Genomic DNA, 121,896 nt, shown 5'->3' with positions numbered 1-121,896 from the left:
GACTGGGGGGCTGCCTCAGCCTCAGGGACTGGGGGGCTGCCTGGGGCCGGGGCTGCCTCAGCCTCGGGGACTGGGGGGCTGCCTCAGCCTCAGGGACTGGGGGGCTGCCTGGGGCCAGACCGCCTCAGCCTCAGGGACTGGGGGGCTGCCTGGGGCCGGGGCTGCCTCAGCCTCGGGGACTGGGGGGCTGCCTCAGCCTCGGGGACTGGGGGGCTGCCTGGGGCCGGGTCCCTCAGCCTCGGGGACTGGGGGGCTGCCTGGGGCGGGCTGATGGGTGGGGTTGCCAGTCCCACCACCGCGTTTTCAGAGGGGTGATGGGGAAGTGATGGCTGTCACCAGTGTCCTTATGGATTGGAAAGCCCTGTTGTGCCCCCTGTCCCCTTGCATCCCCAATCTCCCAGTCCTGCCTTCCACTGGATGTGCCGTCTCCAGCAGCTGTGTTACACGCAGGGCCCAGTGAAGGGCAGGGCAACACTGTTTGCATTATGGAGGAGGGGGTGTCTGCTCTTGGGAGGTGGGAGCAGTGGGCCACTCAGGGTTAAATGCAGAGAGGACATGACACAAACAGGGTTATCACTTGCCTCACCAGTGGGTAGAGTGTTGACCTGGGATGCTGGGGACCCACGTTTGAAACCCTAAGGTTGCGGCTTGAGCGTGAGCTCACAGGCTTGAGTGCGGGATCGTAGACATGACCCCGTGGTCGCTGGAACTGCTTCTGCTGCTGCACCCAGGCAGGGACACTAATCTGAAGCCCCACTTATTGCTGAAGACAACATTCAGCACACCTGACCTGGGGACCTTAGCAGACCACACAGGAAGCTGCACAGGGGACCCTACAGCCCTGCTTCTGGGGGCACTTGAACAGAGAACACAGCCTGTGGCTTTCCCTGTCCTCAGAGTGAAACTGGTGGCCTCACCTGACCAGGATACTCAGTGCACAGTCTGCCTAATGTGGGTCCCCGGCCAAGGGCCATGTAAGCCCTGGGAACTGTCCTGCTGCCCTGTCGGAGCAGGGACGCTAAATTCATAGCCCGCCTATTACTGAATACAATGTCCAGTCCTGACTGTCTGATGAGTCTGAGCACCAGGCAATCCTGGACCTCATCCTGCAGCCTCACTCAGGCGAGGAACCAAGCCAGCAGTCCTGCTCAGTGGTTCTCAGCTAGTGGCACACCACCGACCTGACCTCAGGGCTCAAAGAGCTGCTTTGCCCCAAAATAGACCCTAATAGCAAACCCCACCTGCCCAAGGATGTTATCAGTAGACACGTCCAGAAACCCAAACTAGGCTGACTGGTGAAGAACTGTTTCCGCCAAAGTCTGGAAGAGGAGACCTCTCGCCAAATGCACAGAGACCAACCTATGGAATCAAGGATCACATACACATACCCATATACACACCTATCATAATCATGACATCCCCAATGGAAACTGATAAATCTCTAATAACTGATCCTAAGGAAATGCAGAGCTATGAACTGTCAAAGAATTCAGAATAATCCTTTCTTTTTTTAGAGAGAAAGAGAGAGAGAGGCAGGGAAGGGGAGAGACAGAAAGGGAGAGAGATAGAAGCATCAACTCATAGTTGCGGCACCAGACCAGACATCCAGTACGTGGTAGTCTCACGATTAACTTTACATCTTTCTGTGGCAGTGCTGCCTGTACTTCCTCTGCTCTGCCTGCAGATGGCAAACCATTGCTCCTCCTTCCTCCCCATGCTCCTTGAAAGCCTCTCAGAGAGGCCAAAGGGACCAGACTGGGAAGGGACGTGCAGTCATCGCCAGCTTTGTCATCACAGACTTTGCACACAACAAGACTTCAAAAAACCATTTGCAGGCCTGGTCCCTGTGTCCAAGGACATGCAATCAGTTTGGTTGGCTTTAACAGCTGTTAAAATTCTTAACTTTTGTCCCTCAGGGGTAAGGTTCACCTGGGTTAATGAGATTTCTCCTCCCAGATAAGCAATTTGCATTTTATCAGGTTTCCCTATAGGTTTGTACTCAGAAATGCAAACCAATTTTCAAAGGCCCTTAGGCAAACATAACCCTCTGAGTGGGTTATTTTAAAAAAATGAAACTAGGGCCCTGGCCGGTTGGTTCAGTGGTAAAGCGTCAGCCTGGCGTGTAGAAGTCCCGGGTTCGATTCCCGGCCAGGGCACACAGGAGAAGCGCCCGTCTGCTTCTCCACCCCTCCCCCTCTCCTTCCTCTCTGTCTCTCTCTTCCCCTCCCGCAGCCAAGGCTCCATTGGAGCAAAGATGACCCGGGCGCTGGGGATGGCTCCTTGGCCTCTGCCCCAGGCGCTAGAGTGGCTCTGGTCGCAACAGAGCGATGCCCCGGAGGGGCAGAGCATCGCCCCCTGGTGGGCAGAGCGTCGCCCCCTGGTGGGTGTGCCAGGTGGATCCCGGTAGGGTGCATGCGGGAGTCTGTCTGACTGTCTCTCCCCGTTTCCAGCTTCAGAAAAATACAAAAAATAAATAAATAAATAAATAAATAAATTAAAAAAATGAAATTAGTTCCAGTTCCAGTTTTATTAACTTAAAATCATGTTTGTTTGATAACCAATTTATGGAAACAAGAACATACATTTGCCTTTTTTTAATGTTGCCTTACACATTTTTAAAATAAATTGATTGTACTATGAATGGTCAGGAGGCACGAGGATGTACATGAACATTCGTACTACTCAAAGCAAGTCTTTGGGGAAAAATAACAAAAATGACACACTACCTGACCAGGGGGTGACACAGTGGATAGAGTGTTGTATTGGGATGCAGAGGAACCAGGTTCCAAACCCCAAGGTCGCTGGCTTGAGCACGGGCTCAGCACAGGGCACCGCTTGAGCACAGGGTCGCTGGCTTGAGTGTAGAGTAGTAGACATGACCCCATGGTAGCTGGTTTGAGCCCAAAGGTTGCTGGCTTAAAGCCCAAGGTCACTGGCTTGAGCAAGGGGTCACTGGCTCAGCTGGAGCCCCACCACCACCCCACCCCTGTCAAGGCACATATGAGAAAGCAATCAATGAACAACTAAGGAGCCACAACAAAGAATTGATGCTTCTCATCTCTCTCCCTTCTTGTCTGTCTGTCCCTGTCTGCCCCTCTCCCTCTCCCTTTCTCTCTCTCCCTCCCTCCCCGCCAAATAAATAAATAAATAAATAAAGATGTAAAGTGTTTCTTCTACACTTCAACCCATCTTATCTATAATTGCAAATTCCCCTTCCATCTCCCTTCTCTGCTTTATTTTTCTCCATAGAATATAGTCACCATCTGAAATACTGTATCTTCTTTATTGTCTGACTCCCTGTATTAAAAAGTGAGCTGGCCTGACCAGGCAGTGGCGCAGTGGATAGAGCATCAGACTGGGATGCGGAGGACCCAGGTTCGAGACCCCGAGGTTGCCAGTTTGAGCGCGGGCTCATCTGGCTTGAGCAAAAAAAAAAAAAAAAAAGCTCGCCAGCTTTGACCCAAGGTCGCTGGCTCAAGCAAGGGGTTACTCGGTCTGCTGAAGGCCCGCGGTCAAGGCACATATGAGAAAGCAATCAATGAACAACTAAGGTGTCGCAACAAAAAACTGATGATTGATGCTTCTCATCTCTCTCCGTTCCTGTCTGTCTGTCCCTATCTATCCTTCTCTCTGACTCTCTCTCTCTGTCCATTGAAGAAAAAAAAGTAAGCTGCATGAGGGCAAGAATTCTCTCCACTTTCCTGTTGTATCCATCATGACTGAAACAGTGCTCAGACTGTAGTATGTACTGAAAAGACATTTGCTGAATGAATGAATGAGCAAAAGAAGGGAGACATGAATCCCATGCTTTGGAGGAAACCACTGTCAATATTTTGGTTTCTATCTATCAGACTTTTTAATGTTTATGCAGATGTTAATTTATATGTATATGCACATGAGCATACTTTTTCAATTTTACAGAAATGAGATCATAATATACACATTGTTCTACAACAGGGGTCCCCAAACTTCGGCCCGTGGGCCGCATGCTGCCCCCTGAGGCCATTTATCTGGCCCCCGCCGCACTTCCAGAAGGGGCACCTCTTTCATTGGTGGTCAGTGAGAGGAGCATAGTTCTCATTGAAATACTGGTCAGTTTGTTGATTTAAATTTACTTGTTCTTTATTTTAAATATTGTATTAGTTCCCGTTTTGTTTTTTTTTACTTTAAAATAAGATATGTGCAGTGTGCATAGGGATTTGTTCATAGTTTTTTTTATAGTCCGGCCCTCCAACGGTCTGAGGAACAGTGAAGTGGCCCCCTGTGTAAAAAGTTTGGGGACCCTTGTAATCTACAATGTGCTCTTTACATTTAATGTGCATTAGACATCTTCCGAGTTAAATTTCATAAGAAGTTACTCTATTCTTTATAATGTTTACATAGAATTCCATTCAATGAATGTCTCATTCCCTTATTGATAATCATTTATTTTGTTTTTAAAGTTTTGATAGTGCACACATGCTGAAATGCTGTTATTATTATTTTTTTCTTTTCTTTCTTTTCTTTTTTTTTTTTTTTTTTTTTTTTTTTTTTTCTGAAGCTGGAAATGGGGAGGCAGTCAGACAGACTTCCGCATGCGCCGGACCGGGATCCGCCTGACCGGGATCCACCCGGCACGCCCACCAGGGGGCGATGCTCTGCCCATCTGGGGCGTCGCTCTGTTGCAACCAGAGCATTCTAGCACTTGAGGCAGAGGCCACAGAGCCATCCTCAGCACCCGGGCCAACTTTGCTCCAATGGAGCCCTGGCTGCGGGAGGGGAAGAGAGAGACAGAGAAGAAGGAGAGGGGGAGGGGTGGAGAAGCAGATGGGCGCTTCTCCTGTGTGCCCTGGCCGGGAATTGAACCCGGGACTCCTGCACGCCAGGCCGACACTCTACTACTGAGCCAATCGGCCAGGGCCTGAAATGCTGTTATTTTTGTCGCATAGGATCCTAGTACTGGCATTGCTCAGAGTATGTTTTTTACTTTTTTTTTTTTTAAGATTTTATTTATTCATTATAGAGAGGGGAGAGAGAGAGAGAAAGAGAGAGGAACAGAAAGCATCAACTCCCATATGTGCCTTGACCAGGCAAGCCCAGGGTCTTGAACCAGCAACCTCAGTGTTTCCAGGTTGACACTTTATCCACTGCACCACCACAGGTCAGGCCACTTTTTTTTTTTTTTTTTTTAATGTGAGAGGAGGTGAGATAGTGAGATAGACTCCTGCACGCACCCTGACTGGGATCCACCTGGCAACCCCTGTCTGGGGCCGATGCTCAGACTAACTGAGCTAACCTCAGTGCCCACAGCCAACGCTTGAGTCAATGAAGCCACTGACTGCGGCAGAGGAAGAGAAAGAGAAGTGAGAAGGGGGAGAGGGGAGGGGAGAGAAGCCATTCTCTTCTCTTGTGTGCCCTGACCAGGGGTCGAGTCCGGGATTGGCCAATGCTCTATCCAGTGACCCAAACTGCCAGGGCTACTTTTTAAATTTTTTTTTTATAATTATTTTTATTTTATTATTTACTCATGTTTGAGAAGAGAGAGATAGAGAGGGAGAGAGAAGGGGGGAGGAGCAGAAAGCATCAACTCCCATATGTGCCTTGACTGGGCAAGCCCAGGGTTTTGAACCGGCGACCTCAGCGTTCCAGGTCGACACTTTATCCACTGCGCCACTAGAAGTCAGGCATACTTTTTAAACTTTAATTGACATTGCCAAATTTATCTCTAAAAATGGAATGCTGGTAATTTACAGTCAAACCAACATCTTCACTAACACCAAATATTACCAATATGAGAAGCAAAAAATAATAATAATAGTATCTAATTGCTTTAATTTTGTTTTTGTTTTTATTTTTTTGACAGAGATAGAGAGAGAGTCAGAGAGAGGGATAGATAGGGACAGACAGGAAGGGAGAGAGATGGGAAGCATCTTTGTTGCTGCTCCTTAGTTGTTCAAGGATTGCTTTCTCATATGTGCCTTGACCAGAGGGCTACAGCAGACCGAGTGTACCCTTGCTTAAGCCAGTGACCTAGGGCTCAAACCAATGACCATGGGGTCGTGTCTATGATCGCACGCTCAAACCAGCAACCCCATGCTCAAGCTGGCGATCTTGGGGTTTTAAACCTTGGTCCTCTGCATCCCAGTTCGACGCTCTATCCACTGTGCCACCACCTGGTCAGGCTAGGAGCACCAAGATTTTAAAGCATTAAAACTTTTTTTATAAGGATTAAAGAAAAACACATGAGTGGTGGCTGATTTGGGGGGCAAGGGTTGACTATTAAGGAGTAGAAAGAAATTATTTTGAGGGGTGTTAGAATATTCTATATATTGATTGTGATAGTGGTTACATAATTATATACATTTGTCTAAACAAAAGTTTATTCAAATAAAAACTCTGGGTGGAAAAGTTTTTGATTTTGTTCTATTTTCTTCTTGTAACCTTTCCTTTTAAAAAATGTATATTTATTATTTTCTAATAAAAATAATGAACACGCATTTTTTTTTAAGATTTTATTTATTCATTTTAGAGAGGGGAAAGGGAGAGGGGGCGGGGAGGAGCAGGAAGCATCAACTCCCCATATGTGCTTTGACTAGGCAAGCCCAGGGTTTTGAACCAGTGACCTCAGTGTTCCAGGTAGATGCTTAATCCACTGTGCCACCACAGGTCTGAACATGCATTTTTAAAGAAATGTAGAACAAGTTATCATGAAAAACATAACAGAATGAAATAAATGGTTTTCTCTACAGCTAAATCTGTGAAATTAACTCACAGCTGAAGAAAGGCTGCTTTTTCTTTTCTTTTTTTTAATGTCATGTGATTTCATTTATGAAATGTTCAGAAAGGCTGCTTTTTCTATAGTAACCTTAAGAGCAGGGGTCCCCAAATTTTTTACACAGAGGGCTAGTTCACTGTCCCTCAGACCGTTGGAGGGCAGGACTATAAAAAAAAAACCCACTATAAACAAATCCCTATGCACACTGCACATATCTTATTTTAAAGTAAAAAAACAAAACGGGAACAAATACAATATTTAAAATAAAGAACAAGTAAATTTAAATCAACAAACTGACCAGTATTTCTTTTTTATTTATTTATTTATTTATATTCATTTTAGAGAGGAGAGGGAGAGACAGAGAGAGAGAGGAGAGACAGAGAGAGAGAGGAGAGACAGAGAGAGAGAAGGGGGGGGGAGGAGCTGGAAGCATCAACTCCCATATGTGCCTTGACCAGGCAAGCCCAGGGTTTCGAACCGGCAACCTCAGCATTTCCAGGTCGACGCTTTATCCACTGCGCCATCACAGGTCAGGCCAAAAATTTTTATTTTTATTTATTTATTCATTTTAGAGGAGAGAGAGAGAGAGAGAGAGAAAAGGGGGAGAAGCAGGAAGCATCAACTCCCATATGTGCCTTGACCAGGCAAGCCCAGGGTTTTGAACCGGCGACCTCAGCATTCCAGGTCAACACTTTATCCACTGCGCCACCACAGGTCAGGCTGACCAGTATTTCAATGGGAACTATGCTCCTCTCATTGACCACCAATGAAAGAGGTGCCCCTTCTGGAAGTGTGGCAGGAGCCGGATAAATGGTCTCAGGGGGCTGTAGTTTGGGGACCCCTGCTTAAGAGTGTTGTGTTTATTTCTCTTCCCGAGTAACAGGTAATTTTTACAATTTCTTTTGGCATTTGCACTTGCTTTTGGTTTTGTAAAATAGGTGTAGGAGTCAAATTTCCTAAGATGCTCGTCCAAACACAAAGCTTTCCCGTGAACTCCCGGGTGAGGAGGAAGTAGAAATTTACCCAGCTTTCCTGTGCTGTGCTCCTTCTCAGCTCTGCGTTCTCTTCCTTTCTGGGAAGCCGCACATGTGCGCTGTCGTTTTCAAGCCTGTTGTAAAGTGGTCTTTTTTACACTGTATTTCTTGCCCGCTGGGTGCAAGCTAGGATTAAAGCTTATGGCCCACCAGTTCTGGGCTCCGTTGTTTCATTACCTTCTGTCTGAATCAAATGCAAACCTACATGGGCCAGGCAGCTGTGATGGTGGCTGTGCCTACTGGCTTTACATTGTCATGTTTTCATCCATTCATCTATTGATGGGCACTTGGTTTGCTTCCTGTACTGCCTATTTTAAATAGCTGCATTAAATATAGGGGTGCATAATTTCTTTTGAAATACTGTTTGAGTTTCTTTACATATTACCCAGAATTGGAATCACTGGGTAAGGCATTTCATCTTTAATTTGGGGTTACCCTCCATACTATCTTCCGTAGTGACTGCACCAATCTGCATGCCCACCAACAGGGCATGAAGGTTTCTTTTCCTCCGCATCCTCACCAGCACTGTTGTTTGCTGATTTTATTGAGGATTGCTTTTCTGTCAGGTGTGAGGTGGAACCTCAAGGAGGTTTTAGTTTGCATTCATTCTGATGATTTGTGATGTTGAGCTCTTGCATATGTCTACTGGCCATCTGCATATCCTCTTTGGAGACACGTCTGCTCTGGTCCTTTGCCCATTTTTTAATAGGATTTGGGGGGAGAGGTATTAAGTTGATGAGTGTTTTTAAAAATAAATTTAGAATTGTAACCCCTTATCAGATGTATCATTGTTGAATATGTCCTCCTATTCAGTGTGTTGTCTCTCCATTTTGTTTCATTTTTGTTTTTTGTTGTTGTTGTGCAAACAGGTTTTAGTTTGCTGTTGTCCCATTTGTTAATTTTTTCTTTTGTTTTCCTTGCTTGAGGAAATAATGTCAGACAAAAGTATCACTATGAGTAATGTCTGAGATTTCACCGACTGTGTTTTCTTCTAGGATTTTTATGGTTTTGAGTCTAACATTTAAGTCTTTTTATCCATGTTGAGTTTTTTCTGTTGTATCTGGACAGCGAGGAAACAAACATTTGCCACACAATTAAGTAGCCAAATTAAGGAGTCTTTAATTTAATGCCAGTGACCACGAGTGGATTCACATCCTAAAGAACTCGAGGCCCCGAACTAACTCAGGGGTTTGCTTTTAAAGAAGTGAGGGGAGGGGGTGAGCACCTAGCCAAAGCAGTTTTACAGAAGGGAAACAGGCGTTCAGTTATCCTTGGAATGATCTGGGGAGAGAGTGCTCAGCAAAGGATTTTACAAAATGCAAAAGAACGTGCTGGGTTATCTTGGCCTTTTACAGAGGTGGTTAAGCCAGCATCCTGAGGGCTTTTCAGAATTTAGACAGTCGTGAAAAATTATGGCCTTTACAGAACTCTTTTCATTTACTCATCTGCAAATCTTGCTAAACTTGTTCTATGGTCAGGGATATGGTGTTTCTACATTTCAATTCTTGTGTACAGTGCAAGAAGATGGTCTAGTTTCTTTCTTTTGTTTGGTTTTCAACCTGGAACCTCAGCCTTCTAGATCTATGCTTTATCCAGGGTGCCACCACAGGCCAGGCAATTCTAACACTGCCTTTTTAAATTCTAAATATAACGATGGCTAGAGACAAATGTTTAATATCTTTAGTTAATCCCAGGACTTTAAAAGACTGCCTGCATTTTTTTTTTCATATTTTGGGGAAAACTACTTTTAAGGCATTTTAGACTGTTAGGTAATTGAGTATCTTGTTTTTTCACTTGTTGCTTTCTTATAATATTTTGGAGGTGGGAAATTCTATAATGTTACATGCTGTCTGTTTGTACTTTTAGGAGGAATAAAAAAATAACCTGTCACACACAAGTCCTTAAAGCTTATTTTCTTTTGTTTTTTTTTTTATTCATTTTGGAAAGGAGAGAGAGAAGGAGGGGGGGGGGAGGAGCAGGAAGCATCAACTCCCATATGTGCCTTGACCAGGCAAGCCCAGGGTTTTGAACCGGTGACCTCAGCATTTCCAGGTCGATGCTTTATCCACTGCGCCACCACAGGTCAGGCCTCTTTTGTTTTCATAAGGAGATAATTAGTGGCTATTAATATCATGTGCCCTATGTTCTTGAAAACCATAATTATAATATCTATCAACCTTACTGTCTTAACCTACCTTTAATAAACTAGTACATATTTTCTATTCAATTTTCTTCCAATTTACCCTTATTCAACACTTTGGAGTGAATAAATACTGCACTTCTTTGGGATATAGCACAGTTAGTTGGCTTAAATGCAATACAAATAGTACTTTACCTTGTTTATACCAATTATAACCTGAGGAGCATAAGAGTCAGATTAACATGTTCTTACTCAAAGTGCTTTTATTTACAGAATAAGAACTCTCCTTTGTTAGTTAACCTGTAATATGTGAACGTTATTACTTCTTACTTTTTTCGATGTCATACAAGAAATATGATTTAATATAAAGCCAAATTTGATAATGAAGAAATGCTTATAGATATTGCAATTATGTTTACTCTTATTACTCTAGACTTCATAGTAATATTCCCAATTCTGACTTTTATTTATGAGTATCTTAAAGGCAGGACTGTGTATTATGTTGACTGTTTTTTACAACTGGTGAAATTTAAGAATATATAGAATATATAGTCGTGGTGTACATAGAAGAGGAAAATACCTTTGATGACCTTTGTTACTTTGTTGTAATTTGATTTTTAATTTTTTTGTATTGATCTTTTGAGTAGACAGTATTTACAAAGTTCAAAGCTCAAAGGCCCAAAAAAGATATATAATAGGAAGTCTTCTTCTCATTTCTGTTTGCCACTCAAGCCTCCCCAGAATAATAAAGGTTAAAAGTTGCAGCCAAGGGTATTCTATAGGTGTCTTCTGTGACAGCAGCCTCTCACCCCTCCTTTGCTTAAAAGATGATGTCGAAGGATGCGAAGCCCGCGTAGGCCTTTAAAAAGCGCCTTCCTTGGAAGCAGAAGCAGGCCCGGTATCTAGGTCTCCTGGCCTTCTCATTCAGGCCCTTCAGCAATCGCTGCAGTAAGCCCACTGCTTCTACTTCTTTTTTTTCATTGCCTTATTCCAGTGGCTAATTGGCAAGTGGTTTATCAGTGTGAATGGTCCGACCTGCTTAAATGTCCAAGTAGCTGGGTTTAAGATGGGAACGCTTGGGACGGGGACTGTTTACCAGAAGGGCAGCAGGGGAGGAGACTTTTTTGTTTTATTTTGGTTCATCAAATGAAGGCCAAGGTATGAAAAGTCAGACCCAGGGCTTCATCACAGGGTCTGGTTCCGCCGAGTCCACGGCGGGCCCGGCAGGCGCGAGGGCGCACGGAGCAGCGCAGCCCCCGCCGGGCAGAGGGTTCGCGTGTGGCCCCTGCTGCCGCCCGACAGCCGGCTGGCCTCGGTCCCACCCATCCCGTTCTCGGCGCAGACGCGGTGCGGACGGGCGAGGCCTAGTTCCGCCTCTAATGCGGGGGGCGAGTGGGTGCGGGGAAGCGACAGAGATGCCGGCACCAGCGCCAGCTGGCTCTCGGGCTGCTTCTGCCCAACAGCCCGACGGGCGAGGGCGGCCGCCCGGCCCTCCTGGCTCCTCCGGCCCCCTCCGGCCCCCACTCCCGGGAGCACTGTCCTCTAGGCCAGCCCGCTCCCTCCCCTGACGAAATTAGAGTCAGAAGCGTGTCCACCCTGCTCCTCCCTCCGGGGGAAGACCCATCACGTGGCCGAGAGCTCCATTCCGCGCACTAGGCGTGTTTTCGAGCCGGCCGGGCCGGCCCGGGCGGGCAGTGACGCCCGGCAGGAGTGGGCAGGGCCTTAGCAAGCAGCTCTGTGGCCCAATGGCTTCCTCCGGGTTTCGGGAGCTAGCCAATGAGGCGCGCGGGGCGGAACTTCCGCCTGCCCGGCGCCGCCGCCGTCCCAGCTCCGAGTCCGGGCCCGTGGGGGTCGGTGCGGATGTGCGGTCATGGAGTCCGGGTAGGGGGTGCTCCCGCAGCGACGCCGCCGGCGAGCCCGTTTGTGTTGCGGGGTCCGGCTTCCAGGTGAGGACCGCGGAGGCCTCGGGGCAGTGCGGCGGGGCGCGGCGGGGCGGCGCGGGGCCCGGAACACACCCCCTCGCTGCCTCGGGGCTCCGAGGGCTCTGCTGCTCCTGGGGCTGAGAGCGCAGGAAAGGAGACTTTTCCTGAGAGGCTTAAAAATAAAAAAAAATAAATCACAAGCGGGGGGGAGATAGCTTTTCCCTCGGGAGGCCGAGTGCCCCCCTCCTCCGTCCCGCTGAGTTGGTGATTTATCGGTTTGGCTCCCCGCGTCCCCGCTGAGGTGACAGGGGCGCGGGAGGTGTCTGCAGGGCGTCTCTTGGCCGGGCACTTGTCGCGGAGTCCCCAGGCGACATCTCTCGACTTTAGTGGCGGGGACTCTAATGTTTTCTTTGAAAAAGAGTGCTGTCACCTTTCTGTCCCACCTGTCCCCTTCTCGTCCCCCCGCCGCGCTGGAAGCTCCGGTCAAAGGTGGGACGTGACCGTGCTGGGGACCCAGGCGCGTCCGCCCCTGCCCTGGAGCGTGCGGCTCGGCCTGGCTTATTGAGTTGACCCGGCCCGAGGAAAGACGTCTGTCCCAGGGAGCGGGGCCGGCCGGCGGCAGGGGAGCCAGGCGAACCCAGAAGCACTCCCGCATAACTTGGGTGGCAGCCACGGAGTCAAATGCATGTTCTGTCCTCATTCCGCAATAGTCAGTTCCCATAACTGCCCTTGCGCCCTCAGTTCCCAGCACCGTGGGCAGCCGCTCAGGCCCTCTGGTTGCCCCAAACGTTGCCGGCTCTGTTTCTGGTCAGTGATGCAGCAGAAACTTAAACAAAGGCATGTCTTTCAGCGGCGGTCTGATGTTTTCTGAGGGGAACATCTGCAGTTTGATACAATGTGACAGGATGGGTGTGCCGCCCCCAAGAGTTCTAGTGGAGAAACTGATTCAGTCCAGGTTGAAGCATAGACTCTATTAAGGACCATTTTTAATGGGTTGGGGAGATGAGCTCCGCTTCAGCGTAACAAAACTGGACTGGGATAGCAAAATAAAGAGAAAAAAGAAACTTGAAACAGGAAGTAAGTGTAATTTGGGGACATGGGAAATTATTAATGGATTTTGGAATCCTTTTTTTTTTTAAGAATTTATTTTTATTTATTCATTTTAGAGAGGAGGGAGGGAGAGGAAGAGAGAGAGAGAGAGAGAAAGGGGGGAGGAGCAGGAAGCATCAACTCCCATATATGCCTTGACCAGACAAGTGCAGGGTTTTGAACCGGCAACCTCAATGTTCCCAGGTCGACACTTTATCCACTGCGCCACCAGAGGTCAGGCGGATTTTGGAATCCTTTTAATGCATGACATTAACATTAGGAAGAGAAAGAGAGAGAGAGAGAGAGAGATCAGAGGACATCCCATAGACTTAAATATTTCATGAAGCTTTTGTTCTGGGATATGTGTGGATGAAGAGGAAGATGTTAATGTATACCATATTAAAGTGGTTTATGTCAAAATGCTGGATCCCAAATGTAGGGGTCAGGCTGGGTTGTTTTCAGCTCTGTTATTTACCAATTCTGTGAAAGTATCTGTAAATAGGGAAGAATTGTAAGAGTTAATTGAAATAAAATGTTTCATAGTTAAACCTCTTTTTTAAATTTTTTTAATTCATTTTAGAGAGGAGAGAGAGAGAAAGGGCGGAGGAGCAAGAAGCATCAACTCCCATATGTGCCTTGACCAGACAAGTACAGGGTTTTGAACCAGCGACCTCAGCATTCCAGGTTGATGCTTTATCCACTGCACCACCACAGGTCAGGCCTAAGCTTCTTTTTTAAAACTGGTTAAGACCCAGTTATTTCTGAGTCAAAAATGACAACCATTTTATTAATGTATTTTTTACATCTACCTTTATTTGACGCCAGCCAGTTTGGTGTCTCCATGTGTAATAATAGTGAGTCATGTGGACAGAATCTTGGTTTGTGAGGTTTTAGTATATGAACGGTTTAGAGTAAGTTCTCATCTGTCCTTGTTTAAAGCTCATTTCTCACCCTGGCCGGTTGGCTAAGCGGTAGAGCGTCGGCCTAGCGTGCGGAGGACCCGGGTTCGATTCCCGACCAGGGCACACAGGAGAAGCGCCCATTTGCTTCTCCACCCCTCCGCCGCGCTTTCCTCTCTGTCTCTCTCTTCCCCTCCCGCAGCCAAGGCTCCATTGGAGCAAAGATGGCCCAGGCGCTGGGGATGGCTCCTTGGCCTCTGCCTCAGGCGCTAGAGTGGCTCTGGTCGCAACATGGCGACCCCCTGGAGGGGCAGAGCATCGCCCCCTGGTGGGCAGAGCGTCGCCCCTGGTGGGCGTGCCGGGTGGATCCTGGTCGGGCGCATGCGGGAGTCTGTCTGACTGTCTCTCCCTGTTTCCAGCTTCAGGGAAAAAAAAAAAAAAAAAAAAAAAAAAAAAAGCTCATTTCTCTCAAGCCTTTTGATACTAGCATTCCATACCCTTCTTTTTATATTTCTCTGCATCTTAGAGTAGCATAGGTGTAATAGAAGTTTTTCAGGCACTAATTTTTAACAAAGTAAGGGTAGGACTAAGGGTATTTTATGTCTTTGTGATAAATTGGATAGGAAGGCATTTTATGTTTTATAGTGATTGCCATAGAGATGCTTGAAAATGAAATGGCTTGGTCAGATATTGTGGTGTGCTTCATGTTGGTATGACCTAGGAATAGAAAAAATAGTATGATTTTGGACATTTTAAAATTTGGGAATTAATGTGAAGCAGAAGGCAAATGAGTTTGAATCAAAATAGTGTTTTGCATCATTTGACATATTACTACCATTATGGCATTGCATATGGTAGTTTCACATGACAAAAAGGGAGGAACATTGGTAAACATTGTTAGTTTTCTCAAAAGAGGGAACTGAATTAATAGACAAATGAATTTATTTTAATACAGGATGGTAGTAAATCATTGTTTAAAAATTCCTGTATTCTGTAACTTTATTGAGCATATATAAAAAATACAGCCTGACCAGGTGGTGGCGCAGTGGATAGAGCGTCGGAGTGGGATGCGGAGGACCGAGGTTTGAGACCCCGAGGTCGTCAGCTTGAGCATAGGCTCATCTGGTTTGAGCAAGGCTCACCAGCTTGGACCCAAGGTCGCTGGCTTGAGCGGGGATTGCTCGGTCTGCTGAAGGCCCACAGTCAGGGCACATGTGAGAAAGCAATCAATGAACAACTAAGATGTCGCAATGAAAAACTAATGATTGATGCTTCTCATCTCTCTCCGTTCCTGTCTGTCTATCCCTCTCTCTGATTTTGTCTCTGTAAAAACAAACAAACAAACAAACAAAAAACAGTATTAAGCTTTTGTAGTATCTAAAAGTTGATTTGGAAACAGCAAGAACATATAATTGGTATTGTCACAGTTTACACATCAGAGCCTAAAAATAGCAAGGGCAGTAATAATAACTAATCTAACATTGATTATTTACTATGGGTCCCATACAATTCTAAGCACTTTATTTATTTTTAAAAAATTATTGATTGATTTTAGAGAGAAAGACAGAAACATTGATCTTTTCCTATATGTGCCCTGACCGGGGATCAAACCCACAACTTTTGCATTATTGAGGTGATGCTCTAACAGGTATAGGGGATATTTTGAAATAATCATGAAGCAATAAAACATCCTCCTAATTTTTGTGAGCAGTGTATTTGGCCAGGGCTTGCTTTTTTTTTTTAGAAGATTTTTATTGATTTTATTTATTTATTATTTTTTTTGTATTTTTCTGAAGTTGGAAACCGGGAGGCAGTCAGACAGACTCCTGCATATGCCCGACCAGGATCCACCCAGCATGCCCACCAGGGGACGATGCTCTGCCCATCTGGGGTGTTGCTCTGTTGCATCCTGAGCCATTCTAGCACCTGAGGTGGAGGCCATGGAGCCATCCTCAGCGCCCGGGCCAACTTTGCTCCAGTGGAGCCTTGGCTGCGGGAGGGTAAGAAAGGGGCAGAGAGGAAGGAGAGGGGGAGGGGTGGAGAAGCAGAAGGGCGCTTCTCCTGTGTGCCCTGGCCAGGAATCGAACCTGGGACTCCTGCACGCCAGACCAACGCTCTACCACTGAGCCAACCGGCCAGGGCAAGATTTTTATTGATTTTAGAGAAGAGAGAAAAAGATGGGGGAGAAGTAGGAAACATCAATTTATAGTAGTTGCTTCTTGTATGTGCCTTGATCAGGTAAGTCCTGGGTTTCCAACAGGCGACCTCAGCATTCTAGGTTGACGCTCTATCCACTGTACCACCACAGGTCGGGCCTAAGAACTTTGTGTCAGTGGCTTTCAACTGCCAGTGTGCAGGTAGGTCAGTGTTGGTCTGCCAGAAACTTCAGGCCGGTCTGCAAAAGAGTTCATCATCATGATGTTGTATGAAGATTATGTAATTACATATAATATATTAATAGGTGTTTATAATGCATATTATATTTATTCAAAAAAGAGCCAACAAATTGGAGGCTAACTAAGAACTTGGAACGATGCTGTGATTTTTATATAGTGCCAGGCATTTATACACACAGTTGAATGTGAATTGTGACATCTGCAGATTTGTTACTTTTTTTTTGAGAGGGAGAGAGAGAGAGGATGAGAAAGGAGAGAGATGAGAAGCATCATCTTATAGTTTTACTTTAGTTGTGTTACTTTAGTTTTTCATTGATTGCTTTTCCTACTGCCTTGGGCCGGAGGGTGGGGGCTCAAGCAGAGCCATTGACCCCTTGCTCAAGCCAGTGACCTTGGGATCCTGTTGATGATCTTATATTCAAGTCCGCAAACTTGCACTCATGCTAGATGAATCCACCCCCAAGTCTGGGACCTTGGGGTTGTGAACCTGGGACCTCAGTGTCCCTGGTTGACGCTCTATCCACTGCATCACTACTGGTCAGGCAGATTTGCTATTATTTCATTCCTCCTTTGTTAACCTCACTTGATTAATAGTAAAACTTAAAATCAGAGAGCATTTTGGAATATGGGCAGCAATAACAGGGATCTAGAGAGACTGTATTGTGCTTATCGCTAAGATTATGGAAGAAGAACCTCAAAGAGAAGGAGGAGCAGGCTAATTGGTGTGGAGGAAAGAAGAGGGATTCGGGGAATGAACCACCCATTCTCTGGCCTCAGTTTCCTCATTCTGTAAGAAGATGATAATACCAGTTCTGAGAAGGGAAGAAAACTATCGGGAGACTCTTTTATTTATTTATTTATTTTTTATTTATTTTTATTTATATTTATTCATTTTAGAAAGGAGAGAGGGAGAGAGAGAGAGAGGAGAGAGATAGAGAGAGAAGGGGGGAGGAGCAGGAAGCATCAACTCCCATATGTGCCTTGACCAGGCAAGCCCAGGGTTTCGAACCGGCAACCTCAGCATTTCCAGGTCGACGCTTTATCCACTGTGCCACCACAGGTCAGGCATCGGGAGACTCTTTACACTTGGAAAAGTGACTCCTGTCCTGGCCAGATAGGTCGGTTGGTAACCGTTAGAGTGTCGTCCTGAAGCGCAGGAGTTGCTGGTTCTCTGTCTGGTCAGGGCACATACAGAACCAGATCTATGTTCCCCTCTCTCTCTCTCCCTCTTCCTCCTTTCCTCTCTCAAATCAATCAATAAAAAAAGAAAAAGTGACTAAGGTCTGAAGGGCTGGTAGGTTGGTTGCTCTCTTGGCAGTTTCTAGAATTTGATGCAGTGAATAGGGCATGATATTAAACTAAGTACTATAATTTATCTATCTCTGAACTGTTTTTACTTCCTTGAAATGTAAGGCCTGAGTAACTGGCCAAATAAAAAATTGAACATTAGGCACAAACAGTAGGACAAGAAAAAGTTGACATACTCTATCACACCATTGTTGGAAACATTACTTGGATTCTGCTTTTCATGGGTTTTTCTAAAGCATTCATTCACTCAACAAGTACGTAGGTACCTTCTCTGTCAGGAACTGTTCTGGGCACGGCCTACATGAGTGAGCCAAGAGACAAGGTCCTTGACCTCATGGGGCTTATCTTCAAGTGGGACAAATAAGGTATATTTTAATAATGGAACATAATGAGATTTTACTTGTACTCTATAAAAACACCATCTTAAACAGATGACAGTAATAAAAGTATCATACCAGATCGGATCTGACTTTGTAGAGCACTTTGAAGGCAGGGACAATGTCTTCTGTGTGTCTCTCCATTTCCCTTTCTTCCCACTGGAATGACTTAGATGTATTTCATGATCAGTAAATGTAGGTACTAATTAAGTGTTTATGATGGGGAGGAGGAGGCTGTGTTAAGGTTGGGGCCAGATCTTAAATATAAATCAATCAGTTAAATGTAGCAAGTGTTAAGGACTCGCCCATGTACGCACTAGACTGAGGGTAGGAAGAAGAGAAGGGTGCTGTGGATCGCGCTGCCTGGCTTGCCTGTGAGGCGGAAATGTCAGTAAGGTTATATTGTAGCTGAAAACACAGTAAGAATGACTTTGCATGAATAACTAAACCTCTCTCATTCATTTCCTCATTTGTAAGATGAGGTAATTGGAATTTTCTAGTTTAAAAAACCTGCTTTTAAGATTCTTACAAAATATCTATTGCAGTAGTGTTTCACTTAAAATTTAGATAATATGGAGCTGATCACGAGCTTTTCATTGACTAATAAGAAGGACTAAATTTATACTCTTATTAGTGAACCAGATGTTTAAAAGTGTGTTTACAGAATTGATGTTATCTATTTAATGTTATTTACTAGTAAGGCCACATTGTAATTTAAAAAAAAAGAAAGCAAGTTATAGCCTAATATATAGTCTGTATATATTTCCCTTTTGCTTATGTTATATAGGAAAAAATAAACTAATATTTTACACACTAATAGTGGGTTTTAATAGTTACTCTTACTGCCATACTTCAGTTTTACAACAGCCTTTGATTATTGTCCTAGGAGCTGAGTATATGAGGTCAAAAAGGTGTAGTCCTTAACTTCAGGGAGTTTTGAAAGAATACTGTACTGGGTTCCCAGCCGAATAGCTTGGTTGGTTCGAGCGATGTCCCAATATCAAAGGATGTGGGTTTGGTCCTGGGTTGGAGCGCATACAGCAGGGGTCCCCAAACTACAGCCATCAGGGCCCTCATGCAGCCCCCTGAGGCCATTTATCCGGCCCCCACTGCACTTCCGGAAGGGGCACCTCTTTCATTGGTGGTCAATGAGAGGAGCATAGTTCCCACTGAAATACTGGTCAGTTTGTTGATTTAAATTTACTTGTTCTTTATTTTAAATATTGTATTTGTTCCTGTTTTGTTTTTTTACTTTAAAATAAGATATGTGCAGTGTGCATAGGGATTTGTTCATAGTTTTTTTTATAGTCCGGCCCTCCAACGGTCTGAGGAACAGTGAAGTGGCCCCTTGTGTAAAAAGTTTGGGGACCCCTGGCATACAGAAACAGATCGTTGTGTCTGTTTCTGTCTTGTTCCCTCTCTTTCTGAGATCAAAAAGATAAAGTAAAAACAGATTTAGAAAATAATAATGGGAGGGATGGACGGTTTAAATGGCACATGATGACGGTCGGGTGAAGGAGGATCATGTGATCTGAGAAGGGACAGCCAGGGAGAGAGCCGGAGTCCCAGGCAGGGCCAGTCGTGAAGCACTTTCTGTGGGAAGTCACAACTTACTTGTGGACTTCATTCTGAAAGTTACTGAATCTGTTGAGGAATTTTGCGCAGATAGTAACACAATCGGGCATTTTTCTGTCTTCCTTTATATTCCTCCTAAGGGAATGATTCATGAAGTTATTTTTGTTATTTCTAGTTAGTTCAGTGGTATAGTCCTACTTGAGGAAATCAGTCTTTTAATGCTGAAATAAAGTTTGAGGAAGTGTCAGTTTTGTGGTTTTAGGGCATGAGTAACCCTGAAAATTTTAGAAAACATGCAACATGAAAACATTTCAGTGTTCATAGCCACATGGGTATTTTGTTAGTTGAAATAAGAGAGCTGCTTCTGGCCAGCTACAAAAATTTGATTTATAATCATTTCTAAGGGGCTAGAAACTTGTTGAAGTTGAATTAATTGAATGTGACTCTAGTTCAAGCTCAATTTCATTATAATGAACAAGCTATCCAGTTAAATTTTATAGAGGGAATGAATTTCTAGGAGGAAATGACCACAACTGGTGATTGGTGAGTAGTTCTAAATCATGTTGTGAAAGAGACTAGGAGTTGAATTTCTTATCTTGCTTAGATAGTAAACTCAAATGTTGATCTTTATTTGCCTAATTATTGTGCTTGCAATTATGTTTGACCTTTAGAAAGGAAGAACTGTGCTTGTAATTTATACATTTGTCTAATGTGTATTATAATCATTAATTGCTTTAAAGGTTTTTTTGAGGTGAAATTCATATAACATATAATCAACAATTTAAAAGTGAACAGTTGCGTGGCATTCAGTTCATTTATATAGCCACCACTTCTGTCTAGCTCCAAAGCAAGCATTTTTATCACTCCAAAATAAAACACTGTGCCCACTAAGCAGTTACTTCCTATTTCCTGCTCCTCCCAGCTGCGACAGCCAGCAGTCTGCTTTCTAGTTCTGTGAATGTCCTGGATATCTCGTTTTCATTTTGGAGGTCTCATTTAAATGGGGTCATGTCAATGATCCATGCACAGAGCAGCAACAGCGTGCTCAAGCTGGTGAGCCTGCCCTCAAGCCTGTGAGCATGGGGTTTCCAACCTGGGACCTCAGCATCCCAGATGGACACTCTGTTCACTGCACCACCACAGGGCAGGCAGCTTTTGCCATTAAATGACTGTATAATAAATCTTAGTGTAGATGTCTTTGGATTCATCTTGTTTGGAAATCTTCCTTCTGGACCTGGATGTCTGTTTTCTTTCCCAAGTTACGAAGGTTTTAGCCGTTAGTTTTTTAAATAGAGTTTCTGTTTCTTCTTTCTTCTCTTTCTAGGATCTCTGTAATGTGAATGTTTGTGTGCTTGGTGTTATTTAAAGATCTCTTAAACTGTTTTTATTATTATTATTTTTTTCCTTTTTGCTGTTCTGATTGCTAACCAGTAGTCAGTGTTCTGGGTTGCTGATTTGTTCTTCTGCAGTGGTTAATATGCTGCTGATCCCTTCTAATGTATTTTTCATTGCAGTTATTCTATTTTTCAGCTCTACTAAATTATTTATTAAACTTTATCTTTGTTGAAGTTTTCCCTAAATTTTTCTGTTCTACTTTCAAGTTTGGTGAGTATCCTTATGACTTTTTTTGAGAGAGAGAGACAGGAACATCAAGCTGTTCCTTATGTGCCCTGACTGGGGAGTCAAAGCAGCAGCAACCTTTGCGCTTGGGACAGTTCTCCAACCAACCTAGCCATCTAGCCAGAGCTTGATTTCTATTGACTTTCAGAGAGAGAGAGGAAGGGGGGGAGAGGGGAGGGGGAAGGGAAGCATTCATTTGTTGTTCCACTCAGTCATGCACTTGTTGGTTGCTTCCTGTGTTTGCCCTGACTGGGGATCAAACCTACAACCTTGTTTTGGTATGACTCTCTTAACTGATTGAGCTAACCTGCCAGGGCCTTCCTTTGAATTCAGTTATCAGGCAAATTACTTATCTCTGTTTCCTTAGGGTTTGTTTCCCTGGGGATTTTTTTGGTTCCTTGACTTGAGAAATACTGTATTCATTTGTTTGATTTTCTGTGGTTATATGTATGTGAATTAGACAAAAGAGCTCTCTGCCGGTCTTCAGAAAGTGGCTGGTGTGGATGTGGTCTCTACAGGCTGTGTGCTGGGTGGCTTTAGAGGCCGTTTGGAGCTGAGCAGATGCCTGTGGTGACTGGGGCGCTGACCTGCTGAGCTGGAAGAGCCCTCAGTGGCGAGGCCAGGTGCATGTAGTAGCACCTGTTGATCCTGCTCGCTCCCTCTGTTTCGAGCCGGAGTGGGCCTGGTGGGTGTTTCGGGAATGCCCTGCAGTGACCTTGCAGATAGGCCAGAGCTCCTGGGTAAGCTCTCACCCACCCTGTGGGGGTGAAAGGGGGACGTGTGCAATGGCTGTCACCGACACCTTCAGTCCCAGAGAATGCCTGCAGCTGTTGGAGGGCTCCCGTGGCTCCCCAGCCTTCCTACACTTTCTCTCTTTTGTTTTACCCTGAGCGGTCTTGTGTAGGCTGTGTGTGCTGCATCGTTTGGCAGGTCAGCTGGAGCCTGGCAGTCCCTTGTGGCACCTGGGGCCCTGGCTGACTGGAGCAGCTGTGGGCGGGAGGCTTGTGGTGACGCCCTATGATCCTTTTCCTCCCTTTGGTGGGGGGAGTGCCTGGGCATTGTGGCTGGGCGTGGGCTGCTGGGAGGTCCTAAGGGGCGGGACACCGGAAGTAGAGCTTCTGCTTGCCCTGGGAAAGAAGGGTGTGTAAGCTCCTGTGCTCAGTGGCACCTGCAGTCTGGAGAGCTGCCCCGTGCACGCGAGCCCTGCGGTTTCCTAGCTCTCCCTGCTCCCTCTCTTTCGTTCCCCCTGGCTGAGGCGCTGTCTGTCCGCACTCCTGTGGCTGAGGCGCTGTCTGTCCGCACTCCCGGGGCTGAGGCGCTGTCTGTCCGCACTCCCGGGGCTGAGGCGCTGTCTGTCCGCACTCCCGGGGCTGAGGCGCTGTCTGTCCGCACTCCCGGGGCTGAGGCGCTGTCTGTCCGCACTCCCGGGGCTGAGGCGCTGTCTGTCCGCACTCCCGGGGCTGAGGCGCTGTCTGTCCGCACTCCCGGGGCTGAGGCGCTGTCTGTCCGCACTCCTGTCTCGCAGGAGGACCTGCTCTCTGTGCACACGGAGACTCCGTTGGCTCTGGGCCGGGGGGCTCAGCGCCTTCCTCCACTGCCGCCATCTCAGACTTCCTTTCACCTCCTGAGTAAAGTGACTCCTGGACACTTTATTGTTTGGATGCCTTTATAAAGGAATTTTAAAAAAAATTATTTTTGAGCCCTGGCCGGTTGGCTCAGTGGTAGAGCGTCGGCCTGGTGTGCAGAAGTCCCGGGTTCGATTCCCGGCCAGGGCACACACGAGAAGCGCCCATCTGCTTCTCCACCCCTCCCCCTCTCCTTCCTCTCTGTCTCTCTCTTCCCCTCCCGCAGCCGAGGCTCCATTGGAGCAAAGATGGCCCGGGCGCTGGGGATGGCTCCTTGGCCTCTGCCCCAGGCGCTAGAGTGGCTCTGGTCACAACAGAGGTGGGCAGAGCGTCGCCCCCTGGTGGGTGCACCGGGTGGATCCCGGTCGGGTGCATGCGGGAGTCTGTCTGTCTCCCCGTTTCCAGCTTCAGAAAAATACAAAAAAAAAAAAAAAATTATTTTTGAGTTGTTTATTGCTGGTGTATAGAAACACAACTGATTTTTGTGTATAACATTGATTTCAATAGTCATTTCTTTTCTTTCTTACATATATGAGTTGGATTATATAGGTAAATAAGAAAGTGGAAATTGCAACACTGAAGAATTCTGATGTCTAATTATGATTATCCTGAATAGAAATAGCATTGAGTATTCTTATAGCATAGTGTTGAATGATTATTTAATTAAATTATTGCATTTCTGGTATGTTACATATGCTTGGGCATTATAATAGGAGATAAAAGATTTCATTTTGTTTTCTTTAAGCTTGGAGAAAGGTGTGAATGTAATAATTCACTTAAAGGTTATTCTTACTATTTGTTACTTAAGTTCTGATGTTGTAGAGAAAGCCTTAGGCATAAACCGTATTTATACCAAATCCGGTTTACAGATCCATGAAGAAGAAAAATTGATTGGCGTGGAGGTTGATTTGAATATATAAATTATCACTAATATATTTTCCCTTTCTTAGTTTTCCTTGAAAGAAGCTTTTAAATATTTTGTTTCAAAATACTTAAATTTTTGTTATGAATAAACATGAATAACTTTATTCTCAGAGGTATTTATTTACTTATTTGTTAATTTAGTGAGAAGAGGGGAAATGAGAGACAGACTCCTGCTTGTGCTCTGACAGTGATCCACCCACCAGCCCCCATCTGGGGCCGATGCTCTGCCCGTTGGGGCCATGCTCACAACCAAACTATTTCAGTGCCTACGGTGGAGGCTCCGAGGAGCCATCTTCAGCACCTGGGAACAATGCACAGCAAACCAGTCGAGCCATGGCTGCGGGAGGGGAAAAGAGAGAGGGAGGGAGAGGGGGAAAGGGGCAGGGAGAAGGGTGGAGAAGCAGATGGTTGCTTCTTCTTGGTGCCCTGACCAGGAATTGAACTCAGGACATCCACACACTGGGCAGACACTCTACCACTGAGCCCACCGGCCTGGGCTATTTGTTGATTTTTAGAGAGAGAGAGAGAGAGAGGTGAAAGAGAGAGGGAGGGAGAGAGAGGGAGAAGTGGGAAGCATTAGCTCTTAGTAATTGTTCCTTGTATGTGCCTGGACTGGGCAAGCCTGGGCTTTCAGACCCGCAAGTTCAGCGCTCCAGGCCAAGGCTCTGTCCACTGTGCCTCCCCAGGCCAGGCTCTGTCCACTTGCCTCCCCAGGCCAAGGCTCTGTCCACTGTGCCTCCCCAGGCCAGGCTCTACCCACTGTGCCTCCCCAGGCCAGGTTCCATCCACTGTGCCTCCCCAGGCCAGGCTCTACCCACTGTGCCTCCCCAGGCCAGGCTCTACCCACTGTGCCTCCCCAGGCCAGGTTCCATCCACTGTGCTTCCCCAGGCCAGGCTCTACCCACTGTGCCTCCCCAGGCCAGGCTCTACCCACTGTGCCTCCCCAGGCCAGGCTCTACCCACTGTGCCTCCCCAGGCCAGGCTCTGTCCACTGTGCCTCCCCAGGCCAGGCTCTGTCCACTGTGCCTCCCCAGGCCAGGCTCTACCCACTGTGCCTCCCCAGGCCAAGGCTCTGTCCACTGTGCCTCCCCAGGCCAGGCTCCGTCCACTGTGCCTCCCCAGGCCAGGCTCTGTCCACTGTGCCTCCCCAGGCCAGGCTCTACCCACTGTGCCTCCCCAGGCCAGGCTCTACCCACTGTGCCTCCCCAGGCCAGGCTCTACCCACTGTGCCTCCCCAGGCCAGGCTCTACCCACTGTGCCTCCCCAGGCCAGGCTCTGTCCACTGTGCCTCCCCAGGCCAGGCTCTACCCACTGTGCCTCCCCAGGCCAAGGCTCTGTCCACTGTGCCTCCCCAGGCCAGGCTCCGTCCACTGTGCCTCCCCAGGCCAGGCTCCGTCCACTGTGCCTCCCCAGGCCAGGCTCCATCCACTGTGCCTCCCCAGGCCAGGCTCTACCCACTGTGCCTCCCCAGGCCAGGCTCTACCCACTGTGCCTCCCCAGGCCAGGCTCTGTCCACTGTGCCTCCCCAGGCCAGGCTCTACCCACTGTGCCTCCCCAGGCCAAGGCTCTGTCCACTGTGCCTCCCCAGGCCAGGCTCCGTCCACTGTGCCTCCCCAGGCCAGGCTCCGTCCACTGTGCCTCCCCAGGCCAGGCTCTACCCACTGTGCCTCCCCAGGCCAGGCTCTACCCACTGTGCCTCCCCAGGCCAGGCTCTATCCACTGTGCCTCCCCAGGCCAGGCTCTACCCACTGTGCCTCCCCAGGCAAGGCTCTATCCACTGTGCCTCCCCAGGCCAGGTTCCATCCACTGTGCCTCCCCAGGCCAGGCTCCATCCACTGTGCCTCCCCAGGCCAGGCTCTACCCACTGTGCCTCCCCAGGCCAGGCTCTATCCACTGTGCCTCCTCAGGCCAGGCTCCATCCACTGTGCCTCCCCAGGCCAGGCTCCATCCACTGTGCCTCCCCAGGCCAGGCTCTATCCACTGTGCCTCCCCAGGCCAGGCTCTACCCACTGTGCCTCCCCAGGCAAGGCTCTATCCACTGTGCCTCCCCAGGCCAGGTTCCATCCACTGTGCCTCCCCAGGCCAGGCTCCATCCACTGTGCCTCCCCAGGCCAGGCTCCATCCACTGTGCCTCCCCAGGCCAGGCTCCATCCACTGTGCCTCCCCAGGCCAGGCTCTATCCACTGTGCCTCCCCAGGCCAGGCTCTACCCACTGTGCCTCCCCAGGCCAGGCTCTATCCACTGTGCCTCCCCAGGCCAGGTTCCATCCACTGTGCCTCCCCAGGCCAGGCTCCATCCACTGTGCCTCCCCAGGCCAGGCTCTACCCACTGTGCCTCCCCAGGCCAGGCTCTATCCACTGTGCCTCCCCAGGCCAGGCTCCATCCACTGTGCCTCCCCAGGCCAGGCTCCATCCACTGTGCCTCCCCAGGCCAGGCTCTACCCACTGTGCCTCCCCAGGCCAGGCTCTACCCACTGTGCCTCCCCAGGCCAGGCTCTATCCACTGTGCCTCCCCAGGCTAGGCTCTGTCCACTGTGCCTCCCCAGGCCAAGGCTCTACCCACTGTGCCTCCCCAGGCCAGGCTCCATCCACTGTGCCTCCCCAGGCCAAGCTCTGTCCACTGTGCCTCCCCAGGCCAGGCTCCGTCCACTGTGCCTCCCCAGGCCAGGCTCCATCCACTGTGCCTCCCCAGGCCAAGGCTCTGTCCACTGTGCCTCCCCAGGCCAGGCTCTACCAACTGTGCCTCCCCAGGCCAGGCTCTATCCACTGTGCCTCCCCAGGTCAGGCTCTGTCCACTGTGCCTCCCCAGGCCAGGCTCTACCCACTGTGCCTCCCCAGGCCAGGCTCTATCCACTGTGCCTCCCCAGGCCAGGCTCTACCCACTGTGCCTCCCCAGGCAAGGCTCTACCCACTGTGCCTCCCCAGGCCAAGGCTCTACCCACTGTGCCTCCCCAGGCCAGGCTCTACCCACTGTGCCTCCCCAGGCCAGGCTCTACCCACTGTGCCTCCCCAGGTCAGGCTCCATCCACTGTGCCTCCCCAGGCCAGGCTCCATCCACTGTGCCTCCCCAGGCCAGGCTCTACCAACTGTGCCTCCCCAGGCCAGGCTCTACCCACTGTGCCTCCCCAGGCCAGGCTCCATCCACTGTGCCTCCCCAGGCCAGGCTCCATCCACTGTGCCTCCCCAGGCCAGGCTCCCTCCACTGTGCCTCCCCAGGCCAGGCTCTACCCACTGTGCCTCCCCAGGCCAGGCTCTACCCACTGTGCCTCCCCAGGCCAGGCTCTACCAACTGTGCCTCCCCAGGCCAGGCTCCATCCACTGTGCCTCCCCAGGCCAGGCTCCATCCACTGTGCCTCCCCAGTCCAGGCTCAGGTATACTTCAGAAGCTAAATTCAGTTTGTCAGGTTCTGAAAGAAACCACAGTGATTATTGTAGATGGTAAATTTTTAGTCTGCAGTACTAATATTTAGACAGGCCTCAAATAATTTGTTTTGAACTTTCAAAGATGTGCAATAAAATAAAATTATTTACTTATTTTGAAATAATCACAAGGTATCATAAAAGTTGTACACATAATACAGAGATCTCTTTTTCCCCCTTAATTATTTGAGAGTAAGTTGTTGATCTAATGTTCTGTACCAACAAATACTTCACTTTCAGATGACTACAAACAAGGACATTCTCTTTGGAGAAATGGCTGGTTTCAGGGCTGGGGCAGGAAAAGAATGGATAGGACCAGAAATCTGGTGGCAGAAAACAAAGAAGTGCTTAAGCATGATGGGAACATGTCAGAAAGGCACAGGAGCCTTTTGAATGAGCCTCTACTGGCCAGACTGGGGACAGTTGGGCATCAAAATAATAATAATAACTGTAAAAGACTAAAACAGCAATCCATGAGTAAATTGAAAAGTCAGTGAGAAATGGGATAATGACTGGTAGACACGATAATAACCCCCAAAGATGTCCCTGTCCTTAATACCTGGGAGCTATGAATATGTTATGGCAAAAGGAACTTTGCAGATGTGGTTCAGCTAAGGACTTTTGGGTGGGAAGATTATCCTGGCTTATCCAGGTAGGCCGTGTAATCACAAGGGTCCTTACGTGTAGAAGGAGAAGGCAGAAGAGTTTGGAATAGCATAATGTGAGAAAGAACCAATCTGCCTTTGCTGGTTTTGAAGATGGAGGAAGAGCCAGGAGCCAAGGCGTGTAGGCAGTCTCTAGAAGCCGATGAGCATTAACAATCAACTGTGTAATTTAAAAGTTTTATTTTAAAACACACATGGATACTAGCCAGGACTAGAATAAGAAATTTATGCGACTTTTAAAAATAAATGATATTTCAAAGAGACTATAGATATTTTTTTAGATTCTGCATGTTGATAACACACTAATGGTCATATATGTTCACTTTTTTCTTTCTCTCTATTGTTTTTTTAAACGTTTTATTGGTTTTAGAGAGAGGAAGCGAGAGAGCAGGGATCTAACCAGCAACCTCTCTGCTTCAGGACGATGCTCCCCAACCAGCTGAGCTGCGCGGCCAGGGCATCTCGCTGTGATAAGTGAGAGAAGACTGCCTTATTTAAATACTGTTAAAAATAGAAAGATAACTGCCAGTTGCCAATTTATTTATTTTCTTCTTCACATTCACCATTGAGTACATGCTCTGCAGAGATGGACTGGACTCTTAATCACTTCTTTACAGAGAGCGTGACGTTAGCTTTGTCAGGTGTTCGAGGGGAATGAACGCTGGAGGAAACAATGGAGGAAGGATTTTCTCCTTTCTAGTCCTCCTGAGCTGTGTTCCCCCCCCCCCCCCCCCCCCCCCGTGTGGTCTGTCAGCAGTTTATGGTTGGGGACATCTGGTGTTGCTCTTTCTCAACCGTGCGCCCAGAGACCTGAGTTCGTAGCCCCACTCCAGTCCTGGTGACCACCTGGCCGTGGCCGTTCCGCGGGGGACCCTGCCTACCAGGCCTCGTCCGTGCCCCCAGTGCCCTGAGGACCCCTGCTGGCGTGCGCTCCGGAGTGGAGCGTGTCCTGCGCGTCCTGCGTGCCCCGAGCGCAAGACCAGCTCTGGCTGTGGAAACCCCAGTGCAGTTTTCTGTTCCCTGACGTGCTGCAGCCATACCTTCCAGTGAGAGACCCGCCTGTGGGGGACCCACCTGCCACGTGGATCCCTGTGGGTATCCTCAGCCCTTTCCCAGCATAGTTTAATTATTCTTTTTCCTTAAAAATTTAAAAACAGCTTTATTAACTTACAGTTGACATGTAACGAATGGTCCATATTTAAAGCGTATGCTTGGATAAGCTTTGAGATACACACACACACACACACACACACACACACACACACACACACACACAACTGTGAAACCAGTACCATAATGAAGCTAAAGAACACACCCATCTCTCCCAAGGTGCCCTGATACCCCTTTGGGGTCCCTTTCTCCTGCCCTGGTTACATCTTTATAGCCACTGTCCTAACACAGCTTAATGACTGTTACTCTGTCATCTGTCTCTTGACTGAACCCCTGCTGGTACAGATTTGGCGCCTGGTGGAGTTCTAGGAGTTAGACCTAAACTTTGGAGCGTTTGGTGTTGGTGTGGTCATGCCTTTGGGCCTGAGCCCTGTGCCGAGCTCCTCGCCAATGGAGACGGGGTGCTTGTACCCCGTGATACACAGTGTGTCAGGCTGTCTCTGGATGATGGCAGTGCAGAGTCATGTGCTGCGTTATGACCTTCTGGTCAGTGATGGCCGGCATGTGCGTGGGTGGCCCGGTAAGATTAGGAGGCAGCTGAAAAACCCTTTGCCTGCTGACGTGGTAGTGCATTGCACTGCCCACATGTTTGAGGTGGTGCTTGCATAAACAACCCGCTGTGATATCTGCGGCGTAAAATAGCGCAAGTTATGTACAGTACATACTACTTGATAATTGTGATTACTGACATGATTAATTGATAAAGTACTATTACTGGTTTATGTATTTACTATATTATATTTTGTGTACTCTTTCTACTTATTAACCATTTGGCTGTGAAACAGATTATTAGGCTGGCAGCAGCTTCACACCTCTTGTGTTTATCCTTGTGTCTCGTATCATTTCCCCTTGTGTTTGATTTAATCTCGTGTTGGCCCCTAAGCATGTAAATGCACCGCTGATGTTGCCAGTAAGAGGCCACATTGAGTAATTGACCCGGAAATGAAACGAAAAGTGATTAAGGACTATAGAAGCGGAAAAGCAGTGATAGTATTGCTTTTCAGTCGGCCTCCTTAAAAGGTTTGAAAACACGGCCCCAACACCAAAAGGTTTCCCTGAGAGGCGTGTTCATGGTACATTAATTGCTTTACAAGCAAACCACCAGGGATATATTTCTAAAAAGAATGCTGTCTTCTGGAGAAGAGCCTCAGGAAGGCCCTTCAGGAAGTGTTCTAGAGGAAGGTGTTCTCATCGGGGCCAGCAGCTGCACAGTGGGACTGCCTCTGCAGACCTTCCAGTGGGACAGGGGGAGGCGGGAGACGGGAGACGGGGACACTGACCACCTGACCCTGAGGGGAGGCGGGAGACGGGGACACTGACGACCTGACCCTGAGGGGAGGCGGGAGACGGGGACACTGACCACCTGACCCTGAGGGGAGACGGGAGACGGGGACACTGACGACCTGACCCTGAGGGGAGGCGGGAGACGGTGACACTGATGACCTGACCCTGAGGGGAGACGGGAGACGGGGACACTGACCACCTGACCCTGAGGGGAGGCGGGAGACGGGGACACTGACGACCTGACCCTGAGGGGAGGCGGGAGACGGGGACACTGACCACCTGATCCTGAGGGGAGGCGGGAGACGGGGACACTGACCACCTGACCCTGAGGGGAGACGGTGACACTGACGACCTGACCCTGAGGGGAGGCGGGAGACGGGGACACTGACCACCTGACCCTGAGGGGAGACGGGGACACTGACCACCTGACCCTGAGGGGAGACGGGAGACGGCGACACTGACGACCTGACCCTGAGGGGAGACGGGAGACGGGGACACTGACGACCTGACCCTGAGGGGAGGCGGGAGACGGGGACACTGACCACCTGACCCTGAGGGGAGGCGGGAGACGGGGACACTGACCACCTGACCCTGAGGGGAGGTGGGAGACGGGGACACTGACCACCTGACCCTGAGGGGAGACGGGGACACTGACCACCTGACCCTGAGGGGAGACGGGGACACTGACCACCTGACCCTGAGGGGAGGCGGGAGACGGGGACACTGACCACCTGACCCTGAGGGGAGACGGGAGACGGGGACACTGACCACCTGACCCTGAGGGGAGGCGGGAGACGGGGACACTGACCACCTGACCCTGAGGGGAGGCGGGGACACTGACCACCTGACCCTGAGGGGAGACGGGAGACGGGGACACTGACGACCTGACCCTGAGGGGAGGCGGGAGACGGGGACACTGACCACCTGACCCTGAGGGGAGACGGGGACACTGACCACCTGACCCTGAGTAAGCCTAGGCTCATGTGTCTTCATTCTTAACAAAAACGTTTACTGTTAGTTTGTGTCTTGATTTTTAATAAAAATGTTGGAAAACTTAAAAAAAGATTTAAGGCCCTGGCCAGTTGGCTCAGTGGGCGAGTGTCAACCAGGCGTGTGGAAGTCCCAGGTTCAATTAATTCCTGGTCAGGGCACACAGGAGAAGAGACCCATCTGTTTCCCCCCCATCCCCATCCCCTCCCCCCTCCTCCTTACTTCTCCCCCCCCCCCGTTCTCCCCACTGTCCCCCTTCTCTCTCCTTTCCTCTCCTCACCCCTTTTCCTCCTCTCCACCATCCCCTCTATCCCCTCTCTTCCTCTTCCCCCCTCTTTCTTCTCCCACAGCTATGGCTCAGTTGGTTTGAGCACATCAGCCCAGGCACTGAGGATGGCTCCGTGCCACCACCTCAGGTGCTAAAAGTAGCCCAGTTGCAAGCATGGCCCCAGATGGGAGTTATCAGGAGGATCCCTGTTGGGGTGCATGTGGGAGTCTGTCTCTGTGTCTCCCTTCTTCTCACTTGGAAAAAAAAAATTTAAAAGTACAAATATTGATCGACTTACGACCTATGCAACTTAGGACCATTCGACTTATGACCACAAACGCTAGCCACGACTCCTCCGCGTCTGGCTACGCAAGTGTTGCCCAGCTGGGCGTACAACTGTGCGGACCAGCTTCTGGCAGCACTACCATCTCCGCGAACACCATTTCAACTGTTATCCCAGACTCGGTACTGCAATTTGTGTTTTGTGTCTTGGATATTTCTCATCAAACCCCTCCCAAGATGTCTACCAAGAGGAAATTGTCTTTGCAAATATTAAACTAGTTGTACTGGTAATGCAGTGTTTTACTAAAACTTGACGAATATAAAAATAAGAAACAAAATGGTGTAGAGATGATACAAATGGCATAAAATGAACAAAGAAAATTATGATATATAACAATAATGAAAAGAAATTATGATAAAATATGACTTAAAGATTTTTATAACATCATTTCCACAGTACTGTACATATAGCTTACTCAACTTACGACCAAATTGTGTTATGACTGGTCTGTTGGAACTAATCGTGGTCGTAAGCTGAGCACTAGCTGTAGAAGAAAGCTTGTAGAATAGAATATAAAGAAAGAATATTTTTGTACAGTTGTGTAGTGTGTTTGTGTCTTAAGTGTTATTACAGAAGAGTTGAAAAGTTTAAAAGTGTTTATAAACTAAAAGTTACAGTAAGCTAAGGTTAATTTATTATTGAAGAGTTTTTAATGAGTTCAGTGTAGTCTAAATGCCCTGTGCAGGTATGCCTTTTTAAAAAAATTTTTTATACTGTATTTTTACTGTACTGTTTTTTGTGTTTAGATATGTTTGGGTACAGAGATACTTACCATTGTGTTACAGTTGCCGACATTAGGGAGTGGCCCTGTCCAGGTTTGTGTAAATGCACTGTGATGTTCCCACAACAACAAAATTACCTAATGTCACATTTCTCAAAACATAACCCTTCGTTAAGGGTCACATAACTATATTGCCACCTGACTCACACGCCTCAAAGCCCAATGGCTGCAACGTTTGACATTTGTGGCAATGATAATAATTACAAAGACTGGAGTCAGGGATGGAATCTTGGAGAATAATTGAGTGTTTTAAGAGAGAAAATGACAGTTTGGATTTGTTAATTCTGCTTTGATTACACATTTTACTTCAGAAGAAATAATTACAGCACACTTAGAAAACTTGAACAAATGAAACAAATTTCTACTAAGAATACTATATTCTTTCTTTCCTTCGTTCCTTTTTATAAAAGAGGGGCAGGGGAGCAGGAAGCATCACCTCGTAGTAGTTGCTTCTCATATGTGCCTTGACCGTGCAAGCCTGGCGATTTGAACCAGTGACTTCAGAGTTTCAGGTCAACACTTTACCCACTGCACCACCACAGGTCATGCTAGAATACCATGTATTTTCTTTTAGGCTTTTGTTTGGTGTATGTTATATAAAATGAAATAGACTAGAAAGTTTTAGTTTTTTATTCTGAAACATGGGGACAAACAAAACAAAGACCATATAGAGTCCCACCCAGAATTTACATACAGTAACTAATTGTTTTGTTTCATGTAATTTATGCATTTTTAGTGTTCAGGTCTTTTTTTATTTTTATTTTTTTGCGGTAGTTAAGAGGTGGCTGCCTTCAGAGGCTCTGTGGAAGATAATATGGAGAAAGGTCATGTGTACACTCATTCTGTAAATATTAAGTCCCTTATATTTATATATACCAGGCACTGTTTAGATACTTCATGATACACCCATAAAATAAAGATTCCTGTCTTGGATGAGTTTGTATTCTTGTCACAGAGATAGACACTGAACAATAAATATAACGTGTAAGCAAAGTATATATAGCATGATAGGAAGTTATGAGTATTATGATAAAGAGTGTAGAGGAGATTAAGAGGAGTGAGGTGTGGTAGGTTGTAGGCGGGTTGCAGACGTTTGTATGATAAAGAGTGTAGAGGAGACTAAGGAGTGCGGGTCGCAGACGTTTGTATGATAAAGAGTGTAGAGGAGACTAAGAGGAGTGAGGTGTGGTAGGTTGTAGGCGGGTCGCAGACGTTTGTATGATAGAGTGTAGAGGAGACTGAGGAGTGCGGGTCGTAGACGTTTGTATGATAAAGAGTGTAGAGGAGACTGAGGAGTGCGGGTCGCAGACGTTTGTATGATAAAGAGTGTAGAGGAGACTGAGGAGTGCGGGTCGTAGACGTTTGTATGATAAAGAGTGTAGAGGAGACTAAGAGGAGTGAGGTGTGGTAGGTGTGTAGGCGGGATGCAGACGTTTGTATGATAAAGTGTAGAGGAGACTAAGGAGTGAGGTGTGGTAGGTTGTAGGCGGGTTGCAGACGTTTGTATGATAGAGTGTAGAGGAGACTAAGGAGTGAGGTGTGGTAGGTTGTAGGCGGGTTGCAGACGTGTGTATGATAAAGTGTAGAGGAGACTGAGGAGTGAGGTGTGGTAGGTTGTAGGCGGGTTGCAGACGTGTGTATGATAAAGAGTGTAGAGGAGACTGAGGAGTGAGGTGTGGTAGGTTGTAGGCGGGTTGCAGACGTTTGTATGATAAAGAGTGTAGAGGAGACTAAGGAGTGTGGGTTGCAGACGTGTGTATGATAAAGAGTGTAGAGGAGACTAAGGAGTGTGGGTCGCAGACGTGTGTATGATAGAGTGTAGAGGAGACTAAGAGGAGTGAGGCGTGGTAGGTGTGTAGGCGGGTCGCAGACGTTTGTATGATAGAGTGTAGAGGAGACTAAGAGGAGTGAGGCGTGGTAGGTGTGTAGGCGGGTCGCAGACGTTTGTATGATAGAGTGTAGAGGAGACTAAGGAGTGAGGCGTGGTAGGTGTGTAGGCGGGTCGCAGACGTTTGTCAGGTGGGAGTGTGGTGTACAGAAAAGACAGGAACAGTTCTCTGGGGCAGTATTCTACAGAAACAGTCATGATAACCACTTGATCTGTACCCATAACCCTCCATGAACACAGTAGGCCAGAGAACTGGATACCAAACTGCGTAGGGCTCACTGGCACGCTTGGCACGCTGAGTTTCTGTTTGGAAATTATGCATGCATTAGGAGGGCGGGGCTGGAGGTAATAGGTAAGGGACCGTCACCTAGTGCCCAGTGCTTCTGCATAGAAGTGGAGTCCTCTCAAGCAGGGAAACTGGATGATAAGAAGACTGCATTGTGTTCATTTGTTTTTGTTTTACTTTACAAGGTTCTGAGGATTAGGTGGAAGAGCATTCATGTCAGATGCTTAACAGAGCACCTGGCACAAAATTAAGCTCTCTACTGCTTTGTCTGTAGTAATGGTGGTGACATTTGTGTGAAGCATCATAAACAATTCTGGTTCAGGAGATTTTATGCTTCGAAGTACCCTGGGCGTGACATTTGATAATCTAGAAAACCAGAATTTTCTGCATGTTTCCTTAAGTGGTGCTTAAGATTCTGATATCCATGAAAGCAGTTTAGTTGTCAGTGGGCTTTTTCGAGTTGGCTGAGTGGAATGTGGCTGGAATTGGCAGCCTGTGGCAGTATGTGACAACAGTGGTATTTGAGAGAATTAGGAAGTGTACTTTTGTTAGCATTTCTCTTACTCTTTTTCTTTCTTTCCTTTTACTGACTTGCCCCTCTACCCCACCCCTCTTTGGCTTACAAGAACTCCATGAATAATGCTTGGTATGCCACATGGCAGTCTGTGGTTTCTAATTTTGGCTTGATTATAAGGATTCACTAGGGGACATTTAAATTTTTTTTCCATTGATTCAAGACGGGGAAGGAGGGAGAGAGAAGCATCAGCTCCTTGTTTCACTTAGTTGTGTGCTCATGGATTGCTTTTCGTACGTGCCTTGGCCGGAGATCAAACCCACAACCCCGGTGTGACAGGATGACATTCTATCCACTAAGCCTATCAGACAGGGTAGGGCACATTTTCTCTAAAAAGCATAATAATAAGCTTTCTGTCTGACTTTTGAGGGGAAGGGCCGGGGAACATTTATTTTTATCACAGGCTCCCAGGTAATATGTCATAAAGCATATTTTACAAACTTCCCTGATGGTTAAGAATCAGTTGTAGTTCATGTCAATAATATGAATAATACAGATGACCAGATCTGATCTAACATCTCTGAATGAGCAGGTTTATCTCTGGGGTCAAATATGAGTCTAGTTTTTGATAGTTGCTTATATATTGACTCTCATGGCGTGTTTGTGATCTTGGTAGGCTAGTGCTTGCTAGCTTTCATAAAATTTACATGTAGTCAGAAAAACAAAACAAAAGTAAATCTTATTTACAATGGCAGGCTGCTTTATTCTTATTTTTTCATTTTTAAAAATTTTCATTGATTTGAGACAAGAAAGGAGAGAGAAGGGGAGGGGGAAAGTGAGAGAAAGAGAGCGAGAAGCATCAACTTGTTTTACTTAGTACTTCCATTTAGTTGTGCACCCACTGGTTGCTTCTCCTACGTGCCCTGACCAGGGGTCAAACCTGCGACCTCTGGTGCTTCAGGTCGACGCTATTTCCACTGAACCAACCTGCAAGGGTCCTTATTTTTTTTTCTTTTCAAGAATGGTTAGATAGCATAAGTACAGAAGAGCACATACAACATTCACATACAGTATAAAGAATAATTGTGACGTAAACTCCCATCTCACCACAGCGCCGTCGAGAGAGAGGACATTGCTGGCTTCCCGCAAGCACCCTTTCCCTGATCACACGTCCCTTTTTACCCTTGAGGTATTCACTATCTTGATTTTTATGATGACGACTTCCTCATTTTTTTTTTGTTTTTACCTCTTAAATGTGAATATTTATCATCTGTTTTGCCTTTTAAAGAACTTTATATGAGTGGGATATAGTGTTTGCATTCTTTGTGACTTGCTTCTTTCAGGGTTATTCTTGTGAAATTCATCTATGTTCATGTAGCTGTCATTCATTTTTATTATTGTAGAGAATTGCATTATATGCATATACCACAATTTATTAATTCTACTTTTATGCATAATGCTTAATAATATTTAATATTGAAAAGGACAACCCATTTGCCTGTATCTGTATAAGGACGAAGGAAGTGTATTTGGGGGAGGAACAGGACATGAGTTTTGTCATTTAACAGTAGCAATGTTCTTGATTCGATTATGGTTGGTAATTTTTAGGGCAGTAGTCGAGACTTGCTTCTGTCGGGGGAACATCAATTTGAGTATCCATGAAACATTGGGAACGGGTAGTGTGCGCCCCTGAGGCTGGGTAGAATTGCTGTTTTAGAAATGGAGATTGGTTAGCTGTTTTCATTAGTGGTATTTGACAGTAAGATAGTTAATGTGAGTTATCTTTAGAATTAAGTAATTTGGAAAGGAATTCCCTGAAAGTAATGTTTGGTTTTAAATACTTACTAAATGCATCTTCATTTGTAAAATGAAATTCTAGAATGTAATTTTGTGTAGGTGAGTTTTGAGTTACATAATATTGTCATAGATTTAGATATGAGTTTAGATTACTCTGATGCTTGGGGAAAAATTGAAATTTTGCAATTACCAAATCAGTGGTTGATGAGTAACTGTCATCTGTGCTCGTAAGTCAGACAGATAATCACATATGCCAGCCAGGGTGCTCAAGTCCTCAAAGATGAGGTCAGGAGAAAACCAGCAAAACCGTCATCTGTGCTCGTAAGTCAGACAGGTCATCACATAAGTCAGACAGGTAATCACATAAGTCAGACAGGTAATCACATAAGTCAGACAGGTAATCACATAAGTCAGACAGGTAATCACACATGCCAGCCAGGTAATCACACAAGTCAGACAGGTAATCACATGTGCCAGCCAGGTAATCACATAAGTCAGACAGGTAATCACATAAGTCAGACAGGTAATCACATAAGTCAGACAGGTCATCACATGTGCCAGCCAGGTAATCACATGTGCCAGCCAGGTAATCACATGTGCCAGCCAGGTAATCACATAAGTCAGACAGATAATCACATGTGCCAGCCAGGTAATCACATAAGTCAGACAGGTAATCACATAAGTCAGACAGGTAATCACACATGCCAGCCAGGTAATCACATAAGTCAGACAGGTAATCACATGTGCCAGCCAGGTAATCACATAAGTCAGACAGGTAATCACATAAGTCAGACAGGTAATCACATAAGTCAGACAGGTCATCACATGTGCCAGCCAGGTAATCACATGTGCCAGCCAGGTAATCACATGTGCCAGCCAGGTAATCACATAAGTCAGACAGATAATCACATGTGCCAGCCAGGTAATCACATAAGTCAGACAGGTAATCACATAAGTCAGACAGGTAATCACACATGCCAGCCAGGTAATCACATAAGTCAGACAGGTAATCACATGTGCCAGCCAGGTAATCACATAAGTCAGACAGATAATCACATGTGCCAGCCAGGGTGCTCAAGTCCTCAAAGATGAGGTCAAGAGAAAACCAGCAAAACCGTCATCTGTGCTCGTAAGTCAGACAGATAATCACATGTGCCAGCCAGGGTGCTCAAGTCCTCAAAAATGAGGTCAAGAGAAAATCAGCAAAACCGAGGTAGATTTTTTGAAAAGATCAATAAAATTAATAAATCTTCAGCTCAGTTTATGGAGAAAAAAAGATGACTCAACTAAAATTAGACATGAAAGGGGGGTCACTAATACTGATTTTACAGAAATAGAGTAATATGAAAAATTATAGAGCAAAAATTTGGATAATCTAGATGAAATGGATAAATGCTGAGGAACACACAACCTACTAAAACTAAATCATGAAGAAACAGAAAATATGAGTAAACCTGTGACTAGTAAGGAGATTGAATCAATAACGTAAGACCTCCCAAGAAAGAAAAGCCCAGGACCAGATGGCTTTCCTGGTGAAGTCCACCAAACACTTGAAGAACAATGAACTGCAATCCTTTTTAAAGTCTTCCAAAAAGTTGAAGAGGAGGGACCACTGCCTAGCTCATTTTATAAGGCTAGCAGTACCCTGATACCAAAGCCAGACAAAGATACTGCAAGAAAACTACAGACCGATGCAGGTGTACCTCGTTATATTGTGTTTTGCTTTATTGCACTTTGTGTAGATACTGTGTTTTCATCAACATCAAAGCAAGACACTTCACCAGCAAAATGATTATGACTCTTTGGAGCTTCAGATGATTAGCATTTTTAGCAATAAAATATTTTTAAATTACGGTAATTTTTTTAACATAATGCTATTGCACAATTAATAGACTACCGTATTGTATAAACATAACTTTTATGTTACTGGAAAAACAAAAAATTTGTGCAACTTGTTTTATTGTGATAGTCACTTTATTACAGTGGTCTGGAACCAAACTCGCAACTTCTCTGAGATATGGTTGTATTTTTTTATGAATATGCAAAAATCCTAAGTAAGTACTGGCAAACCAAGTTAAACAGAACCATGAGCAAGTTGGACTACTTGTTGAGCGCAAGGACAGTTCAGCATAGAAAATTAATCAATGTAATATACTACATCAACAGCCTGAAGGGAAAAAACACACGACTGTCTCAGTGCAGAAAAGGCATTAGACAAAATCCAACACTTTTTCATGATAAAAAAATGCACAACAAGCTGAAAATAAAAGGAAACCACCTTACCACAGTAAGGGCCATATGTGTAAAATTCATATTTTACATCATACTCAGTGGTAAAAGGACAGAAAGTTTTTTCTTTAAGACCAAGAACAAGGCAGGGATGCCTGCTTTCACCACTTCTGTTCCTCATCGTGCTGGAAGTCCTAGCCAGATAAATTAGGCAGGAATAAGAAATCAGTGGCAGCTAATTAGAAAGGAAGTAGTAAAATAATTTCTGTTTATTGACAACATGATCTTACATGCATAAACCATAAAGATTTCCCAAAACAACCTATTAGAACTAGTAAGTGGATTTCAGCAAAATGGCAAGATGGACAATTAGCATGCAAAATTTAATTCCCTTCCTAAATACTGACAGTGAACAATCCCCAAAGGAAATAAAACAATCTTTTTAAACACTAGCATCAAAAGGAATAAAATACTTAGAGGAATAAATTTACCAAGGATGGCAAATGACTTGTACACTGAAAACTACAATGTGTTGCTGAAACACATCAGAGAAGGCACTGATAAATGGAGAGGCATCCCGTGTTCATAGATTGGTGGTCTTAATATTGTTCAGACATCAATATTGTTTAAAACAATACATAGGTTCAGTATAATCCCTATCAAAATCACAATAACTTTTTTGCTGAAATAGAAAAATTTATTCAAAAATTCATATGTAATCTCAAGGGACTTCAACTAGCCAAGAACAATATTGACAAAAAAGAAAGTTGAAGGTCCCATCATTTCTGATTTCATAACCTACAGTATTCAAAACAGTTGGTACTGGCAAAAAAAAAAAAAACAGACACAGAGAACAGAGGAGTAGAAGAGAGAGCCTGGAAATAGGTTTTTACATATATGGTCAGATGATTTTTGACAAGGGTGCCAACACCATTTATGGGGAAAAGATAGTTATTTCAACAAATAGGTTTGGGAAAACTGGCTAGCCACAAACAAAAGAATGAAATTGGACCCTGTCTTTTTTTCTTCTCTTTTCTTTTCTTTTCTTTTTTTACAGGGACAGAGAGAGAGTCAGAGAGGGATAGATAGGGACAGACAGGAACGGAGAGAGATGAGAAGCATCAGTCATCAGTTTTTTCGTTGCGACACCTTAGTTGTTCGTTGATTGCTTTCTCATATGTGCCTTGACCGCAGGCCTTCAGCAGACCGAGTAACCCCTTGCTCGAGCCAGCGACCTCGGGTCCAAGCTGGTGAGCTTTTTGCTTAAGCCAGATGAGCCCGTGCTCAAGCTGGCGACCTCAGGGTCTCGAACCTGAGTCCTCCGCATCCCAGTCTGATGCTCTATCCACTGCGCCACCACCTGGTCAGGCTGGACCCTATCTTATATCATATGCAAAAATGAACTCAGAATGGATCAAATGTATAAACCTCTTAAGTGGAAATATAGGGGAAAGCTTCATGACACTGGATCTGAAAGGGTTCTGGTGATAGCATTTCTAGTCACGATCTACCTCTTTGGTTGGTGGTGGCGGTTCTGGCTGTTATCGAAGGTTAAGTCTCCTCCCTGCATCCTTCCACTGCATGACTTACAGTTCTATTCTCTTGTCCCTGAGAAACAGCTCAGTTAGAAACAGGAGAAGGCCAGCTGGAGCTGATTCTGTGGTTACAATCATACCGAAGAAAATTAACAACTGTTTAAAAAATGTCTATCTAATATCTAGACTACATTCACACTGTCCCCCTTGCTCCTAAATTGTAATTTCGTTGTTGATTTGCTTGAACTTTCTGTTTTGCATTTGTTTTGCATTTAACAATCTCAGGCTCCTCTCCCCTTCCATCTCCCTACACTGTTTTGTTGATTCCATTTAATTTTGAACAAATGGGTGCATCGCCCTCAAGTAACTCACCCACCCTGTCTTACTGCTTTGTATTGACTCACCTTGGGTGTTGAACTAAATGTTTAAACCTGTATGAATTCTTATGCTTTTGAAATGTGTTTAATTTTAACGTTACCACATTTATAATTAAAAGAGCTGTTTTGGACAGCAGGAGTGACTGTAGCGAGTCACTGATTTGCGGGGACGTAGCAGCAGAGCTCATTGTTACCTGCCGCTTACCTTCCAGGCGACCACAGCGAGAGCAGAGCTCATTGTTACCTGCCGCTTACCTTCCAGGCGACCACAGCGAGATGCTGCTCTCCATAGGGATGCTCGTGCTGTCGGCCACGCAGGTCTACACGCTCCTGACCGTGCAGCTCTTCGCGTTCTTCAACCTGCTGCCTGTGGAAGCGGACATTTTAGCAGTAAGTATGGCAACATTGACTCATGTCTAAAAACAGCCCTAAAGGAGAAGCTTTTAAGAAGTCCTGAATGGCCCTGGCCGGTTGGCTCAGCGGTAGAGCGTCGGCCTAGCGTGCGGAGGACCCGGGTTCGATTCCCGGCCAGGGCACATAAGAGAAGCGCCCATCTGCTTCTCCACCCCTCCGCCGCGCTTTCCTCTCTGTCTCTCTCTTCCCCTCCCGCAGCCAAGGCTCCATCGGAGCAAAGATGGCCCGGCGCTGGGCATGGCTCTGTGGCCTCTGCCTCAGGCGCTAGAGTGGCTCTGGTCGCAATATGGCGACGCCCAGGATGGGCAGAGCATCGCCCCCTGGGGGGCAGAGCGCCGCCCCTGGTGGGTGTGCCGGGTGGATCCCGGTCGGGCGCATGCGGGAGTCTGTCTGACTGTCTCTCCCTGTTTCCAGCTTCAGAAAAATGAAAAAAAAAAAAAAAAAAGAAGAAGTCCTGAATGATGGACTCGACCAGCAAACATGGGGCACATACACATAGTTGTCACTTGAAAGAGGAGGACCTTACTCGTCTTTTTATTGCTTCACGTCTAGCGTGAGATCTGGTGCACAGTCAGGACCCTGTCGGTGGTGCTCCCGAGAGTGCGTGTGCACGCGCATGTGTGTGTGTGTGTGTTTCTGTGGAATCTCCCGTGACTGATAATTAGTATATCTGTAACGACTTGGGTAATGTTATTTTTAAAAACTGTGCAAGATGTCCATAGAAAATAGTAAAGGGAGGTTAAGGTTACCGAGCCAGAAGAGCACAGCGGTCCTGTCTGTGGTGGTGGACAGAAACGGTTCTAGAGCCGAGAGCTGCTCAGACCCTTAGGTGCCCTTTCGAGGCTCTGGCCTCCCGCCCCCGGCCCTGGGAAGTGTCGTTGTTTTCTGCTCCTTGTGTCTGGGAGGTGACTGTGTGTGCATGTGTCCCTGTGCACGTCTGTGCTCCAGGTACCGGGCTAAGGGTTCCTGCTTTCACCTTCTTGGTACAAGGGGTTATTTGTATTGACATCATAATGGTGAGAAGCAGAGGGCAAAGCTCGTGGTGGTCCTCAGCCCTGGGCCCGCGTCCCGCAGCGCTGCGGAAGGTCCAGGCTCCCTGTAGCGCCCGGGAGGACCCGCTGGTCTCTGTCCCGGGAGGACCCACTGGTCTCTGTCCCGTGGTTTGGAAGGCCCAGCACGCCTACTCCCCGTGAGGCTTCTCCCTCTCTCTCACCCTCTCCAGGAGGGACTGGTGGATTCTTTTCTAGAAAAGTAGATATTTTTGAGTTGGAATGGAAGTAGAACTAGGAGTCCATTGTTATTCAAACCTCTCTCCTCTACACTGGCTCCCAGAGTCCTTGGCATAGTCTCAGGATGGCTTTTGAAATGAGGTAGAGGATTTATGGACCGACTGACGTTCTTGTCTACCTGTTCTCCTTTGATTTCTTCCGCTGCCCCGCCCTCCTTCCCTCTTTGCTGTTATTTCTCACATCTGCCACTCCTTGTCGCCCTCTGTCTTTCTCACCGGAAGTGGGCTGTCCCTTGTGGTTCAGCTGTGACCGGACGGGGTAAATGGCTGTCGTTGGACTGCTCAGGGAACTGAGTGCTGTGTGTGTGATCCTGATCAAAGGACTTTCTGAAAATTGAAAAAAAATTATTTATTGATTTTGGCCAGAGAGGAAGGGGGTGAGAGAGAGAGAGACAGACAGACAGACAGACAGGAACACCTGCTCCTGTATGTGCCCTGACCGGGAATCTAACTGGTAACCTCTGTTCTTCCGGCCAGTGTACTAACCAGTGGAGCTATCCGGCTGGGGCTTGATGAAATTACTCAGCCACTACAGGTGCCTCAGTTCCTTTATGTATAAGCTGTGCTGTTCAGTGATGACTCAGTGAGGTATCTGACACACAGTAAACGTGTTGTCTGCATTTATAATTACATGTTATTCTCCGCGTCCTTCACTCCCTCCCTCGAGCCGTGTATGAGACTGCCCGGGTGTGATTTAATAGAGGCGAGCAGAGCAGCAGGTGCGGAAGGACCACCAGTTCTGTTCATCTGGGCAGCCTGTGCTTCAGGCGGGGGTGCGGAGTGTGTGTTGGTGTCATGTAGTGAAGGGACCAGCGCGTGGCAGCTGCTGCAGCCTGGTCTTTGTGCCCATGTGGGGGGCGGGGCCGGGGGGAGGACAGAGAGAGGGAGGGAGGGTGGACAGGAATGCAGACGGAGATGCAGGACAGTGGGTGGGGATGCAGGTCACTGGTCAAAAGAGGAACTACATACCCAGCCTGAGAACCTGAGGTGGCAACTCAGTCGTGCAAAGGAAGTGAGTCAGGAGGGAGGAAAAATTAGCTCTTCCTTGTGACTGAGCAAGAGCATCCCTTCAATCTGAGTTTGCAGCAATACAGATTGGAGTAAGCTGGTCAAGACTGAGTCTAGCTCCATTTTGGACAGGTGTAAAGATTCTGCCTTTGGAAGGATAGTTTCAGTCATCCTGTTTGCCAGGTGATTTTATGTTTGGCAGCTGAATTCTCCCACTTAACTGTTAATGCCCTGACAACACTATTTGTGCAACTAGTGTGAGTGCTAGGAGACTAATGGAGATGCGACTAGAGCATGTTGCTAACTAATCAGCAAGCTCCCTAGTTCATGAGAACCTGAAAAGGAGGCACTGAACATTGTTCCTGGTGCCTCCTGCCGGTCACCCAGTAGGGATGTCACCCAGTAGGGATGTCACCCAGTAGGGATTGGTCACTGAACTGATGAATAGCTGTGCCTTGGAGACTTGGTTCTGTTGTGTTTTCTTTTTCTAGCCCCCATTCCTGGGCACTTCACGTTGTTGTTTCTGTTAGCAGTCTGTCTTTCATCTCTTTCCTTTGACAAAAAAGGAAATGTGAGAGGACATGGAGCTTTAGAGTTGGCAGGGACATGACCCGTTAGAGATCGCCAGATCAGGGCCGAGGCCATGGGCTACAAGTGACCTGTTAGCTTTGAGTAGTGCCACGGTCTCGTTGAGAAGTAGGATCCGCCTCGTGTGCTTCAGAGAGTCACGCCGCCCCGTCTGGGTTTACGGCTGTCTGCCTTTTGATTCTGTTGTGGGGGTCTGTCGGAGAGAACTCATTGCTAAGTAGGTGGTGGTGAGGGTCAGTGGGCAGAGCAGGCGAGAAGCAGGCACCAGGGGCGAGGGGGTCGGATCACACAGCATGGCGGTGGAGAGCCCTGGCAGTGGAGGCGGGATGTGGGTTGAATTTCACATTTCTCAAGTCTTTACTTAGGAAAACAAGACTTGATGAAAGAGCCAGGGTTCTGGGGCCAGAATGCCTGGGTTGGAACCCTTGTTCCTCTAATTGACTAGAGCTAGTTCTTTTTGGTACCTGTGGTCACTCTAAATTAGGATGCTGGTCACAGGGACTGGCTTGATGATAGGGTTGTTGTAAGTGTTCAGTAGGTGACTTCCTGGTAAGTGTGTAGCATGATGTCGTAAATGCTCGATAATTCTTACCTTCTAAATTAAATTAAACCTTCTGTTAAGACTACTGTCAAAGTAGAGAACTGGTCAAGGTAAAGACCTTTTCTTTTTAAATTCTTTTTTTTTTTTTTTTTTACAGAGATGGAGAGAGTCAGAGAGAGGGATAGACAGACAGGAACAGAGAGAGATGAGAAGCATCAATCATCAGTTTTTTGTTGCAACACCTTCGTTGTTCATTGATTGCTTTCTTATATGTGCCTAGACTGCGGGCCTTCAGCAGACCGAGTAACCCCTTGCTCGAGCCAGCGACCTTGGGTCCAAGCTGGTGAGCCTTGTTCAAACCAGATGAGCCCGCGCTCAAGCTGGTGACCTCGAGGTCTTGAACCTGGGTCCTCCACATCCCAGTCCGATGCTCTATGCACTGCGCCACCGCCTGGTCAGGCAGACAGAGCAATTTCAACATCGGTCTCACTCAGTAACAGAACTGGTTCCAAGTCCTGGTGTTGAGTACTGTAGTTCAGACTCAATATTTTATTTCTGAACTTTTAGTCAAAAAAGTGAAACTCCTCAGAAATAGGAAGTGAAATAAGAATACTTTTGTATAGTTGTAGATTTTCCATTTCCTGATTTTGAAAGTATCTTTTAAGAAAAGGACTGCTGCCTGACCTGAAGTTCAACGCCAAGCTGATCATAATTGAATTAAGTCAATTAGAGAAAGGCCTTTTGTCTGAGAGAGAAATGATACATGTGGTGATGGATGTCGTAGCACTCTGTGACCATAGAGCAAGCACTCTGCAGACGTGGATCAGTGTCTCGGAGGGGAACTACCCAGAAGCAGTGCTGACTTGCAGCGGTAACCCGGTGGGTGGGCTCAGGGAGCACTGGCAGGTGCTGGAATCACACGTTGATCGGATTAATTGCAGACGCGCAGTGAGAAGCGCAGGTAGCAGATGGATATGCTGACAGAGGGTAGGGCAGCGGGGGGTGCAGGCACTGCACGGCCCGATTCCTCCTTCCTGTTCAGAGTCCGTCCAGCCTGCCTGTGCTGCATGAGCTTGCCCTGGGGACAGGACCTGACTTGAGGATTAGCAAGGGGACTTGACAGGTGGAAGGTGCCTGGGCCCAGCCTTTGTTTGCTCTGTTGGGGAGTCGCCAGGTACTTACACATGAACACAGCTGGGACTTGCTGTTAACCTGAGAGCTATTATTTATCTGCATGGGCTGCAGATGACAGATGACCTATGAGGCTAACATGGGGATCACCAGGAAGTGTTTGATTTGGGGGTGACATCCGGATGTGCACCTAACCCATGCTTTGTGAATACTTAAGGTTGGCGTGGTCCTTCCGTCCTCTGCTCTCCAGACAGCACTCTGGCTTTGTTCTGTCCTTTTTATCTCTATTCAGAACTAATGTGTTCTAGGGTTTCTGTCTTTTGCCGACAGTTACTGGCAACAAGCTCAACTCCTAATTCACTATACACGTGTTGTCTGTTTCAAAAGTTAGTTGTTTAAAAGTTAATGTTCAGATAACATCTTTGCTTAGTTTCATCAGTACTTCTTGTTTCTCTTGTCTTCCATATAGCAGAGGAGACCTTTTTAAATAATACAGTAAACTCACTTCACAATGAGTATTTACCATTATCTTCTTTTTTTTTTTTTTTTTTTTTGGTATTTTTTTTGTATTTTTCTGAAGCTGGAAACAGGGAGGCAGTCAGACAGACTCCCGCATGCGCCCGACCGGGATCCACCTGGCACGCCCACCAGGGGGCGATGCTCTGCCCATCCAGGGCATTGCTCTGTTGCAACCAGAGCCACTCTAGCGCCTGAGGCAGAGGCCATGGAGCCATCCCCAGCACCCGGGCCATCTTTGCTCCCATGGAGCCTTGGCTGCCAGAGGGGAAGAGAGAGACAGAGAGGAAGGAGAGGGGGAGGGGTGGGGAAGCAGATGGGCGCTTCTCCTGTGTGCCCTGGCCGGGAATCGAACCCGGGACTCCTGCACGCCAGGCCGACGCTCTACCACTGAGCCAACTGGCCAGGGCCACCATTATCTTCTAAAAGCAGAGGGAACCCTTGTTCTGTTTTGGTAGAGGACTGATCAGTACTGTAGCAAATTGCAGCCCAGGACTCTGTAAGGAAGGGAAAAGTTGTTAAAATGAATTTGAATGCCCTCAGCTCTTTCTGTGCATGCACTTCCTTGACTTTCGTTCTCTTGTTGTTCAGCCATAGATAAAAATGTTCAGATATTAAAATGGCAGTGCTCTGAAAGTGTGATTCGATGCTCCTCTTCCTCTGGGGAAAGGTATTTCTCATAACCAGAGCCGGAAATTCTGTAGGTCTCTTCTGTTAAGTCAGGCCCTCATAACAGACAAAATAAAATGGAGTTCTTGCTGGGAAATAATCTGTCTAGAAAATTCCTTACTCTAGGGTATTATTGCCATTGCCTGTGGGAAAAACTCAGAAAATAGTAGACAGTCTAATGTTACAGATGTATTGCTGTTGTTTAATTATTACATGACTTCGAAATCCAGATTAAGCAGCTGTATATGTAGTAAATTGCATGTATTTCTTGTTATTTCAGTTGATGTGCATTTACAAACTTATTTTTCTTGTAATAAACTATGATAATAAATCAGAATTGTGGAAATGATAACAATTTAATAAGCTTTTTGTTTTGAATGTTATGTGTAAATTGGTTGTAACTTGATTATTTTTAATTTTACATTTAGTATAATTTTGAAAATGTGTCTCAGACATTTGATGACCTTCCAGCAAGATTTGGTTATAGACTTCCAGCTGAAGGTTTAAAGGTAAGAAAATAGTAATATATGGCAAAGCCACAGGTATTAATAAGGTGATTTTATTTTTCTTTATTTGTTTAAAGAATGAAATCCTTGTTCCTCTTCTTATAAAATGTGTGCGTGTTCATTTGCGCACCTTCGACCATTCCCACTGTGTGAGGAAGAGAGAGCAAGGCCCTGGACTGGCCACTGCTAAGAGTTGGTGTGCAGTGTCTCAGACCTGTTGTCTAGAGGCTGTGCTGTCCGTGAGTTTGTAGGCGTGTGTGCATGTACATTCATGTAAATGTTTACTTATACTGAGTCGGAATTTAACACTAATGGAAGCATACTACTTGGTCACCTGCCTTTTTTACTTAATGACATATCTAGAAAATACTTTCATGCTAATAGAGGTACGTTTTTATTTGAAATGGCTGCATAGTTTTGAAATATAAAACTATGAATTTTTGAACGTTGATTTATTTTTCGTGTGGCTATTTAGATAGCAATTTTTGCTATTATAAACAATGCTGTAGTGAATGTCTTTATCCTTGTGTATTTGTCTATTTATTTGCATAAGATACTTTTCCAAATGTAGAGGGGGCGTGTCTTCCCGACCCCTCCGCCAGGGGCTCCGGGAGGGTCCCTCGGGGGCCCAGTGTGGTGGTGCCTCGGGGAGCCCAGAGGCGTGTCTTCCTGACCCCTCCGCCAGGGGCTCCGGGAGGGTCCCTCAGGGGCCCAGTGTGGTGGTGCCTCGGGGAGCCCAGAGGCGTGTCTTCCTGACCCCTCCACCAGGGGCTCCGGGAGTGTCCCTCGTGGCCCAGTGTGGTGGTGCCTCCTCGGGGAGCCCAGAGGCGTGTCTTCCCGACCCCTCCGCCAGGGGCTCCGGGAGTGTCCCTCGTGTGGGTGGTGGTGCCTCCTCGGGGAGCCCAGGAGCGTGTCTTCCCGACCCCTCCGCCAGGGGCTCCGGGAGGGTCCCTCGTGGGGTGGTGCACGCTCTCCTCTTGTAGTTGAGCCTTGACTGCTGTTGGCAAGTCAGTGGGGCTGCCGGCTGGGAGGACTGGCCATGACCGCAGTGCAGGAGCCACTGTGCGGGGCGGACCTCGAGGAGCTGGGTCACCTGTGAGGCGCGGGCCCACCGAGACTGCCCTCGGGGTGCTGGTTGTGGAGCCCACTGGGTGGTGCCCTGTTGTGGTCTGAAGCCGGCCACTGGGTGTGTGGGTTTGGTGCCTCTTCAATGGGGTTCCTGCCCTGGCCAAGGTCACCGCTGCCTGTGCTGGGCCCGGGGGCTTGCGGGAGAGGCCACAGGGCCACGGAGATGGGCCATGCAGCAAAGCGGGCTAGGGCGGCTGCCTGTGAGCAGCAGCTGGTGCAAGAACTTCGGACGGGGCTCGGTCTCGGAGTCACGGGGTGGGACGAGCGTTGGTCACGAATATTCTGATTTGGTCCCAGTGCTGGGCCGGGCCTTTCAGCAAGAGGCACAGTGCACAGTGAGGCCAGTTGTCGCCTGCCTAGGGTCTGTGGACCCTTGGGAATTTTTAAGAAAGTCTGCAGGGCCTGTGCCCGCAGGCCGTGTGGGGAGAGGGCTCAGCGCAGGAACAGTATTTGCTGTCCCTCCGGCCCTCATTCTGCAGCAACACAGTTCAGTTTCTCCCTGTGCGTCTGGCACCTCTCACGCTGCTGTCCGGTCGCTGGAGCATTAGAGGAGTGTTTGTGAGCAGGTGAGCTGTGCATGGGCCCTTTAAGAGGGTGCTGCGTTTCCAGTAGCCCCTCCTCCCACCTGGACTGAGCCCCCCTGATTTTCCCAGCCAGATGTGGGGGCTCCTCTTCCCAGCACTGGAGCCCTGGGCTGGGGAGCCCCCAGTGGGACTCTCCACTCCTCACGTGGACCTTTGTAGCCGAGAGACCCCTCCTGATTCTTGGCTCTCACACGTGGAAGTCGGACCAGCCTGCTTCCCGTCTCCCCCGTCCCGACACCAGTCTCCACGTGGCTTCTTTATTCCCTTATTACGGGAGTTCTAATAGTCTTCTGCTGGTTCTCCAGATTGATTGGTCGATAATTTAGTTGTAATTTTGATGTGGTCATGGGAGGAGAGAAACACAGTGGTTTTGTTTTGTTTTAATTATTTTACAGAGAGAGAGAGAGGAAGAGAAAGAGAGTGAGTGAGGAAACATTGATTTGTTGTCCCACTTATTTATGCACTCATTGGTTGATTCTTGTATGTGACCTGACCGGGGATTGAACCCTCAACCTTTGGCTATCACCACGATGCTCTAACCAACTGAGCCACATGGCCAGGGCACAGATGCAGTGTTTATTCATCATCTTGACTGGAAGCATCTAGTATGACATATTTTAATCTAGATTTTTTTAAAATCTAAAATCTAACTCATTGATAAAATATATAACCAAGAAAGGTTATTGGGGAGAATAGTGACCGTGTATACAAGGTGAGAGAGAATACCTTTGAGGTTGAAAGACACTCGGTCACCACTCTGAATAATGTTACAAATATAAAACCTAATTTGTGAAGAGGTTTTGGAAACCTTTTCATGCATAACCCTCGTATTTGTGTCTTATTCAGTGCACTCCTCAGTGATGTGCAGAAAGACGTGGCAAGTAGGGCTGTCAATTTTGCAGGTGGCAGGAAGCTTGATGGTCAGTATGCTAATGTTGTGCCCTTGAGTCTTAGAAGGTAGGTACTAAAAGGAGTACAAATATAGCTTAGCCTGGCCTGTGGTGGCGCGGTATTAAGGCGTCGACCTGGAACACTGAGGTCGTCACAGGTTCAAACCCCGGGCTTGCCTGGCCAAGGCACATACAAGAAGCAACTACTATTCATTGATGCTTCCCACTCTTCCACCTTCTCTCTCTCTCTCTCTTCTCTCTAAAATCAATAAAATCTTTTTTAAAAAAGAAATATTGCTTAGTCATAGTGTCAAAAATTTGTTGAAACAACTGTGATGTACTTGCCAAAAACCTGGTTTTACAGTGCATGGATAGGAGTCTACAGCAGGTTCCAGAGTGCTAGTTCAGAGCACATTTCTGTATGCTAGATGGGATGCTATATTCAGGAATTCTGAAATAAGGCCAATTACATCTTTAACTTAAAAAGAAAGTGATAGTTCCTATTTGTTGTTACATCAGTCAGATCACTTGTAGTAGTCCGGTCAGCTTTTGGCGCCCAGCTGAAATACAGCTAAGTGTCAAAACAAGGCCTACACTGCCTTTTCTGTTACTAAGTGTCAGAACCAAGGCTACACTGTCTTTTCTGTTACTAAGTGTCAGAACCAAGGCTACACTGCCTTTTCTGTTACTAGTGTCAGAACCAAGGCTACACTGCCTTTTCTGTTACTAGTGTCAGAACCAAGGCTACACTGCCTTTTCTGTTACTAAGTGTCAGAACCAAGGCTACACTGCCTTTTCTGTTACTAAGTGTCAGAACCAAGGCTACACTGCCTTTTCTGTTACTAAGTGTCAGAACCAAGGCTACACTGCCTTTTCTGTTACTAGTGTCAGAACCAAGGCTACACTGCCTTTTCTGTTACTAAGTGTCAGAACCAAGGCTACACTGCCTTTTCTGTTACTAAGTGTCAGAACCAAGGCTACACTGTCTTTTCTGTTACTAGTGTCAGAACCAAGGCTACACTGCCTTTTCTGTTACTAGTGTCAGAACCAAGGCTACACTGCCTTTTCTGTTACTAGTGTCAGAACCAAGGCTACACTGCCTTTTCTGTTACTAAGTGTCAGAACCAAGGCTACACTGCCTTTTCTGTTACTAGTGTCAGAACCAAGGCTACACTGCCTTTTCTGTTACTAAGTGTCAGAACCAAGGCTACACTGCCTTTTCTGTTACTAAGTGTCAGAACCAAGGCTACACTGTCTTTTCTGTTACTAAGTGTCAGAACCAAGGCTTACACTGCCTTTTCTGTTACTGTCTCCCATAGTTAGAATGATGTGCTCTGTTCTGTGCAGTTGTGGTACATACTGCTTATACTTTGTTTTATCTTATTGGATACGTTCATGCTTTTCAGATATTAGTTGAGTAGGGACTCAGTCTTAACCATCCTCCTGTGTAAATAGAGACCTCATGGAATATGACCAATGTATTTGGAGCATAGTGTTGAAAGAACTTACTGTGATATGGATTTTGGTTACAGGATGTTTCTGCACAGGAGGAGAGCAATCGATCATTTGTGAAAAAGATTAAATGTGTACTGTAAGTGAAAGTTACTGGTAGGTTTTGAAAGAATGATCTAATAACAAGTTAGACAAAAGGGCTGTGGGTATTTTTAACATTCTAGAAAGTTGTTGATATAAATAGAATCATGTGTCTCATGTTAGGAAAATGTTAGCTGATAAAGTCTGATCAGTGTAACTCTTCCTGGTCTAGATTTGAATATAAAAATTGGGACAGAAAGGTGAACATCTTGACATTTGAGGTATTTGTATCAAATTTCAGAATGAGCCTTAATATCCTTGCTTGTTCATTTTTATAAATGTAGAATACATTTTGGCATATTCACACAATGTGATACTACATAGAAATGAAAGTGAAAAATCTATCAGCCGCAGGGTTGAATCTCACAAATATAGTACTGGCAGAAAGAAATCTGGAAGAGCATTTCCTATATAGACTGTGTGGTTCTGTTCATGTTAAGTGTCAGATTAGGCCCAAACTAGTCTAAGCTCTTGGAAGTTCCTGCCGTGGACCTGGGGATTGGGCCGGGGAGCAGTGAGTGGCGGAGGGGGAGGGGACTTCTGGAGTGCTTGCTGTTCACGTTCTAGGTCCCGATTCAGTTGTGGTCAGTTTTTGAAAATCATTAAGTTGAAAAATCATAAGCTGCCTGACTTGTGGTGGCGCAGTGGATAAAGCGTCGACCTGGAAATGCTGAGGTCGCCAGTTCAAAACCCTGGGCTTGCCTGGTCAAGGCACATATGGGAGTTGATGCTTCCAGCTCCTCCCTCCCTTCTCTCTCTCTGTCTCTCCCTCTCCTCTCTAAAAAATAAAAAAATTAAATTATTAAAAAAAAGAAAAATCATAAGCTGTGCACTTGGCTTTATGTGTGCTCACAAAAGCTTTTTGAAAAGCGACATACTGATATATTGTGAACTTAACTGCGTTCTGCCTCTGATGGTAATCCAGGTGCCTGTCTGCACGCACTGTTTTTGCCCAGCACCTTGTTTAGTCATCAGAGAGTTACAGCCACAGAGAGAAGAAAGGTGGGCCCCCAGTTTCTGGGTCTCCCAGGCCCAGGTAGTTTTCTTGGGTTTCCTGCAGAGTACCACTGTCAGAAGACAGGTGGGGAGAATTCTTGGTTTTGGAGCAAGCACTCTTTCCATAAGAAGGAATTGGCCCTCGAGGGTGATGCTGGGCCTGTGGGCCTGGCTGCAGCAGCACCTTTTGGGCCACTCCTATTTAAGAAGCTCCTGCCAAATTCATTGGCAAGCCTGTTGCTCTACCTCATAGACTTTGTGGATGAAAGAAAGTTTGCATTTAGTTTTATGTGACGTCTGAAGGAAGAATAGGAATTAGTAAGCTGTTTTAGCAAGTTATTCTTTAGCATAATCAACAGGAAATATAATGTTTAATAATCTAAGACCTGTGTTCTTAAAGAATTCAATTTTTAATTGATGCTAATACTTTTTTGTACTTTTAGCTTATGTAGTTTTATACATACCTTTTTTACATGTTTGTCATAACACATTCACAGTACTAAAAAGCTTAAAAGCAAAAACCTTTGGAAGTTACACTTGTAGACCCCCTTTTTTTTAGTCTGTACGTACTATAAGTTTATTGATTCTAATACTTTAAGTTTATTGATTCTAAGATGCGTTTTATTTTCCCATGTTTTAACATCCCTGAAATTGGGAGATGTCTTTCAATTGATGTCCACCAGGTGGCAGTCATGGTGATGGAGCTGTTGTCACCAGGACATGGGACATTTGGCCTTACTGCTAATGTTGTCTTCACTTCGGTTGCGTTAAATGCCTTAGTAGTACTACACAGGTTCAGTTTTATTGCTGTTATAAATGTTTTGAAAAGAACTGTACTATGTCATTTGGCATTAAAGCAAAAAGTATGTATGCATGAAGGTGCAGGAAAGACCAGCAGGGTGTAAATTTAATATGAGAGAAGTAAGTATTCATTGTTGAAATGATAACCACAGTCCCAGTTAAAACCAAACTCTTTGTGAAATAAAGGAGAATTATTCTATGAGTAAATGAAGATATGATGCATTTTAGTGTGCAAAACATTGCATTTGAAATGTGCAAAAACATTCCCTATCACAAGCTAAGCAATGAAATTTAAGGCAGGAGAAATTGCTAAATCTTTGGAATAGATTGTTTGTGTGACCAATAGACCTTACTGACTGTTGTTGAGGCAGTGTGTCATAGCTTTATTTATTTATTTATTTATTTAAGCAGAAGGGAGATAGTGGGACAGATTCCTGCATGCGCTCTGGCATCTACCTGACAACCCCCTTCTGGGGCCAATGCTTGAATCAACCGAGCTATCCTCAGCATCTGAGGCTGATTCACTCAGACCAACCGATCTGTGCTCAGCGCCCAGGCCAATGCTTGAAGCAGTCGAGTTAGTGGCTGAGGGAGGAGAAGAGGGAGAGAAAAGGGAGAGAGGAGGGGAGAGAAGCAGGTGACCACTTCTCTTATATGCCCTGACTGGGAATCAAACCTGGGATGTCCATATGCCAGACTGATGCTCTATCCACTGAGCCACTGGCCAGGGCCAGAGAAATGTGTCATAGCTTTAATTGCTTCATTTCTTTTTATTAATGGAAATAATGAATTTGATCATCTTGATGCATTTTTTACATCTGCTAAGATAGTCATTTGGTTTTTGTTTTAATCTATTAAGTTAATATTTTCTGTTAATATCAATATACAGCAATACTTTATATTATAAATAACATTTATTAATATAACATCTTATATGACTATATTTATTATAATAAATAACATCTTATACTAATACATTTACTGATGTCAAACCATCCTGTAGTTCTGGGAAAGCAACTTTTATGAACATCTTTTCAAATTAGTGTATATAAATTTGCCTCATTCTTTTTTTTATTTTTTTATTTAACAGAGACAGAGAGAGAGGGATAGATAGGGACAGACAGGAACAAAGACAGAGGAGAAGCATCAATCATCAGTTTTTCATTGCGACACCTTAGTTGTTCACTGATTGCTTTCTCATATGTGCCTTGACCATGGGCCTTCAGCAGACTGAGTAACCCCTTGCTCGAGCCAGCGACCTTGGGTCCAACCTGGTGAGCTTTTTGCTCACACCAGATGAGCCTGCGCTCAAGCTGGCGACCTTGGGACTCGAACCTGGGTCCTCTGTGTCCCAATTTGATGCTTTATCCACTGCGCCACCGCCTGGTCAGGCTGCCTCATTTTTTTTTTTTTTTTTTTTTTGCCTCATTCTTTTAAAAAAAGTTTTTCCATTGATGTGAGAGAGAGAGAAAGTATCCACTCGTTTCACTTAGTTGTTTAGTTTTGTTGTGCGCTCATCAGTGTGTTCTGACCGGGAGGTCCAACCTGTGACATTGGCACCAGGACAACACTTGACTGCTGAGCCACCGGCCAAAGTTACCTTAATCGGTTTCATTATTTTTTTGCTGAATGAATATATTATAATATTTTAAATGGCTACTTTATTGATGTGCATGGTTTCAGGTGTTTGCTACTGAAAAACAATGTAGCAGGGGCCATACACCTTTATGAACTCCAGTTACGTTTCTTAAGATTTTATTTTTGATTTTACAGAGTGGGGGGAGGGCAAGAAGTTGTTGCTTCACTCTAGTTGTTCATTGGTTGCTTGTCCTATGTCCTGTCACCAGACAAGCCTGAGGGTTCGAACCAGCGACCTCAGGGTACCAGGTTGGTGCTCTATCTATGCCACCACAGGCCGGGCCGACTAATGTTTCTATGGAATAAATTTTAGAAATTCTGTACATTTTCATTGTTTGATAATATAAAAGCAGTTTAAAAATGAATTTCAATTAAAAACAAATAAATGAGACTAGTAAAAAATTAATTTAAAGGAAGTCTTTGCTTGATTCAAAAATGTCCCTCGCCTGACTGGGCGGTGGCACAGTGGATAGAGCGTCAGACTGGGATGCGAAAGACCCAGGTTCAAGACCCCAAGGTTGCCAGCTTGAGCGAGGGCTCATCTGGTTTGAGCAAAAGCTCACCAGCTTGAGCCCAAGGTCACTGGCTCAAGCAAGGAGTTACTCAGTCTGCTGAAGGCCCACGGTTAAGGCATGTATGAGAAAGCAATCAATGAACAAGTAAGGTGTTGCAACGCGCAAAGAAAAACTAATGATTGATGCTTTTCATCTCTCCATTTCCTGTCTGTCTGTCCCTGTCTATCCCTCTGTCTGACTCTCTGTCTCTGTTAAAAAAAAAAAAATTAAAAAAAAAAATGTCCCTCATTGTTGGGAAATATACCAACATGCTAACAGTGCTTGTTTTGAGGTAATGACTTGTGTATGACTTTTTAACAGACTTCAATAGCAGAAACAGAACTTATTTAAAAAAACAAAATGCTTCTGAAACCAAGTACTAATTAGAAGTTCTGCAGCTGTTGGCAGTTGGAGGGTAGGAACTATTGCCAGATAATCCATGTAGCATAGTGCACAACGCGTGGAACAAATTGAAAAGATATTTACCGAAGCCAGTTGCATTGCATTTTTGGGAGGTCTAACAGTAAAACTTACTACCAACTCTTTTGCAGGGTTTTTTGATTACTTCAAAACCCGAGAATGCCTGTGAACCAATAGTGCCTCCGCCGCTAAGAGACAACTCGTCGGGCGCTTTCATCGTGTTAATTAGGAGACTTGATTGCAATTTTGATGTAAAGGTAATGTTTGCTTTTATATTTTTTTGTTTCTGTGTGTTTAGTTAGTATCTTAAATCCTTCCTTTCTTGTTTCAGTAAGGATTTAAGAAAGTTTACACAATTCAGATTTAAAAATGGAAAGAGTGAGGACAAAAGCAAGATGAGGTGGTGAGGGCGGAAATACAGGAGCAGGCTTACGGCAGTCTTCCTCGCTTGCTACAAAATGTATTCTGAGCTTTCAGCAGCTAGGACGAAGAGGGGCACGCCATTGGTTTTATGAGTCACAGTTTTAATAAGATGGACAACAGACACATTTGCTAGGACATAAACAATTACTCCTGGTTCTAAGAATTTCCAGGTGGTTATTGGGCATCTCTGCACTGCGGTTGAGTGATGGAATCTTGCCTGACCTAATGGAGGAATGGAAATGTTAACCTTTAGTTTTGTGTCTCCAGCCTCCTGTTCCACTTCCTAGATCTGGGTCTGTGTTGACATGGGGATTTCTCTGTTGTAATAAGCTGATCCAGTTGCCTGTGTAAAGTTCGTCTTCCCCAGAGTGAGTTAAGCTGGCATTTCAGATAGTAAAACAAAAAGTGCTGGGGGACTTCCCTCACTCTCATTATTAGTGCAGCACTAAAGGAGTGTTTTTTGATACTTTTCTTTCACTTTTTACAAATCAATTTTAGAGAGAGAGACAGGAAGGGAGGGAGATGAGAATCGTTGCTTCACTTAAGTTGTTCATTGATTGCTTCTCATATGAGCCTTGACAGACAGGGGTTGGGGGGCTCAAGCTGAGACAGCGACTCCTTGCTCAAGCCAGTGACCTTGAGGCAAGCCAGAGACCATGGGATCATGTTGATGATCCCACACTCGAGCCAGCACCCTGTGCTGCACGCGATAGCAAGCCTGTGCTCCAAACCTCAGGGTTTCGAGCTGGGGACCTCAGCGTCCCATGCGAAATTCTGTCCACTGCACCCCCGCCGGTTAAGCACTGATTCTTTCAATACTGTTCTTACAGATCTGTCTTTGGACTGTGCCTGCATTGTGCCTGCTCCTTTTATTTCATAAAAGAAGTAACACCTCCATAATAACCTTATTAAGGAATAAAACTAATAACTGTAAAGGGGGTGAAAATGTAGAGCACTTTGTAAATAGTAGATACTGTTACTGTTGTATATTATTAATAAATCTAAACTCTTAATCGCCTTTAAAGTGGGAAGTAGATTAGAGCCTGAAGTCAAATATAGTCGATTTCCTGCTCTTCAGAGTTCTTAGGTTGTTTTTAGTAGTTTGAATTTAAACCGTTTTAAGATTTATTCCAAAACGAAGCCGTAATAAGTTATAAATTATTCCAAAACTCTGAAATATTATTTGGTACTTCATGAATTTCTTGCCTCTGAAAAGTGAAACATAGACTAGCTGCTGACTCCGAGGTTTGTTACACTGTTCCGAGGTTTGTTACACTGTTCCGAGGTTTGTTACACTGTTACGAGGTTTGTTACACACTGTTATGAGGTTTGTTACACTGTTCCGAGGTTTGTTACACTGTTGCGCTGTGTAATTTCGGGCTCAGCTCAGTCTTTGGTAACTAGAAACCAGAATACCTTTACTTTCTTTGTAACTTCCTTTTGTAGATGCGGATGAGAGGTGGTTCACTGTGAAACTGAGGGAAATCCTGTAAATGAATATTTAGTTTTGAGGGTGGAGCACAGCCCAGAAATGTGCAGGTGGGCTTGTGAGTCCCAGGTGACCCCGACCACCTTTCTTCCGACAGCTGCATCATTTAGTGCTGGCGCGGGTGTTTTCTCCTGGAAGCCTTACTTTCTTTCTGTCCCCTCTGGCAGAACGAGTCAACCCAGCTCGGTGTGCCACCTCCCACTCTGCAAATACCTCCTCGTTGCTCTTTGTCACATTACTACTTTTTAATTGTATGTTTCACTTATGTGAGCTTCCTGTGTTTAGAGTTCACATTTAATTTGTATCCTAGTGCACAATAGGAGAGCAATAGAGATTCGGTAAGTCAGACTACGTGGGATAGTAGTAAGCCTTCTACTTAGGGGTATAGTGTGTTCTTTATAAACATGTCCATGTAAAAACATGTAGAACGGCCCCCCTGTCCCTCCCTAGGTAGTGCCATTGGTGTCAAATTGATTGACGGTAACAATGGCAGAGATGCCTACTAATCGGCCGGGCAGCCTCGTGGCCCGCAGTCTGCAAGCTGAGGAACCGCAAGCTGAGGGGGTCGCGCTCTAAACCAGGCTGCGCCGGAGACCTGGCCCCCAGGGTGGCTAGGCTGTGAGCCCGGAGCCCGGGAATTACTGGCTGTTCGGACTCACCCAGAGAGAGGGAGTTTACTCTTCTTTTGCTTTGTCTGGTTTGGGCCCTTAGTGAAGTGGACGATGCCCGCCCACACTAGTGGAGACTCATCTTGATTCATTTTACTGAATCGAATACCTTTCTCTTCCAGAAACCCCCTCAGACACACCGCAAAATCATGTTCTGTCAGCCAGCGAGGCACTGCTAGCCCCATGGGGCTGACACACAAAATGAACCATTGCACTGAGTTTTCATAAACTACAGCCTGCTGGTAATTCACATTGTGATGTAGATACTCAGTGTCAGTCTATGTGTAAAAGGTCTAACTTGGCTTAGAAAGGACAGCTCAAGTTATGGTAGTGCGTAGGAATAAAATGTTCCATCAGTACACAAGAATAAGAGTCAAGGTCACCTGCTGAGGTCACGTGACTTGGTAAGGAGACCGTCATTACTGGAGAAACAATCGTGTCTCACCCGTTTTCTTTCTGAGGGCAGTCACTGGCGGGCAGGCCATTAGCTTTATTGCCTGTAACCTTCAGGTCAGAAATCTATGCCTGTATTTTTTGGACATTCATATTGATGATTAGATCAAGCTCTGTATTATGGACCCTAATTTACCGTTTATGTATAGTGTTTTTTCTGAATTACAAATGCATGCTCTTTGTGGATAATAAATAGTGGTTCATTTATCATATAACCACAGTTTTCTATGAATGCATGGACTTAAGAAAGGAGTTTTCCCTTTTCCTGATGTAGCAAGCTGGGATTGAGTACCGAGAGAAGCTTAATTCAGCACTATACAGAATGCTGCAGTTGTTAGTAGTTGCAAGGCTATTTTTTTTGTCCAAACTGACTACTTCAGACAGATGATCTCAGGCAAATGAGAAAAGCTCTTAAAGCTTCCCTTAGAGAAAGGAACCCTTTCCATTGATGACAGCACAAGAGAAAAGAATGAAGTAAAAATCTTTATCACGATAGTTCAAACCATTAATGGTTGTGGGTATTCTAGGGTTTTACTTTTTGTAAACTCTTTAGTTTTCCTTTCAGAGATGAATATGGTACTGTAATTAAGGAAACCTAGACATCTCTTACTTTCTCCATAACAATGAAGTGAAGTTATGTGTTAGAATAGTGGAGACGGCAGATCAGAAGCTACCCCAGTGTTTGGACGTAGATAGAGGAGATAGCCAAGCAAGACGGTGGGCGCACATTAGGGAACTGCGTTGTTTGTGCAGTCCAAAATAAAGAGCATTTACAAAAGTTTTAATCTTCTGTGGGGAGAAGCACATCTGAGCCTTTAAATTTATCTCGCCCCGAAGAGACACAGCAAAGCCTGCATTCAGAAACAGAACTGGGGACACGTGGGTGTCCCGAAGGCCAGTGAGAACTATTGATTACCTGCCAGCTGTTCTGAAAACAATCACTTTTACTCACACTGGGAACTGGAGCCTCTGAAAAATCAGGGTCCTGAGAAGAAAAGCAAAACAATGTTATATTGTTTATTTTTGCACAATGCTGTTCTTTACTGTGACAAAATAGAATTCTTTGGAAATATTAGTCCTGGGTATTTAAAGTTAAAAAATTGCTGGCTCTTGGATAAATAAATTATGGCTATGTTAAATATCAATATTAATATTAATTTTATATTAAATATTTAGTATTTAAATAATTAAATGTTTCAGTTAGAAAAATGACTTTTAGCATTCTGAGGCAGAGTTCTCACAAGGATTATATTAGTATCCCAGTGGGAAGTACACTATTTAAAAACTTTTGTAAAAATATCTGGTTATTTCAGGAACATTAAGATAATCATGTAAACTAGAATTTTTCAAAACTGTACACATTTCTTTTTTCTAGCCGAGTGAAGATTAGTTGTCAGAAACCCATCCACCATCCATTGTCATTACAGTCCAGGATATTTCTACCATGTGGTTTTTTGGGTGTTTTTTTTTCAGGGACAGAGAGAGAGCCAGAGAGAGGGCTAGGTAGGGACAGACAGACAGGAACGGAGAGAGATAAGAAGCATCAATCATTAGTTTTTCGTTGCGACACCTTAGTTGTTCATTGATTGCTTTCTCATATGTGCCTTGACCGTGGGCCTTCAGCAGACCGAGTGACCCCTTGCTCAAGCCAGTGACCTTGGGTCCAAGCTGGTGAGCTTTGCTCAAGCCAGATGAGTCCGCGCTCAAGCAGGCGACCTCAGGGTCTCGAACCTGGGTCCTCGGCATCCCAGTCCGATGCTCTATCAACTGCGCCACCACCTGGTCAGGCTACCATGTGGTTTTAATGCAAAGACAACTATTTCTTTGGGTAGCCAACTGACTTCATTTCTAACTGAACTCTGAGGAAGCTTGGTGAACAGAAATGGTGCAGTGCGTGTACTTCCCAATTTTATCGTTTTACGCTCTAATAATTATTTTTGAAAAAAATACAGCTGCAAAGCCGTATTTTAAGCCATTATCAAGAGGCTGAAGGGACAGATACTATTTCCTCCATGTTTTTGGGGGGCATAGACGGAGATGCATGTAGGTTGTAGATAAGGAGTAGGTCCGCCTGACCAGGTGGTGGCGCAGTGGATAGAGTGTCAGACTGGGATTCGGAAGGAATAGGTTCATCGTCATTTTCTGTTGGAATGTGACTTACAAAACTTGGTTGGGGTACAGACCCCTACTTGACCTGACTTCTGACTGTCAGGTCACGTCTGTACTTCCCCTGACCTCTCAACCTTAACCTTCAAGGATTCACAAGGCCCCATATATGGGGCAGTCAGTCTCTCCCCTTCTGTCTTGGTTTTGACCATATTCGTCATCTGTAATGCCCCCTCTGCTTGTCTGTCTAGGACACCTGTGGAACCCTTTCCTGATTTTTCTTCGAGGCAGAATGGATCACTTCTTTTATATAGCACTAATTTAATCCCATGTCAGTCTCTGTGAGTGGAAAGATAATTTTTTATATTCTACAGGTCTAATGCCTCATACGTTGTGGTACTTGGTGGATGGTTAATTAATATTTGCTGAATGAACTAATTTAGGAAACCCTAAGTGTTTACAATTAAGTTTAACTGGGTTAGGGAATAAACCATATTACTGGAACCTTCTTTGGCTTCATGGGCATTTAACTAAATGCTCTTGTGTATTTTTTTTTTTTTTTACAGAGACAGAGAGTCAGAGAGAGGGCTAGATAGAGACAGACAGGAACGGAGAGAGATGAGAAGCATCAGTCATTAGTTTTTCGTTGGTTGCTTTCTCATATGTGCCTTGACCATGGGGCTACAGCAGACTGAGTAACCCCTTGCTTGAGCCAGTGACCTTGGGTCCAAGCTGGTGGGCTTTGCTCAAACCAGATGAACCCTTACTCAAGCTGGCGACCTCGGGGTCTTGAACCTGGATCTTCTGCATCCCAGTCCGACGCTCTATCCACTGCGCCACCGCCTGGTCAGGCATGTATTTCTAAATCTAGGTATTCATTTGTCCCACAAATACTTTTCTGTAGGTCCAAATGTTTTATCAGAATTTTAAAAAAATTACCATAAACTTTTTTTGGATTATTTGGATGCTAAGGTCATAATGATAAGTAATATATATGTAACTTTTTTTTGCAAAAAATTCTTTATTTTACAGAATAGCCCTCTAGTTTCCCTTTCTAGGATTACCTTTCATTGTCCTCGGTCAGGTGTCTGGCTCATACATGGTGTCCCCAGAACTGTGCATTTATTTCAGTAGTACCAAGCAAGTAGGTATGACCTTGGGTAGAAATTAATCTCTGGAATTATCTGAAAATTATTTAATGCCATTATTTAATTTTTTTACATTTCTCTACATACAGCTACAAGGTAATGTATAGCATCTGTTATTAATCTACTTCAGAATTATGTTTAAAAGATTCCACTGAAAGAATGTGTCAGGGATACTTACTTGGTGGATGGAAATTTTTCTACCCATATATGGATTAAACAGCTTTATGCTACTATTTAGTTAATTTATTCATTTGTTACTTCTACCCTTTAACTGATAAACACATCAGCATTTTAATAATTAGGTTTTTTTATACACAAATTTATTCACTCTTAAAACAACAAAGGAAAATTCTTCCTTTTTATTTATTTATTTATTTATATTTATTTATTTATTTATTTTTGTATTTTTCCGAAACCGGAAACGGGGAGGCAGTCATACAGACTCCTGCATGTGCCTGACCAGGATCCACCCGGCATGCCCACCAGGGGGCGATGCTCTGCCCATTGGGGCGTTGCTTTGCTGCAGCCAGAGCCATTCTAGCACCTGAGGCAGAGGCTATGGAGCCATCCTCAGCGTCTGAGCCAGAGGGGAAGGGGTGGAGAAGCAGATGGGTGCTTCTCCTGTGTGCCCTGGCCGGGAGTCGAACCCAGGACTCCTGCATGCCAGGCTGATGCTCTACCACTGAGCCAACCGGCCAGGACCAAAATTCTTCTTTTTAAAAAGAATTAGGAAGGTAATATTCAGTGACAGAAGAAAGATGAAAATGGTAAAATAACATGTACTTTATCCTAACTCAATGAAGCGGTATTATTCCGGTAACTCTATTTACATATCTCTTCCCCACGCATTCTTTTGCTTTAAAGTCCAGCTATCCAGATTACCCAGAGACACTGCCAGTGGTGGGGAAAGACGCGCTCTGCAGGCAGCGGGAAGGACTGACCTTACAGGACTGAACTGTTCATGTAACGCGGATGAAATGCCCTTGGAGCCCGCGGCTGTCTCCGTGGAGCAGCTGTTCTCCTGTGGCCCCCAGTACCGGGAGGGAGGTTGGGCAGGAAGGGGCTCACTCTTGGCAGTTGTTCAGGCAGCTGGAACCGCCCAAACCCAGTGTGCGTAGCCAGGACAGTCAGGGGCCTGGCCTCAGAGCCACCAGTGTCTGTCCTGCTGTGTTAAATGTGCTAAACTCTCCGTGTTTAGATTTTATTAGCACAGGGGTTATAGTAAGTGAGTTTAACATCTGATCTTCATGAAGGAGTTTCCTCTTTCTAATATTGTTACAGTGCTTTCAAATGTTGTAATGAAGTGATGTTGATGTTAAGCGTGCCATAACGTGATTGCTTATTCAAGCTGCTTATTTTCTGACTTGTGTTTGAAAGGGTTGGGATGGGAAGGATTTTTTGATAAGACCATAGCAGACCCCAGCAATACAAGTGCATTTCCTGTTTTTATTTTTATTTTTGGATTGGGACAGAGAGATAGGAGAGAGATGAGAAGAATCAATTCATAGCTTCTTCACTTTAGTTGTTTATTGATGGCTTCTCATATTTGCCTTAACTGGGGGGCTCAGACCAAGCCAGTGACCCTTTGCTCAAGCCAGCAACCTTTGGGCTCAAACCAGCAACCGCCTAACCAGGCAGTGGCGCAGTGGATAGAGCATCGGACTGAGATGATGAGGACCCAAGTTCGAGACCCCGAGGTCGCCAGCTGGCTCGAGTAAGGGGTTACTCGGTTTGCTGAAGGCCTATGGTCAAGGCACATATGAGAAAGCAATCAATGAACAACTAAGGTGTCGCAACAAAAAACTGATGATTGATGCTTCTCATCTCTCTCCGTTCCTGTCTGTCCCTATCTATCCCTCTCTCTGATTCTCTCTCTGTCTTTGTAAAAAAAAAACAACAAAAACAAAAACCAAAGAGACCCAGCAACCTTGGGATCATGTCCATGACCCTGTGCTCAAGCTGGTGACCTGTGTTCAAGCTGGCAAGCCCAGGCACAGGCCGCTGACCCGTGCTTAAGCTGCAAGCCTCTGCTCAAGCGGATGAGCCTGTGCTCCAGCTGGCGACTTCAGGGTCTGTAACTGGGACCGGCAGCGTCCCGGGCCGACGCTCAACCCCCTGTTGCCACCACAGTCAGACTCTTGTTTCTTCAGGTAGAGCCTTTTCTTTTTGTTCCATGATACATATTTCTTTTCTTTTCTCTTGATTCCAGCCTAGAAAACTCATGGGTTTGTCTTTCTTACTTTAGCTGCTCTGGAGTTGAGCTTTTAGTTCACTGCCTAAAACACCAAAATGAATAGGCAGGCAGGGGAGGAGGATGACCAGAGGTCTGTCACCGGGTGGCGCTGAGCATCACAGTTCTTACTATAAGTGATCCACCAGTAATTTTTCAAGTGCTGGGGTCCCTGCCATTACCTGCAAATTTCCAGCCAGTACTTGCTGATGGCAGTTTTCCAGAACTTGCTGATGGCAAGTTCAGGGAGTTATTCTTTTGCTGCACACAGTGTTCCCCCATCAAACTTTATTTACAGTGGTGGGTGGGTTGAAATGAGCTTCTGTGTTAGAATGAGAAACAGTTAAGATTTGCATGGATATGAATCCTATCACGTGAACTTGCATCAATCAGTCTTCCATTTTAATATGTACCTTTTTTTTTAAGTGAGAGGAGGGGAGATAGACAAACTCCCACATGCGACCCTATTGGGATCTACCCAGCAACCCCGTCTGGTGCTGACTCTTGAATCAACCGAGCTATCTCAGTGCCTGAGGCGGATGCTCAGACCAACAGAGCCACTGGCTGCGGGAGGCAACGGGAGAGAGAAGGGGGAGAGGGAGGAGAAGAGAAGCAGATGGTCGCTTCTCATGTGTGTCCTGATCTGGGACCGAACCTGGGACGTCTGCATGTGGGGCTGATGCTCTATCCACTGAGCCAGCCGACCAGGGCTAATGTACTTTAATGCGGACAGGTAACTGGAGACCGTCGTGTGGGACCCTTTCTTAAACTTCAGTAATGAAAATTAAGTATTTAGGCAGCTATTAACTAATGTCATTTTTATTTTATTTTTATTTTTATTTTTTTATTTTTATTTTTTTTGTATTTTTCTGAAGCTGGAAACGAGGAGAGACAGTCAGACAGACTCCCGCATGCGCCCGACCGGGATCCACCCGGCACGCCCACCAGGGGCGACGCTCTGCCCCTCCGGGGCCTCGCTCTGTGGCGACCAGAGCCATTCTAGCGCCTGGGGCAGAGGTCAAGGAGCCATCCCCAGCGCCTAGGCCATCTTTGCTCCAATGGAGCCTCGGCTGCGGGAGGGGAAGAGAGAGACAGAGAGGAAGGAGAGGGGGAGGGGTGGAGAAGCAGATGGGCGCTTCTCCTGTGTGCCCTGGCCGAGAATCGAACCCGGGACTTCTGCACCTCAGGCCGATGCTCTACCACTGAGCCAACCAGCCAGGGCTAACTAATGTCATTTTTAAAAATTGGTAATAGTTCATTATAAAGTAAAAGTTTATTTTTTTTAATGAGAGAGACAGACGGGGACAGACAGGAACGAAGAGAGATGAGAAGTGTCAAGTTTTCATTGTGGCACTTTAGTTGTTCATTGATTACCTTCTCATATGTGCCTTGACCGTGGGGCTACAGCCGAGTGAGTGACCCCTTGCTCAAGCCAGTGACCTTGGGCTCAAGCCAGCGACCATGGATGGGGTCATGTCTATGATTCCACACTCAAGCTGTAGACCTTGGGGTTTCAAACCTGGGTCCTCAGCACCCATGGCTGATGCGCTGTCCACGGTGCCACCACCTGGTCAGGCTGAACGTTCTCTGTTCTTTTTAAGCATCTTCAAACTAACATGCATCAGAAATAGCTGCACATAAATGTTTAGTTAGGTTTTTTTATTTTTATAAGAGATTCTTTAAAAATCTAAACTTTTTATTAGCACACATTTAAAGAATAGAATTAACATCTTTAGTATTTGACTGTGGGTATTGAAAACTACATGTATTTTATTTCTCCTGATAACAAAAGTAACAAAATAGAAGAAGGTAAAAGAGTCTTAATCCTACCAAATTAAATACAACATTTTTTTGTTGTTTTTTCTGATTTACTTATTTCACTCTGTACAATGTTATCAAGATTCCACTATTTTGTTGTAAATGATCCGATGCCATCATTTCTTATGGCTGAGTAGTATACCATGGTGTATATGTGCCACATCTTCTTTATCCAGTCTTCTAATTTTTTTTTACAGTGATTAAAGCCTTTAAGCAAACTCTTGGCCAATACAGCAAGAATTCATAAAAGAGTAGTATCCTTAACATGTTCACCAAGTCCAAGTTGGCACCAACACCATTCCAAATCCCTGCAAATGCAACCCAACCCCAGTTCTGTCTATTAGGAGCTGTTACAAAGAGCAGGAGTCCAGGAAAAGTCCACATCCAAGAAAAGTCCGCATGGCACTGGAATTGTTGTCACAATTCTATACTTTGCAGCTCATGTCCAAGTCCCAATGACCACTGCTTCTAGCTGGTAATGATTCAGGTAGACTGGAAAAGCCATCTGCAGCTTGTGTGGAGATGGAGTTTCTGTTCTCCTCTGCCTGGAGAGATGAGACCAGGTTACTTTTCCCTGGAGCTCTGTGACTGTGGCATGGTAAAGAGAACCTTGAGATACACTAAGTTCCCACCACGCGAGTCTCTCCCGGCTGCCATTCACTCCGGGGAGCTGGGCAGCCCTCTCCGCATTTCTGCTTTTCCTACCAGTCTTGGTGTGGCTTCTTCATTGTTCCTTGGTTGAAGAGTCCTCCTAGTTTACAATGGTTTTTCCAGATGATAGTTCTTAAAATTAGTTTGTAATCCACTTTGGTTCTGGGAGGTGGATGTTGGTATGTCCGCCTACTCCAGCGCCATCTTGTCTTCCTAGTTAGGTTTTCCTAATGTCACTGAGAAAAAGATTAGTTTTAATCGTTAGGACTAAATCATGTGCCAGATGCAATAGTAAAAGTTCATTGGAAACAGGCACATTCGAAGACCTGTACACGAATGGCTGATTTTGTGATGGGTACTGCAGGATGATGTTGTTGCAGCGAGTGGGATACTACAGATCTCTGTGTTGATTGCAGCCAACCTGCAGAACATTAAGAACTGACTGTGAGTGGGTTTCAAACGTTTTGACTGCAGCCCACACTACAACATTTATTTTTACTTGTGCCCCAGTTATAACAACATACAGACTATTATAAAGTTTTATGAAACAGTACATACCTGTACTACTTCCGATGCTCTCTGGTATACAACTTTTATTTTTACATAAAAGTTTACCAAAGTAAGTTATTTTATTACCCACAATTTTCACTACCCATATGTTTAAAAGTTATTTTCCCACGTGCCAGAGATTGGCTTTCAGATGCTGCCACTGAAGTATAACATCAAGTCAGGTTTGATTGTTTCAAGTTCCAGGGATTCTGGCTTCTGTTTTCTGCTATATTTGAAACAAATAACTATGGCTTTGCATACAAATACAGATTTTGCTGGCCTTACCAAAATTTTTTCTAAAGAAACAAATTCAGCTTATCTCCTAAGCCTAACTAAGCCTAACTAAAGATACACAGTTGTAGAGTGCCATTTGTTAAAAATAAACACTCAGAACATCACCTAAATTCAGAGAAGAAAGCATGCCTCTGTCCTACCACAATAAATGTTGCACAGTTGCAGCATTGAAATCATGTACTTTTCCTAACAGTTTCTCATGGATCCTTTATAAAGCAGGGGTAGGGAACCTATGGCTCGTGAGCCAGATGTGGCTCTTTTGATGGCTGCATCTGGCTCACAGACAAATCTTTAATAAAAAAAATAATAACGTTAAAAATATAAAACATTCTTATGTATTATAATCCATTCATTTACTGCTCCTGTTCATGGTTGCGGGTGGCTAGAGCCAATCACAGCTGTCCTCTGGGATGACACCAAATTTTTATTGGATAATACATGAGTCATTGTTTGGCTCTCACGGAATTACATTTTAAAATATGTGGCATTTATGGCTCTCTCAGCCAAAAAGGTTCCCGACCCCTGCCTTATAGCCTTATTTTTTATTTTTTAATTTAGAATTCTTAGGTTTACTTCTCAGAGTTTTTGTTGTTGTTGTTTTTTAACAAGGTTGGAGTGAGGCTGAAATGATTACTATACTGATCACAAAAATTAGGGGATATCTCAAAAATGAATATGAAGTTATAAAATATGCCCTAATTTTTGTGAGCAGTGTACTTGTCAACTAGGAGCAAGCTCAGAGAGAGAGAGGAAGTGATATTTGACACAACGTTCAGGAGAAAACCAGCTAAGGTCTGGTGAAGCGTGTTCATGTCACTGGAAAAGGTCAAGTTATATTTGGTGTCTTTTACTTGGAAAGCTGGGGAAATGCACATTATTTCAGTAACATTTTTATCCTCAAAGACTGAAGTAAAATTTTTCATATCTTAGGAGAGACTGATGAACAGATAGAAGGAAATTTTGTTTTGTGACATATATCTTGCTGGTTAGGGCTGGATCGGCAGTTACCTTTTGATTTAATTTGATTAAACAAGTATTTATGTCAGTGAGATTCTTCATTATATCTAGGCTATATCTAACACTATATCTGGGCTTGAGAGATATACAAATAAACAAGGCGGTTCTTTAAGGAACATAAAGTCTGGCATTCAGGATGCTCTAGAGCAGTGGTAGTCAACCTGGTCCCTACCGCCCACTAGGGGGCGCTCCAGCTTTCATGGTGGGCGGTAGCGGAGCAACCAAAGTATAAATAAAAAGATAGATTTAACTATAGTAAGTTGTTTTATAAAGATTTATTCTGCCAAACTTAGCGAAAATCCAACATAAAGTACTTGGTAATTATTATTATATGCTTTAACTTGCTGTAATTCTACTATAAATTTTATAAAGTAAAGTTACTTCCCTACTTTATAAATCACCATTACTGTGGAACCAGTGGGCGGTTAGAAAATTTTACTAACAGAGATACAAAAGTGGGCGGTAGGTATAAAAAGGTTGACTACCCCTGCTCTAGATGTTATCAGATTCCTGTTTATCAAGTGATAATAGGTTTAGTTTTTTGATAATGTTTTACCAAATAGTGTGAGAAGATGATCTTTTGTAATTTTAAAATAATATATAAATTTTTATAAAATTAGTCTTCTAGTATTGTGATTTTTATTTATCTTTAAGTGAAGCAGGATTTTACTTCTGTCTTTTTGAGAAATGGTGAAATTAGGTAAGTTTATTAATGAACTCTGGCAGTTGAAAATTATTCTGTTTAAAGTTAATTATGAGATGGCTTGATTAAAATGTTATCAGGTTGTCAGAGTACCCAGATGGGTATTAAAAAATAATGCTCTCAAGACAAAGACTTGTGGTTTAACAAAATGAAAACATAGGTAGGTATCTTGTGGAAGTTATCGTTGTTAGTAATTCTCAAGTGTTTTTTTTTTAAAAAACTTTTAAAAAATAGCTCCATCTTTTACGTCTGTGACTTTCTCTTTCCCACAGCAGCGTTCTCCTGCTGTCCACAAAATTCAGTTACACTTACTAAATTTAAAATTGATAAAGGACATGTGTAAACAGTATAGAGCATTTCTCTCTCTCTCTCTCTCTCTCTCTCTCTATATATATATATATACACACACATATACATATATATATAATATGTTTTTAGGTAGCATATTCTATCTACTAATATATGTGTTTATATTTCCTAATTGTACTTAAATTGTCCTGTGTAGCTGTTCTGTTTTTACCCATTTCAGAAGCCAGTCATGGGTGACACATCAAACTAGTGGTCATGTCCCCGGTATTCTGCAGTAGTTCTTGATCCTTTTTCTCCTACCTTTCTACGTCAGTGTTTTAGTTTAGATCAGCGGTTCTCAACCTGTGGGTCGCGACCGGTGGGGGTCGAACAACCAAAACACAGGGGTCGCCTAAAGCCATCGGAAATACATATTTAACCCCTGTGTTTTGGTCGTTCGACCCCCGCTGGGGTCACAACCCACAGGTTGAGAACCGCTGGTTTAGATAATTGTTACTGCTTTGTGGTCAGATTCACTGATCTTTCCTTCTGTCCTGTCTAATCTTTTGTTAAGCCCATCTAGTAAACTTTGTATTGCTGATATGGTATGTTTCTTCTCTAGTTTTATTTGCATCTTTTAAAATGCATGCTTGTTTGTGTGTGTACATGTGTCTTTTCCATTTCCTCTCAGTGTTATTTATATTCATATTTTCTTTAAAATCCTTGAACATAGTTTATACTTTTGTATAGTTTATATTGTTATTGTAAATAAATACAATTATAATAAATTATTGTCTGCAATAGCTGTTTCAAAGTTCTTGTCTGCTAATTCTATATCTGTGTCATTTCTGGGTCTGTTTTTCGTAACTGATATTTCTCCTGTTTATAGGTCACATTCTCTTGTTTCTTTGAATGTCTAGTAAATTTTGATTGGCCATTGTGTTATATTGTTGAGCATCTGGGTTTTGTTGTCTTTTTTAAAGACCAACTAATTTTGTTTTGCTGACAGTTAAGTTACTTGCTGATGAGTTTGGTCTTTTGAGGCTCTTTTTGTGAGGCTCTGTGTGTGTGTGACAGAGAGAGGGACAGATAGTGACAGACAGACAGGAAAGGAGAGAAAAGAGAGGCATCAGTTCTTTGTTGTGGCTCCTTAGTTGTTCATTGATTGCTTTCTCATATGTGCCTTGACCAGGGGCTACAGCAGAGTGAATGACCCCCCTGCTTGAGCCAGCCACCTTGGGCCCAAGCTGGTGAGCTTTGCTCAAACCAGACAAGCCCACGCTCAAGCTGACGACCTCAGGGTCTTGACCCTGGGTCCTTTGAGTCCCAGTCCGATGCTCTATCTACTGCACCACCACCTGGAGTCTGAGGCTCGTTTTTTAAGTTTCAGTTGATCAAGAGTGGCCTTTGCTCTAAGAGTACTATTTTAGCTCTGCTACGAAGCTGTGTTTCTTCTAGGGTTTCCTCTGAACGTCTTGGGGGTTCATAGTAGTTTCCCCTCTCTGCCTGGTCAGAACTTGAAATTCTTATGACTCTGTTTGAACTCTCAGAATTGTTCAGCTTAAGCTTGTCATAGTTGTTTCATCCCCAGTGGGAGTGCTTTCACTTACTTACACATCTTTATTTTCAACCACAGACCCACGGAGTCCCAGTGTAGATTTCTGAAGTACTTTCCCTCCTCTGGTACTGTGGCCTGGAAATTCAAATCCGAGCCATCCCCGCTGCTTTGAACTGAGAGCTCTCTGGACAGAATGCAGGGGGAACTGTCGTGCTGTGCGCTGCCCTGCACGGCTCTGCGAGGCAGTGGTCCACCAGGCTCCTTCAGGGAGAGCCAGGGCGTGTGTGGGCGTTGCCTCTCTCTCTCTCTCTCTCTCTCTCTCTCTCTCTCTCTCTCTCTCGGACGGTATTGCACTGGTCATCCAGTGTGTGAAAGCAGCTGTTTCATAAACTCTGTCCAGGTTTTTAGTTAGTTATGGTGGAAGGGAAATCTGTATCAGTTACTCTCATGGTCAGCTGAACAAGTTCCCCATCTTGTAGTTGTCTTTTATGCCATTGATATTTGGAAGAATCCGGGCCAGTGGTTTAGCAGAATGCCCCTCACTTTGAGTTTGTCTGATTGTTTCCTTGTGATTAGATTTAAGTAGACATTTTGACAGGAATTCTACATGTGAAATATTTTTTCCTTCATTTTAATTAGGTTCCATTGTTCTGTATGTGTATTCTTAAGCAGTACCACGCTGTCTCAATTAATCTAACTCTATGAAATACTTTGAAATGGGTAAATTTGAATCCTTTATCTTGATTCAGTTTTCAAGATTATCCTGATTATTCTGAGTCTCTCGAATTTCTTTATGAATTTTAGGATTGGTTCATTTTTCCAAAAAAGCAAGTGCCAGTCGGGACTTTTATATGGGTTGAGTTGAAATCTTAGGTAAGTTGAGGAGTATTGTAACTTTAACAGTCCATGAACATGGAATACCTTACATTTGTTTGGGTCTTCTTTAATACAGTTCATTGTTTTTAGACTTTTCAATGTACAAGTCTTGTACTTATTTTGTTAAATATATATATATCTACATGTTTTATTCTTAGTGCTTTTGCTATATTTGAGATTCCCCCCTTGATTTTTATTTTGGGTAGTTCAATGTTGGTATATATATATTCTGATACATTGCCAAACTCATTTATTCTAATAGTTTATTTGTAGATTCTTTAAGATTTTCTGAGTCTGAGATCATGTCATTGCAAAAAGATAGTTTTACTTCTTTCTTTACAGCTGGATGCCTTTTATTTTATTTGATTGCCTAATTTCCCTGGCAAGAACCTTCTGGATGACATTGAACAGCAGTGTCACGATAGTAATCATTGTCTCTTTTCTCTTAGAGGGAAGGTGTTCAGTTTTCACTCTTAAGTATGGTGTTAGCCATGGGTGTTTAGCAGGTGCTCTTAATCAGGATGTGGAAGTTCCCTTCTGTTTCTAGCTTGCTGAGTGTTCTTATCATGACAGGTATTGATTTTGTCAAGTATCCTATGTTAACTGCATCCCATGAATTTTGATGTACAAGGCGTCCTCAGGTTACGACACTGTTCCGTTGGTACGACAGTGACGTAAGCTGAATTTTGCTGTAAGTTGAAACACACCCTAGCCTGAATCACTCACCTGTCCTAACACAGTTGTAAAATCATAGATCCTAAGAACACAGACGTGCTGCGGTACCGCGTGTTCTGCTGCCTGCGGTCCGCGTGCGCAGGAGCAGCGGAAGCCTCTGTTTTTATGGGAGTGAGCGTCATAAACTTGAAATGTTGTATATGGAGGTTGTCGTAACCCAAGGACCCCCTATATTTTTTTATTCTGCATGAATTACTCATAATCTGATACATTTCATTGTATTCTTTCAGCTTCCTAATAATATTAAGTGACTTTTTAACATTTCTAATAAAAATGTTGGAATAGTGAACTAAGCTAAAGGTTATATTATTATAAAATTAGGATTGACTAGATTAAAAATGGCTGCTGTTGTGAATCAAGCATCCTCTTATGATGCAGAAGTTACTATTTTGGAGTAGTAGCTTTAGGAAAGATGAAACAGGGAGATAGAACCAAAGTAAGCTACTTTAGATTGGAGGTATTTTTAATTCTTTCACAGTGTTCGAAATGAATTTTAAAGCCATCATCGTTGACACAGCTTAGAAAATGGCTTTCATTTGACTCGTTTTTACATGTTAGTCATGCTATTAATTTTTTAAGGATTGTTTTATGTTAGGAAAATACTGCTGTTATCATTCTCATTTTAAAATGGGAGGAACTAAGGAATAAGACAGGAAAATGCTCCAGCTTGTCCGATTGATAAGCGGTGGAGGTAGGTTTGAACTCCCAAGGGTTGACGATTCGAACTTGATCAAAGCACGTCTCTACCTCTTTGTAGCTAGACGGGTTTGTTGCTTTGAACCCTATTTCACCTTGTTGTTAGCTTCTCATTCCACTTAATGCCAGGAATGAAATCAAGAAGATACCTAAAGAAGTTCTTGATAATCGATTGAAAAACATCCATTTATGTTTTAAGAACACACTTGAGATCTATCCATATGTACCTATATGATATGTAAGAAGTCCTAGGTATATGGTAGAGACTTGTTGACTTATATTTGTTGAAGCTGAGGGACTTTGTGACAAAGCACTTTCTTTCTCATGACTGTTTTCTGACTTGCAGGTTTTAAATGCTCAGAGAGCCGGATTCAAAGCAGCCATAGTTCATAATGTTGAGTCTGATGACCTCATTAGCATGGGATCCAACGACAGTAAGTACAGGTATCACTTTTCTTCTCTCCTGTTTGACAGATCTTTAGGAACTAAAGCTTAGCAAGACGTTTTTTCTCTCATTTTATGTTAAAACAAAATTTCTTCTCCATCAGTAAGGTGATTCCCAATTCTTAACCCCTTTGGGACAATTTTATTCACAGTAGAATTTGAATTGACTTGTTCTTATCTGAACAGTTAGTTGTTGTTTTTTTTTAAGTTAACATGGTTCATTTTAGAAGATGTGTTGATATTTTGGTGGAAAACCAAAGCTTTAATAGAGATAAACTTGCCGAGTTAAGGATGCCATCAAAGAATTTTCGTGACTTACTTAGAGAGTCACAAGAGTACGTTTTAGACGTGAGGCTCCTGTATTCTTGTGGAATTCCAAAGCCACGTACTTGTGCTTTCTTAAATACCAGCTGGTTTTAGCCCCTTGACATACATTAGCACTCCTATAGCTCTTCACTTAAAATGAAAGTATCGTCCCTTACTTTGTACTCAATATTGGCGTGTAAGGAAAATGAGCCAGTTTTAATGACATAACTTCCTTTAATTAGAAAGTAATTTTTTTTTTTTTTTTTTGTATTTTTCTGAAGTTGGAAATGGGGAGGCAGTCAGACAGACTCCCGCATGTGCCCAACCGGGATCCACCCGGCATGCCCACCAGGGGGCAATGCTCTGCCCATCTGGGGTGTCGCTCTGTTGCAACCAGAGTCATTCTAGCGCCTGAGGCAGAGGCCACAGAGCCATCCTCAGCACCTTGGCCAACTTTGCTCCAATGGAGCCTTGGCTGCGGGAGGGGAAGAGAGAGACAGAGAGGAGGGAGAAGGGGAGGGGTGGAGAAGCAGATGGGCGCTTCTCCTGTGTGCCCTGGCCGGGAATCGAACCCGGGACTCCTGCACACCAGGCTGACGCTCTACTACTGAGCCAACCGTCCAGGGCCTAGAAAGTAATTTTTAAGCTGTGTGCCTTCACTTAATTTAGTGAGGATGATAAGAGAAGTCTGCTTTGTGGCTGAGGTGACTTTGGACCCCACCTAAGGATGAGCTGGTCGCCAGGAGAACCAGCCATGTATTAGAGCAGTGGTCCCCAACCTTTTTTGGGCCACGGATTGGTTTAATGTCAGAAAATATTTTCACAGATCAGCCTTTAGGGTGGGACGGATAAATGTATCATGTGACTGAGACAAGCATCAAGAGTGAGTCTTAGACAGATGTAACAGAGGGAATCTGGTCATTTTTTAAAAATAAAACATCGTTCAGACTTAAATATAAATAAAACGGAAATAATGTAAGTTATTTATTCTTTCTCTGTGGACCAGTACCAAATGGCCCATGACCGGTAGGGATCTGCGGCCCCGGGGGTTGGGGACCATTGCCTTAGAGGATTGGACCTTTCAGTCCCACCCCTGACCCCCAGGGAGGAGAGAGGGCCTGGGGCGTAACTATTATTATGGTGCTTCTGTAATGATGCCTCCAAAACAAAAAACAAAAAAACCCAAGATGGCCTTTTGGAAGCTTTGGGTCGGTGAGTGAGTGGAGAAGTGGGGGTGTTGGGGGAGGGCGTGTCTGCACAGACGTGGAAGCTCCGCCCCTTCCTCCTCCCTTGCCCCTTCTATCTCATCTGTCTCTCTGTTCATGAGTTACATTCTTTCCTACTAAACTGGTCATCCAGTAAGGAAACTATTTCTCTGAGTTGTGTGAGCTGCTCTAGCAAATTAACTGGACCCAGGGGGCGAGGGGATGGAACCTCCCATCCGGAGCTGGTCAATCAGAAGCACAGTGACAAGTGGATTTGCAATTGACTTCTGTCTTGGGGGGTCTGGTCTTGTGACACTGAACCCTTAACCTGTGGAATCTAATGCTGTCTTCAGCTATGTAGCATCCGACCTGAGTTCACTGGAGTTGTTTAGAGGAGAGAGAAAGAGAGAGAGAGAGAGGGAGGGACACACACACACACACACACACACATGAAATTGGTTCAGAACCCAAAATACACCACCAGCATTCATGATTAGGTAGTTTATTTTTGTTTTCCTTTTAGTACATAGCAGTAGCATCTCTTGCTAGTAAGTTCCATTGAATCATACATTCAAAAAAGAGCTTGGAGCAAAGAGCAGACATAAACCTATGGACTGATATACCACGTTGGAATGTATTTAGGACTTTATTTTTTTTATTTTTTTATTTTTTTGTATTTTTCTGAAGCCGGAAACGGGGAGAGACAGTCAGACAGACTCCCGCATGCGCCCGACCAACCGGGATCCACCTGGCACACCCACCAGGGGCGACGCTCTGCCCACCAGGGGGCGACGCTCTGCCCCTCCAAGGCGTTGCTCTGCTGCGACCAGAGCCACTCTAGCACCTGGGGCAGAGGCCAAGGAGCCATCTCCAGCACCCGGGCCATCCTTGCTCCAATGGAGCCTTGGCTGTGGGAGGGGAAGAGAGAGACAGAGAGGAAGGAGGGGGGGGGTGGAGAAGCAAATGGGCGCTTCTCCTATGTGCCCTGGCCGGGAATCGAACCCGGGTCCCCCGCACGCCAGGCCGACGCTCTACCGCTGAGCCAACCGGCCAGGGCCTGTATTTTGGACTTTAAGTAACTATATCTTCAATAGGAAATATCTGGATTCCCTGACCAAAATATATTTTTATAGTATAAGCCAGCATTTGTTTGAGTAGAACTCTTTCCATTCTTTTTTTTATTGATTGATTGATTTTTGAGAGAGACAGAGCCAGAGCCAGGCAGGAAGAAGAGTAAGCGAGAGAGAGAGAGGAGAAAGAGTAAGAAGCCTCAACTTACAGTTGTGTCACTTTAGTTGTTCATTGATTGTTTCTTATACGTGTTTTGACCGGGGTGGGGGAGGGAAGGTTGGCTCAAGCCAGTGACCTTGGGCTCAAGCCAGTGTGACCTTGGGCTTCAAGCCAGCGACCTTGGTCCTCAAGCCAGCGACCTTGGTCCTCAAGCCAGCGACCTTGGTCCTCAAGCCAGTGACCTTGGACTTGAAGCCAGGGATCTGTGCTCAAGCTGGTGAGCCCCCTCGATCAAGCCGGCGACCTCGGGGTTTTGAACCTTGGTCTTCTGCATCCCAGTCTGACATTCTATCTACTGTGCCACCGCCTGACCAGGCTAGGAGTACCAAGATTTTAAAGCATTAAAACTTTGTTTTATAAGGATTAAAGAAAAACACATGAGTGGTGGCTGATTTGGGGGGCAAGGGTTGACTATAAAGGGGTAGAAAGGAATTATTTTGAGGGGTGTTAGAATATCCTATATATTGATTGTGATAGTGGTTACATAATTATATACATTTGTCTAAACAAAGGTTTATTCAAATAAAAACTCTGGGTGGAAAAGATTTTGATTTTGTTCTGTTTTCTTTACTTGTATCCTCTACCCTTTAAAATGTGTATTTATTATTTTCAAATAAAAATAATGAACATGCATTTTTAAAGAAATGTAGAACAAATTATCATGAAAAACATAACAGAATGAAAGAAATGGGCTTTCTCTACAGCCGAATCTGTGAAATTAACTCACAGCTGAAGAAAGGCTTTTTCTTTTCTTTTCTCTCTTTTCATGTTATGTGATTTCATTTATGAAACATCCAGAAAGGCTGCTTTTTCTATGGTAACCTTAAGAGGGTTGTGTTTATTTCTCTTCCCGAGTAACGGGTAATTTTTACAATTTCTTTTGGCATTTGCACTTGCTTTTGGTTTTGTAAAATAGGTGTAGGAGTCAAATTTCCTAAGACGCCCGTCCAAACACCAAGCTCTCCCGTGAACTCTCGGGTGAGGAGGAAGTAGGAATCACCCACCCAGCTTTCCTGTGCTGCGCCTTCTCAGTTCTGCGTTCTCTTCCTTTCTGGGAAGCCGCACATGCGTGCTGTCCTTTTCCAGCCTGCTGTAAAGCGCTCTCTTTTTACATTCTTAGGCTGACACCTCTCCGGGGAATGGGTATGTGAAGCTTTTCCACTCTTTCATTTAGGAATTAAGTGTGGAAAGGAAACTTAAGATTTCTCTCTCTTCGTCCTCTTTTAGTAGTTAATTATGTCTATAAAGGATACGTCAAATGGGAATATTAAAAATAATTATATCCCAGTCTCATAGGACTATTGAGATAGCATGGTAATGTATACTTGTAAACTGGTAGCTTTCGTTACAATAAATGTAGTATTTCTTGGCCACTTGGATGATGGTGTAAATCTACAGTTGGGAATATCAACCAGTATGCAATTTGAATTGCTTGTAATTGTTTCCAATTGCATATGTTGCTATTAGAAGGAAATTAAATGGATTGTACATTAAGTGTATGCTTTTAAGAATAATTTTATTATTGCTTTATACAGTCGGTGTGCTAAAGAAAATTGACATACCATCTGTCTTTATTGGTGAATCATCAGCTAATTCTCTGAGAGATGAATTCACATATGAAAGAGGGTAAGTAATGAATATAAGAAAATAATCATGTAGATTAAAATTTTTCTTTACATTTGTGTGAAATTTGATAATGTTAGTTGTAATCAAGATTATGTTTTCATAAAGATTATGTTTTAGAATGCTATATTGTGCTGTTATCTCAAGTCATCATGATTTTAAAACTTATTATATTGTACTGTTTTCTTTGTGTGTGATTACATACTGAAACTATCTTCATGCTAGAGAGGTTAAAGCACCCATTTGCTAAAAAGATAAAAAAACATTTTTAATAGTTTAATCAAACCGTTAGTATTTAGAAACAATGTGATTTAAATTTGACATTTTAAGAGATTTATATTATATGAAAATATTATTTAATAAACACTTCAAAACAGTGTATTAAGTTACTAACTTTTACAGAGGCAGGAAGTTTGTTTGCAAGTTTAAAAAGTTTGATTTGGAATAAAAACTTCTATATGGAATCGCCCTGCGCCTGGTCTCATTCTCAAGGTAACACAGAAACAGAAGCTCACTTAGGACATAGCTGTCTCATCTAATACAGAAAACAGAAGCTCACTAAGCCACTCAAAACTTAAGGGCTTCTTCCGTGACACAGATGCCAAAACGTAGTGGGCAGAGACAGGCTTTTGACCAAGAGGAACAGTAGCAACAATGTGAATAATAAAAGAAGGAATATTAATTCAGTAGTTAGCAAGTGCCGGGCACCCATGAAACCAAGACTTGCTTTTCTTACCCATTTCATTCTCATAAGACTTGAGGTTATTCTGATCTCTTGCTATGTGTTTGCCTAAAGAGGAAACTGGCACAGTGAAATTTTATTCCTGTTATGTAGCGGGAATAAATCCATGAATATTTGAGTTTGAAAATGAGTAAAAAGAGGAGGGGAAGGTTTTCTGTTTCCTGTTTTTGCCCTTTTTCCTATTTCGTTGTGATATTTAAGAAACTGCTGACATATGATATGCTAAGAACATCTTTATTAAGTTAGGGGGATGTAATTTTGGGTGTTCTATTAAAATAGTCAAGATACTATTGTGTCAGCCCTGTTTGTGTAGTTGGTAGAGGGGAGAGACTAGTGTTTGCTTCTACCTCAATATTGTTCCCTCATTTAGAAAAATTCTGTATATTTTAATATGTATTTTAAAGAGTCTTGTTTTTAGTTGTAAAATCATACATTTTTAAATTGAAAAGTAATACATATGTGTTGGCAAAATAAGGAACAATTCAGAAATACAAAGTAATTAAATGCAGTTTCCTATGATGCCCTTCTCTAGCAACAGCTACTGTTGACAGAAAGCTTTCAATTGTTCCCCATATTTGACTCATCACACTAATTAGTGATGATGTGCTCATAAAACAACTAAAGGAATACGTAGTGTGTTGTAACATGCTTAATTTATTTAATATTGAGACACTTTCTATGTTGATACAAGCCCACACATTTTCCTATTTCAACTCTTAGGAACAGTTGTATTGTGGATTTAAAAGTTTTTCAGATTTTTAAAAGTTTAAGTAACATCTCAAATAGGATTTGAGGGAGCATCCCATAAACAAAGTATCCACAGGGGTGGGCAAAAGTAGGTTTACAGTTGTTCATATGGGAGAACAGATAATAATACAAGGATAGACTTGTGTTTCATGTAAAGTGTGTACAAGTGTAAACCTACTTTTGCCCACTCCTGCATGTCTGCAGTGAATGTGTGAGTATTTTATCATGTCAGGTCAGTTTAAATTGACTATCAAGTAATTGCAGACATTATTTCTAAAGCTTTTTAGGTTTCAGAGCCATGCCTAAGGGGCTGCAGCCCAGATCTGCCCCACACAGCACACAGCTGTCGGCAGCCTGCCTGCTTGCCTCTTACCTAGTCAGCAGTTCATTCTGCTTTTTGTTCACCTAACTTTAATACATATTTAAAATAAGGAAATGACTGTAATGAATCTCATCACTCGGTTCCAAAGTTATTAACTCGTGGCCAGGTTTTTGGGGACGCTCACCCCCTGACCCCGTCTCACTCCCCTTCTACCCCACACCATGATTATTTTGAAGCCAGTCCCAGGTGCAGTATGATTTCAGCAGTAAATATCTCAGGACATATCACTGGCAGATAGGGCTATATAAAAAATATAATCACATTATCATTATCATACCTTTAAGAACCATTAATGCATTTCAAAACATATTTCAGTCTTCAGATTTTCCCAACTTTGAAATCCTTTCTTTAAAAACATTTTTAATATTCCAAATATCCATATACTGCAGTAGCTCTTATGTCTTGTTTTATTTATTTATTTTCTAATTTGTCCTGTGAATTCTTACTACCCACTGGGCTTTTCTGACTGAATCTTTGGGCAGTGTCTAGAATATTCCTTTGTTACTTATCTCCTCTGTAAACTGATCATTAGATCTAGAGGTTTCTTCCAACTCAGGAGGTGTTGGGTCCTGGAGACAGGTAAGGCAAGAATACTCTACATGTGGTGGTGTGTATTTCCACCAGGAGACACAGCGCTTGGTTCTGTCCTTGTGATGCAAGTCATTTAATATTATACTGCATTTATTACTTCAAGTCCTTCTCTAAGGAGGACTTGTACCTTAGCAATTATGTGATTGCCTTGATATTCAACATGTTTAGGAAAGACAGGATAAACACTTGATTCTTTTCTTTTTTTTTTTCATTTTTCCTAAGCTGGAAACGGGGAGGCAGTCAGACAGACTCCCGCATGCGCCCAACCGGGATCAACCGGCATGCCCACCAGGGGGCGATGCTTTGCCCCTCTGGGGCGTTGCTCTGTTGCGTCTAGAGCCACTCTAGCGCCTGAGGCAGAGGCCACAGAGCCATCCCCAGCGTCCGGGCCATCTTTGCTCCAGTGGAGCCTTGCTGCGGGAGGGGAAGAGAGAGACAGAGAAGAAGGAGAGGGGGAGGAGTGGAGAAGCAGATGGGCGCTTCTCCTGTGTGCCCTGGCCGGGAATCGAACCCGGGACTTCTGCACGCCAGGCCGACGCTCTACCACTGAGCCAACCGGTCAGGGGATTCTTTTCCTTTACTGTTTTTCAAAGTGAGTTGGTTCACTAGCATCTTTCAAGGATGATTGAATATATATATTTTAAGTATCGTGAACTCATGAGTGGAAACCTATTTTATATGCTTTAGTCTGTTGCAGTTACCATCGTTCGTGATGTTCGCATTGTTCCATTTCAGACTTCTTCAACTTGAATCCTAGGAGCTTCTAATTGGTCCTTTTAGTTGGTGTGTGACCAGGTGTTCCAGGTCCCTCTTGTTCTTTTCTTTCTAATTCTTATGCTTCTAATGGTCTTTTCTTATCTAACCACGTTGATGAGTACCGTGTTAATAGTAATGGAGATAGCTGGTAGCTGGCATCTTTGTCTTGTTCCTCACTCTAGTGAGAAAGCTCGTTTCCTCTTTAAGTAAGATTCTCGCTTTTTATCCTATTAAGAAATTATCCATCAATAGCTCTTTTATTGTACTTAATTCTTTTAAACTATTGTCCATTCTTCTAAGCACAGTTAAAAAGAATAGTATTGCCCTGGCTGGGCAGCTTGGTTGGTTAGAGCAGCATCTTGAGGCGCAAAGGTTGCCAGCTTGATCCCTGGTCAGAGCACATACAGAAACAGATCCATGTTTCTGCCTTTGTCTCCCCCTGCCTCTCTCAGATCAATCAAATCAATCAATCAATAAAAAATTGTGCAGCATTCTATCGTTTAGATATACTTTTACTTCCTTAACCAGAATAACCACTGGTTATAAGCATGGAGTCAGACTTGTGTGAATTGTAATCCTGGCTCACATCACTTCTTAATTGTAAGACTTCAACAAAGTGTGTCACGTCCGGCCCGTAGCCTCCCTCATCTTATAAATGACACTGCACTGCTGTGAAGATTAAACACATCGATCAAATTCCTAAGGAACACCTGGCACAAAGTCAGGGCTTCATAAGTGTTTGCTCTCCATCCTTTTTCTCCAGTCGTGGCCCATTTCCAAGTGTTATGACAATATCCTTGATCATACCTCATGTGCAGTTGTACAAATGTTTTTTAACAAAAGCACCTGCAAGTGGAAGTCCTGAGGATAACGGTTTTAAAGTCTAGTGAACAGTTATCTTCCTGTCCTCCAAAAAATGTGAGCCAGTTATCTTTCCTTTCTCAACTCTTGCCAATACCATGTATCTGTCTTCTTGATTATTTATCACTGTGATAAGAAAATTCATTGGCTCAATTAGTGTTTCTTTATTTGTAAAGAACATTTTTGTAAACTCTTTGATGTCATTTATTTCTTTTTAAGAAATGGAATTTTAAAAACACTTAGTAACTTTTTAGTAGGAAAAATAACATTGGATGATGTACAACTTTTGACAGTTGTGGGCTGAGGAAAGAATTATTTTTGATCACAGTGAGTAGCAGTGTGTACTGGAGATACTGCTGGGGTGTGGTCTTTGGGGGTCACTTACTTCTCATGGACCTACTTTCTCTTTTGAAAATGAGGGGTTAGAACAAAGAATCCTGGTCATTCTCCGTCTGCTCTCATTCCGCCCGCGGCACCAGGCACGGTGACAGCATGTTCAGTAAATGTGCTGTCTCAGGAGGTTCATCAGGACACAGCTCAGTGCGGGCGGCAGACGGGGGCCACAGGTGGGGCCACGGGACGGCGCGGTGGGCCTGTCTAGTGAGGAAGGCAGGCCGGCTGCTGGTGGTGAGCCTTGTCTGAAAGGGACAAGTTCAGGCAAGTTGTCGTTGAAATAGGGTGTGCAGCAGTTGGGCTGATGACATGTCATTGCCAGAGAGTTGTTTATTGGAAGGGAGACTTTGGTGTGTGTCCACTGGAGCCCAGTAGTTTGGCCAGAGCTCTTTGATCCAAGATGGTGGGCGCTGGATAGGAAAACAGACAACAAGGCAGTAGATTGTGTGTCAGCAGAGGGGTTGGGAAGTGACAGTGATTATTTTTATAAAGTTGAGGCCGAAACACGTGGTCTGAAATTAGCCTGGTAACTCATGGACAAGAGAACAGGACACTATTTCTTCGGTTGCTTAGGGTTCTGCTTCGGTGATCACATCTTGGCTGCAGAGCTCAGGGTGTGGATTACATTTAGGGGTGGACGTGGAGGTCTTCTGGTAAGATACTGACGCAATGTCAGCCTGTCCTTTTCCAAGTACCACTGATCTGAGATGAACCGGGTCCATCTGCGGGCTCCGCTGGGGAGTCTGGCAGACAGAGGAGACTGAAATAGAACTAGGGGGCCGACACCCTGTTGTTCTCCAGCTGTAGGGTCGTCTCTGCCACCCCTCTCACCGCAAGCAGTTTGGCTGAGAAAAAGCACATCTTGAACGTGCATTTGGCTTTCAATTTAAGATGCTTAAAATCTTCTGTCAATTGTAGATCCTTTAAAAATCCTCACAGCATGTCTTGCCATTAAACTAAAATGGTTTGAGATAGGATGGGCAAGCATTCATACGACGTTTAGAACACAGGCCTGTGAATCCTAATGCTAGAAAATTCTGTAATTGATTGCATTCCTGTGGTCATACATAGCCGGGAGTTTCCAGTAAAGCCTCTTAATTTCTGGTTCACTGGGTCTTCCTGCTTTGTTCTTTTAGTTCCATTTTTTTCTGCCGGACTTTCCTCATAGGACAGTGTTCATTTCTTTATCTCATTTGGCCATATGTCCCTTAGGAAATCATGAAAGAAGAGAAAACAGTCTGAGATGTAAGCTTTGCTGTTGCTGAGGTGTTTAGATGCTGTGATTTTTGAATTGAGGATATGCTGTAGTCGGTTTTCAACCCCGAACAGTGTTCATTTATCGCAAGGGGGTGGGTGTGAGCGAGGAGGTGTGCCCAGGACCAAGCATCTCATAGGAAGGCTCTTTTACATACCTTAAAGGCCTGGGCTGCTCTCAGAGGGTTCCTGCCAAGAGCAGGGGCATTATTTACAGAGCTGGCCTTGTGCAGAAGAGGTGGGGTCAGACAGAGCTGCCCAGGCCCTGCCTGTCACTCTCCCCTGCTGAGGTACCCGCCACTCAGTGTTTTATGTGAAGATACAAATACCACATGCGATTCTTTGTCATCCCCTAGTCTGCCAGGAAGTGACTGAAGTAAAGAGCTATTTTTATTCTAGCCATCTCGGCAGTTTTTGCAGAATATTTAAATTATTGGGGAGGAATTCCCAGTATAATCTCTTTTGATTGTTTTTGTTTCTGGTGCAGCTTGATATTCTTTGGATGTGAGTATAATAAATAACAGCATGAAGACTTAAAAATCACTTTGGAATACAAATCATTTTCTTTATATTGTTTCTCTTAAGTACTATGATAGCCTGTGTCTCTGTATGGAGGAGGAGAGTCAGCCTGTTCTTATTTTCTTCTATGAAATTGAGAATTTTTGTTCTGCACTTAATCCTTGTGTTGTGAAGCACCTCGCCTTGCTCTGTAAAGGCTCACACGGCAGTGGGTGACCAGGTGGTATTGCTGGCGCCATGTTCGTTAGCCAGGTAGTGCCGGAGCACCGTGGAGAAATCAGCCACACGATGGAACTGCCGAATGCAGGCTTTGGCTGCCGTGTAAAATTTGCTCACCCAACACAAATAGTATGCCTGTTCTGATAAGTTCCATTTCATAAGTCCCCATCAGTTTTTACACTAGTAATGTGACAGTAACTAATAACATGTTGACAACCAAGGGGAATAAGGCATGTGGCATTCTCCACTCCTCCCCTGACAGCAGACATGTTCTTGTAGTTTTTTTCTAGTTGAGTAATGGATAAGGTAAGCGGTAGAGAGGAAGCTACAACTCCTTGGATTCCGTCACCGGCCTTCCATGCCGTGCTTCACAGATAAATGCGGAGAACAGAGGCTGTGTCCACTGACTCTGGTGTAAACAGTCCAGGAAGGCAGGAGGGGAGGGGCGAGTGTGTTCTCAGTCTGGCTCTAGAGCTTTCCCGTAGGAGGAGCTGGTGAACAGTAATTTGGTTGGGGTGCAGTTGTTGTTGACACACTGCCCAAGGCATGGCTACTACTTCAGTGCTGATTTTGCATGTAAAGTATGCACACTGAGTTCAGTGAATGACAGGTTTCCAGGATGGACAGAGTAAGTACTGACTGGACGATTTCTCCTTCCCAGTCTAAAAGCTTCTTTTAAGTATATTGACAAATTATTTTGGCAAATATGTACCATAGACTTAAAGATGGAAAAATCATCTTTTTTTTTTTTTTACAGAGACAGAGAGAGAGTCAGAGAGAAGGATAGACAGGGACAGACAGACAGGAATGGAGAGATGAGAAGCATCCATCATTAGTTTTTCGTTGCACATTGCAACACCTTAATTGTTCATTGATTGCTTTCTCATACGTGCCTTGACCGCGGGCCTTCAGCAGACCAAGTAACCCCTTGCTCGAGCCGGCGACCTTGGGCTCAAGCTGATGAGCTTTGCTCAAACCAGATGAGCCTTTGCTCAAGCTGGCGACCTCGGGGTCTCGAACCTGGGTCTTCTGCATCCCAGTCTGACGCTCTATCCACTGCGCCACTGCCCGGTCAGGCGAAAAATTCATCTCTTAAGTCATTGGAAATCATATATTAGGAAGTGAGATGTGCCTGATGGATTGAATTGTAATGTCTAAATGCTTTTTAAAAATATCTTTGGTTGTAATTAGCATTGTAATTTGGCAATTCTTAGTATTTCTCATTGGTTCACTTTTGTTTTTTTCCAGGGGCCACATTGTGTTAGTTCCAGAATTTAGTCTTCCTCTGGAATACTACCTGATCCCCTTCCTCATCATCGTGGGCATCTGTCTCATCCTGATCGTCATCTTCATGGTAGATAAATGAATTTGTAGTACCTTAAAGACATATAGATATCTCTAGAAAACATTGCATTGACTAAGAGAAGCCTTAACATTAAAAAGTATAAATTGTATGAGTCCATTTACGTACTGGTTCTGGAAAAGGCGAAGATAACTGGGTAGAAAATCAGAACAGTGGTTGCTTCTGGGGGCTGGGAGGGGCAGGTAGAAGGAGTCTGTCTGGGCTGTGAGTCATGGCCCGTATCGTAGAAGAGGTTTGGGTTGTACTAACGCCTAAATCACCAAATCGTCTACTTAAATTTTAGGTATTTTATTGTATGTAAATTTTACTATGAAAAATTACTAAATTCTAAGTAATGACATACATCTTGAAGTATTTGGGGGGAGTATACTGATCTCTGCATTGTATTTTGTAAAAAGTTGCAGGAAAATAAAGATTTATTGATGGGTAGATAGAGGAGAGGGATAGAGATGTGATAAAAAGTAGCATGGTAAAATGTTAATTGTAGAATCTACCTAGTGGCTATATTTATTACAAAAAATCTTTCAACTCTTTTCTGTGTTGGAAAATTTTCATACTGAAATGTAAATAAAAAATAGCATAAGGGCTTGAGGTGGAGTGGAATGACACATCGTTTCTCCAAAGCCAGTGGTTACCGACATCTGGTTTCAGGACTGTGGGTTAGCGGGTCAAAATTAGCTTCATAACAATACCGAGATACTGTTTGCCTTTGTCACGCACTCTGTCTCTCAGGGTTTATTGCGGAGGTTTCCGGAGGCCAATGGTACGTGATGTGAAAACAAACTTTAGGCAAAAGCAGATACGAGAGGCACTCTATATTCTATTAAGATAGATATGAAGTGAGATTTGCAGATATAACAAGTCCTGCTGTTCTAACTTCATTTATTTTGATAAGGCATCTTATCAACATTCAGTGAGTTTCTTATTGTATTGAGTTTATAGATTAATTTAAAGATTGAATGACATCTTTGAAGTGGTTGGTCTTCCCATGGTGCTGTGGATTTTCTTTTCATTTATTTAGGTTTTCGTATCTATCAGCTTAATAATTTTTTTTTCTGTATCTTTTGTCTTTTGTTAGACTTTTTTGAAATTGCGTTTTTTAATTGGTTGTTACTGGTCTATAGAACATTATTGATTTTTTTTACAATGAACTTTTAATTTTACAATAACAACATTAAGATTTACAGAAAAACCGCAAAGAGAGAGTTCTCATCCCCCACTGTTAACATTTTACATTATCGGGGTACTTTTGTTGAAACTAAGAAACTGACAATAGTACATTACCAGTAACTAAAGCCCAGACTCCGTGTGGGTCTCACCCAGGAACGCACCCAGTGGGTTTTCCCAGGAACGCACCCAGTCCAGGGAACCCGGTTGTGTTGCGTTACTTCACGTCGTCCTAGTCTCCTCTGATCCACAAGAGTTTCTCAGACTCTCAAGTTTTCATGACCTTGACGGTCTTAAGGAGTCCTGGCCAGGCATCCTGCAGAATGTCTCTCAGTCTGACATTTTTCTTAGGATTAGACTGGATTACGGGTTTGTAGAGAGAAGGTCCGAGGTGAGATGCTGCTTTCATCATAACGGGTCGCAGGTACTGATCTCTGCATAACGTCACTGGCCAGGCTGACTGTCCACCCTCGGCCGAGGCGGTGTTCGCCGGCTTCTCCTCTCTCCTCTGTGGAGTTCCTATTTTCCCTTCTCTGTCCTGTTCTCCTTGGGAGGCAGGGCACTCAGTGAGCCTGCCCTGAAGATGGAGAGGGGCAGGAAACGGGCCCACGGCCTGGGGTGGCAGGGGCTGCTACGCGAATGATTTAGAATTCTTTTGTAAGGAGGGTTTATCTCTTTTGGCATTTATTTATGCACTTATTTATTTATATTAATAAGTACTCATGTATGTACACTTCGGGGTAAAATACTACAGTGTTTAATTTTGTTGTTTAAATGATTTGCACTTTGACCATTGGGGGCTGTGTTAGGCTTGCTTCTGTGTCTCGTTGACCCATTCGTTTTTTTTGTTTTTCTTTTTTAAGTCCTTCTTTACTGTCTGATACTATATATAAGAGCCTTCAGACTCATCTTACATTTTTCTTGTCCCAGCCCTAGAATCAGACATTTCTCCAAGGAGCCCTGGTTTGTTGTCGTGAAGAGTTTTATTTAGAAACCATGGCTTGGACAATGGCCAGTACTGATTTTTATATAATAATTTTCTGTTTGTAAACACTTGCTGAATTCTCCTTTTCTAATAATTTGAATTTGTTGAATCTCTTGAGTTTTCAGTGTAGAAACAAGGAAGTATAGAAACTTAAAACAACAAACAAGAAATATTCTTGGCAAACTGGCAATAGAAGTAAATACCCTTAAGCTGATAGAGATTATTAACTAAAAACTTGAATATCATTAAGTGGAAAGTTATTAGAAGCCTTCTCTTGAAAGTCAGGAACAAAAAAGGATGATTGGTATTAGCATTGTTATAATTTCTGGTAAAACATGAAAAAAAAAAGCTATAGTATAAGGATTAGAAATAAAAGAAACCAAATTTTTAATGCATTTAAAGATAAATAATGAATGGGTGCTGAATTATGTCTTCTATCTGTTGTAATGATCATTGTTTTCTCTTTATTAAGTTTGATTGCATTAATTTGTTTTATTTAAAAAATCCTTGTACTTTCGGGGTTAACTAATTGATTATGATGTATAAATTTTGTCTTTGCACTTTGTGTTATTCAGATTTCTAATATGAGTCATTCAGTTTTATACTTGGACATAGATGCATACATCCTAAATAAAATATTAGCCATCTGAATGTCTAGGTAAGAGAAAGTTTTAGTTTTACGGAGCTGAAATAATCTTGACCTCAGAACTAGGCAATCCCTTGTGACCCGGCAACTGGAATCCTGGGTGTACACCTAGGACAATTGAAAGTAGGGAGTTGAAACTGTGTTCATAGCAGCACTGTTTGTAACAGCCAAAGGTAGGGGCAACCCCATTGTCCATCAATGATGAATAAACAAAATGTGGTATGTTTATACCAGGGGTAGTCAACCTTTTCATACCTACCGCCCACTTTTGTATCTCTGTTAGTAGTACAATTTTCTACCCGCCCACCAGTTCCACAGTAATGGTGATTTATAAAGTAGGGAAAAGTAACTTTCCTTTTAAAAGTTATAAAGCAGAGTTACAGCAAATTAAAGCATATAATAATAATTACTTACCAAGTACTTTATGTTGGATTTTCGCTGTTTGGCAGGAGAAATCTTTATAAAACAACTTACTATAGTTAAATCTATCTTTTTATTCAATATTTATACTTTGGTTGCTCCGCTACCGCCCACCATGAAAGCTGGAATGCCCCCTAGTGGGCGGTAGGGACCGGGTTGACTACCACTGGTTTATACAATGGAGTTATTATTCAGCCTTAAAAAGGAAGGGAGTTCTGACACAGGCTACATCATGGACGAGCCTGGAGGACATTGTGCTAAATGAACAGGCCAGTCATGAAAGGACAGATATTGTATGATTCTGTTTCTATGTGGTACCCAGAGTCATCCCATTCAGAGACCAGAAGTAGAATGGGTGTTGCTGGGGCTGTAAGGCGGCGAGAATGGGAAATTACTGTTTAATTGCTCAGTTTTACAAGATGAGAGTAATTTTATGGATGGATAGTGGTGATGGGAACACATAGTTTAGGTGTACTGAATACCACAGAGCTGTGCGTACGTGAAACAGCATATTCTTGTATGATTATTTATTATTGTAGTATTTTTCATACAAACGACGTAAACCTACTTTTGCCCCACCCTGCATAATTCACATGCACTTAAAAATGGTTGAGATAATAAATTTTGTTATGTATATTTTACTGTTTTAAATAATGTAAAAATAACTAGACACAGTAAAACTAGCTCCATAAAATTGAAGCTTTCTCTTATTTTCTATTCTCTAAAATATTTTTTTCTATAATTGGAATTATCTTTTACTTAACTTTTTGGTGAAAGTTGCCTATAAAATCATCTAGGTCTTCTGACCTTTATCATAGTAACCTGGGCATTCAGCTTATTGGCTACTTCCATTCTAAATTATATTTCTAAGAAATTGTGTTTTGTTTGTTATCAAATGTAGTAGCATAAAGTGATTATAGTGTTTACATCTTCATATCACAGTTTACAGAGAATTTCTGCTCTGTGTGGAATGAATTCTCTTCATATCCATCAGTGTGTTGCACAGTGTTGTCAGTTTACCTGGTTTGCCTTTCAGAGAAGCAGACTTTGAGGTTTTCCCCCTCTCATTCAGCAACTATTTATTTTGCACCTAGGATGAACTAGGCACTGCTCTTGGGTCTGCAGATTCATCTTTTTTTTTTTTTTTTTAAGTGAGAGGAGGGGAGATAGATTCCTGCATGTGCCCCAATGGGGGAATCAACCTGGCAGTCCCCCTCTGGGGCTGATGCTCCAATCAGTGGAGCTATTTTTAGTGCCTGAGCCTGGCTTGGACCAACTGAACTATCCTCAGTGCCCAGGGTCAACACTCGGACCAGCTGAACTATCCTCAGAAGCCAATGCTTGAACCAGTTGAGCCACTGGCTGCAAGAAAGGAAAGAGGGAGGGGAAGAGAAACAGATGGTCGCTTCTCATGTGTGAGATGCCCGCATGCCAGGCTGACACTCTTATCCACTGAGCCAACTGGCCAGGGCCATTGCCATATTTTTCTAATAAGTTGTCTTGTTATTGAGTTTTGAGTTCTTTTTATTGTCTGGATACAAATCCCTTATCAGATATGCAGTTTGAAAATATTTTTTCCCCAATCTATGACTTGTTTTATCTTTTAACAATGTCATTTGAGGACAGAAGTCCTTAACATTGATGTAGTTAAATTTGTCAAAATTTTCTTTTATGGATGTTGGTTTTGGCATTTAGTTCTAGTCCTGTGGTCTTGCTTTTTATTCTTGCAAGCATAGTAATTTATAGTTAAAAATCTTTGTATGTTATCTGACATTTTGAATATTTGTAGTATTAGTGGTCTGTATTTTTATGATAGAACTGAAAGTATGGTGATTTTTTTGTTTGTAATGTGCAGGAATTTCAACCCTCCCACTCTTCTTGACCTTTGTGGCCTATAGTTTTGTCATTTGTATTTTTTCAAACAAGCATATGTATAATGTTTCAGTCAGAGTACACTAAAGATAATTTACATCAATGAATAAAAATTCAAAAGATAATTTAATGGGGTAATCACTAATGTAATTTAATGCTTTAATATTGCCATTAGAATTTAAATTGAATTGATTTTTAGCAGCTATTCAGAAACTTAAAAGATATTTGTTACTTAATAGCCATTTTCTGTTTGTATGTTTAATATCTGGTTCTTCATTTTTTCTTTTTAGATCACAAAATTTGTCCAGGACAGACACAGAGCTAGAAGAAACAGACTTCATAAAGATCAACTTAAGAAACTCCCTGTACATAAATTCAAAAAGGGTGAATATTTTTATTTTCTAAATAACTACCCTTAGTTTATTTAAGACTCCATGGTGACTGGGGCGCTGGCCAGGGTGCAGTGGCTGGACGTCGTCCTGGAGCCCCGAGGTTGCTGGCCGGCTCCCGAGAGCCCCGGCCTGACCTTGATGTGGCCAGTTTGAGCCCCACAGGGCATGTGTGAGAAGCAGTCAGTGGCAAACCAGGTGGAACGAGTTGATGCTTCTCTCAAAGAAAAAACAACAAAAAGCATGGTGGCCACACCACCTTTTGAGTCCCTGCTGTGCACTGTGCCTCACAGTTAACAGTGAATGATGGCAGGCAGTCTCTGCTGTGCTGTGTCCCAGCGAAGGCAAGTAGGGTCCATGGTCTCCAGAGAATTTAAAAACAACAATTTAACCAGCCCAGTGCTTTCTGTTACCACCACGTGCCAGCACTTGTACACATTAGTGGGTGAGTACTTCTCCGTCTGGGGGGGCCTGCACCCATCTTCCACCTCCCACCGCCCGGCACTGCGGTCACCTGCGTTAACAACACGCAGGCTGCTGTCACGGGTCATTACATGTTAAGTGTGTCATCTTGTTTAGCGCTCACATCTCCATGAAATGGGTGCTGTAGGGGTGTTATCGATGAAGAACTAGTGGGTCCGAGAGGCACGTGACAAGTGTCATACAGCCGGCGATGGCAGAGCTGGGAGCGGTGTGGGCCTGCCGCCTGTGCCGTAGTGAGCTCTGGGTGCCGGCACACGCCGGGTCACCCGCTGCCCAGCAGCTTACAAACTGCGCCGTTCCACATACCCTAAAAATGGTCTGGTTTTGATTCCACAAAGAAAATGCATACAGAATAGAAAGGAGGAACAGAGAAGTCATTAAAACTTCTGCTAGGTTTTTATTTTCCAAGTTAATAAAATGCTTTTTTAAAAACCTATCAATTACAATAACCATAATTTTATGAAAAATGGGAAAATTCTATGTTAAAAGAAATAAGACGTTTATAAAAAGGCACGGCACGGTTACCATACAGTGACGGTTAAACAGGAGCTCTTCATGGACCAGAAGTAGTTTGAAGCCTGGCTTTAGGACTCACTTCTTTAGGCTCCATTTTATGTGTTTACTTTTGTGTCCTAAGCTCAGAAAAAGAAAATGTTTAAAAAAGTAATGGTGCTCTTGTCCTGGCCTAGAAAAGGCACACATAATTGGCTTTTCCTCTGAGTGAGATGCATAACCACTGAAGGGTTTGGAACAGAGGAAACGTAAGATTGAAATGGAACCTTAGAAGGATCTTTCCGCTCCTGTGTTACGAGTCAGGGTATCAGCAGAGATCCGGACGTGCTCGGACAAGGGGGAGGGCAGCCGGCGGTGGGGGTGCTGAAGACGTCTGAGACCCTGGCTGTGGGAAGATGCAGTACCCTGACTCACTTGGGGACTAGATGTGGGGAGAGGAACCGGGATGACGTCAGCCCTGTGGTCTCGGCAGCAGGAAGGATGGCGCCCTGGAGAGACACAAGGGCGGCCAGTAATGGGGGAGCAGGGTTTGGGGGAAAGTGTGCAAAATTGGTCTTGGCATGTGGGATTTGATCTATTTACCAGGCATGATAAGTGAGTGGCATTTAAGGGGTGTGAACTGGAAGTACTGGTGTACAGACATTTAAGTCACGAGAATGGGTGGGCTCACCGGGACAGTGAGTGGCGGGTTGGGGGGGGTGCCTGCGCTGAGTGGAGGGCAGCTGCGTTGGAGCCAAGGAGGGGGACAGGGGGACCAGCCGCAGATCGGAAAGCGCGGGAGGGGGCTGTTTACCGGAAACAAGGGATCCAGACCTATCAAGGAGCAGGAGAGATAACCCGGGTCAGACGCTCCTGAGAGTGACAACTGACCATTAGAGGTGACTGATGATCCTGAGGAGCAGTTTTGACAGAGCGGTCAGGCCAAGAACCCGATTGGGGTGGATTTAAGAGAAAATGGGAGTGAGATTGGAGACAGTAACCACACGATGTTTTCAGGAAAAGGAACTACAAAAGGGAGCAGAGAAGTGGGGGGTCAGCTGGCAGGGGAGCTGGGTCAGACATGGCCAGCCTGTCTGCGGAAGGCAGTGTGTGCTGTGGGCGGGGACGGGGGAGCCGCTGGGATCGGCAGTGCGTGCTGTGGGCGGGGACGGGGGAGCCGCTGGGATCGGCAGTGCGTGCTGTGGGCGGGGACGGGGGAGCCGCTGGAGTCGGCAGTGCGTGCTGTGGGCGGGGACGGGGGAGCCGCTGGAGTCGGCAGTGCGTGCTGTGGGCGGGGACGGGGGAGCCGCTGGGGTCGGCAGTGCGTGCTGTGGGCGGGGACGGGGGAGCCGCTGGAGTCGGCAGTGCGTGCTGTGGGCGGGGACGGGGGAGCCGCTGGGATCGGCAGTGCGTGCTGTGGGCGGGGACGGGGGAGCCGCTGGAGTCGGCAGTGCGTGCTGTGGGCGGGGACGGGGGAGCCGCTGGGGTCGGCAGTGCGTGCTGTGGGCGGGGACGGGGGAGCCGCTGGGGTCGGCAGTGCGTGCTGTGGGCGGGACGGGGGAGCCGCTGGGGTCGGCAGTGCGTGCTGTGGGCGGGGACGGGGGAGCCGCTGGGGTCGGCAGTGTGTGCTGTGGGCGGGGACGGGGGAGCCGCTGGGGTCGGCAGTGCGTGCTGTGGGCGGGACGGGGGAGCCGCTGGGGTCGGCAGTGCGTGCTGTGGGCGGGACGGGGGAGCCGCTGGGGTCGGCAGTGCGTGCTGTGGGCGGGGACGGGGGAGCCGCTGGGGTCGGCAGTGCGTGCTGTGGGCGGGGACGGGGGAGCCGCTGGGGTCGGCAGTGCGTGCTGTGGGCGGGGACGGGGGAGCCGCTGGGGTCGGCAGTGCGTGCTGTGGGCGGGGACGGGGGAGCCGCTGGAGTCTGCAGTGCGTGCTGTGGGCGGGACGGGGGAGCCGCAGTGCGTGCTGTGGGCGGGGACGGGGGAGCCGCTGGAATCTGCAGTGCGTGCTGTGGGCGGGGACGGGGGAGCCGCTGGGGTCGGCAGTGCGTGCTGTGGGCGGGGACGGGGGAGCCGCTGGGGTCGGCAGTGCGTGCTGTGGGCGGGGACGGGGGAGCCGCTGGGGTCGGCAGTGCGTGCTGTGGGCGGGGACGGGGGAGCCGCTGGGGTCGGCAGTGCGTGCTGTGGGCGGGGACGGGGGAGCCGCTGGGGTCGGCAGTGCGTGCTGTGGGCGGGGACGGGGGAGCCGCTGGAATCGCGCCTGCGCAGGGGCAGCGAGCTGAGGGGGGTCCTGCCGCTGTGGGCTGCTGAGAGATGGGTGTTGACCGGGGGCGTTGGGAAGTGTTCTTCCATCTTTCTCAGTGAGGCTGGAAGCCCAGCCATCAGCTGAAGGCGATCACAGCGCAGGATATGCTGGGGTCTTAAGAACAGAAAGGCAGAGAGAATGGTTCTAGGAGAGAGGCAGGCAGGCAGACAGACGAGGGCACTGGAGCATGGTTTGCAGAAATCTATGTGTTGTGGCAGGCTGAGCCTCCCTTGAAGGTTCTTGGTTCTGGACCAGTGAGCATAAGTGATTTTTCTCTAGTCTTGCTCATCTGTATGGAGTAGTGTTTATCTTTACCATCCCTTTTTTAAAAATGTAAAGGATAATGTGAATTCAGAAAAGTGTATGACGTATTTCTGGAACCATCCAGTTCAGGGACTAGAACATTGCCAGCAGCCCAGAAACCGCTTTGCCTTCTGATTGTAATCCCTGTGTCCACACTGGGAGCCGTCGCCCACCGGGTTGACGGTCATGATTTCTTCCTTCATTTCTCTGAAGTTTTACCGTCTGTGTATGCATTCCACGTCAATGTGGCGTACTTTCCTCTCTCTGAATTGCATTTCTGTCTTACCTCTGTTAGTGACAAGATTTTGGTGAGCTTAATCCACTTTATAGCATGTATATGTCCAGTTGATTCACCTTCATTCGACCTCCCTGGATTTCCGGTTTGCCGTCTTAATATTAACACGAGGGAATGCCCGTCATCCTTTCTTCAGATGTCGATGCTTCTGTTCTCTCTCCTTCTGGTATTCTCATTGTGCATATGCTATACCCCCCCCCCTTTTTTTTTAGTTTTCCTACAGTTCTTAGGTATTCTATTGATATTTGTTTTCCAGGCTTTTTCTTTGCTTTTTGGCTTTGTATGTTTCTGCTGATACGTCCTCCAGAGCAGAGACTTTGGCCAACAGCACCCTGTCTTCTGAGCCCATTAATGTCATTCTTAACATGTGGGGTTTTTTTTTACCTCTAAGCATTTCTTTTTATTTCTCAAAAATTTCATCTCTCTGCCTACATTATCCATTTGTTCTTGCATGTTGTCTGCTTTCTCTTAACAGACCCCTTTTGCATATTAGTCACGTTGTATTAAATCCATGGTCTGCTAACTCCTACATCTCTGCCATATCTGAATTTGGTTGTGACACTTACTCTGTCTCTTTAAATTAGATTTTCTTTTTGTTTCTTTCTTCCTTCTTTTCTCTTCTCTTCTCTTTTTTCTTTTCCTTTCTTTTCACCTTTTACAGTGGTACCTTGAGATACGAGTTTAATTTGTTCTGTAACCGAACTCGTAAGTCAGTCAACTCGTATATCAAACATATTTCTCCCATTTAAAATAACTGAAATAGATTTAATCTGTTCCAGCCCTGTGAAACTTCCCCAAACCATCCTAAATTATGAAAAAAGACGTTTTTAATAACAAACACACAACACACATATTATATATACTTTACCAATGCATAACCAAATATATGAAAAAAGAAAAAAGTTATTTAGTACTGTATTCTTACTGTGGAGACAGATGAGTGTGGCTAACAGAGGTGGCGGAGGAGGAGGGAGGGAGGAAGGGATGCAGGCACTGTAGACACGTAAACTAAAACTGCACTTTAACACTAAATGTAAACTAAAACTGCATTTTCTTTACTTTAAACAAAACTAAAACTGCACTTTCTTTACTTAAAATGAAACCACAAAAACTTAATTGTAAAAAAATGCACGTTCTTAACTTGAAGCTTAACATTACGTATTTTTCAGCACTGTCCTTTACGCCAGTGGTCCCCAACCCCCCAGGCCGCGGACCAGTACCGGTCCACAGAGAAAGAATAAATAACTTACATTATTTCCATTTATATTTAAATCTGAATAATGTTTTGTTTTTAAAAAAATGACCAGATTCCCTCTGTTACATCCGCCTAAGACTCACTTTTGACGCTTGTCTCAGTCACGTGATACATTTATCTGTCCCACCCTAAAGGCTGGTCTGTGAAAATATTTTCTGACATTAAACCGATCCGTGGCCCAAAAAAGGTTGGGGACCACTGCTTTATGCTCACTTTCTTTGGTCCCATGATAGCACACAAAAAACGTTAGTAAAAAATGCAAAAATTATGCAAGAACGAGTACAGTGCATGAGATTCTACTTGATTCTGCGGGTAACACGTGAGAAAGAACGAGATGCTGGTGTTATGCTGCCGATATTGGACTCGTGCGCCAAAGCGCCAACTAGTGGCAGCTTCTCGAATCACGACTCGTATCTCGGAATTTCGCTCGGATCTCGAACAAAAATACGGACTGGGTCGCAGCTCGTATCTTAAAAAAAAGTATGTTGGTCTGCTCGTATCTCAAGGTACCACTGTAGTTGCCTCTAGGAAATAAGTTTTTGGTAAAGGCATAGGGGGTGGAAAGAGCCTAAAGAGCCCATAGCCCTGTGATTCTGTCTATGTTTTAATGAGCCCGTGGGGTGCGGCTGGGAACATCACGGTGCCTCAGTTTCCCAGCTTTGATGGCACCCGATAGCTGCAGGGGGTGGAGCTGGGTGTTTCTCTTCTCCCATGTCAGTCAGACTCTGATTTAAAATAAAAAGCCCTGGCTGGGTAGGCAGCTCATTTGGCTGTCCCCATACTCCAAGGTTGCCGGTTCGATTCCCGGTCAGTGCACATATGTACAAGAAGCAAACAATGAATGCATGTCAGTGGAACAACAAATTGATGTTTCTTTCTCTTCCTCTCTCCCTTCCTCTCTCTTTCTAAAAATCAGTGTAAAAAAAAAGTAAAAGCAAACTAGTAGGTTATCTGGTTAGGTAGTTTCTCCTGAGGGCAGGCTTGTTAAGAACAGAAGTTTCTGGCATATTTCAAAATGGCTCCTTTCTCTCTGTCCCCACCAGAAGCCCACGGGAACTTGCTTCTCCTGGACTCCAGTGAGAACCTGGTGGAGCTCCACAGGGTGGAACAGGGGTGTCAGGCTTCCCTGTCAGCCGAGCTCACAGACTTTCACGGACGAGCCACTGGCTCTTCAGTTCCTGTCCAGGGTTCCCACTGGGTGCTGGTTCCCGTGGGTGTGTTACTCGGGGTTTCTGCTGATTTTCTGTAGCTGCGTGTCTGGTCATCCAGTTTGGGGACGGGAGTTTGCCCTGTGGGTTTACTTCTCTGATGGATCTAAGACTTGTTCGTTTTTCAGTTTGCTCAGCTTTTCACTTGTTAGGACAGAAGGGTGACTCAGCTCCTTTCACGCTGTAGCAGGAAACCTCCCTGGAGTTTTTAGCTCTTCACCTCGCCCACACGGAGCCTCCCGCGTCAGTCACAGGTCCGTTTCTCTCCCCTGCTTGGGGCCCTGCAGCGGGCTCTGCTGCTGGGCTTCTGCTGCAGTAAACTGTGCTTATGTCAGCCCGCCTGTCTGATTTGTCGACAGCAGTTTTACCCGGGAACTCATCCGTTCCATAGATTTAAGAAGAGCTGTTGATTTTCAAAAACAATTTTTGTTTTTAGCTTTTTCCTTGTAAGTACAGAAGTGATAAATAACTTCTAAGCTCCTATATGCCAGACCAGTCACTGGAAGTCTCTGCCCTTTCCTCCCCCCTCTGCTACCTCTTCTTCTTTCTACCACTTTGGTTATATGTATGTGTCTTTCCGGATCATTTGTTTACCTAGGAGTGAAACCACTAAGTCATAGAGTGTGTATATCACCAGATTTCCTGCACAGGTCCTCCACTGCCCAGCTCTGGGAAGTTAGCGTTCATTCTTCCTTGTCAGGGATTTTTATATTTGTGATCATTAGTTTTTGGCGGATAGCAATAAAGTACCTTGTGGAAGTGTTTCTTTCCCCCCTTAGTTTGCACAAAGGTACCACTGAGCCAGCAGAATTTTGGTCTGTACTTAGAAGGATTAATGTAGTGATGCAGCAGTCTAAAAAACAATCCTCTATGCCAGCGGTTCTCAACCTGTGGGTCGCGACCCCGGTGGGGGTCGAACGACCAAAACACAGGGGTCGCCTAAAGCCATCGGAAAACACAAGGGTCGCCTAAAGCCATCGGATCCGATGGCTTTAGGCGACCCCTGTGTTTTGTCCGTTCAACTCCCGCCCAGGTCGTGACCCACAGGTTGAGAACCGCTGCTCTATGCAGTCACCCAAATCCAAATGTAGACACATTCAGGGGGCAAAGCATCCAGTTTCTTTAACAATCAGGTTTACAGAAGAGGCAGGATTGTTTTAGGTTAAAAGAGACAAGGCACCATCCAAACATTAAAGACATCAGGTGCACCTGACCTGTACTGGCGCAGTGGATAGAGCATTGACCTAGAACGCTGAAGTCGCCAGTTTGAGACCCTGGGTTTGCTGGGTCAGGGCACACATGCGAAGTGACTACTGCTTCCTGCCACTCCCTCTTTCTGTCTCTCTCTCCTCTCTCCAAAATCAATAAATAGATCTTTAAAAAAAAAACAGAGATAATGTTTGGATCCTAGTTTGAGTAAATCATCTGTAGAAAGGCAGTTCGAGACAGTTGAGGCAATCTGAATATGCCTTCAGTATTGGATGATATTAAGAAATTAGTGTTCCTTTTGTTAGGTGGGATAATAGTATTATGATTTATTTTTAAAGTCCATAGAAATATATTTTTTATGTATGATTTTTTAATAGTCACCTTTGCTCCATAGAGAGTTAATAAATATTAGCCCAGTCTAGTGAACAGGCAGAAGTCACCTAGAAGAAATTCTGCCTCATGCCAAAGCAATGGAGGCCCGGGGCTTCCTCCACTTTAAACCCTAGCTGTGTGGCTGCTCAAGTTTTTTGTTTAAATACCCTCATGTGAAGGAAAATGAAATAATTATTGAGTTAGGTTACATAAGGATTTAAAGCCATGCCTAACTCCGAGGTTGTTGAAGTTAGCTGTGGAAGAGTATCGTACACCGATTTTCTAGTGGCCTGAAAAGGAATAATGAAAAAGAACAGAAAGCCTATAGTACTCAGTACAAGGAAATGCTTTCTAAGTCCTTGTGGTCTGACAATATTTAACATTCTAAAATCCTTTTAACTTTGAATTTTCACTTCAGAATAATGACAGATCTCTGAATCTATTTGGTTCTTTATTCAGAACGAGCTTAGGTGCAATTTTAGTTTATCTGCATAATGTACCCAAGTTAGAGCCAATAAAAACTAATAGAGAAAGGCCATTCAGAATACAGGGAAAGGTTAGGTTTTAAAAAAATGGAATTTGGTCAACGCTGATACCAATGCATAGGCTTGGATTTTAAGCTTGTTATATGGATTTATTGATGGTTTCTAGGGTAGTTATTTTTACTTTTACTGTCAATTAATGAAGTAATTACCACATCCCCTCTCCCCTTCCTCCCTCCTCCCCCCTCCCTGCAAAGTTGCCAACAGAATTCTCTTTCCTTCAGTGGAGTCTTGTTTCCATGTTGCACGTGCTCTGTTGTCATTGGCATTGTATAAAACGTTAAGTTGTAGAATAGAGCTGCTACTTTGTAACATCCTAGAACGGCTTATAAAAATATGAAAGTATGGGAAATAGGAATAAAAAACAATCTTTGTTTCTTTGCCATGTGTGACATCTAAAAACCAAGAGTGTTCTGCAGGCTTATGAATTGGAAACATTTTAATTTCCAGTAAGTGGCTGGTGAAGAGTATTTCTTAACCTCTTACCCTTTATACACTCTGAATCAAAGGGGATTATTTAAATGTGAAATTCTCACTGCGCGCGCTAGCAGGTGATAGCCCACAGGTGCACAGACCTGATTGCCACAGACCCAGCTGGAATTCTCATCACCCATTTATCAACTCTGTGATCTTGTGTTTGTGTAAGTGTCCTAATCTCTGTATGCACAATACCTGCTTCATACGGTGGTGGTGGTGGGGTGCCTAGAACAGTGCCTGGCACTCACAAACAGCTCAACCAACGGTGTGGTGATTATTAGAAAAACAGCCCCCTGCCTGACCTGTGGTGGCGCAGTGGATAAAGCGTTGACCTGGAAATGCTGAGGTTGTCGGTTCAAAACCCTGGGCTTGCCCGGTCAAGGCACATATGGGAGTTGAAGCTTCCTGCTCCTCCCCCCTTCTCTCTCTCTCTCTCTCTCTCTCTCTCTTTCTCTCTCCTCTAAAATAAATAAATAAAAATAAAAATAATTAAAAAAAGAAAGAAAAACAGCCCCTTAACTGAAAGTCATCAATAAAGTATTAGTGTCATTAAACATTTCTTTTATGATGAAAAAAGAGATTTCCAAAATCCTGAAGCAGTTTAAAATTGTGTAACTTTATAAATATTACACTTGTAATTTCTTTCCAGTAACCTAAGTTTAAGCTAGTGATATTTTGATTTTAGCATGTTTTGGTTACAGTGATAGTTGACATTTAAAGTAAAGGAAAGAGGTCTGTTTGTTGTGCGTGTTCTAGTACATATATGGTAATGGCTTTGGCCGAGTCTGCATGGGTAACAGACACGGACTTTACTTCTAACGGGCCTCCCGAGGTTGCTACCGTGTGTGAGCGGGACACTGAGTCTGTGCCCTGAGGTTCGGAATTGGAAGCCGTCACAGTGGTCACTGCCACCACCGACTCAACCCGAGACTGTGTGTGCCACATGATGGAAGAGGGCAGTTCGAGTTCCTTAAAGCCCGCACCACTTACGCGGGAGTTCCAGGAGAGCTAGGAATTCATAAATGTCCATGTTCAAGGTCGTAGGTTCAATAGCAAGAAATTTAAATCAGGGCAGTGATACTAATAATAAACACCATTCCGTGCATGCCGCCTGCTGGCCCTCCGCGTGCACGACCTCACTTCGTCCTCCAGCCCTGTGGGGCAGATAGAATCTTCTACCAGATACAGGAGCTGGGCATTGAGGCCGGCAGCATGCCAGGGTCCACGGAACTGGCGAGTCAGAGGTTTGAAGCTCAGCGTGTCTCATTCCAGATGTGTTTCTATTCGCTAGTATATTTTTTTAAAATTGAGTATGTTCTAACATGTTTCCATTTTTTACTTAAGGAGACTTGAAAGAATCTAAATAGTGAAATTTTGTTGTCTGTGCCATAAATTATTTCAGAACTACCATTTTAATAGTTACATAAAACACTAATGGAATTATTTTTATAGGAATCTTTTGGAAAGATATTAAGGTAAACACACTTGACGTTTTTAAATTTCTTATTTTAGGTAAAAGGTTAATTATTTAAATTAAAACTTGAGGTTCTTGAAGTTCTAGTTGAGACAGGTCCCTGATCTGGGGGAAAAAGGGTATCGTTTAAAGGTGAATAAATCAAAAGGCGTTTAAAGTAACTTGACTGAGGAAGAACTAAGTTGAAAAGTGTGAATAGTTCAGATTACTTCTCTACATCTTTGAATAAATTTTACCTATTCTTTTCTGTCACAGGTGATGAATATGATGTCTGTGCCATTTGTTTGGATGAATATGAAGACGGAGACAAGCTCAGAATCCTGCCCTGTGCCCATGGTATGATGAGGACACCGCTTGGGATTGGCATAGCACATTTGTATTTAGGTTCAATGTTAGAAGGGAAGACAGAACATAGTTATTAGCACACTATAAGCCAGGCCCTGTACTAGCTAGTGGTCTCATTAAAGGAAGGAGGTGTATTTTAAAAATTGAACAAACTTTTCTTCTTTTATTCCTACGTGATGCATATAGATCAGAGGAACATTGGTGAACATGGTAAAAAATCAAAATTGCTCACTCCCTGGCCGGTTGGCTCAGCGGTAGAGCGTCGGCCTAGCGTGCGGAGGACCCGGGTTCGATTCCCAGCCAGGGCACACAGGAGAAGCACCCATTTGCTTCTCCACCCCTCCGCCGCGCTTTCCTCTCTGTCTCTCTCTTCCCCTCCCGCAGCCAAGGCTCCATTGGAGCAAAGATGGCCCGGGCGCTGGGGATGGCTCTGTGGCCTCTGCCTCAGGCGCTAGAGTGGCTCTGGTTGCAACATGGCGACGCCCAGGATGGGCGGAGCATCGCCCCCTGGTGGGCGTACCGGGTGGATCCCGGTTGGGCGCATGCGGGAGTCTGTCTGACTGTCTCTCCCTGTTTCCAGCTTCAGAAAAAAAAAAAAAAAAATTGCTCACAACCACAGTATAGTACCTAAAGGTGTATGCTTTGCTTCAACAGCTTATCATTGCAAGTGTGTAGACCCTTGGCTAACTAAAACCAAAAAGACCTGTCCCGTCTGCAAGCAAAAAGTGGTTTCTTCTCAAGGCGACTCGGACTCAGACTCGGACAGCAGCCAGGAGGAGAACGAGGCGTCGGAGCACACGCCCCTGCTCAGACCGCTGGCGGCCGGCAGCACCCAGTCGTTCGGGGCCCTGGCGGAGTCCCGCTCACACCAGAACCTGACCGAGTCCTCAGACTACGAGGAAGACGACAACGAGGACACGGACAGCAGCGAGGCCGAGAACGAGGGCGCCGGGCACAGTGTCGTGGTCCAGCTGCAGTCCAGTGGTGACCGGGACTACAGCCTCGCCAACACGGTCTGACCCCTCGGGCCGCTGGCTGGCTCCCCTGGAACGTGTTCATGTAGGTATGTCATTTGAGTTTGTTGCTCCCATCACAGATTTCTGTAGAAAGAACTTATTTTTAGTGTTCTTCAGTTTAATCTTACTGAAAGTTTGTCTTTCACTTTTTGATCTAGTATTTATCTGCAGGAGTGTAATTCATTTCACTAGTAAGTAATAATAGATGGGCGCTGTAACTCAAGCATCAGATCAACTCTTATTTTGGAATGAAATGTAGCCAAGGCATTCAAAACGATTCTCAGCAGAGCTTGCAATTAAAACCTAGATTGCAGTATGCAGATTGTGTGTTTTGCACACGCTGTCAGTGTGCTGTGGTCAGCTAGCATGAGCTAAGCCCACTCCCATCTCCATAAAGTTATCTAGAGTTGATATGGAATGTTTCTTCTTGGCTTCTACTGAGCTGTGGATTATATAAGAAAGGAATGACAGATGTTGAATTCTTTTTCTTTACAACTTTTCAAATTACAATGGTGGTACATTGAGATAGGAATTTAATTCGTTCTGTAACCGAGCTCATAAGTCAGTCAACTCGTATATCAAACTGCCAATACTGGACCCGTGCGCCAAAGCGCCAACTAGCAGCAGCTTCCCAAATCACGACTCATATCTTGGAATTTCGCTCGGAGCTCGAACAAAAATACGGACCAAGTTGCGGCTCGTATCTTAAAAAATTCGTATGTTGGTCTGTTCATATCTCAAGGTACCACTGTAATAGTTTTTCTGAGCATACTTCAAAGGCTCTTCATCATTTCTGGTTAAGCACTATTGTGACTTCGTGGATTTCAGCATATTTGATGTGCTTTAGTTCATCACCATTGGGCCTACTGGTGCTACACGTAGCCTATTTTTGCTCTGGAAGGACTTGTTCAGGTTGACGCTCTCATTTTTACAGGAAGTTACTAGTAGTCTTTGAAGCTTCTTTAATTTCTAGTATAAAAAACCATTTTAGATTTTTTTTTTCTTCTTTTCCAAGTGAGAGGAGGGTAAATAGACTCCTACATGCACCCCTACTGGGATCCACCTGGTAACTCCCATCTGGGGCCAATGCTCTGCCCATCTGGGGCTGTGCTCACAACCCAGCTATTTTTAGTGCCTGAGGCAGAAGCGCCATGGAGCTGTCCTCAGTGCCTGGGCAGATGCACTCAAACCAATCAAGCCATGGCTGCAGGAGGGGAAGAGAGAGAGAAAGGGGAGAGGGAGGCATGGAGAGGCAAATGGTTGCTTCTCCTGGGTGCCCAGACCAGGATTCGAACCTGGGACATCCACATGCTGGGCCAACCCCCTACCACTGAGCCAATCGGCCAGGGCCTATTTTAGATTTATATTATATATTTTCTGAGCCAGGCCTGTAATCAGCCATCCTGGTTTCTTTTGGATAAATTATTTTTAGAACCACAATCTAGACCCTAGAGGGGCTCATTGCTATTGGGTTAATCATTATTTTTAGGACTTTTAAGTGGGCAGAACTGGGGGAAAAAATTTTAAGATAAAATTGATCATAAGATTATAGTGATACTCTCTATTTAATTTAAGTTTGTGGGTTTTTTTTTAACTTAACCTCATTGATCTTACATTTGGAGCTCACTTCAGCTACACTGAAAAATCTTAGTTCCCAATGATACCAACATGAATATTCACTCAATTCCAGACAATGGCATATTATTCAGTGCTTTTAAAAAAACTATAAAGCCATGAAAAGACTTGGAAGTAACTCTAATGTGTGTTACTCAGCGAAAAGCAACCTAGAAAGGCTATCTGCTGTCTAATTCCAACTGTGTAAAGTTCCGGGAGAGGCGGAGGACGGAGACAGCCTCTCCTGGGGGAGAAGGGGGTGAGCACAGGGGCTGCAGGGCAGGAAAGCATCGAGGGCGCCAGCATTTAAAAACTTTACGCACGTGACTGAAAAAAACCCCTTTCTATGTCTGTATCCCATTCTGTGACTAATACTGAACTCATCCACACTGTCACGCGGCTTCCGTTAGCAGTCGCAGCCACTCAAGGGGCCAAACGCTGTCATCCTCACTTGTTGCAGAGGAGGAACTCAGTGAGCTGAGATTTAAAACGAGTTTTATCCTGTCCATATTTCATTATCTTCGTTTTGTAAACGCAGGAATCACAACCCAGGGACATCTCCGGGAGGCGGTAAAAGCCCTCGTTCTGGCCAACTCAGCCCCTTGGCTTTAGATTGAACACAGTATTCTGAATAATGTAAAAGAGTGCCTGGTTTAGTGTCTGACCACAATGAAAACATCTCTTAGTTCACCCCTAAGCATGACATCGGCTGTTAGTTGGCACTTTTAAATTCTGTTTCTGGTTTACCGAAAAGGGTGTTTCCCTTTAAAATCACTTAAGCTGCTGAGAGTTCTAGGCACAGAGTCTGTCGGTGACGGAGGTCAGTTTCCTGTTTCCACAGGGTTTATAATGTCCTGTGTGGTGGAGTAGAGAGGAAGAGGGGATGATCGTGGGGGCAGGGGAGGAGAGAAACAAGCTTAGAGACTGGAAACAAGATAACTTCACAAAGTGACAAGTGTTTTCAGAAACAATTAGGTAATACCATAGTAAACAGAAATCTTAATTTAGATACAGCGGTGGTGATGCTTGAGGTGGGACCTCATTCAAGGAGGCACCTGGCAGATTCTGGGGGAAGCAAAGGAATGCCAGCTCTTAGAAGGATTTATTTCTACCTTTCCTTGCAATTATTTTAAAAATGAATAAAACAAAAAAACATACAGAGAACAGTTATTTTCTCCTTTGACCTGTCAGTGGACCAGCTGCTCAGCATTTCCTTACGTTGACCTCCCCTTGCGTTCCTGTGAGAAAGCATTGCTTGAGGATGGTGGGCCTTTTCAATGTATTTCTGTGTTGAATTGGACAGCGTGTTATTTAGAAGGTCCCATCTCAGCCGTCAGTGACCCCAGGGTCAGTTATATGTGCATTTTCAGATATTCTATTATGGTTAGATTACCTTCAATAAATTGGAAAGATTCTTATGCTTCTAATTGTTTTGTAACAATTTAAGTAGGTAGGAAACCATCTACTAAATTTAGAAATTTGAAAGAACTTGCCTACAAAATTACTTTGTGACTTTTAAGAAGTAGTGATGTCTTAATGGCTTTTTATTTCACCCACGGATATCGGTCGCTCCAGACACCTCCTTCTAAGTCAAATGATCGCACAGATTGTACATAGTGGTCTGTTTTTATTTCTCCCTCAGACATATGGCTGGATTAGTTTCTCATTTCTAATACGGAATATTTAGGATCTCAATTTTTTACATCAGGCTCACCAGAATTTTGTGTATTTTATTGGTCTTTTCAAAGAATACATTTTCAGATTTAGCTATTTTAATTCATGTTTTAATTTATTGTTTTTCTTCTTTTTCCCCCCTTTTTTAGTGAGAGGAGGGGAGGCAGAGACAGACTCCCGCATGCGCCCGACCGGGATCCACCCGGCAAGCCCTGCTTTGCCTCACAGGATCCTCCTCGTGTTCACGAACGTGGATGGCACTTTCCCTGATTTCAAGCACAGGCACATGTCCCGCCTGCCCCCCACCCCATTTTAACAATGGTTCCGAGTGGGTTCAGGTAGTATTGGCAGAGCTGGCCGGGAAGGTAGGGAGAGGAGACGCAGAACTTGCAGGTGCAGTGAGAGGTTTACGTCATCGTACTGAGCCAGACCCACCACACAGATACTAGCGAACACTCTGGCGGTCAGCGGGACTGTTCCGTGGGCCCCAGTGGACAAAGGAGGATGGAAGTTCGGTCCTTACCCCTCGGGGGTGTCGTGTCCCCGGGAGCCTTTGGCATTACAAACTCAAAGCTGTCTTTTTCCTTTCTATTCCTAAGTAGTCTTATCCTGAAAGAAACAGTCTGTATTGCTGCAGATTCAAGTTTGAAGGTTTTTCATACTCAAGTGTAATGTATGAATTTGATTTGTGCACTCAAGCAAAACGTCACTGGGCTTAACTTACTGAATTTCAGCATCCTTAAGGGTGTGTGTTGTGACCCAAGTAAAAAGGGACAGCTGTACAGACCCCAGACTTCAGCACCTGTTAACATGCAGATCATATACCTCTTACTCAGAGCCACTGACGCCGGACAGACAGCCCTGCTCAACTGTGTTCAGAGGACAGGGGTCGAGTGTTGGGTTTGAAAATAATTGCTTATGTTTAACAGAACTAACTAAACAATGTATTATGAAAAGCTAAAGTATTATACATCATTGTAACTGTAGAAAATACGAGTTACTCATAATCAAAATGCTGAGAGTTTTTATATGGCCTGTATGAAGGGAGTTTCAATGTTAATAAACACGTTTTCCATTTTAAGAACTTGATTTGTTGTACTAGAGCATTACCTGCGTCAGCCTTATTTTTCTGTGCAGTGCCGTAAAGGTCCGATGATGGAGGTAGTTTAGGTCAGATAAACACAAACCGCTTTAGAATCTTACACAAGGTAACTGCTCACAAGCAATTAGTTAATTCCTCAAGTTAGAACTGCAGCCAGCATCATCCCAACAGTGTCCCTGCGGGCCTGCCCCGATGACCGCGTACAGCCCCGACGGGACCATCTGTGTCTGCCCAGGGCCGCCCCGATGACCGCGTACAGCCCCGACGGGACCGTCTGTGTCTGCCCAGGGCCGCCCCGATGACCACGTACAGCCCTGACAGGACCCAGTCTGTCTCTGCCCAGGGCCGCCCTGATGACCGTGTACAGCCCTGACAGGACCCAGTCTGTCTCTGCCCAGGGCCGCCCCGATGACCGTGTACAGCCCTGACAGGACCCAGTCTGTCTCTGCCCAGGGCCACCCCGATGACCGTGTACAGCCCCGACGGGACCGTCTGTGTCTGCCCAGGGCCGCCCCGATGACCGCGTACAGCCCCGACGGGACCGTCTGTGTCTGCCCAGGGCCGCCCCGGTGACCGCGTACAGCCCTGACAGGACCCAGTCTGTCTCTGCCCAGGGCCGCCCTGATGACCGCGTACAGCCCCGACGGGACCGTCTGTGTCTGCCCAGGGCCGCCCCGATGACCGCGTACAGCCCTGACAGGACCCAGTCTGTCTCTTCCCAGGGCCGCCCTGATGACCGCGTACAGCCCCGACGGGACCCAGTCTGTCTCTGCCCAGGGCCGCCCCGATGACCGTGTACAGCCCCGACGGGACCCAGTCTGTGTCTGCCCGGGGCCTGCCCCGATGACCGTGTACAGCCCCGACGGGACCCAGTCTGTCTCTGCCCAGGGCCGCCCTGATGACCGCGTACAGCCCCGACGGGACCGAGTCTGTCTGCCCGGGGCCGCCCCGATGACCGTGTACAGCCCCGACGGGACCGAGTGTGTCTGCCCGGGGCCTGCCCCGATGACCGCGTACAGCCCCGACGGGACCGTCTGTGTCTGCCCAGGGCCGCCCCGATGACCGCGTACAGCCCTGACAGGACCCAGTCTGTCTCTGCCCAGGGCCGCCCTGATGACCGTGTACAGCCCCGACGGGACCCAGTCTGTGTCTGCCCGGGGCCTGCCCCGATGACCGTGTACAGCCCCGACGGGACCGAGTGTGTCTGCCCGGGGCCTGCCCCGATGACCGCGTACAGCCCCGACGGGACCGTCTGTGTCTGCCCAGGGCCGCCCCGATGACCGCGTACAGCCCTGACAGGACCCAGTCTGTCTCTGCCCAGGGCCGCCCTGATGACCGTGTACAGCCCCGACGGGACCCAGTCTGTGTCTGCCCGGGGCCTGCCCCGATGACCGTGTACAGCCCCGACGGGACCGTCTGTCTCTGCCCAGGGCCGCCCCGATGACCGTGTACAGCCCCGACGGGACCCAGTCTGTCTCTGCCCAGGGCCGCCCTGATGACCGCGTACAGCCCCGACGGGACCGAGTCTGTCTGCCCGGGGCCGCCCCGACCACCGCGTACAGCCCCGACGGGACCGAGTCTGCCCAGGGCCGCCCCGATGACCGCGTACAGCCCCGACGGGACCGTCTGTGTCTGCCCAGGGCCGCCCCGATGACCGTGTACAGCCCCGACGGGACCCAGTCTGTCTCTGCCCAGGGCCGCCCTGATGACCGTGTACAGCCCTGACGGGACCGAGTCTGTCTGCCCGGGGCCGCCCCGACCACCGCGTACAGCCCCGACGGGACCGTCTGTGTCTGCCCGGGGCCGCCCCGATGACCGTGTACAGCCCCGACGGGACCGAGTCTGTCTGCCCGGGGCCGCCCCGACTACCGCGTACAGCCCTGACGGGACCGTCTGTCTCTGCCCAGGGCCGCCCCGATGACCGCGTACAGCCCCGACGGGACCGAGTCTGTCTGCCCGGGGCCGCCCTGATGACCGCGTACAGCCCTGACGGGACCGAGTCTGTCTGCCCGGGGCCGCCCCGACCACCGCGTACAGCCCCGACGGGACCGAGTCTGCCCAGGGCCGCCCCGACATGAACCGTCTGCACAGAAGCAAGTGAGGGACCAGTGAGCATACAAGGTATGGGAGCCTTGCTTGTAAAAATAGAAAAAATAATAAACACCATTGGGGGAATTTCACTTTCTGAATTACTTTTTAGAAAAATACCTTGTAATGGAAAAAAAAATTATTTTCCTGCTTATGAAAGTAAGTTTGAGTTCAGTACCCACCGTCTGATACCACCGCATTTCCATCCACCCTCCTTTAGAAACAGAACACAGGCACGAGCAACTGAACACCTGTCACTGGGGTAGCTGGTCGAGCTGTAGGAGGCAGTCGTTTGTATCACTGCTTTTTATTTAAGGTAGGGTGTGAGGACAAAACATTGAACTCAGTGCCTGGCACGTAAATCTACAAGAAATGATAGCTCTTACAGTTATTAAGTGATAAGAATATCATACCTAAAACTTATTTTTAAAATGAGGAAATGTTAAGTCACTATAATGCGTATTCAGAGGGCCTTGTTTCTTAAAGTGGAGTTTGGAGTTTTTCTGAGGTAAAATATTTTTAAACTCCAGACTGTCACTTTTAGTTGTAAAATTTATGAAGTATCTTATTTAAATAGCACTGTCTAGGTCTGTTACTTGTTAAACCGGTTGAAATCGTTTATAATGCCTTCATGGTGGAACTATACAATTTTTAGAGGAGGATATTAAGTCAAATTAAAATTGATTTCTATTCAATACCTCCCATAATTGAAAAATATTTTTTCACTTTTCACGGTTAAGAACAAGTAACATTCTTCTAGATGGCAAAGGAAACGCCTTTTCCTGCCACTGTGGCGTCTTGTGTCTGGTGACTGCCTACTGATCCCGTTCCTCACCCTGCTGGAATCCACGTGTTTGGCCCCAATCTTCTGATTATAAAAGGATAGTCACCCGGAAACTTAATTGGAGATAAATTTATCGTGATGCTTTGCCTCCAGAAAATGTGTATGGAAAATATATGTATATTATATCCTATATTGACACTGTATTGTGACACGGTTATGCTCTCATGTTGTGTAACATCCACTGGCGAGCACCTCCTCGTCATTCTGCAATGACTATTTCATCCTGAAAATCACTCACGCCAACCATAACCTCCAAGTTCAACCTCGTACTTTTCCAAGTGTAGCTGTTAGAAGTAATGCCAGGTGGCGGCTGTTCTGGTGTATGACTTTGTCCAGCTGCAATTCCTTAGGTTAAATTCCTAGAATTCAGTATGAAGCAAAGCTACATGCATGTTTTCATAAGTGTTTTTCTAATGAAACTGTGGCTGGGGGGCCAATGGCTGGTTTCCTTCTTTACTGCTCTAATGACGCAGATGCCCACTACCATCTTCTGCACACCTGCTCACACTCCACACACACTAATGATGCAGATGCCCACCACCACCTCCTGCACACCTGCTCACACTCCACACACACATATACACACACCTGCTCACACTCCACACACACATACACACACCTGCTCACACTCCACACACATCTGCTCACTCCACACACACATACACACCTGCTCACACTCCACACACACATACACACACCTGCTCACACTCCACACACACATATACACACACCTGCTCACACTCCACACACACATATACACACACCTGCTCACTCCACACACTAATGATGCAGATGCCCACTACCACCTCCTGCACACCTGCTCACACTCCACACACACTAATGATGCAGATGCCCACTACCACCTCCTGCACACCTGCTCACTCCACACAAATGACGCAGATGCCCACTACCATCTCCTGCACACCTGCTCACACTCCACACACACTAATGATGCAGATGCCCACTACCATCTCCTGCACACCTGCTCACTCCACACACACACATACACACACCTGCTCACACTCCACACACACACATACACACACCTGCTCACACTCCACACACACACCTGCTCACACTCCACACATATACACACCTGCTCACACTCCACACACATATACACACACCTGCTCACACTCCACACACACACTTACACACACCTGCTCACTCCACACACACTAATGATGCAGATGCCCACTACCACCTCCTGCACACCTGCTCACACTCCACATATACACACACCTGCTCACACTCCACACACACTAATGATGCAGATGCCCACTACCATCTCCTGCACACCTGCTCACACTCCATATACACACATACACACACCTGCTCACACTCCACATATACACACATACACACACCTGCTCACACTCCACATATACACACATACACACACCTGCTCACACTCCACACACACTAATGATGCAGATGCCCACTACCATCTCCTGCACACCTGCTCACTCCACACACACACATACACACACCTGCTCACACTCCACACACACTAATGATGCAGATGCCCACTACCATCTCCTGCACACCTGCTCACTCCACACACACACATACACACACCTGCTCACACTCCACACACTAATGATGCAGATGCCCACTACCATCTCCTGCACACCTGCTCACTCCACACACACACATACACACACCTGCTCACACTCCACACACATATACACACACCTGCTCACACTCCACACACACACACCTGCTCACACTCCACACACACACATACACACACCTGCTCACTCCACACACACTAATGATGCAGATGCCCACTACCATCTCCTGCACACCTGCTCACACTCCACATATACACACACCTGCTCACACTCCACACACACTGATGCAGATGCCCACTACCACCTCCTGCACACCTGCTCACACTCCACACACATATACACACACCTGCTCACACTCCACACACACATACACACACCTGCTCACACTCCACACACACACATACACACACCTGCTCACACTCCACACACACCTGCTCACACTCCACACACACACATACACACACCTGCTCACACTCCACACACACATACACACACCTGCTCACACTCCACACACACACATACACACACCTGCTCACAGGTTCATTCACTAAGGGTTTCACCGTCCTGGTTGCTGCTAATTAGTTAGCCTAACAATTCTTTACAGCTAAAAATGTGAACATCTTATAATAAAATTCCACATCATTGCAACCCAACCAAATTTTCATTTGACCGACCTTTAGTTCCTTAACGGATCTTAACGGGTCAGGAAGTTGAGGTTTTTGTTCTTGTTTTACGATTTCTGAGGTGTGCCTACCCAACTATCAAAGTAGCCCCGACACTGCCTTCCAGACGGGTTTGTGCCTGTCTGTGCGTACGAAGTCAGGGCTGCCGCCTGGCGGCACTGTCAGAGGAAGCCCTTCCAGCTCTGCAGTGTATTAAGTGAGGCCGAGAGACCAGTGCTCGCCCTGACCCCTGCGCCGTTTCTCAGAGCGGCACCTAGTGGCTCGGGCGACCTGCCCGTGGTTTCCACAGGGGCCTGCCGGGCTTATGCTGTCATGCTTCTCCAGGGGGAACTCCAGAGCCCAGAGCCTGCCCTCTAACCAGCTCCCCAGCTTGACTTACAGCCCCGCTCTGAGCTTCTGCTTGCCAGTTCGTGGTAATGATTTCTCTAAACATTATTAAACTTACATACTTACTAACCTTCAATGTATCTCGGGGACCTTGATCTCTTGGGATTAAACTTTGGAGTTAACATGCTGAAGCCAGGAACTGCAAGAACCTCCAGTTACTTTATAAGCTGCCGAAGGAGTGTCTTTCCTTAGGTGAGGCTTGCAGCTGCTGACACAGCCTCCCAACCCAAAGAAGTCGCATGGCCCAGCCCAACACAGAAGCCACGACGTGGAAGCCCTTGTTGGTCCCGGGCCCCTTGCTGCTCACCAGACTCCGACAGACCAGCAACAAAAGAAAAGGATTTCATTTCTAAAGGCTACATTAACTTTTCTCTCATGTGCCTGGCCATGAGCCTCAGATAACTAAAAGCCATTTTAATAAAGACCATTACAAAGTTCCCAAGCACTCACTGATTTTATTTCTAGTAAATACTACAGGAAGTGGATTGCTGAAAGGGCAGAGCTTGGCCTCTTCTGTATATTCCCATTGTGTCCAAGTCAACTGTAACAGTAGCCAACAAGTCGTATAAACAACAGGAGTCCAGAGTGTTTGGTTGGAATAAATTTATTTCATCTGTCTGTAAACAAGGTGTTTAATAGTTATGGCATTTTTTTAAATGCATATTAAATCAGATGAGTTAGACTGTATCCCAGATGTAACAAAGTGCAGGGAAAGAAATGGACAAATCAGCAACAAGATCTGTTTTTAAATCTGTACATTATCCACAAGGCCCAAACAATAGAAGCAAGTACTAGAATGTCCCTAAAGTAGTGCCATTCAAAAGAAACCTTTAATAGGTCAGTTAAAATCCATCTCACAATAGCAACAGTTATTTGAACAATAGTATGGCACAGAATACATATGAAAAAAATTCATCACAAGACAGCCAAGTCCACAATAATGCAACTTCATATAAAAACTTAAGCTGCAAATAAAAATTGGTCCTATGAAGAACAAAGTGGACACACTCCAGATGGTTATGTTGGGATACCTAATGTCCATAATGGCAGCCTTTCACAATTGGACTAGAGTAGAGCTGGTGTGCAAAGAAAAGAGCAACGGAAGTCTGAGCTACTGCAGCGATGGCCGGTCCCTGGGGTGCAGTCGGGGCGGGGCGGTACTGGGAGGGCGTGGCAGGAGGGAGGTGCCTTTTGCTCTGGTTTTGCAGTTGCACTGTCCTGTGTCCCGTAGACACTATGAAGAAAGGGTTGTCTCCTCAAGTGCAACGACAATACTAAAAGCCAACTACCGCAGCTCTCAATAGCTCATCCACAAGAGGGAGCATCAACTGGTTAAGTAAACCAGGCACTGCAGAAAAGAAGGGGGAGCAAACCAAATACCTTATGTGCGAAGGGAGGGGTGAGAAAAGAGCGAAGGAAAGATGCATGCACTTCCCCTCCCAACCATGCGCTGCAAGGGGAGACTACGTGAGCGGAGTGGATGCTCAGAGTGCTGAAGACTGACCAAATCAGAGATTGTACACCGGCACCTTGCTTATGAGCTTATTTTAGTCATCGATATCCCATTGATTGCTAAAACAAAGTGATGCCCATGTTGGCATGCCCCCTCCCCCCAAATTTCAAGGTCTCATGCAAATCATTGTTGTGCTGCAATTATGTTGCCAGATAAAGGTTGGTTACATACTGCGGTTACATACAAATGATGCATTGCTCAAACAGGAACCATGACATCAGAAAACAGGTAAAGAAAAGGCGGCTACCATCTTAGGCTGGCAGCACTGTGACTGTGCCTGGGTGCTGATGAAGACAGTTGCTAGGTAGATGGGAGAGGCTGCTTACACATCAGACCGCCTCAGGTATAAAGCGAGCTCGTACGCTTTCTTGTTAAGTGTGCCTCCGTGGACCCCTTCCTTTCCCATGACTATAACCAATGCTGGAGTACACAGGGGACAAAACAGAAGCGAACAGAATTACTCGGGGGGCAGAGAGAAAGACACCTTTCCCCACCAACAGAGGGATACAAAGCAGACACAGGATCATACCCCATCACCCTGCATTGCTAGTAAAGTTTCCAGAATTAAGACTCAAGCTTACAGCTAGGAAAGTTTAAGAGCAATTCTCCCTAATACTTAACAGTCTGCCTAGCAGCTAGAACCCAGAGTCTCTCAAGTATTTTGCCATTGAGTATGCCTTCTTATTCAATCCGCCTCCATGGACCCCTTCTTTTCCCATTACAAAGACCAAGACTGAAAGAGAAAGAAGACAAGGGTTTCAAAAGAAGTGTTAATCAAGAAAGTCACATAAGTTTTAGCAGACAGACCTGCATTAATAAGTGAACATTAAGTTAGTTTTCCATGAACTGTCAAGCACTGAAGTCCGCCAGGTCTCCAAACGGAGAACTCTCAGATCAGTTATTCGCTACAGCACTGTCCCTGCGAACTGCATCTCGGAAGTGCAACCAGTGCAGCCAGAGCACTCTATAAAAGTATCTACGCTAGCCGGGGGGAAAGGGTGACCGCTCAGCTTCTGTTCTAGGGCAAGAAACTTCTGGTTAGTCTGACAAAGACATATTAGACTTGCTCCAAAAATATAAACTTAAAAAACTTGGTGACTGTTTTTACAGAATTCTTCCAATTTAACAAGCTTGATTACCCGTTACTGAGTCTTAACCAGAGAGGCCACGTGTGCCTATTACTTCTGGAAAGCAGGACCAAAGTTGCAGTGCTATTCAGAAAAGGCCAATGAAAGTACTTAAGGCTATGCTTGCTGATACCCTCACTGATCTAGCTTTGCTTTTAAGTAAGTCTAAACTCCTGAAATAGACTGACTAGTTCCAACAACTTCTAGGATGCAGGTGAAAGTTCTATCCCCAAAATATGTTCGTCAGACTTTACGCTCCTCGCCACTAGATGTCAGCAACGCTCCACGGTCTGAAAACCTCACACTGTGTGTCACGTGGCTGACGCTCTTTATGTTCATCTGAGCTCAGCTAATATTTAAAGAGATTTGTCTATTATTTGAGTCACCTAATTTCCCTACAGAGAATAATCATATGCATCAACTCACACCAGAGTAAGAAAGAGTAACTGGCAACCCCAGAGAGCTGGTAGGACCATGACAGTAAATTACAGCTCAAGAGCTTCCAGCTCTTTCACACGGTAGATGGGGCCTTACTTAGACAAGCCAAGTCCGCTCCATGAGACTACACGAGCCCTCTTCATTTACAAAATGTTTACACAGGTCAACACACTGAAATATACTTGTCAGTGAATTCATGCCATAATCAACCTCAATTTTGAAAGTTCTGCAAAAGCAGCCTGACTTACTTATCACTTAGTGCAGTCAGATTTTCTGCAGGGTTGACAAGTAAAAAGACACCACAATTTCTGGACCAAACGTATTAATGAAATACAATTTCCTACTTTTCAAATCTAGATCACAGACACACTTAAATCTTTGGAACTATTTTAGTAGAGGGGCAACTTATTCCAATTATTTCTCTAGTCCCCAGCAATGTTTCTAATAGAAAAATGAGTCAGTGTTAATTTTTCCATTTTTATGCTGAGCAATGAATGGAAGCAAGAAAGAAAAGGAAGAGATCCAAAGGTCGATTCAAAGGGACTAAAATAACCTAACGATCTGAATACACGTTAAGATTATCCCGGACAGCCTGACCCGTGGTGGCGCGATGGCTAACGCGCAGGCCTGGAATGCAGTCGCCGGTTCAAAACCCCGGACTTGCCCGGTCAAGGCACACGTGAGAAGCAACAACTGTGAGTTGATACTTCCCACTCCTCCCCCTGCCTTCCTTCTTTTTCTCTCTCTCCTCCCTCTCTCTAAAAATCAGTAAACAAAATCTTAAAAAACGAAAGAAAGAAAAAAGATTATCATTGGGCCAGTCAAGCGGTTTGAGAGAAAGATTTTCATTTACTGAAGCTGAAACTCGAGCTGCTATGAAACCCTGTTTTAGCGTCAAGGCAGGATGCAGAGGCGTGGCCGGACACGCAGCCACTGCAGTGAGTCCGCTGAGAGCAGGGCCCCCCCTTCAGTGCTGGGCAGCTCACAGAAACCACCTTAATAGCCATTATGGACTATCACTTTCATTCAAAATGTTAAAGAAACTGCTTCGTAAGTTGTAACATGGCATGCAACCTTGAACCCGAAGAGCGCCTGGCTTACCTCTGCCGGCCCTGCCCACCGCCACGTTGTACGTGGGCTCCCCGCCTTGGCTCTTCGTCCGGATGTCCATCGTGCAGTCACCATCCACATACAGGCTGTCTCTGATCACCGAGCACTTCTTCGCGCCAAGAGTCAAACCATTGGTAAAGAAGCCTTCCCGGTCTTTTCCTACAATCATATCTATTTCTACTGGCTGCCTCCCCCCCAAAGAAAAAAAGAAAAAGAAAAAAGAAAACATGAAGTTATAGTTAATTCCTTTCAGGCCTCAACAGATCAGGAAAGACTGTGTACCAAGTTTTTAGTAGCAGTACAAGACACCCACTTTTCATGTTTCATAGTAATTAGGTTTCACAGTGTAGTTCACTAACTTAAGGCCAATCAATAAAAAGAATCTCTAGAGTTCATAGTTGACACTAGATAAACGACAAACTTAAGAGTGATTTATAAACTGTATCAAGTCAGGTGGGACCCAAGGTGCTTATAAACTTGTAAACTTTCCGCAACCACTCATCTATCATATTCAGTCACATTCTAATCAGTCATGTTGCATTAACTTTAAAGTTGCTTGAAAGTCTCCTGAAATAAAGCCCACGCAAACATAGCAGGTGTTCCCCCGCTTCAGATAACTCAACATCTATCTCCTCCACAGCACGAACTTCAAACCCCAGACCTCAGCATATTCCCAAATTCATATTTCCCTCCTATTTTTCTAGTCACTACTCCCTTTTCTCTCCAGCTTCCCTCCCCCCCCCCCCCCACCCCAGTCATTAGTTTCCATTCCGGCAAATGTCCGTAGCACTGCAGCACGCAACGGTCAAAGAGGAGAAAATGGACGGGGGTTTGGAAAGAAACTGAGGCAGCCACCAGGACGGGAAAGGACAAAAACGTGCACGCTAACATTCCATGAATAAGGAAGGCGTCGCCCCCATCAGAACTGCAGAGTCATAGCAGGCCCCGGCCATTTCCAAGCCCAGTCCTGCAATCTTCCCAGCCAGACAGCGGGAACTCACACACAAAAAACAGGAGGGCTGCAGAAGGAAGGAAAAAAAAAAAAAAAGTTGATCACCAGATGTCAATTCTCTGCAAGAATCGCAGTCCGCTGCGGCTAGGGGAGCCCTTCAGTGCTAGCACCCAGGGCTCCACACAGTTCGACCTCACACCGTGCTAAGCAGGGCAGGAATAATCGGCAGCACCTAACAGGGGGCACGAATTTTGGCGTCTGATGGGAAGCGAGCGTGAGGGTAAGAGACATATTAAGGGAATGGTCCTACAATGGAAACAATCGTTACAATTTTTAGAAAGAGCCCTGGGCAGAAAGAGGCAAAACAATAAAGCAGCGCTGGAGGCTTAGTGACACTTACTCTCCACACGTGTGGCCACCAAGGAAAAACCGTGAAGCCACAAGGCACCGGGAAGCACAAACGGGCTTTATTAGTTCCTTACTACCATCGCGAAGGAGGGAGGGACTCGGAGGCGGGAGGCGTCCCCTGGCGTTCGCGGATTACTGGGAACCCCAGGAAAGCATCCCCCTTTTTAAAGCTCTGTTGCGTAATTGGGGATAACGGTATATCGATGAACCCCCCCATAGGAGGAGGAGAGAAATCAATGGCAGTTCGCCATCTTGGAAAGTTAAAAAAAAAAAAAAAGAAGAAGAAAAAGAATCCTATAGAGCCGGGGCTGAAGTCGGGATTCACGAACCCACCTACGCCGCCCGCGTCCATTTCTCGCCAGCCCCGGAGGCCCGGGCACCGGCCAACCTCCTCCGCCAAGTGGCGGCGAGGATCCCGGGGGCCGGGCGCGGGAGGCGCGCTGCCGCGGAGCGAGGCCACCCCGGCCGCCGGGGTCCCCGCCCGCGCCGGGCCCCGCAGGGCCCCGCTCCCGCCCGACACAGCTCGGGGCTCGGGGCTCGGCTCGCGGGGCGGCCGAGGAGCCGCGCGCGGGGACGGGCGCCCCCCTCCCCGGGCCGGGCCGGGCACGCGGGAGCCGGCCGCCGCCCCCGCCGCCAGCGCACCCCGAGCGAGGGGGCGTCCCGGCCTCGGCCTCCCCGCCGGCCTGGCAGCCGCAGCCCGGCGCCGGCGCCCGCACACCTGCCGGCGGCCCCGCGCTGTCCGGGCCGGGCCTCACCGTGATGCTCTGGAAGACGCCCCCGGCCGTGGCTGCCCACACGTATTTGGCGTCGCAGTAGCCGACAATGGCGGCCTCCTGGCAGCAGCCATCGCACATCAGGTTATCCACGTAGCTCTGCCAACCGGCCATCTTCGAGCCCTTCGCACTGCAGCGGGGACGGCGAGCAGCGGGCGCGGCGGCGGCGGGGGGCGGGGCGGGGGCGGGAGGAGGTGGCTCTGCGCAGGCACCGACCGCCCCCTCCCCGCGGGGCTGCGCGGGGGGACGCGCGACGCGGCGACGGACGGGTTCCCGCCCGCAGCGCGGGCCTGGCAACCGGCGCCGGGAGGCGGAGGAGCAGCTGGGCCGGCGGCGGCGGTGGCGGCGGCTGCTCCCGGCCGCGGCGCCCCCACCTCGCCGCCGCCACGGAGGGACGTGCGCGCGCGTGCGTGCGATCCTTCCGCCGCGCGCGGCTCGGAGGGTCCCGGGAAGGGAGAGGGGGACTGAGGCGGGGGTGGGCGGGGGCGCGGAGGGATACCGCCCGGGGACAATCACGGCCGCCACGTGCCGGGAGCGAGGGCCCCGCGCGGCGGGTCGCTGCGGGTGGTCCGGCCTCGGACCCGGGGCCCGCGCACAGGGCGTCTCCCTTGTCGCATGAAGCACCAGGGGGACGGCGACGTCTGGGGCGCCCCGGAGTCCCCGCGGCCGGGCTGTGATGCGCCTCTCCTGCGGCCGGTGGTTTGGGATGCGGCGTCTTGAGTCCCGGTGTCGGGTTGCGGAGTTGCCCTGGTGACGGGATGCGGAGCGTTTACTCCTGTTGGCGGTGGGGGTGGCCTGTGACAAGAATCGCCCACGCGCATCTCCGGCGTCCCCAGTGGGAGCCTCTCTCCCGGACCCGTCTGTCCCCCCGCCGTTGAATGCAGGCGGGCGGGCGCCCGGGCGACCTGCAATCAGAGCCGGCGCTGGTGGCCGGCGGGAACGACTGAGTTTTGCGGCTCCTTCATTGTTGCCTCGCTTGGGTACCAGGGACCTCGCGTTCTGTGGATGCTTTGACTGGAGGAACCCCTCCCACCTTAACTGTTTGTTCCCCATCACTTGTCAATGCCAAACAATGTGAACTATTTTTTTATTAACTGGGAAAGTTATTGGAAGGTCGAAGATATCGCTGCAAATGCAAAGAATTAAATACCTATATGAAAGGGCTCGCTGAGTGAACACAGTAATCATTTTGTTTTTGAAAGGTACAATAATCTCGGGACCCAAATCTGAAAATGGCCTTTAAAAAACATTTTACAGGGTAAACTGGGTAGAGAACCTGTGTGTGAATCTCGCATCATCTTCACTAACTTCTGGGTTGAGAAGACGTCCTACAATTTCTATTTTAAGTGAACAGAAGTGGTCTACCAATCAAGAAAAAGAAGAAAAAGCATTTAAAAATCAAAAAGCTGAATTTCAATTTTAAAATTATCGTGCCATTATCGTGCATGGTACACAGTGTGTGACAGGAGGTAGCTCAGGAAAAAAGAAAA

General features: G+C 45.5%; 2 protein-coding genes and 1 non-coding gene across 7 annotated transcripts; 1 reads left to right on the top strand and 2 right to left on the bottom strand.

Moving 5' to 3' along the window:
• The first annotated feature begins 11,728 nt into the window (after nt 1-11,728).
• RNF13 (ring finger protein 13) lies at nt 11,729-108,496 on the top strand. 4 transcript variants are annotated; one of them, XM_066347322.1, is made up of 12 exons: nt 11,729-11,874; nt 13,520-13,653; nt 41,472-41,599; nt 47,793-47,873; nt 56,606-56,731; nt 74,523-74,610; nt 78,957-79,047; nt 86,757-86,862; nt 92,252-92,345; nt 103,014-103,094; nt 103,758-104,166; nt 107,557-108,496. In XM_066347322.1, exons 3-11 carry the CDS (start codon nt 41,486-41,488, stop codon nt 104,120-104,122), a joined length of 1,146 nt encoding a protein of 381 aa, XP_066203419.1. In that variant the 5' UTR covers nt 11,729-11,874; nt 13,520-13,653; nt 41,472-41,485; the 3' UTR covers nt 104,123-104,166; nt 107,557-108,496. The 4 variants fall into 4 exon arrangements, with proteins under 4 accessions (XP_066203419.1, XP_066203420.1, XP_066203418.1 ...); XM_066347323.1 differs by lacking the exon at nt 13,520-13,653 and having other exon boundaries at nt 103,758-104,162; XM_066347321.1 differs by lacking the exon at nt 13,520-13,653.
• TRNAL-GAG (transfer RNA leucine (anticodon GAG)) lies at nt 66,138-66,213 on the bottom strand. Its single transcript has one exon. It is a non-coding gene; the product is annotated as a tRNA-Leu (tRNA).
• A 6,175-nt stretch (nt 108,497-114,671) lies between the features above and the next one.
• Nucleotides 114,672-120,607, bottom strand: PFN2 (profilin 2). Of its 2 annotated transcripts, none has more exons than XM_066347137.1 (3): nt 120,389-120,607; nt 118,265-118,457; nt 114,672-116,018 (listed from the first exon to the last, which is right to left on the bottom strand). In XM_066347137.1, exons 1-3 carry the CDS (start codon nt 120,518-120,520, stop codon nt 115,921-115,923), a joined length of 423 nt encoding a protein of 140 aa, XP_066203234.1. In that variant the 5' UTR covers nt 120,521-120,607; the 3' UTR covers nt 114,672-115,920. The 2 variants fall into 2 exon arrangements, with proteins under 2 accessions (XP_066203234.1, XP_066203233.1); XM_066347136.1 differs by having other exon boundaries at nt 114,672-116,331; nt 120,389-120,605.
• Nucleotides 120,608-121,896: the final 1,289 nt, after the last annotated feature.

The sequence above is a fragment of the Saccopteryx leptura genome, chromosome 8, assembly GCF_036850995.1.
Source record: "Saccopteryx leptura isolate mSacLep1 chromosome 8, mSacLep1_pri_phased_curated, whole genome shotgun sequence".
NCBI lineage: Eukaryota > Metazoa > Chordata > Mammalia > Chiroptera > Emballonuridae > Saccopteryx > Saccopteryx leptura.
The sequence above is the reverse complement of the archived record's forward strand: the minus strand, read 5'-3'. Positions and strand labels throughout refer to the sequence as shown.

Excerpts from the sequence above, each read along its gene's own strand:
- RNF13 (XM_066347323.1), top strand. The coding sequence starts at position 41,486 with ATGCTGCTCTCCATAGGGATGCTCGTGCTGTCGGCCACGCAGGTCTAC. Across the intron at positions 56,732-74,522 it reads ATTGCAATTTTGATGTAAAG|GTTTTAAATGCTCAGAGAGC; the intron begins GTAATGTTTGCT and ends TCTGACTTGCAG. Across the intron at positions 79,048-86,756 it reads GAATTCACATATGAAAGAGG|GGGCCACATTGTGTTAGTTC; the intron begins GTAAGTAATGAA and ends GTTTTTTTCCAG.
- PFN2 (XM_066347137.1), bottom strand. The coding sequence starts at position 120,520 with ATGGCCGGTTGGCAGAGCTACGTGGATAACCTGATGTGCGATGGCTGC. Across the intron at positions 118,458-120,388 it reads GCGTCTTCCAGAGCATCACG|CCAGTAGAAATAGATATGAT; the intron begins GTGAGGCCCGGC and ends GGGGGGAGGCAG. Across the intron at positions 116,019-118,264 it reads GGTGGGCAGGGCCGGCAGAG|CATTGGTTATAGTCATGGGA; the intron begins GTAAGCCAGGCG and ends TGTGTACTCCAG.